Here is a 142,573-nt window from a genome sequence, read left to right on the forward strand (position 1 = left end):
TGTTTTGCCGATGGCAGCAACCAGTACATGATGTCTCTGTTTTTATCTAAGGACTTCGTTGATCTGCCCAAGGCAGTGGAGGCATCCCCATCGGTGGTGGCATTTAAAAGCCTCATAGCTGTGAGGACATGGTTAATGGTGGGCTTGGCAGCCACTGTTGGACTGGGTGACCTCAGAGGTGTTCTCCAAACGGAATGATTCTGTGGTACATTATCCTGACCCATGTAAGACATGTTACGTTCTCCTGAGTTCTGAAGGGGAGTGAGAGCGGCTGGGTGGGCATCTGGCAGCTGGACCAACCTCAACCCATGTTACTTTTCAAAAGTCTTCCACACAAACCAATGATTTGCTATTTAAGCAGGCTCCTCTGGAAGAGGAAAACTCGGAGGAGCTCAGCTCCTGGCTTCTGCTCCCTCAGCTTCCAAAACCAGTTGCTTTTTAAAATAACTAGAAAAGGGAAAAATTACCTTTTCCTTCAGATCAATTCCTCTGGATAAGAATCCAGAACTATGACATTCTGAATACACAGAGTACAAAAATATCTGTGGATCTGGAGAAACTCTGAGTGACAGGTGACAGTCAAGGCAATCCTAGCACAGCTAATAAAAGAATTTATTGTAAACATACGTATATTACACAATTATACAGTATAATACAGATAACATGAAGGATTTAAACACTCAGCATTACAAATAGGGGCAATATTTGTAAAGAGATCTTTAACTCTTCAGAAAGCCAGAGAAATATACTGTAACATTTCAACACACTGCACCTGTAGCATTCCACAAATACCTGAAGGGATGTGTGAAATTCCACAACCTCTATCTTATCTCCAAGCAATTCCCACAGGAACTTCTCACCAACAATCTTTCTCCCACCACTATTCAAAATGCAAAGAACTCGTTGCAAACATGTCCTACATCTGAAGAACTAAACAAATGTGTCATTTTCTATCTGCTTTTAACAGTTTATTTTTCTTCAGCAAACTTTATATACTAATAATATAGCATCTCCTAGGAGAATAACCTGTGGTTGCTCAGAAATGTAGCAATAGATCTCCTCTACAAGAACCCCATTAAGAACAAGAGGTTCTGTACCTGCCTGCTTGAGGGCCAGGTTCAGGACTTTTTCTGAAACTCCATTCCTCACAGAAAAGCAGGACACAGGCAAAGAAGCCACAGTTTGCAAACAGATGCCCAAAGATGAGCTCCTGCATCCTCAAAAGCTGCTCTGGGTGTTCTCAGAATCCCAGAAACAAAGCCTGCAAGAGGCAGGGGCTGGAAATGCATGTGCACAGAATCACAGAACAGGCTGAGTTGGAAGGGACCCCAAGGATCACTGAGTCCAACTCCTGGCCCTGCACAGGTCACCCCAGTGTCTGAGAGCATTGTCCAAACGCTTCTGGAACTCAGACAGCTTTGGTGCTGTGCCCACTGCCTGGGGAGCCTGTTCAGTACCCAGCCACCCTCTGGGTGAAGAACCTTTTCCTGATATTCAACCCAAACCTCCTCTAACTCAGCTTCATGCCACTCCCGTGGGTCCTGTCCTTAGTGAGTGAGGAGACAGGTACCTGCCCCTCGGGAGGATGCTGCAGAGCACACTGAGGTCTCTGCTCAGTCTCCTGGGGCTGAACAGACCAAGTGACCTCAGCCACTCCTCCCACAGCTTCCCCATCCCTGTGGCCCTCCTTTGGGTGCTCTCCAATAGCTGAATGTCTTTTTTATATTGTGGCACCCAAACCTGCACACGGTACTCGAGGTCATTGCAGATCACAGCACGACTGAGTTTGCCCACAAGGCTGTTGCCACAGGACCTGCAGGCTGTCGTGACAGTGACAGGGATTCTGAAAATGCCCTTTTCTTTCATGAGTGTACAGGGTCACCTGAAAGCAGTACAGACCCCACGGTCACTACAGTCTACAAAGCAGGGGCCTGCAGTTCCCCAGCTCCCTGGATTCCTCCCAACTTCACACTGAGCTGGAACATAATCACTGCTGCTCAACTCCATCACACTGACCTGCACTGATAAAGTGATGTCAGGGCTAAGCTGTGCCCTTTCCTTTCACAGGCAATCCTGCACTCATTTCACCCGAGCAAGCCAGGATTAGCTTTTGAATCCAGAGCATCTGTAACGTCCTTCCTAGGGGGCATTTAAGTCCTTCTCTAAATGCTATTTGGATTTCATCCATTGGTCCCATTTCCTAGATTCAGGGGTCAGGTTCTGCCTCTCTTTTATTCAACAGAATTGCAGCTCCCTGTCAGCTGTGATGAACTGAGAGGGGCTTTCCTGCAGACCCTGGTTTCATTTAAGGTGGAGAAGACAGGTGGCATCCCATCTGAGGTACAAAGTGCTTCCTTCAGTTTAACCACTGCATCAAACTTATACTAGTCTCCTTCCAAGTCTGAAACCTCTAACTGAAGCATTTCTCAGTTACCATTGCCTGTGTTCTAGCCCCAAAAAAGCACCAAAAGATAACATTCTGCTCCTACCCCAGGCCAAGAAAGATAACTGTTGGTTGAATGTTTATAAAAGGCTTTGTATTGTCAAAGCACGGCACCAACGAGAGCGAGGCCTCAGTACACCCCTGTGAGGTAGGTATCCTGCTCCCCATGCTCAGAGATGGGGAAACTGAGGCACAGAGTGATTAAATCAAAGGCCATGCAGCAGATCAGAGACCCAGCTGAGATCAGCGCACTGGAGGTTCTGGCTGTTTGGCCCATGCTCCACCCATGACAGCACTGCCAGACAAAACAAGCATGCTGAAAGCATCACAGTCCCACAGGAGTCCCACCAACTTCACAATGGCTTGTTCACACTACCAGCAAGCACCCACGGGGCAGGACAAAGGGGTGCTGGATGTGGGGTGGTCAGGATGTTGTCAACGAAGCTTTCTTCAGCAAGCTGTTGATAGCCAGGCTGCAGACATATCTCCCTCACCAGTGGTGTTCCTGAGACAGGTAAGTGCTGGGGTTGATAGCAGAACTTCTTCCTGCAGTCAAGCCATCAGAGCATCTCCCCACAGGCAGCAAATCTTTGACTTTTCAATCCCACCAGGCCTCTCCATGTCAAACAGAACTCAGGCCAAAGCAGTGCTGCTCCCACAGCACTTCACGGTGCAGGCCGATACCTGGTGAACATTAAGACTTGTCCAACACTGCTGCTCATCTACCCTCCAGCACTCTTCAAACCTTCTGGCAGCCTGGGGAGGCACTTGCTGGGCAAGTGAAGCGTTTCAGGCAGCCCAAACTCTGAATATCATCTCTGTTCCTCTCCATTCCCACGCAGGACCAGTGGTCAGTCAAATCTTTCCAAGCCTGATGGTGGTTTGTTCATCTTGCTTGAGGATCTGCCAGTCTACCCTTCCCAAGGTGACTAAGAAAGGTGGCACCTGACACCTCCTCCAGAGAGGCAAGGAATTGGGTTAGGTGACACTTAGCTGAGTCAGCTGCTGACAAACCTTCCCAGCTGTGTTCAGTCACATCCATCACGCTCAGGGCTCAGGCAAGAAGGGCCAGATGTGCTGCTGCCATCAGCCTTCTGCTCCCCAAATGCACACCTAATCCACCCATCCACTCCAACGGCCCACCTCACGCTGCTGCCTCTGCCTTTTCCCACAGTCACAGTGCCAAAGCAAGTGCCCTGCTTGCTGCATGGGGAAACCACTTGTATGTAGACTGCACTAAAAAAACCCATAATTTCTCATCTTAAAAACCAGTTCAGTCTCACCAGCAGAGCTGTCTCAGAGGGACCAGGCCTGTGGAGTCTCTCACAGCTAGCAACTCGATGCAAACTGACAATGTTTGTTCATCCACTGAACATACACTTACCAAGTAAACACTGACATTTAACAACTTGATTTGGAACAGAGCATCATTTTGTTGCATTAAGGTGCATCTTTAATTGGAGGTAACAATCTAGTAGCCCAATGTTATAAATGTAATAGTGTCCTACAGAAATACTGGATTTGTCAGCCCAACTTCAGTCATAAATCCACCTTTCCTGTAGCACCTTCTCTGCTCTATTTCATTGCTCCTCATTTAGTATCTTCATATGTTTGTTTGTGAGGAAGTCAAGAAAGGGAATATTACAGATGGCTTTGTGAATATTCATCACTGTGATCTCTCTTGGAGTCCTGCAGGGAATGCATCAGAGATGCTATTATAATACACAAAAAACCACATGTCCATAAAGCAGCAAGTCAAAAATAACAATCAAAGCAAAAAAAGGATATAAGAGCAGGTGTTAGAGCAATGCAGGGAAAGCATTAAAATATCACAGCACAAAAAAAAGCTACTCAAATGACTGGGGGAAAATCTCTTGGGCACTGGGACAGGAAAATTAAGTACTAAAGCATGAATTCTTGAACTTCTATAGACTAATATTTGTGTATGTACTTCTACATATAGCATGTATACATACTTTTTAATATATTAGGTAAATATTTATATACTGCATACAAGTGAATAATTAAACTGAGCGTTTTCTCATAGTATTTGGGTTTTTAAAAATCAATTTAAAAAATTGATTTTAGAAACTCAAATAATGCTGCTGAACAGAAATCAAAATGTGGCCTAATCAATAGATACTAAAAAAATTTCTTTACTGTTGAGGGTGGTGAGGCACTGGACAGGTTGCCCAGAGAAGCTGTGGCTGCCCCATCCCTGCAAGTGTCCAAGGCCAGGCTGGATGGGGCCTGGAGCAACCTGAGATAGTGGAAGGTGTCCCTGCACATGGCAGGGGGTGGAACACAATGATCTTTATAGGCCTTTCCAATCCAAATAATTTTATGATGCTATAAAAATTACTCAGCATCTGAGGCAGAAAAGTGTGCATCAGTAAAACAGAGATTATTTAGGTTAAGTTCTGGCAGGCCATGGCTAAGCTGTCTACACAGCAGCCTGAGATGGACAAGAGTGAGCAGGTCCTTGCAGTGTGGCTGTGCAGAAACTGCTCATCTGCCTCTGAGGCATGGCAACAGCAGAGAACCCTGCCCTGGTTTTCAATGTTTATGTTCCCATCCCTTCCCACTAGGGAGCCACGGAATGACAAACCCCTCTTAAGGCTTGGTTCTTCTCAGAGCACAGTCCATAAACTCCCTCAGTCTGGTGGTCTGAGGCACACAGAGGCTGACTGAATCCCCAAAGCCATTCCTCCCTCAGTTCTGGCGTGGGCAGTGCCAAAGCAGCCCGTGCTGTACCTGTTGTGAGGAGCTGTCTGGTACGCCACCGCGAGCGCCTGCCGCAGGATATCGCTCATCAGCTGCTCCGTAGCCTGGGACAAGGGACAGCAACAGAGGCACCGTGACAAAAAGAGCAAAGGAACTTGCTAATGCTCAACTATCAGGGTAGAAGCAGCAGAAATTTTGGCTGGCTTCAATCCTCAAATGATCGGCACAGGCAGTTCAAGACACCCAAGTGAGTTTTATTACTTAAGACCTGAGTTTATTGAACAGAATGAGAGCCAGAGGTGCGCAGAGCTCAGGCTGCAACTGCCCAGCCTGCTGTCCCTCCAGACCTGCAGAGCTGTACGTGCCCAGCAGGGTGGATCCAGCATTCCAGAGCCTGAACTTCCAAGAGCATTTCAGGACCCCCCCTTCACACACCAAGCTGGTTTTGTGCATGGCAGACTGCAGATATTCTCCTGGGAGCCAGTACCTCTCCTGTGGTCACCAGGCTTCTGTCAGAACACCCTCACAGGAACCTCCCAGCCTGGGCAGCCATATGCCCAACACTTGGCTTAACCAAGCTTCAGTCAAAAGCTAATTAAGGCTCTTGGCTTTCTGTGCTGTATTCAAGACCAGAGGAGAGATTTCTGCAACATTCAGTGAGGAAAGCTGGCATAACTCTACAGTTATAATGGAGCAACCTGATGGCTACAATCTGTGTCTATAAATGGATGTACTGTGGAGTAACAGGGAGACAGCACAGGCATGCACATTAGTGCATGTGCCACCTGGAATCAAATAGATTTTGTAAAACTCATCTTCTGATATGCTGCAGTTTGTATAAACAACCCCAAAAATCATCTTTGGCATAAAATACAGCAGAGTGCTGCTAGAAATAATCTGAATTAGCCTTCAGCCCAAACCTAAGAACTCAGATCCCTGCTGTTCAAATTTTAGAGCAAAACCATTTCTCTGTTTTTCCAGAAGTGATTATGATGGATAAATGGTTTCTCACACATGGCAGAACTGTTACTCTCCACAAGAATCCAGCAGTCTCCCAGCAGAGACAACCTGGGCAAAGTAACTGAGGAGTATTCAGGAAAATATAGCTAACCTTGTATAAAACAGCCAAGTCTTACACAATCTGAAAGATCCCTCCTAGTTCTGAAGGGAAGGACAAAGCAAAGGGTACTTTCAAAATCACAGAATGAGTCAGTATCTTTGTTGTGGTGAGAATCTGCAAATCACTATTCTGTGTCCAAGCCAACAGATCAGTTAGAAAACTGAAAACCCCCACAAAAGTGTATAACCCTCTTTGGGCAGTTCTGTATCTATCTATTCATGCAGAAAGACAGACTTTGATTTGATAAATGAACATTAATAAAGATATTCCATCTTTCTTTCTAATTGCTGAATTAATACAATTACAGACAAGCCCTTCCTATGAAGTAATTTCTTACCTTTAAAATCATATCTTCTATCACAGATGCATAAACATTCTTTTGTACCTCAGCAGGTTGAAAAGAAATCCCTATCTGTAAAATACAAGAGAGAAAAAAGAATGAGTATATCAAAAAACACAATGCACATTGTACTAGAATTAGATGAGATTAACAGAAAAAAACCCCTATAACAAAGGGTAGTTAAAAGAGAAGTCAGTAGACATACAGAGCTGTCAAGCAGCTTAATTTAAAAAAAATCTGGGTAAAATTAATACAGCCTGTAGAATAGCCTCTAAAAGTCAGGAGAAACAAAAGCATGTTTTAGTTTTTGTTTCAGAAAGTCCACACAAAACCCAGACTGCACCGGGTATCTGTGAGCTGAGAATGGAAGCTCCATTTTAAAACTGTACACATCTTCAATCCATCTACTCATCATCTTTCTGCACCCAGCTATGGGCACTGAAACCACTTCAAACAGTTCTTCTGGCACAGGAGTTCCACACCAAAAGTGTTTCATCCCTCACTTCCATTCTCACTGTGCCCAGGCCTTTGTCACCTCTGAGGCAAGAGACCAGACACTGCAGAACCAAGGTTTTGTGCCTTGGTACAGCAGCTGAGGTGGGGACAGGGATTCTTTCTTTCTCCAAATCTTTCCTGCTGCTGTGGTACAACAAAAAACACTTTCCTACAAGTCAGGCCAGTCTCTTCTCTCTCACCTGCTGCCATGACAGAAAATCTCCCTCTCTCCTGCCCTGAACTGAACAGGAGGAAGGGATCTGGGCAGCAGAGAAATTTGTTGAGTTTTATTACAATCTCTTTCAGGAACTGCTATTACACAGCATTGGTCCAAGCAACAAGTCCACATCTTTTGCATGATGGGTCAGGAAGAATTCAGTGCTAATGCTCCTCATCCCTCATTTATCCTTGCTTTTAGCCTTTCAAGATGATTTTTCTGTACTAAGCCCTGCAAAACAGCTACTCTGAAGTGAGCTCCCAGCTGGCATTCTTCCTTTCCCCTGCCAGAACTGGCAGCTGTGTGCCTTGAGTCAGAAGGTCCAATTTTTCCTGGGCATGTATAAAAATTTTCATTTAAAAGTCCTGAAGCCTATACAGATGAAAGAAATGCAACTAAATAAATGTAAGAGCACAACTAGCTTAACAACAGCTCTAATCAGCTTTATGATTCACTTATTACCTTCTCAGCAGTGTCCCTCACAAACTCTGATGCAGGCAAGGAAGCCATGTAGAACTTCATCTCTTCTTGTTTCTCCTCCTGTTCTTTCTTAATGTTTATTTTTAATGGCTCACTGAAGTTGAGAATATCTACTTCCTCTTCATGTTCTGGCTCTTGTTTCAGAAATTGCTGTAGCTCCTCCAGTTTTCGGCACAGCTCCTCGCCACTGCTGTAAGATGAAGGGCACTCTGAAATAGAAGCAATCAATTAAACACATGATAGGTTATAGAAAGCTGTTTATAAACAGATGCACACTCAAAATATGGTAAGAAATTAAGGTAATTGCAAGTTATTTTTGTAGTGCCTACCAAATATAAAGATGAACAGAAACGCAAACAGTCATTGAGAGCCTTCTAATTATATCCTCATGACACTCATGGTTCTCTCCCACATCTGCTCCTACACCAATCAAGAAGGCTGCATTTCATACAAAACCAGGCTCATGTCAGTCTCTGAACATTCTCACAGAAGCTTTTTAAGCTTTTTGGCAACTGGCAAATCATTCTGATGCTCTTCAACTTGCTTAGAGAAGTGGAGCCTTTACATGTAGGCACCATGCAGTGCTAAATCATCTTTTACACTGTGATGAGCATTATCATGCTTCTTAAGAAAAAAATCCAAGACAGGTTCACAGTGGAATGGCAAAAGGGAACCTCTTCTCTGCATGACTGACACAAGCCAGTCAAATCTTCAGTGCAAAGCAATGCAGTGAACAGATTCTACTCTTCAAAGACAAACACAAATACAGTGATTTAGACATAAATATTATAAGGTGGATGTAGGCTTCCTTTCACCTTCAACAACTGCAACGCAGGGCCAGACTTTACAACATGTCATCAATTCCATACACCTCTGTGAAATACCTTAAATCCCTGTATGATCACAACAGAAAACCATCCAGCTTTTGGAAAGGCATTATCTAAAGGTGAAACAAGGGAGCTCAACTGTGAAGAATGGATGAAATTAAAAACGTGATTTTAAAACATACTGAAATGAACTGAGGGATCCTAGAGTTATGCTAATGGAATAATGCAGCAGCTGTAACACAAGGCCTGAAGCTTCACACCAGCCAATTCACCTCACTTTTGGAGGTAAATTAACCCCCACTGAGCTCCACAATGCCACTGCCAGCTTTGTTTTTTTTTTGTTCTGTACCTGAATCCATTCACATTGTTTGCATGATAAGTCTTAACAGAGGCTAAGCATACCCAAGGACAGAAATGTCATTACTCCCTGTGCCTACTTTGTGTATCCACTTATAAAGGATTACATTGTGCAACCGGGATCATCTTTCATGAGATTCATCTACACTGAGCCTCCAAGAGCCCCAAAGCACAATAAAAACCAAGAGAAGCCCCAGAAAAACATCAGGACTGACAGGGACAAGGGACAGCCCCTCTTGCAGGCCTGCCCTTACCACCTCCAAGTTGAGTTATTCCAGAGTGAATTCAGTGAAAATAAGGAAAGCAGGAATATCCTTCTCCAGATGTGCTTGTGCACTGTTGGTTTCTCAGCTGTTTTAATGACCCGGGAAGGCCCGGGGTGGCCTTGGGCAGCCCGCGCTCCAAAGGACGAGAAGAGGCTTCAGATCTTTTCTCGGTCTCGGTGTTTATTAGTTGTTTATCTAAAAGATTTTCTCTTGGCCTGACAGAGGTCTGCACAGCAGCCAGCCATGGGCACACTGAGAGCCCCCGGGGTGGTCACCTATCTTTATACTCAAAATTACGTATACAATATTTATCTATTTCCCCCAATGCCTTTTACCCTTATTGACCAGTGCACCTTTAGTAATAACCAATCCCAAAGTGCCAGCATCACCACAGAAGATGGAGGCCAAGAAGAAGAAGGACAGGACACGCCCCAATTCCTCCATCTTACTTCTTTAGACCCCCCTGTACAGAAATCCTAAACCCTGTGTTTCACACTCTAATTAACTTATCCCCTCACCATTTACCCCAGTGAAATCCTCCCATCCTCACACAGGTGTTGTGTCCCGTGCAGGATCAAAGTCCAGCCACCAGACACTTCTGGCAACATTCCAGGACCTCCGAGCCCCCCAAGGGTGGTCTCGGTCACTCTGCACATCAGTCCTGAGGTGCTGAGATCCCACAGTGCACAGGCATTCCATGAGCAGTGTCTGGCAGAAAGGAGCTCCCTGTGCCTCCTCACTCACCTGGCTCACTGTCTATCTGTGTCAGCACGTCCTCGATGGAGTCCTCGTCGCTGCGCAGGGTCTCGGGGTCAGGGGGAGTGTAGCCATGGCACCGGCACCACTGCACCACGTGCTTGGTTTTCAGCGGGCTGATACTGTGAAACCTGGGGTGCTTCTCCACGATTTCCTGCAGGATCTTTCTCACTGTCATTGCTCGTTGCCACTGTGAGCAACCAAAGAGAAAGCTCATCAAACTGGCTACAACATTTATGGTTAGCTTACAGCCCAGAGCCATAATCCAGCTTGCAAGGCAAACAGAAAAGGAACATGATCTTCTCAGGAGTCAGAGCAACTTCTGACAGGTCATTTAAACTTTATCATCCAAAGAAAATCCCAAGATAAGGGACACACATTTACAGAGGCCTAATCACATCTGTCTTGACTTGAAATATTTCATCTCCCAGGTAACAACAAAGATGGCATGGTGCAAGAATCCACTAGAGCGAAATATGTCCTTAAAACTTGGTTAAACTCTTTGATCATTTAACCTGGCAACAGCAGAGGATCTAATTCAGTGTTAACATCTTCCCTGTAACACTCCACAGCAAGATGGCAAAGTTATGAAGAAAAAGAGTGAAACCACAATACAAAAGGTCCAGGTTAACTGAAATATCTATCTTTGGTGAGCTGACAATCTATTTCAGCACTAGTACTGCTTATATCAGACCCCTCAATTCTTATCCTACAGAAAGCAGACACAATCCCATAAGAAGATAGATAAAGTATCTTGGGGAAAATTCCCTTGACTGTAACATGCCACAGAGGAGAGATGAGGATAAAGTACTACCAGTCTGACAAAATTTATAGCTTTAAAATGCTTCAAAAACCATCTTACTATAAATAAACTGAAAAATGACCTTTAGCATCCTTTCTGCTTGAGAAAGCCTGTGAACAATAAACTGGATCACTGTCTGAACACAAGTCAGTGCACCTTGCAGTAAAGAATGCCGCCATTTAAAATAACATTTATTCAGAAAACAAATCAGAAAACAACAAGGAAAGTTCCACAATTCAGAAATCCTTCTTTCCTAGTAACTGCTTATAAAACACTGGAGGAGAGAATTACCTCAGCTGCCCTCCTCTTCCCAATGTTCCAGCTGTAATACTGTTCCACTGAACTGGCACAAAAAGAGCTTACATCCTCACCTACAAAAACACAAAATAAAAACCCCATTAAATTTTCAGTAAGGGAAGTAAGATGCATTCTGGGCTTGATGTGATTTATCACAGAGGAGGAGGGAAATGTATTTCATGTCACAGGATCAATGACTGCAACCAACTCTTACAAATGCTGTGCTCTCTCCAAGAGGCACTGACACTGATTTCTGAATGCAAAACCAGCCTCCCTCCTGTCATACACACACAACCTGTAGCTATGGGCTCTTTTAAGCCTCTTTTCCCCTCCCAACTCTATTATGTAGACCTGCAAGTCTGCCTTACTACTGCCTTTTCTTTTGGAAAACTGGATTTTTTTTCCAAACAAATAATAACATGAAAATGCAACAACAGTGAGATGATTTCCTGACAAAAGCACAAGAGCTGTATGTGATGAAAGCTTTCCTGTGCCTCTCACTCCTTCTTTCCTGCCTCTGCTTGAGAGGCTCTGCTCTACCCAGAGTGCAGGACCACTCCTTCAAAGTGCATCAGTTACCAGGGAAAGCTGATACATTTTCAGGTATGTACGTGAGTAAGAGGAATGAAATAATAAAGTACCACAAGAGACTAACATGTTTCTCTGCAAATGATTCCCTCATGTTTAAAAAAGAAAGCAAAAACCCCAATAACAAACACATTTCTGTGTTGAGCTATGTTACTGTACTTGCCAGCTTGACGAAGCTCTAGCTTTAAATTTAAAAAAAGAAAAAAGAAAAGCAAATCCATTAAGGATAAACCAGGAAAAAGAAGACCTACTTGCAACTATTATGTGAAGAAATACAATCTATTTCTAATAAAAAAAACCCAAAAAAACAAAAAAACAGATGAAAGATTTTAACTGCTAATAACATATTTGACTTTACTGGAAGAACCTAATTCTAAGCATCTTCAGAATAACCCCTGGGGTGAACTCTCTAGGAGAAGGGCTTCATTTCATTCCACTTTTTAATAACTTCTGTGGCTACAGAGTATGCAAGGCATTCTGTTGATACACTGACAATACAGAGCAAAGCCTTTTCATTTACTGCTTACTTTTTTCAGCAATTAAAGGAACCTTCTTCACTATTGCTGTTAAAAGCTGCTGGACGTTCTCCAAATATTCTATGCTGCAAGGGACAAAAAGAATCACAGTGAAGATTGCTGTTGGAAGCAAAAGGTTTCAAAATCACTGCATGGCTTAAAATCTTTAGCCCCAGGGCATCAAAAATAGCAATGTGAGGATAAACTGTTACCCCCAAACCAGAGAAGGTATTTCAAACAGCCCTTCCTCTTGCTGAAGTGCCCACATCTGAAGCTGCATTTGTCAGGCTGAAGAAACTCAAGACAGGCTTGGAGAAAATCCCTGGTTATCTCCCAAGCTGCAAGGTTACTTTGAGGGGTAACTAGTGCAGCTGTCCCCATAGGAAACATGGGAAACTTTGTATTCATGGGACTCGACCTAACCAGCCATAATTAAACTGGCAGGAACTGTATTTTCCAATAGTTATAACTAATAATTTTCAGTGTGTAGTGACTGAAGATTCATTCCTCTCTCTTACACACAGTCTCCACCAGGGCAGTGTCTGCAGGGATACACTGAGATAACAAAACTTTACAAAACATTGCAAGGAATATGCAGAGAAAATTCTGCAGTCTGAGTTCTGGTGTAAAAACACTAACAGGTACTTACAAAAGCATCACAAACAAGGCACTGGATTTCACAGCATCCAGTGATCAAACACTCATTATTATTTAATTCTAATTCTGAAGCAAAGCATCCTTCATACTAAGCAATTACACAAGTATAAGAACTTAAGACTTGGGGGTCCAGAAGGTGGACAGCTCTACATATTCCAGATGTCCCTTTTCAGAGCTGCATTTCACTGGGCAGTGTGACCTCACTAAGGACACACAATGGCAAGGGGACTTATACAAGCAGAGGATGATGAAGGGTTTTTAGCAGCTTGTGATTTTAACAAAGCCCCAAACAACTGCAAATCTTCAAATAATTTTTTCCCTTTCATGAACCATGCACACAAATCCATTCACAAATAAAACATTGCAACACTGTCTGAAACAAATGCCACCCAACAGGATTAAGTACAGATACAGCAGTGTATGGGACAGATTTTATAATGTATTTCTAGGTCAAAGTAGCACTACTGCACACATCTCTAGAACCATCTCCATTCCCCCAGCACTTCAAAGATCAGAAATCCTTATAGAGAAATGAACAATTACTTGATAACATAATTCCCAAGTTCAGAGCTCTCTTCTGTTTTAACTGCTGCTTGGCCTTCTTGGGTACCCACAGAACTGCAGTTTTGTCCTGTTGAATCAGGCTCCATCTTAACTTCAAAGAAACAGAACACATTTTAAGACAAAAAGTACAGCCAGCTTGATAAAAGTACCAGACAGCCTTGTGAGACTAAAGGTCTTACATAACATCCCTTCATTTATTGTTTGCATTCTCATTGCTAAGCATGAACAAATCAATCTGACTTTCAGTTTTGCTGAAAGAGACCTACCAGAACATGTTCCCCCCCAAAATCTCCACATGCTCACATCTCACCCTTGTCAGAAAACCTACATAATTAATTGCTGCTCTTTTGCATATGACTGCCTGATCTAAACTGAACTGCCTGGTCAACCTGCAAACAAAGAGCTGGATAGAAAGATACCAAGTTTTAACAAGAAGTGACATTTCAAAGCGACAACTTTTTTGAAGACACCACTGATTCTGACATGTGAACTTTCCCATGTCTGGGACAAACTCTGGTGAGACAGAAGCAGTGAGAGATGTGCCAAATCCAAAACACCAGGCAGTCTGGTCAGGCAGCTGGGATGGAGAGAGACATGACAGCTGTGCCAGGACTGGACTTCAAGTGTGTCAACTCTGCCCCATGCTTTATTCTGGGAAGGATTGTGTGATTGTCCTTCCCCACTGTGAGCACAGGCACACGCGCTGTCTGCATCTAGTGCTGCTGGAAATCAACCTCAGTGCACCTGGCTGAGAACAGCAGCATCTGGGGCTGCACACCTGCTGCTCCATGCAGCTCTGCCAATATGGACTCAAACAAGGAGTGTTTAGGGTACTCCTTGTAGCTTTCTAGAATGTTCTCATTTTTCTCCATACTCATCTCTGCTGGGGGATTTGTTGAGGGGGAAGTCACTGTTAAATTCCTAGTCCCCAGGTGTCATTTTAATTTGATTCAAACTCTATTAATAATGGAAATAAAGGAACCAGAGTCATGGAGTCTAATAGTCAGGCCACTTGCATAAAGCAGCACCAGCTTTTTTTTACTACTTGTCTTACTAAGAAATCCCTTTTTACCTTTGGCAATGGATGCCGTGGAGGGACTTGGGACAACTGTACTTGCTGCTGTGACTGCTGAAACTGCTGCAACTTTGCTGGCAGAAAGTGACTGCAGCACTGGAGATGAACAGAAAGAAACAAAAGGGGAGGGAGGCAACAAAGAAGAAAAAAATCAAAATTCATACACTTTGACAAATTAACATTTTCAGAAGCAACACACTCCTTTTGCAGCACAAAGTTTAGGGGTGAACTCCTTGCTACAATTTCTTCTATCTCTACTTCCATGGACCACGTATGCCAACAGTGACCAAGTGCTACCCTATGTCAAAGGAGATTTTCAAACACCATCTGTCATCCTCCTCTGCCCTTTACCTTTGTTCATAGGCATGAGTATTGTCTGAACACCTCCAGAAGCTGTGTTTACACCGAGCTGTTTAAGCTGGCTGGGAACTGTCAGAACAGCCTGCTGTGGACTAGACTGATTTGAGTGGATTTTTAGCAACCCTGCAAGAAGAAGGGAAGACAAAATGTTAAATAAAACACACCAGTTAGTTTATCTCCAGCTACTTCTGTTCCTTTCTGCTTGAAGCAGGATGGCATGTAACCTAGCAGTGCCACCCTCTTAACAAGCCACAGTTGGCTGAGCTGTCAGGACGAGTTTGCACTGACACAAGGATGGCTCAGATGCCGTGGTGCTGCACAGCAGTGTGCACACTCTTACATGCTGCACAGCACTCTGAGAGTTGTACAGCAAATCTCCTCATTACCTAAGGAATCTTCAGCAAAAGTTGATGTGAGAAACCTTTCAAGTGAAGCAGGCTCAGCAGAGTAAAACACTCCAGTCAAGACCAGCCCCTGTGCTGAAGGCTGTGCTAAGGCAGCGAAGTCCAGCTCTGTTGTTGTCACACAGCTGCTCTCAGGAGGTGACCCAGTGCCACTCACACCTCTGCAGCCCAGCTCAGCAGCATCCACTGCACTCAGGAGGGCACAACCAACCCTGCTCCAACTATGGGACAAGCCCAAGGCTGCTGTGCAAAGGTGTGACAAAGGACACTCCTGGACTGAGTGTTGTGGTTCTCTGTGCAACATGCACTGAACACACCCACAGGGATGGAGAATCAGGCTGGGAAGGACATTAAACTGGAGACTGAACCAAATCCCTGATTTCAGTCAAGGCCAAAGGAACAAGCAGAACATTCTGACATTAACAGCATTATCAATGGCAGCACTCAGTAACTTCAGGAGAAATCAGCCCAACTCAAAGCTGTGCCACAGTCCCACGGGGGAGGAGGGCTCATCACCTGTCTGCCAGCTCTCTCCTCCACAAGATGGCATCTCCTTGTGATAATACCCCAAGGCACCACAGCCAGCACTCTAACACTGTGCTTTGGGCCTACGTCCATCCTTTCTACTGGCAAGCTGGCTATTTTCCATGTAATTGGATTCAATCTGTAGCTAAGTTTTCTTCAGACTGTGGACATTTAACAGGCTTCTATTTTAAAACATTGACAACAATAAACTTCTTAATTTCACCATGACACTTTTAAAACTATGATTTGTGTTGACATTATTATTAGTAGTAGCAATAGTGAAACACAGCTGCCTTCCAAGTACTAAACATGCAAGTTCTGGTGAAGATGTCTTGGATTTTTCTTGGTTTTTAAGGATGCCCAGCACTGGTCTGTTGGCCTTTCACCTCCAGGCAAGAAGGTTCACCCAGGGCTACCCATTCCTTTGGGTGGGACACACTGATGTGGCAGGGTAGGACAGCAAGGCTGTTAAAAAGGGACCTTTTCAACAAACACTACCAGCCTGGTGGGTGGGAGACACTGCTTGATACAAATCAAGGACAAGTCTGAAATCCTTCTCAAAAAGTTGCCTTTAAAAACACAAATGTTCAGAATTTGAACAGTTCTGAGATTTCCTTTGTTATTACATTGAAATAACTGTTTTATATCCACTGCTCCTTCTGAGATTCTTGAAGAAAGAGTTTTACACAATGAAGTCAATGCCTTGGGTTAGAAAAAAACCCCAAAACAAAATCTAGACAGCATTCTCACATGTAAATGGGAGTTTTAATCTGGAAGCTATTTAGTTTGGCTTATTTCCTCCAAAAACCCACCTGGCTGCTTTCCTTGCTAAGAGAAAAATACTGAATTGTTTCCTGCAGGACTCTGTCAGTCTATGCTGTTTATTTTCAAGCTCTGGGTAAAATATACCCATGAGAAAAGAGAAGTTTAAGTCTGAGTAGAGAGGACACAGGAAGAGCTGCTTCAAAAAGACACTGTCAGATGAGCTCAGTGTCACTTATTTTCTCTTTTCTGTATTTTTACTCTGATTTCATTTCATAAGAAACCACTTCAAGTGAACAGAACACGCCAGCAGGTAAATTAATCTAAACAAAAATTTCCAATTTTAACTCATATCTCTCAGACCTGCCCTCCCTGACATGCAAGATGATGGAAATACAATAAAACTAATAAGGAGAACTCCCCTCCACACAAGGGCATTCCATTTTTATTACCTCATTTTTATTAACGTGAATGTTCCGGATCCAGCCTCGTTCACTGTACTTAATGAATTTTGACTTCAAAGGCTCCAGCTCCCTCTCATCAACATCTCTCTCTCCTTTTCAATCCCAAGAGCAGATGCAAAGCCTCAGAGACAAATTCTGCTCATTCTCTGCATACAGTGGAGTTTCACTTTCACAAACTAATCAAGTCTGCAGTACTGCTGGTATGATAGTGACACATTCTGCTCCTGACAGGCAAAATGCATCTTCTAGTGAAAACCTGGCATGAAAACTAAATTCCTCTCCACTACCAAAGGGCAACTTCTGCTGGTATTTGTATCAGATACAGTCAATGCCCAAAAGATGCTGAATTATTAGAGATTTCCTTGGCTAAGCCAAAAGTTATGCTAGTAAGTTGTTTTAGAAAGCATGACTTTCACACACTCACAGATACAAGTGACTAAATTCTTCCATTTACAGTGAAGACATGTACAGAACTCACACCTGGATTCTAACTTTCTCTGGGAAAGGTGTGAAGGGAGTTTAATACCTGATACTGTAGCTTTTCCTGTCACAGGTGTTGCTGCAGTCATCAAGGAAGCAACACTTACAACACTGGAGCTCACAGACTTATTCACTGCTGATGAAGTTGGCTGGCTCTGGCTTACACAGATCTGGTGCTGCTGCCCAGGTGCCTTTGCTGCAGGAGCTCCAGCAGATGATGAACTGGAAGCTGCATTATCTGTTTGCTGCAGAGGCAAATAAGAAGCAGAGAGAAGCAAATAAAAGGCAGTAAGAGGCAGAGAGGGATAGCAAATACCTTTTCATGTCACAGGTGATTCAAAAATAAGCAGAACAAGGCAGTATAAGAGAAGTAGCAAACCTAATTTTTTATCTATCAATTGTTAGGAAGCAAGAGATTCTAGAGCTCATAGCCAAAAGCCCACAGACAATGATGGCGCATGGAGAATGGAGGCTGTGGCAGCATGGCATCAGCTCTCACAGGCACTTGGGAGGCACAGATCAGGGCTTACAGTAATAAATAATAATAATATTTATTATTATTTATTATAATATAATAATAATAACAACTAATAAACAGGCTCAGAGTGAACTCCACACTCCACACTGTGCTGCCTCCTCCCCTCTCCATGCAGCTCCCCTTCATGTGGACAGCCTGCATCACCTGGATCCATGGCTGCAGCCACTCACAAGGGCATTCACTTCAGGAGTGCAAATATTCTGTGTGTGTGCCAGAGCAGCTCCCTGCCAGGCTGCAGTGCCACAGCTGCCCTGGGTGCAGGGCAGTGCCAGCCCCTGCACACAGCCAGGGCCAGCAGGCACTGCCAGCCCCAGCAGATCAGGCAGCCAGCCCTGGGCAGCTCCTGTGCCCCCAGCAGCACCCACAGACTGCTCAGAGCCCTGGCACAGGAACAGCAGCCCCAGCAGCAGGCTGAGAGCACCTCCAGGGGAGAAAAGCAGTGCAAGGCCTTCCTGGGGCTGTCATGGCAGGAATGCATTACAGAACACTGCAGTGCTGTGCCTCACCTGGGCCACCCCATTGGAGGGCAGGGCCACGGCAGGAGCAGCAGCTGTGGTGATGACACCTCCTGACACCCTCAGCACAGTGGTGCCAGGTTTGGAGAGCTGGGATGAGGCAGGCACTGATTTTATGGAGCCATCTGATATTTTCACCAGGGATGTCTGTCCAGTGGATGTAGCCTTTGAGAAAGAATGCAGCAGAAGGGAAACAGAATATTAGTTAGAGTTTTAAATTATTTAAAAACCCAAATCAAATCAGAATAACAACAACAAAATGAACAAGACAAATGCTTTTTATATTATCAGAAAATATTTTCAAAATACTTTTGCTGGAACAAAATTATCACCTCAGCAATCAACTGTGTAAGTGTTGACTTTGCAAATATATGTCTACCAATCTTGAATTTTGGAGAATCAATTGCAAATACCCTTAGGGCATCTGAATTTCATAAAGACTACTTGGTACTTTTTAAAAGAAGGATCTCTGAGAGGCACCAAACCCAAAGATTTTTAACTACATTTTTGCACCTGACTCTATTCACTTTTCCAATTCCATTTCACTAAGAAGGCCAGAGCCCACTGACAAAGCAGCAACCCAAGCTCACACAGATTGCAAGCTGACTCCCCCTGAGAAGAGAAAGCTGGAAATGTGTAGTCTGATGAAAGTAGGCCTTTGTGGGCTTTCCTCATCATGGTACAGCCAGCACCACAACTGTACAAACCCCACATCAAACCAACTATGAAAGGAAATGCTCTCAATAATGTGTGGCTGGGGTTCCTGTACTTTATCTGACAAAACTAGTAAGAGAGAAATACATCAGCTGCACGTTACCTGTGTAAACAGAGCTGTTTTCTGTCCAGTTATCACTTTTAGGGCTTGTCCTTGTGTGGAAGATGCTCCAACTCCCACACTGCCCTGAACAACTGATGCTGGAGTCAGCTGCTTCCCAGAGCCCTGGGGTGAAGGCTGCCCAACCAGAAAGGTGCCCTGCTCCAGAAAGGAATCAGGGAGGTCAGCACTTTGAAACACAGTTATGAGTCAACAGAAATTCAGGAGTGTCAGATAAAAGCAGGAGTAACAGATAAAAGCTTGTGGCTATAATGTAGCCACAACAACATTTCATCTTCTGAAACAAGGCGCTGCTAACTACAGTGGGTGCCCCTGCACTGAGAGCTGGATGCAGCCTTCTTGCTGCAGAACACTTTGTGATGGAAGCAGAGCAGGAGAAAAGTCAAGATCCAGACACCAGAGTCCCTGGACATCACCAAACACCCCTGAAATGCCAATGTGCTTCCACTGAGCTGTGCCACTGACCTGGGGTGTCTGCTTCAGGATGTAGGATGTGTAGGTGAGGTGCTGTGACAAGTTACTGCTTGTGCTTTGGGTTCCACCTCCTCCTCCTCCTCCTCCTCCTCCTCCACTATTTGCAGAAGAACCAGACTGAAGATCTGTAACCAGAGGAGAAGCCTTGACCCTTTGGTAATCAGACAGTGCTAGCTGCTAAAGCATCCCTGTATATACAAGAATTTGAAAAGACTTTGCCAGACATTTGGTGCCACGTGTTTTGCAGTCAAGTAATGTCATTATAGAGTAAAGAAGAGTTCAGCTGTGCTGCTGTGATCTCTTACAGCTCAGCCAATGCCACAAACAAGAGGAGCTGTTGGGGAGATAAGGAGGCCTGGTGGACAAGCAAAGCTCATTTCAGGCTGTTTTGAACTTTCTATAAAATGAAAATGCTGTCCAAAAAAAGAACAATCCTTTCATCACTTTTTACAGGTTATGGATGTGCAGCAAAAGCTCTGGAAACACTGAATCTCACTGGTTTCTTATTTTAATTTCACTGGCTGTCAATGCAATTTTGTTAACATAATAGCAGATCATGGATACCAGGCAGTGGAAATCTGCAGTGACACTTTGATATTGCTCTGTCTCCAGAAGGAACAGCCAACAGTGACTTTTTGCAATCTCTCATCAGGAAACAAGGGTAAAAAAAATACTCATGGCTCTGTCATAAGCATCACAAGTGTCTGATCTTCCCAATGACCTTATCAAAGTTGGACTGCCCCAGCTGCAGGTATTACCCTGGAGTTCATTCACAGGCCTATTAACCAAAAAACCATTTCTGCATTGAGAGCACAGCATGAAAAGCAGTTTCACTGAGAAAAAAAACCACTTGTGAGATCTCAGCCCTAAAAAGCACCACATATGAGTTGTTGTGGACAAAGAAACCCTATCCCATTACTGATTTCCACAGCACCAGGATGCTTTCTACCAAAGATGCCCAACATATTAATTATGCAGTGATTACATTATTTAACTCATTAGATTTCCCTGCAAGACTAACTAGCATTATTTGTGGCTCTCAGTATGGCTCCTTGGGGTATCAGCAGCAGTTTTCCTTTCCCAGAAGGGTTCTTGCTGTTGGTGGTGAGGTACAGCTTGGTGCCTGGTGGTAAGTTTGCCAAGTTTGCCAGGTTGGTGGCTGGTAACTGCAGCGTAGCCATCACTAGAAAGAGAGAATAAAAAGGAATAAACCAGCTGCTTGCAGAAAGTAGTATGCACTGAAATCTGCACAGGATGCAAATACTCAGTGACATGCAACCAGCCCTCAGTAATCCCTTCTTAGCTGCTCCAAGTGCAGATTAACTCCACCAGCAATGCACAGACACTACTGTTAATAGGTCTGGATAAAACCTTGCTGTGTGCAGTCCCACTTGTGGCTGCAGGCCAAAGCAGCACAGCTGTGGGGTCTGCAGCCCTCCTGGGACCACACAGCAGCTTCCAACAGCCCAGAGCCCCAGCCTGGGCTCAGCTACAGCTGCTCTCTGCACATGCACACAGGGGGCCTCTGCCCATGCTCCTGGACCTGTAAGCACTGGGGAAGACGTGGGGATGAAACAGGGACGCTCTGGCTGGCTGGATTCATGGGAAAAGAACCATAATGCCAGGGCAAAATGTGAGACCTGGCTCTACGAAAGTCTGCAAGGTCTCCTGCACATTCCCCAGAGTACCCACCTGGTCTCCACTTCCAAAACACTGCATGTTTTAAAGCACTTGTGCTCCCTCTTCGCCCTTACAGATAATAAATGAACATTTTCTTTATTATTAATCTCAGCCTGAATTTTCCTACAGAGCTCTCTAGTCACTTCCAGGTTTTTCAATCACACACAGTTATTTGCAGCTGAATACACCATTATATACCATTATACATTATATACCATTATACACCATTATATATACATTATACCATTACAGACCCATCACCAGCCATTAACAAGGTACAAAACCACTCTACCTGAGCCTTGAGATGTACTTTTCAGAGTCCCTGTGGAAGAAACTTGTGCCTTGGTTATGGTCTGCACGGGCTGAGCCACAATTGTGCCTCCACCTCCACTGACGATGGCTTTGGCTACACCTTGAGTCACAACCTGCTTGGAGCCAACAGCCTTGGCCACTGAGGAGCTGGACTTTGCCACGAGGATCTGACCCCCACTGATGGCCACTGCTTGTTTCACCGTGGACTGCAGCGTGGAACCAACGGGGACACCAACAACCTGCAACAGACAGGGATGGAGGGATGGGATGGGATGGGATGGCGTGGCATGGGGCCCTGCTGGCCACAGCACCCTGGCAACCTGGCTGGCACAGCACTCCCATCACCTCCAGACATTTCAGGACGTGCCTGGTCACGAACAGAAGCTCTTCACTCAGAACAAAATTAAATGGGCAAGAGGCCAATCCCAAGTAAAACGATAAACTGTTAAACCCAGCCAGGATCTCAGCACACCCACTGAAGATTAAGTTCATTCAAATCACAGGGCAATTCCTTTATTTCTGATTTATAAGCAATGGCTTAATTCCAGCTGAAGATAAAGCTTGCCTTGGTGAATTAAAGAGATGTAGAAATTCTGTTTCAACACATCCATGGGAACAGGTTCCCTGGGAAAACTACAGCCTCAAAGCAGAACCCACAAAGTGCTTCAATTTTATGTGTTAATGGTAACCGCAGTGGAACGTGACTTTTTGCATACCTGCTCACACAGGCAAGAAAGGCAGCAAAAAGAACAAGGATGTGTTGCAAATGCAAAAAAAGTATTTACTTATGCAAATGTAAAAGTTCTGTATGTAATCTCTAGTGCCTGGCACGTCATTTGACTCTGTCCACAATGGAAAGAGGCAAGAATGGAGACAATTTCTGACACATCTGTCACCCTGTCACTGCACTGTGCTTTCTCAGAAGCTGTGTCACTCCTGGCAAAGCAGGACTGCATTGGCACGACTCCTACAGTAAAATGATCCAGTTGCCACTCAAACAGGACTGCTTTCACCTAATCCTACTCTGCTCAGCCTCCACCTCACTCCCTATTTGTGCTGTTCTCTTATGCTGCAGGCCTGCACTCGCAGGAAAGAATTCACTTTCTCTTATGGAAAGGCCTGGATGAGTATCAGCAAGAGCAAAAAGCACCTGCAACCCACTGCTGCAATGGCTGGGACAGAAGTGGGTGAAGTCCCTGTACACAATAAAATGTAACAAACAGTGCCTGCTCAGCCTGCTCCCCTCCCAAGCACTGCAGGGAAGCAGGACAGGAGCCACTGCACCCAGAACCAGCCACCCTTGGCACTGCCACCTGGAGCGAGGCACCCCTGGGGAGGCACCAAGGGCTGCAGGAACACACAGACAGCTGCCAGCACCCCAGAGATGCCCAGGAGCCCTTACCTTGGACTGCACTGTCCCCTCAGCGCTGCTCACCACGGGTTTCTGTGGGGACAGGGCCAGCATGTGGCTGCCCTTGACGGTGACGTACTGCGGCAGCGAGGGCTGCGCCGCGCCCGCCGCCGGCACTGCCGCCTGCTGCGGCAGCTCCCCGGGCTCCTGCTTGATGATCACCTGGGCAGGGACACACAGTCACAGCACAGCAAACACCCTGATGCCTCAGCATTTCAGCTTTTATCATTTCAGATCCTGTACTGCATCGGTGCATCACTCCAAACTCCACACAGAGCTCACATTTTGTCAGACAACACAATCCCTCTGGGCCTGGGATCCGAGGACACCCCACAGCCTCAGGACCCAAAAAGTACAAACAAAAGTGAATTGGGGAAACAAACTGGGGGTAAATGACTTCATTAGCTGAAGCTGTAATTGGATGATTAACCCCTGATATGTAAATGGACCAAACTTGTAATTGTCTGAAAAACTGGTGCCCATTGTCCAGCTTGGATGCAGCCCCTGAGAGGCTGTGACTGCCCAAGGTGAACCTGTTTGAGGCCTTCAATAAATCCCCACTTTATTCTCTGGATCTTGTCCAGCCTCTGCTCTAAGCAGCCACCCCAAGGCATCCCCTTCAACCACTGATGATCACTGTGGAGCAGCCTGTGTGCAGGGAAGGGCAGGCACACTCTGAACTCAGACATGGTGCTCACCACCACTGGGACTAACTCAGCTCCAGGTGAGGGCTGCTCCCACATTGCAGTGGGATGATGTGACAAACTGACACAGTGACAAAGCAGTCCCCATTTTAGAGGTGGTCATGGAAATTAGAGAGTCACAGCAACTGCTGGTAATGTTACAAGTACCACTCATCCTGACAAGGGATTTTTTACAAACATAAAAAAACCTGAGTTCTTCAGGCTCTACATTCCACACAAAGCCACAACACCTTAAAGTTTCAAAATTCATGTTCTGAACCTGTTTTTTATTTCTATCCTGGAATGTTACAACCAATAGCTATAGACACTGTAAATGATTACAGCTCACATACAAACACATTCTCTTGTGTGTGTTTTATGTTTCCCTTACATCTATCCTCTAAGGGCAGTGACATAAAAAAGCCTCTTTAGGGTTTTTTATCCCCTTTTAGATTGTTGTAGGTACTGTAACTGGTAAGAAGCATTCTTTCACCTTTTACTTGGATCACCTAACATTGACAGAAAGATTTTATATTCCATGTGGTAGTATTTAAGGAAACACAGCCAGAAGCAGCAACATCTGAGATTCACAAATCACTGTTATAATGTTTTAAGAAGCTCCTGACAGATCTATTGCAGTTTACTTCTACTGCAACCCATTAAAAATAAGCTTTCAAAATACCAGCCTGAACACAACAGTTATTCAAAAAAGAAGCCCAGAAAGGACAGAAGAGGTGATAAAAGGCAAGATCCCAGGTACAGCAGAGCCCCAGGGAAAGAAAAGAAAACAAGAGACATTTTTGAGAGATGCTACAGAGCCCTGAGCAGCAAGACACATCTTCCAGTAAGAGTTTTAGAGCACTGAAGTTCCATGGTTTGTGGCACAAAGGGCACTGCTGGGCTGCCTGTCCCAGCACAAAGAAAGAAGGAAGCAAGGATACCTTTGTAAAAGCTCCCAGTCCTCCAGTGACTGACTTGGGGCTTTGCACCTTGGAATGGCTCCCAATGGGACACAGGGGTGGCATGGTGGCAAAAAGAGAATCCTCCTGCTGCAAATGAAAAGACATGGGGCAAAAATCAGTGATATGTCCAATAAAACAAATAAAACAAGTGATTGCTAATAAAGGGCAGCATGGACCATCTGGGCAGGCCAAATTACCTGTGCAAATAGGACATTTCCAAAAATCAGTCAACACTTGAGTAAAAGGAGTCTAGCTTTCTGAATATAAGACACAAGGCAGATTTGAGTTGGCAAGTTACATCTCCAGCAGCAGTAACTGTTTCTTACCATGTCATACACAGGCAAAACTATTGACTCATGTTCTCTGATCAATTTTTTAAAATAAAAGTATTTCACTTAAAATGCAAATAGCTGAGGGGCATCCTATCAATGCATACAAACACCTGTTAGGAAGGTGAAATGAAGGTCAAGCCAGACAACATTCCTTGCAAGGACAGAGTCCATGGGCACAAACTGAAATACAGGAAATGATAAGGAAAACCTTGTTGTTGTAGATGGTGACCAAACAGAGTAAGAGGTTGGTCAGAGAGGCTGGGGCCTCTTCAGCCTTGAAGATACTCAAAACCCAACTGGACACATTCCCAAGGAACCTGCTCTATTTGACCCTGCTTTGAACAGGAGTGGTTGATCTCCAGAGGTCTCTGCCAACCTCATTCATTTTGTGATTTTATACACAATCTCTGGGAGAGGAGACAGTGTAAGAAGAAACAAGTTATGGAGGAGAAAATTCTTCTCTCAGAGGAGTTCATGCCCTCCTCTAACTGCAACAATGCAGTGGCACACAACCCTTACAGACAGAACTCACCATTTGGCAGAAACAACAAACATTGAGTAAAAAAACATTTTGTCATCTGCACCTGCACACTGCACTTCTGGGTCTGAGGTCAGCAGAGAGATCAAGTGCATTTAAGGGAGTTTGTTACAATGCAATTGCTCTCTTTTACAATCAGTGTGAACCCCAAAGCCATGGGTTTACAATCACTTGGCCCATCCTTGGATGGATCATGAGCAGAAATCAGGCCCTGCAACTCCTGGCATCCTCTGGTACTGCCACACATGGCTGCAAACATCAGTTTTCCACAGGCTGGCTGCCTGCTCTGGTCAGCACACAGCTGCTGGCAAGTGCAAGTGTGAGGACAAGGCCAGAGGCACAGTCTGTCCTCTCCACTGCAGCTGCATTTGAGACTGGCTGCAGAAACACAGCCTGAAGTCATTAAAATAAATACAGAAAACGAGCACACTGTGAAGACATGATAAGTGGTGAGTTATGCACAACCTGTATAATATCTCACTGAACTATCAGGCACACTCTTCTCTTTAAAGAAACCCTAAAATTACAGCTTTTCCACCAACCAGAAGACATGAATCAAATAACATTTCTGTTTACAGAAGTATGACTTCTGTGGGTTTTTAAAAATATCTTCAGTTGCCCTGGAAATACAGAATTCAGCTGTTACTAAAGATGTGTGCCTACTTTAACTCATTGAAAACTTTTCAGAAAAAACTGTCCCAAATCAGTGAAAAACAAAGAAAAATGAACTATTTTCACATAGTTAAGTGAAATCCATCTAGCATACAGGTTTTTAAAATGTGACTGCCAGCTGCACCCCTGACACTGAAAATGCCCCTCCAAACAAACTGCTTCAGACCAGTCTCCTCCAGCATTCCCCAGCACACACAGGAAACATCTCTGCTCCAAATGTGAAGTGCTTTGCTCCCTGCAGGCTGACTGGCAAAGCCTTCTCCTCTATTAAAGTATCTCCTGCTTTAATATGAGGCTTGGAGACAGGGAGTGCTCCTGCCTCCAGAGCACACCCACCAGCTGCTTGCAGAGCCTGGCTGACGCCACTTCCCTGCCAGAAATATCACCCCTAGCACAAGATGAGGGGAAGATTCCATGTGAGACAGTTCAGCTCTGTACCTTTTGGGCTTTGCACATCAGAAGCATGAACTGTATTTATTGCTGTTTGATTACACATCCAAATGTTACTCCACTGTTTACACAAACATTTTTCTAAATCCAGACAGTTGTAAAACCACTACATGAGTTATTTTCAGGCTACTTGGAACAGCTGCTATACAAAAATAATGAACAGAGTGAATGTTTTGAGGTAGGCATCTCTGGTTTGATCATGCTCTGTGACTAACAAAGTGAAGAAGATCAAAGGCAGCTACAGGAGAGCTTTTTTTGAAAGATAAAACGTTTGGGGAACTATGCCCTCCATGGATCTCCTTGCAGAGAAGCAGAAGTGCCTTTCACAGGTATGCAGGCAAGCCCAGTCAGAGCAGCATGAAGTGACACAACCATCTTGTATAACCACCATGTTCTCCCTGGCTCCATCTGTTACACAGTAACCCTTCACAGGAAATGACAACCCAAGAACCTGCCTGAAGTGCAGAATTTTTAATGCTAAAAAGTGCAATTTAATAGAAAGCTGGGCTGTAAAAGGGAAGTGCACAGCTAATGAGAACATTACCTTGACAGCTGAGGTGCCAAAGCTGCTGCCATGGGTCTTTGCCACAGGAGATGCAGTTCCATGGGAGGCCTGACAGACACTGCTCAGTTTGCTGGTCGGGCTCCCTGAGAGCAGGAGACAAAGCAGATGCTGGGTGAGGGCTGGGAGCAGGGCCCCTGCACACATGAAACCTCCTCTAACAAGCACAGGGCATTGCATTTCATCTGCATTCTGCATCAGGTACACCAGCAGGAACCACCATGGGCACAAACCAGATCCAGCACCGAGTTTCCACCTGAGGAACCAGCCCCAGAGAAGGTGCTCTGCACCCACTGCTCTGTGTGCTGCAAGCAGGTGGTCAGGAGCCTTCCTGCCTGGCTGAGGATGTCAGCTATAGCTGCAACCATGAAATCAGCACAGGGGCAAAGTCCTTTGCTGCCCAGGAACCCCTGAACCCACACTAGCCTTGGGCACTGGCATGGAGGAAGGCTTGGAGAGAGAAGGGAAAGAAAGGCCACAAAAGGAGACAAAGTGAGGAGTAACAAGAGCAAAAGACAGAGTGAGAAAGGTAAAGGAAGAAACAGAAACAAGGGGTAAAGGCACAGAGTCACCCATGGCAGATGCTCTTGCAAGATCATCAGACTGACAGATGTGCCACAGCATCCCCTGGCCCCAGGATGGATGGGGATCCAGTGGTAAACTCACCCTGCATTATCAGAGTGTGCACAAGAGTGCTCTCAGCAGCCCTGTGTGCTGCTCTTGGGCTGCTTTGGCAGCTTTGTTTGTTCAAGAGACACCAAAGCCACGGATTACACACATGAAAGCAAAAATCAGTGTCTCATACAGCTGTACTATAATCTACCCTTGAGTGAGAAGTAAATGAGCAGCCATTTCTGAGAGGAAGGGCTTTGGGAAGGCTGGTTTCCAGAGCATGAAGATGTTAAATACAATCTGCAGCCTTATCAGAAGTGCCCCAGTGACTTTTTCTGTAATACACACATCATGCTCAGTCCAGCCTGGCTGCTGCTGCCAAACAGTTCCACAGACCCTGCTGCAGCCTCACCCAGGGTCTGCTGATGAGGATCTCACAGCAAAGCTGTTTGGGGAGGGGAGGGCATCAACCTTCTGCTCTGCCACTGATGTGCTCTGACTGGTGCATGATACAGGGGAGGCACAGCACTGCAGGGAGGGACAGGCAGCAACAGCCTCTGCCAGGTCCTTCTGTACGCCTGCGCTGTGGTGGGAAAGTGGAACTTGAACAGTAACTGCACTTTAACAATAACTGCAGCTTTAACAGTAACTGCAGCTTTAACAGTAACTGCAGCTTTAACAGGAACTGCAGCTTTAACAGTAATTGCACTTTAACAGTAACTGCAGCTTTAACAGTAACTGCAGCTTTAACAGGAACTGCAGCTTTAACAGGAACTGCAGCTTGAACAGGAACTGCAGCTTGAACAGTAACTGCACTTTAACAGTAACTGCACTTTAACAGTAACTGCACTTTAACAATAACTGCACTTTAACAATAACTGCAGCTTTAACAATAACTGCACTTTAACAATAACTGCAGCTTTAACAGTAACTGCAGCTTTAACAGTAACTGCAGCTTGAACAGTAACTGCAGCTTTAACAGTACCTGCAGCTTTAACAGGAACTGCACTTTAACAATAACTGCAGCTTTAACAGGAACTGCAGCTTTAACAGGAACTGCAGCTTTAACAATAACTGCAGCTTGAACAGTAACTGCACTTTAACAATAACTGCACTTTAACAATAACTGCACTTTAACAGTAACTGCACTTTAACAATAACTGCACTTTAACAATAACTGCAGCTTTAACAATAACTGCAGCTTTAACAGGAACTGCACTTTAACAGTAACTGCAGCTTTAACAATAACTGCAGCTTTAACAATAACTGCACTTTAACAATAACTGCAGCTTTAACAGGAACTGCACTTTAACAATAACTGCAGCTTTAACAATACCTGCACTTTAACAATAACTGCAGCTTTAACAATAACTGCAGCTTGAACAGTAACTGCACTTTAACAATAACTGCAGCTTTAACAATAACTGCAGCTTTAACAATAACTGCAGCTTTAACAATAACTGCAGCTTTAACAATAACTGCAGCGTTAACAATAACTGCAGCGTTAACAATAACTGCACTTTAACAATAACTGCAGCGTTAACAATAACTGCACTTTAACAGTAACTGCAGCGTTAACAATAACTGCACTTTAACAATAACTGCAGCGTTAACAATAACTGCACTTTAACAATAACTGCAGCGTTAACAATAACTGCACTTTAACAGTAACTGCAGCTTTAACAGTAACTGCAGCTTTAACAGTAACTGCACTTTAACAGTAACTGCACTTTAACAGTAACTGCACTTTAACAATAACTGCAGCTTTAACAATAACTGCACTTTAACAATAACTGCAGCTTTAACAGGAACTGCAGCTTTAACAATAAATGCACTAACACTAGGACATCCCAACAATTTGCTGCATCTGCACATCCTATCCCCCAGGTACAATCCTTTATTAGAACCCAAAGGTTACCCAAACCATGATAAAACACTTAGGCAGAGGAGACAGTCAGGCTGGAGGTGAAGAAACAGAAAATAAGAGGTAGAAATCCCCCAACCAATCAAAAAACCCCAATTAATCAAACCCTATTGGTGAAACAGCATCAGTGTTACCAAGAAAGCCCAAAACATACTTAAAAAAATTCAGATACAGCTACACAATTCCTACCAATGAACCTAACAATTCCCTCTGTGATGAAGTTAAAATGAATATGACAGCTGTGTTCCCTCAGATAAAGGGAGGAAGCATCAGTAAAAAGAATTTTTGTGTTTTCCAACCATGCCCAGCAAATGGTTTGTGTTCCATGGATGCTGCACTCCCTCACTTGGCCCTGGGCATGCTGCTGAGATGCTGGGAAGCACACACATACACAAACAAGTGTGTTCTAAAATAGACAGCAGTGCTTGGCCATTTATCACAACAATAAATGACTTCTGAGGGACCTTTCCTGCACCTCACACAAACACTGACTCCTCTATCCATAACCTGTGTCCTGCAGTTCAGCCCTCCCTGTGACCCCAGGCTTTTGTCACCACTGAGGGAATCCAGTAAAGAGGAATCCAAACCAGCTGGATTGGACCAGGCAGAAGTTGAGAGCAGTAACAAAATCCAGCATGGCTGTTCTCCTGGTAACCAGGATCTCTGCATTTCACCACATCTGTGTCCCACACTGTGACCTAAGACTGCTCTGCCAGTCCCTGTGACCTCTGCAAGCTCTTTGTCACATCCACACCAGCACTGTCACCCAACTCCCTGTGCAGTCTTTGTGTCTCAAGCTGTGCACCACTGTCTCCATCACTGCTTGTCACCTGAAAAGAACAGGAACAGGCTCTCTTTGAGGTGTCTGGGAGTTGAGTTTGGCTTCACACTGTGCTGTTTCCTACAGGCAGCAATGCTCAAGTCTGAGATCCCCTCAGCCACACACACAAACCAGCTGTGCAAACCAACACCTTCCCCTTTCTCTGCTGAGCACTTTCCATCTGCACAAACTCAAACGCTGCGGTTGCACTGATCATTCTGAAGGGAGAACAAACCTGAACAGGTGAGACTAAGCCACTGCCTTCTGAGGTCACACTACACACCTGTGCTTGTGGCTGCTGCTCCAACTTGTCCAGGCTTGTCCACAATAAGATAGGGGTTATTGAGGACTGAGCTGGCAGAGCCTTGCTTCATGTGCACCGGAGTGGACGTTGGGGTGCGAGGCAGCGGAGATGGACTAGGGGTCGATATTGGAGAACCTTAAGAAAAAAAGTCCAATGCTTCTAGCTTGTGAATGTTGTCAGAACACAGAAACATGGCAATTGTAGCACTTTGGAAAATGGATTAGAAAAGGAGAGGTTTTTGGAGGATGTATTTCTCAGCCTGAGTGAGGCCACAGGACTAGGAGAAGAGAAGACAGAGGAAAGGAGAAGGCACACAAAGCACTATGGCTCATGGGCACCCTGGACATGCTCTGCCTACCAGCACAAGCAGGGCTCACAGGGAACCTGAGAAGCCATCTGCTCCACCCCTGAATCCTGAGGGATATTACCTACATCATTCTCACTGCCAAGACAGTGCACACAAGGAGATGGAGAAACAGAGCTGAGCTGTGTTGCCCTTGTGCAGCCCCAGGTACAGGCATTGAAGGGAGGGAACCAAAGAGTTCCCCTAAAAAGGCTGTGTGGAACAGCCCCAGGCAGCACCCTGGTCCCTCACTGCCCTGGTCCCTCCACTGCTCTCACTATAGCAGGAACCCTGGAAATCAATCTGAAAAATGGGCAGCCAGGAGACAGAGAAACTAGAGAAGAAAAAAGCTGCATGAAGAGGTAAACAAGAAATTCAGAGAACAGGACTGGCAAGGAAGTGATCAGAGAAAAGAGACAGCAGCAAACACCAAGCTTCTCCTGTCTTTTAATCTACTTTCTTGACAGTTATTGACAGTTAGAACATAAATGGTCATCAAATAAAATCCTTGAGTCTTATAAACTGTTTTGAAATCTCAGACAGCAGAACTTTAGAAAAATGTTTAGCAGGGAAACATTCAAATAGCAAAGACCAACAAAGAATAGTTCAAGGACTTGAGAAAAGATAGGATGGCCCCCTAATTCCTGCTTTCTAGGAAGCTTTGGGAAAAGATCAAGAGAAGAGCTTATAAAGAAAGAATAAAGCACTTGGCATAGGTTCAAGTGTAAATCAACCTGAGTAAAGTTTTAAGATGTCAAGGAACAATATTGACATTTAATTTAAAAAAACACAAAACCAAAACAAAACAACAAATCAGACACACTTTAAGAACATTATTTGGGAGCAGATCACCAGAAATCATAGGTACTGATGACTGGTGCTTCATCCTCTCTAGCCTGAACACCAGAAAATGAAGAGCTGCAACAAGTCACCTTGCAGCTTCCCAGCATGTGCCATGGTGAGCTGTACATGAACACTTTCTGATGTAAAACATCATCCAGTGACTGGCATCACACCCAGGCAGGGAAGGGACCACAGGTGAAATGAGCAAGCAGCACTGTGGCCTTGTTTGGTTCAGAGGGTGTCACACTGCCCACTGCAGCCAGCTGGCAATTTAATCCAACACAAGGTGGACTTTTGGAAGACAAAGATCAAAGCTGCTCCATCTGATGCAATATGGCAAGCACAAGAGGGTCTGTTTGAGTCTACAAGGTTAAAACTAATTATTTGCCCAGTAATCGAGGAAAAAATTCTTCTTCATTCATCCCAGCTGTATGAAAGCATTGGGGAGAAGAATGGACTCTTCCCACGTACAAAATATTCCACATGGAAGATGTGGTTCTGCCTGGGCCTTTCTGTGGGTAGCAGTCCATTTCAAGACTACTTATTCCGTACTTAAAAGCATTCAAGAACAGGGAGAGAACAGCTCTCATCCTGCTTTTCATCTCCTGTGAACCATTTCACACTTGTATTTTTTTTCATTGAACATTAAGAAGTATGCTTAGCTCCTTATTCTAGAGTTTCCTCCTGTCTGATGCTCAAAGCCTGGCAGAAAACCAAGGGAAGGACACAGAAACAAGTCCAACTTGTTCACTCCCTTGTTTTCCAGGGGGAAGCACTGGGTAAGTAAACTAACATTCACCTGATACAATCTTGCAACTCATGGTGATAGGCTGGAAGGATTTTCCTGGTGACTCTGCAGGGCTTGGACTCTGACCTTGAGGCACTATTTTACAGCTAGCTGCAATGGGTTGAAAGGCTGAATTTCCATGAGAGCCAAAGGCAACTTTCTGTGTGGCTAACTTGGTGGGAGTCCGTTCTATGGCGGATGGCAGGGAGTAAAAGGCGGCATGTCTTTCGGTTTCAGCACTCCCAGAGAATCCTGATCAAAACAGGGAAAAGAACAGAAATACTGCTTAGGCTGGCACATCTGACTGCTCACTGTGTGCTACACAAGCACAACTCAGCTATGACAAACATGTTCTTGAAGGAAGGAAGGAAAAAGCAACTGGTGGGAAGCGTTGAACAGGGAGAGAGTGAGGGAGGGGATGCTCCTGCACAGGATCTGCTGGACAAGAAGAATAAAATGATGCCATGCACAGCCTGCCCAGCTGTGGCAGCTGATCAGCCACTTCCTTGGAAAGCCCTTCCACTGCCCAAAAGCTGCTGCTAGTCCCAAGTGTCCTTGGCCAGGGCTCTGCAGGACCAAGGCTGGATCTCCTTTGCAGAGAATCTCGCAGTGCAGTTTTTGGAGTAAGAGCTCAAGGAAACCAGAGACTGCCTTTTGAGCTGGGCTATGGAATCCACTTTATCTGGTGTTCAAAGAGATCAATTAACCAGGAGCTGCTGGGAGAAGCCACTGCCTGCCAGTGTAAAAAGGAGGCAGGATTACTTCCTTCCTGCTCACCTAAAGATGCTACAAATCTTCCTGTTTGAATAAAAAACCTGTGTGCTTAAAATGTGGTTGTGGTTGTCCTTTTTTGGCCACAAGAACAGACCACATTTAAACAGCAGACACCCTTCTTGCTGAGCCTGAACACCCCAGTGGCACCACAGAGCCTATCAGGAAGTACAACCATGCATGGCACCAGCTTACAGCCACTCCTTCAGCACAGGAATGTGGGAATGGATCAAGAAAGGCATCAGCCCATGCAGCATCTGACATGATTTGAAATGTAGATATAAATATATACCCTCTGGCTGTGTCCAGAAGGTTTCTCACACCACAGTGTAACACACACCCTGTATCTCAGGCCAGTTGACCAAGTGTTCAGAAAACAAAGCCAAATGCCACCAGAGGCACAGCTCTTCCTGTGTGACACAAACTACAAATCCCACAGAGCATCCATGGGACCAGCACTGCCTGTTCCAGGCAATCCACGTGATCCTAAGGCCTCAGCTGCTGCCCCACTGAAATGGATCCTGGCTTTCCTGATCTCTCATGGGAAGGGAGAATAAAGCCCTGATGTGCAGAGATGCCATTGTCCCCCAGACAAACACACACAACTTTTCAGTCTCTATTCTCCACAGTGCAGTAATTACACATACCTAGGGATTTTTGTTCCCTCACAGTCAGCTCATGTTAGGCACTAACATATGTAACTAAACACACCACTAGACCAATTCCTTAAATGTATACACAGTCCCATAAACATTCAGAAACCTAAAATCCCCTCTGAAAATAGTCTGCCAAAGCCAAAACTACAAATGCTATTCAACCACCTTTTTTCCAACTGCACCTGCTTTTCCTTATTCACTATGTTTTAGCAAAACAGCCTGTTCAACAAACTTCAGATTAAAAAACCCCCAAAAAACCAAACCAAAGTCCAAAACCAAATAATCTATAACAATTTCTGAAGCACATTTCAGAGCACATTAAGGAAAATATGATCTGGGGTGAGCAACAAGCAGGTAGCACAGGCAACCTTTAGGGCATAAGAGCAATTAAGAGGAGGAATCCAGCAGAGCCAAAGTTCCAAGAACTTGCATTTCACTGACACCACTTGCTTTACCTTTGTCCACAGAAGCATCTGGGCTGGAGTCCCTCAGCTGTTTAATAGGTGAAGAAGCTTTGACTGGTGCTGGGATACTCAGTGGCAGTGATAAAGATGTAGGAACATCAGAAAGGTCAGACTCTGAAGACTGGGAGAAGAGATATTCCTCACCAAGGGAATGCCTGTGCAGCTCCACATCCACTACCTTCCAAAAACAGGAGACACAACTGCTATTAGTATTAGACACAATTTGTATTTGGTAGCTTGGCAAAGATATAAAACCCAAAACCAATTATGCTTTTTTATTTTAATGCCTAAAAACCTCTCCCTTTGTTCCCCCCAACTCTACATAACATTTCCATTCATTTCAGGGACAGTTCCCAAAGGTCCAGCAGTACCTGAGCTACAACAAAAATCTTGCAACATTGAACCCTCACAGTAAAGCAGCACATCTTGGTCCTTGGGGAAATCTGTAAACACTGGAGGGATTCTGGAGCCCAGCTCTAAGCAACCCCTAAAGAAAGGACTGCACACCCCTGTAGGGACAGGCTCCAAACTGAAGCCTGCCTTTTCTGGTAAGGCCTTGAGAAACACACCACATGATCTACTCTTCAAAAGTGCTCTTTAATAATAGCAGACATTTCACATTAATGTTTTCTCCACAAACTGAAAAGCTGAAGTAATGCAATTTAACCATAAAAATTTCCATTCACTACAGTACAAGGGGAAAACAATATCAAGAAAACTTTAGAAATTTAGCAAACGATGGTTTATTAATTTATTTATTTCAAGAGTTCATTTTCCATTAAGTCCTAAATCTTGACAGATACAGAAACTTAGAAGTACTTAATATACTGCAAAATCTCAACAGAATAGTTGGCTGATCCCTTGAACTTAAATTCTTTATGTGTAAGCTCTGCAGCAGATCAGAATGCAAATCAGAACACTTTGTACCAAAAGCTTCACAAAGCAATAAAATGTAAAGCCCCAGTACAAGCCAAGTTCTTCCTGAAGGAAGGGCTGGAAACAGCTCCCCTGAAGCAAGGAGAAATGACTCTTGTCATGAATAGTGACAAGGTGTCATAATCCCTTCATTCAGCAAGAGAGCAAAATCTACACTCTAAAAATTGTGAAATCTGACTCTGTGCTTAGTGCTATGCATCTTTTCATTTTAAACATCTTTAAGGGAATCAAATCCCTCCCACAAGCCCCTGACTCACCGTTTCTGCACCAAGTGTCTGCAGGCCTGTGTAGGTCCTGTCCAGCTGGAAAAGACAATACAATATATTAGCCAGGGCAAAGCATTATATTGGCTGGAATTTACAACACAAATTGTTTGAAAGAAGCCTCAAACTATGTGAGTTGAGCAGCATTGCATCCAATATTTTGAGGTCATAAGGTCAGAAATCTGTGTGCTCTGAAAACTGCCCTCCCTCTCTTCTGCAAAAAATTCAGCCATGACCCAAGGCCCACACTAAAGGGAAAAGGAGCAAGCAAGTTGAAGGAAATGAGATTGTTGGGGGAATATTTCCATCTAAGGGGAGTCCATCCTCAAGCAGTGTCCTTTTTTATTCCTTATTCTATCAGGAATAAGGAAATATAAGGAAATATTAATAATGAGAAAACCTCTGAGTTTTTAACTGAGCAGCACAAAGGCTGTGTTTACACTATAGCTTTTGATTAAGTAAGTGTTCACACCAAGCCATCAGCTGAAAAAGAGGCACAACATCCCAGAGGCACCTGTTAAAGCACTGTAGAAGCAGCTGGGTTTGAGAGGTGTAGGATGTGCCAGGCACAGAGGAGGGCTCAGCTCACTCTGCATCCTCACAGCAGCCACAGGCTCAGAGTGACAACAGCAAGATTTGCTGATCTGAGCTCCTGTGGGCCATGGACTGGCTCAGTTTTCTTCTGTAGGCTGAGTTTGCCTCACTGTGCATCACAGTGTCAATAACTTCTCCCCAAGTCACATCTCCCCTAATACATTTTACTCACCATCTGCATGAAATGTCCCTAAGCTGCAGGGGAATATTTTCACCCTCCTCTCTACTGGCTATACTTAGGTTGTAATGAGGTACCTTATTTAGCAGGAAATTCATCAATGCAGGCAGAGCTCAAATAAAATTAATGCTGCTCAAAGCAAGAGGAGACTAACCCAGCTCAGGACTTAAGCTCACTAATGCCAGGGACCACTAATTAAAAGGAAAAGGAGCAGTGGCCTAGTTACCAGGACTGCTGCATACTGGAAATCCCAAGTGCTGCAGGGGTGAATGAGTTGGAAAAGGGAGCTCTCTTCAAAGGGAATAGGGAATCTCAGCCCTCCCTGCCCTCTCTAACAACAAAGATAATCATTAGCTGATGTGAGTCTGTCCTGAAGGAACAGAACAGACATGGCAGCCACTTTTCCAGTGGAAAGACAGACCTGAACCACCCTGTTAGGCTAAAGCCAGTGAAAACACGATAAAAATCTCAAATTTTAGGGAAAACCCAGGTGAGCACTGCTGTTCTGAGCACATTCAGCTCCAGCTGCTGCAAGGCTGGGCTCCCTCCTACTGCATCAACTCCATACAGCCAAGGTAAGAGGCTTTCCTGGATCTGTTTCAATTCTCCAGCTCAGCTATTCATGAGAAAATAACCACCAGGACACTCATAACACAGAGAGGCAAAAGCACATGCACAAGCACAGCCTCTTCCAGATTATGCACAAGAGCTCATTTAAACACCTTTCTCTACAGTATTTTGTTCAAATACCTTCAAATTGTGTATGATATCAATCCTTTTGTTCTGGCTATCCTTGAAGTGTATCTGCACTCTCACTGGGAATTCTCCCCAGCCTCTCCTGGTCAGGTGAAACGGAGGTTCTCTGCAAACAAATGGTGGTTACATTTTGATGCACAAGTGGTACAGCTCTAACCTCCCTCTTTTTCAGAAAGCCAAAAACTGTTTTTCTAGCTGACAGCTAAAGCTATCATCAGGTCTGCTATTCACCACAGAGAGAGTGTAATCATAGCAATGAGAATTTTATGGCTTTGGACAGCTGAAAACACACTTTGACTTTACACAAGGGGACAGGGAAGAAAATGGTAAAGCACTGCTGGATGAGACATGTGGGAAACGAGTCTGGTATTTTTAAAAAGAAGACAAAATAAGGGCTGTGCTATGTCAAATGAAAAGCACTTGGTTAAGAAAAACACAAGTCAGCTCACTGCAAGGTGAGATTCCAATGCAGCATTTTGCAATCACTGCCTGCTGCTCCCTATCTAGTAGCAAAATGCACAGGTTTCATATAACACCAAGAGAACAACACAGGGACAACAAGGGAAAATTAATCACTGTCATTCTCCAAGCTGAAAAAGAAGGATCTGTAACATTTACTTCTACTCTGTACTTCAGCTTGTTGTTGTAAAGGCAAATATATTTTTTCACCAGAAAAAAAAATGCAAGAGGTTTAAGAGCGATTTTTAGTCCAGAACATAAATGCTCACTACAATGAATGGGACTGCAACACCAGGAATCCATTAACCAGGTGGGATTAAAACAGAAGATAACCAGTGGTTATCTTCTGTGTCTTTTGAGAAAGGCACAAAAAGACAGTAATCAAATGAAATTTGATATGTTACAGAAGAAATACAACAGAGTTTGCTTTTGTCCTGCTCAGAGTTGTCTTCCCAGAAACATTACTGAGCTGCACCAACACTTATTAACTCAGGAAAGTCTTCCTGGAGTTGCCTTTCAGGAGTTTAATTTTGCCAGAATTAAGCTGCCATTCTGTGCTAAGCAGTTCTTCCCACACTCCTCCCTCCAGGAGGCAGCTAAACATCCCATGGAGAATCATTTCTTTGGGAAGAAACCAACAACTATTTGAAGGCATCCTCCCTCAGTCTTGTCCAAGGAAGAAGGATGAAACACTGACAGGGCAATTCCCAAGAGAGAACTTCTCCCACCAGGGTCACCTGGACACAGGTGTGGGGTAAGGCTTGGGAGAGCACAGGGAAGCTGCCCTGTCCCTGTAGCACTGATGGGAAATCCTCAGAGCACAGAGCCAATGCCACTGATCCCACACTATGGAGAAATATTTTGGAGTGGGATATTTGTGCCCAAACACACAGGTAGCATTAAAAATATGGGCAAATCAGATTTTGGAGATTCCTCTTTATTTTCCACACTGCAATAGAGGGGTGGTAGAAAACACTTTGTTTAGCACCAGAAGCCTGAGCAGCAGACAGTGTATGGAACACAAACAGGAGAGGCACAACCCACATCAACAGCAAGAAATGCAACACCTGAATGCTTTTTCTCAGAAGGAAATTAAAAAAACCCCCTAAGCCAACAAACCTGTTTGGCACATTTGCTACATAAAAAACCTCATTTATTTTCACTACTATTTTGGAGTAAGCCAAGTTAAGCTAGAGGTTAAATACACACATGGAGTATTAAACCAGGAAAAGAAGTTGTTAATTGGCACTGTAAGCCCGGCAAGCATGAAGACTGGAATAATTCCTCATTACCTCACTTCTACCAGGTCATTGGGTTTGTAACTGGGGTGGAGGAAGAACCAAACTTTCTTGACAAAGTGATTTATGCTGGGTTCTCTCCGAGAGCCTCGGACGTACACCATCCATTTATGGGTTGATTGATCATTTTCTTCTCTCTTGTCAGGGGGAATGTACCTGGCAAAGAAATGAAAGAACAAACACAAGATAAAAATCCCAAACAGACAAATACTGCAAAAAGTATTTCGGGAAAGATAAGGCACAAAAAAATTGGGGATGTTAAAATGCCTGTGGGAACTGTGCCCCCTGTACATTTCTGCTCATTTGTCCTTACTCTGACAGTTCAGCCAGGAACAGATACAGGACCCATAATCTACTCCAAATTTCTAACATTTCCTCTGCCATATGACATTCACCCATTTAAACATTTGGCTCTTAATTAAAATGATTAAATTTTAACATTCTACTACTGTCAAATTTCTTATCCCATCCTATTCTGAGCTATCAGGAAGTAAAACCACATCAGAACACAACATCAACAACTCTGCTACCATAAATACAAAAAAAATACAATTATTCTCAAAAAATTTAAGCAACTTCAGTCAATACTTTGTTCTGGTTCCAGCCCTTCAAGAAGCAATTCTGACTCTAAGTTTTGTCAGCAAATGTCTGATTCATTCTGTGCAAAAGACTGACTTGAGTAGAGCAAGGATGGAGAGTTAAAACCTGGAATTGTCCAGTTTGCAAAACCAATGCCTTTCTTCACCAATTTCCTTGAAGATGAAAAGTTACACATATTTACCTCTTCTTCTTTTAAATATAAATAAAACCAGTATGAAATAATTTATTTAGACTATTCTGAACTTGTACAATTTTCCTCATTGTGGTTGGTGGTGCACTGTTCTCTTGGGGTTTTTCTTCTGTTTAAGAGACCCCCACACTGTACCCATGGACACACTGAATTAGCCAAGTAATTCAATTAGCCAACACACTCAATCAGGACAACTTGCTTTTCCAAATTTTCAGGGGAAAACTTCTGACTTGATCAAAAAAGGCTGAAAAACTTCCCTTCAGGGAAAGACATCTTAAAACCTTTGCACACATTTAAAGTTATAAATAAAACAACTACTAAAACACCAGCTCCTTCCACAAAAAAATCTTATGCTGAGACCAGAGGAGGGCTGCCTTGGCTACTGCGATTATTCAAGGGTGACAGCTCATATTGTGACAGCTTAGCAATTTCATTTGTCTCCTAATTGTAACTTTCTATTCAACTTAATCCTGAAATAAAGGAGCATCCCTCAGGCTCTGGATACTAACTTGGAGACGTTGCCAACCACAATCGTTTTCTTCACATAAAGTCGTGAAGTTTCATCATTTGACAGTCCGGCATTTCGTTGTCCTGGTTTTTGAGAGCTTGAAACACCCGAACTGTCCTGAGGGTAGGGGAAGAAAAAAAAAGGCAAACAAAAACCCAAACATTCCTCTTAAACATCATTTTGTTTGGTGCTAGAAAAGTAAGGTGTTGTTAAAAAAAACAACCAAAAATCTGCATAAATGAAAGACCGACAAGGAATCATCCCTAAAACTACTCAAATTGCTCTCTAGGCACATGGAAGCAACTCAGGCATGTAACAATGCCTGGCCAAGAGCACTCTGCATGGCTGTGCTGAGCACACATGCTGTGACATCCCATGGAGCTGAGCCACAGCTTAGCCTGGGTTTCAAAGCACTGCCCCTGCACTTTTATTTATGTGAAATAAAACCAAGCATGGCCAGAATGTCATTGTGATTGTCACTAACCAGGAACAAAGCTCAATCACCCATGAGTGGGGGTGAAAATCTAAATCTTTCCCATTCCCAGCCTCTGCTGCTCTGAGGGACTCTGGGGCTGCCTCACAGTGAAGAATTGAGGCTGGGTTTGAGGCAGGAGAGCAGCCATAACCTGTCACTGCCATCCAGGCAAACCCACAGCCATACCCTGGCACAACAATTCCAGCCTCCCTGTAACACAAACCCAGCTATCAAGCAGTGGCCAACACAATGATCTGACCAGTCACTATGCCAACACAAGTACAAGTGTTGTTTGCCTGGGACTGAGAGGCTTTTCTACAGCCCTGCTGGATGAAGTGTCTGGCTGGAGAGAAGGGACTGCCATCCTCCAGTGACCACAGAGCAGCCCAGAGGATGCACTCTGAGCACTCACCAGAGGAAGCTCAGTGTGGGAAGCACTGGATTCACTGAGGAACCCTTCCCCTTCCTCTGCTAAGCCAGGGATGCCTCAAAGTGGAGCAAGGAGTCACAGAAGGCTGGGATGGCTCCTGCTCCTCCTCACCCCCTCAGCCTCCTCTGCACTGGTCAGAGATGCACCAGTCCCCAAGCAACACAACTGCTCCATCCACCTGTGCCCCCAGCACAGAAACAAGCTCTACTGGCCTGGTGGTTCACAGCACATCCTGTAGGGCTCATCTGCCTTCTGCCACAGAGCCAAGGCTGAGCTCCAGCAAACTGCAGCCCTGCTGTCAAGGGTGTCACACTGCTTAGTGGAGGCAGGATCACTGCTCCTTCTGCCATGTTTTAGTGCAAATTATTCAGCTGCAGATGGCAGCCATTCACTGAGACATACCCACCCTGGCTGTACTCCTCTGGCAGGCTTGACCACTTAGAGGAACTGAAAGGAAACTGAAGAGTTTCACCTCATTTCACATTTCACCTGCAGACACGGAGTGAGCCTCCCCAGTGGAGCTACCTGCAGCCAACAGGTGAAGCATCTGTGTGGCTGCACAGAGAGCCACAAAGGGAGGGACTGGATCCAGGTCAAAAATAACCCCCCAGAAAGCTTGAAGGGACACTGACAGAACACACTTTTACTTGGGTCAGACTGGTTCACTTGAGGAAATGGTGCTAATGCACAACAGCAAGCAGAATCCAAGAGGAAGAACAATTCTCTCCTGTATGGTTGCACCCAGGCTCTACCAACTCACACTGCCAGGGTGAGCTAATCCTCCAGTGCTACTGTTTGCACTACAGGCTGCTGAGGAGGCCAAAGCCCTCCAGTGGATCCCCTGTTCTGAGCAATGCAGTCCCCATGGGCACCCAGAGCCAGGCAGCACCATTAGTCCTGAAAGCTCTGCAGGGAACGACAGCCATTGCTCTCCTCTGCAGGCTCCACCCTCCCAACCTGCCTTCCAACCATACAGCACAGCCCAAGCCCAGGCTGGGAAGCACCTCCTTCCCCAGAGGCTGTGGCCAAGGCTGGCAGAGCTGTGCTGAGCCCACAGCCCTCCCAGGCCTGCTGAGCTCACTTTGGGCAGCACTGAGGTAAGAGGAGGTACCCACGTTACACACACTTCAGGTGGCCTCACAGCAAAGCCAGGCTGAGGGAGTGGGAGCAAGCAGTTGGAGAGGGTAAGAAACACATCTTCAGCAAGGTGGGTGAAAACATGAAGAGCTCCTGGTGCCAGCACCGAGTCCTCAGAGCACACACCTCCACCAAGGTGACCAGCACTCGAGTTTTACTTTACCCGGCCAGCATTTCTGCTCTGTCTCTGCTCCAGGCTGTTTGGCAGCCGCTCGTCGGCGTCCAGGCTGCCACTGTCCTTGTCCAGGAGAAAGTCATTGTGCTGGGACAGAGAGTCACTCTCTGAGTGGTTGGCAGAGGGGGTGTCTGAGCCCTGGTGAGCTGGAGATGAAGATCTCGAGGGAGATTCCAAGAACTTCTTGATTGAAGGATGATTAAGAATTGTTGCGTCGCATGACCTGGTCCCCTGCAACGAAAAGATCAGGAAGGTCTGGTCACCATTCCCCCAGGAAGATCTGGTCACCATTCCCCCAGGAAGATCTGGTCACCATTCCCCCAGGAAGATCTGGTCACTGTTTTCCCCCAGGAAGATCTGGTCACCATTCCCCCAGGAAGGTCTGGTCACTGTTTTCCCTCAGGAAGATCTGGTCACTGTTTTCCCCCAGGAAGATCTGGTCACTAATTCCCCCAGGAAGATCTGGTCACCATTCCCCCAGGAAGATCTGGTCACTAATTCCCCCAGGAAGGTCTGGTCACTAATTCCCCCAGGAAGGTCTGGTCACTAATTCCCCCAGGAAGATCTGGTCACCATTCCCTCAGGAAGATCTGGTCACCATTCCCCCAGGAAGATCTGGGCACCATTCCCCCAGGAAGATCTGGTCACCATTCCCCCAGGAAGATCTGGTCACCATTCCCCCAGGAAGATCTGGTCACTAATTCCCTCAGGAAGATCTGGTCACCATTCCCCCAGGAAGATCTGGTCACTAATTCCCTCAGGAAGATCTGGTCACCATTCCCCCAGGAAGATCTGGGCACCATTCCCCCAGGAAGATCTGGGCACCATTCCCCCAGGAAGATCTGGGCACCATTCCCCCAGGAAGATCTGGTCACTAATTCCCTCAGGAAGATCTGGTCACTAATTCCCCCAGGAAGATCTGGTCACTGTTTTCCCCAGGAAGATCTGGTCACCATTCCCCCAGGAAGATCTGGTCACCATTCCCCCAGGAAGATCTGGTCACTGTTTTCCTCCAGGAAGATCTGGTCACCATTCCCTCAGGAAGATCTGGTCACCATTCCCCCAGGAAGATCTGGGCACTACTCCCCCACAGCTCAGATAAAAACAAAGCTGTGCCAGAAGAGAAAAAGTCAATGAATGAAGAAAGAGCAAATATTTAATCAGCTGCCCTGCAGGAAAAACAGATGCTGCAGAAGATAAAAGCTTAAAAGGGTTCTACAGAACCAGTAGCCCAAACTGGATCTGTTCCTTCACACCTTGTGATCTCAGAAACTCACTGGGTTTTGGAAGGGAGGACTGCAGCCCACTCAACCACCTAAAACATCCCTTTGAAAACAACCTCTTCCTGTGCAGCCCCCTCCAGTCCCACCCCACACAGGAAGGCCACAGCTGCCCAGCTCCTGCAGGCAAGCTGGGCAGGGAAGTGCATCAGGCCCTGCAGCTTTGATACTCACTGGCAGCCTTGTCAACTCCTCTGAGGCAAGCTACACCCTGGCTGCTCCCAGAGCCCAACAGGGGATAAGTAATAATGTGCTGAGGCATGCTTGCAAACTTTCCTGAAAGAAAGTCAGAGCTAATCTTACATGCTCCTAAACCTGCAAGGGGGAGGCAAGTGTTCAAATCTCTCTTGTTTTTATCATTACCATGACAAAGGCCCTTCTTTTTCTCTTGCATTTGCTTTTTACCTCTGAAGTAGAAGGAAAACATCCATCAACTCAAAACAAGTGTCCCCTGGGCACTTCCTGACCCAGGCACCATAGCTCCCTGTCACCTGGGTGTGAGGATGAACCAAGTGAGCAGGAGCCCCTGTTCAGCAGCAGAGCACTGACAGCCTCCCTTCAGCTCCTGCAGCCACAGCTCAGAGGCTCCTCCCCTGCCCAAAGCACCTGCACCAGGCAGGCTGGAACAATTATTCATGGGGCATGTCACAAAGGAAAACAAATCAAGACACTGACTTGGGATTCACTTGCTGCTTTGTTTGTTTTGTTACTGGTTTTGTTTGTTTGTTTTCTCTTTGCAGTTTTATTTTTAACCCACATTAAGTTCCCTGATTGAGAATTCTGCCAACATGACTGAGGGGGAGGCAGCCAGCAGCATCACTGCAGAGCAGAACTGCCCTGGAGAGGGGACAGCAAGAGTGGAGTCACAAACACTGTCCCACCTTGGCCTCTGAAGGACCATTCCAGAACTGCCTTTCCAACTGTCCATGACATGCACGAGTAGAGCAGTTACCAACTCTCAATGACCAGCTTGGGAGAGTTAAAGCCATTTATCCAAAGGCAGGGACACACACACAGCCTGCCCAAAAAACCCCAAACCAAACACCTCTCCTTTTGCTTTACCTCTAGCCAAGTAAAATGACCAACATCTTGTCCAATAATTTGTGGGAAAACATAATAAAGCACAATCATAAGGAATCCCAAGCCTCAAAACTCAGTAGCATTCAGTTTGAGCACTGTTTATATTTATGAGAACAGGTCAGGAGCTTGTAAATCATCTTCCCAGAAGTTCTGAATTAAATTACAAAGATTCCTATTCTACCAGAAGCAGAAGCAAGATAATATTTCACTGCCTGGTCAAACATACATGAGCCACAATTAAAAACAGACAACAAAGAAAACTGAAATCAGCAACAACTTCAAAATTAAGGAAAAACTGACTTAACCTGTGGCCAAATCAGGACTTTCAGAAAAATTAAAAATGTAATCAAAGATACACCCATAAACTCATAGAAATTATTGGAAAACTTAATAAAGCAAGGAGGCACCAGTAAGTTTTGTGAATACCTCAAAACAATTACAGAATACATTATTTCTGGAAAATGTGAAAACCACCAGGGGGAAAAAGCAAACACCCTGCATGGCAGAACAAGAAGAACAAGGAACAGCACAGCTCCTGCAGACACATGATGACAATGGACAAAGGCACTTACAAAGATTAGAACTTAGGTCACATTCTTCAGCTGCCTACACAAAAATCAAAGGGGGCAGAGAGCTCTCCAAGCCTCCCAAGGCTACCACAACCTTTTCAAACTCCAATTGCTCCACTCAAGTTCAGAGAGGGAAAAACAAGCTGAACCTTCTGTTTTTACCTCACTCCAAATCCTCTGAAAAGCTCAACAGGAAAACCAGGAACAGCACTGAGAGCAAGTGCTTGGAAGAGAAATTCTTATGGGATTGGAGGGAAATCCATTTTTGTAGCACTCAACTACAGCTTCCAAAAATTACTGGAAATCAGATCAACTTGAATGGAAAAGATGGTACCAAAATGCCTCCATTGGTAATGAACTACATGTCATTTGGGAGTCTGTACAATCATGAACACCCTGCAATTAGCAGTCATTAAGGACAGAGTGCTCAGAACTGGGGTTTAACTAACAGGGTTTGAGGTTTTTTCATCTTGTGAATTTTTAATCACTCTGTGGTATCTCCTTGATTTATCTCCTGCTTTACTGCTGCCATCAGTCTGTTCACCAGCCATTAACAGACTGCCTGCCAGGGCAAAGGGAAGATGGTTTCACTGCACTGCCTGAAACTCAAGCATCTCGAAATTTTTATTATTTTTCTTTTTCCCTGAAAAGTGCCCAAATGCATCTGTTGCTACTCTCCTCCTAAGAAACAGGAAAACATATTCCACACTTATCACAGCTTTGCAAGGACAAACTGTGCAGTGTCTGAGAAACAAGGTGCTCTCAGGGAAAAACAGAGGATGAAAAAGAAAAAGCAGAGTATTTCAGAAACCAGAACCAGGGGCTGCTGAACAACTTCACAACTGCTTCTTGAAGACTCCTGGAGGAGTTGACAAGGAGTCTTGAAGACTCCTCCAGGTACCTGAGGCTCAGCAGTGGCTGCAAAGGTCTCCTCTCCCAGTGCCACCCCACTTGCAGTTTGTATTCCACTGTGTCATTAATCACACCTCAACACCAAACATCAGCTGAACAGCCACTGAGCTCCACACCTTCCTTTGCAAAGACTCCCTGAAGTGTTGTTGTGCTGTGGTGTGCTGTCGTGTCCCATTTTGGCCTTCCAGGTCACTTCCCCAGGTGTGCCTATGCCTCTCTCCCTTCCCCCTTGCCCCCATGCTGAGTGAGTCCTGTCAATCAGGCTGAACATTCCAGCAAGGCGTCTGTGGTTTGTCAAGTTCAAAGGATGCCCCTATGCCCAGGGGTCATTGGCTTTTCTGGGTGTCATCTTCCCCTGAGACCCTGCCCCTCTCACCTGGTTGGTGCTCACCTGTACCTCCCCTCCCCCTGTCCCTGAGCTTAAAAGGTAATCAGAACATGCGGCCGGGATTCTGTTGGAGCAGTTGCCCATATTCAGACCTCTGTAACCATGGAATAAACCTCTGGACATTAAACCCTCCAGCAGAATCCTCTCCTTTTTCTCTTCACCATCGCCTGAAGCCATTCCTCCTGAGGTAAACAGGGTCCTAACAAGCCTGGACTTGTTCAGTGCCCAGCTGCAACCAGCAGCAAGCCAAGGTATCTCTGGGGTGATACACCGCAGCTGCTGCCTTTGGCCCAGCAGCGAGGGTCAGACTGGCCCAGGCACAATCTAACTGGGAATACTGGGAGCCTTTTTCCAATATTGTTGTTCCCAAAGGAGTTTTTACCTCTCCAGCCTTGAGGAGCCCAGCAGAGGCATAATAGTTAGCCACAATGCAGGCACGCAGCTTGTCCATCATCCTCCTGGCTTCAATCAGGCGCTGCAGAAAGGAAACACAGAGCAGTGGTCAGCACTGCAGCAATCCCCCACACAGCAGGATCTTAGGGATTTTTAAGAACAAAGCCTTTATACCTGATCTATCACTTCAATTTCGTGCTCTTTACTCTTCATTTCGACGGCAAACTGTTCCTTTATAATGGTCTCAATCTTCTGCACAGTAACATCTCGAGCTGTGCAAGGCCACACAAGGAAAAGAAAGGAGGGAGTTTTTACATTTCTATTTTTGAGGCTCCATTTGAAACCAAAAAGACCAGAAATCACTACAGAAGTGAAGGGATAGTAAGTTCAACACACACATATAAAGGGAAGGATCATTTTCTTCCAAAAATAAGTTATGTCTTAACAAAAACCACATGTATCTTTTAAAGCTGGCTTATGTGGAGAGCTGTTTTTCCCTTTTTAGGTCTGAGATGGCAAAAAACAGAAATTGGGAAGAACGGGGCTAGTTTGCTTACTGTGCCCCAGTAAAGCTGTAAACAGTAGAAGGAAAACACAGTGCTGGCCCAGCCCAGCTGCTGGACTGAGCTGGAACACCATGGACACTCTTCTGCTCTCCTTGGCCACATGCACATCCAGGAAATTTACAGCACCTCACACAGCAGGAATAAAGCAAAGCCAGATTTATACAGCCCTGGCACCAAGTGCAGCCTGCTCTGGAGTGCCTACAAGCTGTTTATTACTCACAAAGGAAACACATTAGCAAAAGCTGCTCTCTACCTCTTGCAAAATCCTCTTCCAGCACAGCAGACAAAAAAATGTAACCCTTCAGCAGGAGTTTACTGACCTTGGTGGAAAGTATGTAGCTTAGGATTTCAAACTGTGCAAATACCTACAGCAAATTAGTGGCTAAGAATGGAATTGGCATATTATCATATTTTTCTAGGACATGTATAAACATAAGAAGAACTATTCTTTTTGCTCTACACCTACTGTAGACTTTAATATCACCCTTCATTTAGGGCACCTCCATTACATCAAGGGGTTTCAAACAACTTCTGTTTTTAGCAAATTCTAAGCCAGAATGTGGCAAAGCAGGAATGACACTTCTAGAAGAAAGCCTGGAAAAGCTGCTCCAGCCTGTGTCAGCCATAAAGTGACCCCACTATAAAGCAGATCAGCAAAAGTCTCCCTTGGTTTTCCCTGGAAAAATCTCACATTGTTTCTACATGAAACAGGAGGCAGCAACACAAAGACGTTGGCTTGAGCTTCAGAGGAAGCATGTGCCCTCCTAAAAAGTACATATCTGTTTGAAGCGGTTTCTAATATCACTGGAGAGAAGGGAAAGAAAAGCAAGACAAGCTTTGCTGGCATCTTCCAGATAGCACAGATAATTTTACTGTCTCATCAGGTTCCACAACAGGAGTGAAGCAACTTATGCCTCTATATGCAACAGGGGTGTTCTAAATAATTTTCTCTCTTTTCACATACATATATACACACAGCATATATATATATTTTGTGTAGTTTATGTATATATATATACATTTTTTAGGACCAGAAATAGTTCAAGCCTACATTAAACCATAATTATGGTTGAATCTGTATGAGTAAGGCAAAATTAAAAACCAGAGGGATATAATTTACCTCCATGAACACCAGGATGAGGAAATTCTCATGCAAGGCTATACCCTTAAAATAAACCTCAACAGATTAAGGCATTAAGGTATGGTTCAGAAAAGGACAACTGCATCTCCTTCCAAGGCTGATGCCATGCCACAGCAGCATCATGATGATTCAAGCACTTAAGGATTTGTGGTTATATTACAGAGGCTTTTAAGAATATTTTATATTCATTTTTTCCCAGCTTAGTGTCAACCACAGTACCTCATTATGATCATGTTAGTGAAATTTGTGTAGTTAAGGAATTCCAGTACTGAAAGCTGGAGATCCTCCACGAAAAGAAGAAAGAAGCCAATTTGGAGGAACCTCCTGAAAGCAAAGTTCACTTTGGCAAGGACAGTTTTCCAAGGCCCTGAGACTCTGACTGCTCATCATAAAGACCTTGGGAAAAGTTGCTTCAGAAGCAGATTAAAACCCTGCCTGCAGTCCCTGGGACACGGCAGAACAGAGCAGCCAGGCAGTTGGCAGTGGCAGTGGTGACATGGCCAGCCCCAGCACAGCTGCACTGGGCCCTGCACAGGGCCCCTGCCCCACGTGGCACACAGGACCTGCCCAGAACACATCCAGCCCAGAGCTCAGCCCCCTGCCCCCTGCCCAGGGCACAGCATCCTCCACAACATCACCCACTGAGCCATCCTCTGGCCCTCTCCAACTGGCAGCTCCAGCTCTATTCCTGGATCTTTTTCAGAGCCCACAGCCAGCCTCAGCTTTCTCACCTCCCTGTTTGTCAGCCCTTCCCATCACGATCCTCTCTCACTAGCTGTGCTGTGCCAGAAATCAGTAGCCCACTCCCTGCCCCCGGGGCAAGCAGCTCTGCTCTCATTTGCCCACAGAGACTGCAACCTGTGCCGGGCACTCTGCCAGCAGGCTGCTTCCCAAAGCAAGCACATCCCAGCGTGCCAAATGCAAACCTACTCATCCAGCTACCTGCTCCACTACACTTCTTCATCCACCTTTCCCTCAGTCATGCTCCTCTTCCTCCTCTCTTACATGTTTCAAAGCTCCTTCCTTCTCCCTAAATTATCTTTTCTACACTTCATCAAAGAAGCTTCTTTCTGCTTCATCTGCCAGCTCTTGCAAACATTTGTCATCTTCCAACAGCCAGTGCATGTACTGCAGGGTTTTGCATCTCTTTTACCCTGCAGGGTCATGGATTTTTTTTCTCCTCCCCAAGCTGTACTGTGACCTCTATGCCCCAAAATGTAAACAACTTGCCAATCTTTCCCAGAGCAGACTTCAGCCACAGAACAAATACACAGGCTGGAGAACAACTCAGCACGGGAAGATGCACTCTAAGTACTTTAGGAAGCAACATGAACCAAAGTGCTGGGGCCATGGACAGCTTGTGCTCCCTCCCCTATCACGCATCAAAGGCTGCATCCCCACACCTTACTTCTGGTCCAGATAGCAGGAAGAGACGACTCCACATAAGATACATCTTTATTTGGCTGCACACAGGTATCACTACCTGCCTTGCTCAACATCTGTCCATGCCCCTAACTCCCACCCCAGCCTTTTCCTGACCAGTTTACAGACAGCACGCACATCCACAGAGTTTCCAATTCCACAGCTCCTACCTGACTGTTCGGCTGCTTTGTGCCGCTTGTTGGGATGTGTGACAGTGATGTCCTCATAATCAGGGTCCTTCTCTGCGATCACTCGCTTGATCCCAGACATGTTCTCTACTCCACTAGCATGAAAAACAAAAACCAGAGTGACCATCGAGGCAGGATGGGCTTCAATCTCTCACCATGTGGAGGCCTGTGGTGCACCTCCCAAGAGAGAAGGGAAACCTCTCTAGAGGGGTATTGATCATCGCACAGGTTCACAGCTGGGAGCTGCTTCTGTTCTGCACAGCCCAGGAGCTTCAAATGCCTCCTGACACCTGTGGCTCACCAGAGCGCGGGTGCCCAGAGCCCCAGCAGAGCTGCAGTGGCCGAGCCCAGTGCCCCCCTGGCAAAGGGCTGCTAAAGAGCCCGGTGCCCCCCTGGCAAAGGGCAGCCAAGGAGCCCCGTGTCCCCCGGCAAAGGGCTGCCAAGAGCCCCGTGAGCCGTGCTCCCCACCCGTGTCCCCAGGAGAGCGGGGCTCTCCCCACAGGCACCACGGCCCGTGGAAGGGCAGTGCTGGTCACTCCCAGAGCGTGGGGCCAGCGGAGGGGCCCGGGTGCCTCAGGACAGCCCGGGGCTCACTGCCGCGGGGTCACACACCGGCTGTCCCTCGCCCAGAACCGCTCAACCCGAGCCACGACCCTGCCCGTGAGGGGGCAGCGAGTTCCCCGATGCGGGAGCACGGCGGGGCTCGACCCGCAGGCGTGAGGGGGCGCGGAGGCGGCCGGGGGGGCGGTGTCGGCGGTGCCGGTGTCGGTGCCGCCCCGGGCGCGGAGGGCGGAGCGCTGCCCGCGGCCGGTCCCACGTGCGGCGGCGCCGCTCCCCTCCCCCGCCGCGCACACAAAGCCGCCGCCGCGGCCGCGCTCCTTCCCTGCGCTCCGCCCGCCCCGCCGCTCACCGCGCTCCGCCGCCCGGCCCGGCCCGGCCCGGCCCCGCCGCCTGCACCAGCCGCCCCCGCCCGCCGCGCCGCCCGGGGCGCTCAGCGCCGGCCCCCGCCGGGCCGTCCCGCCGCCGCCGCCGCCGCCGCCATGAGCGCAGGGCCGAGCGCCGCCCGTCACGGCCGGGGCGGGCCCGCGCAGGCGGGCAGAGCGCGGGGGGCGGGGCGGCCGCCGGCAGGTGCCGCCTCACGGCCCGCACCGCCGGGGGGCGGGCACCGGGGCGGGCACCGGGGCGGGGAGCCCTCGGGGCGGAGCGGCCGGGCCGGGCCGGGGACGGGGACGGGGGCGGGGGCGGGGGCGCTGTGCGGCTCCCTCAGGGCGGAGCGGCCGTGCCGGGACCGGGCAGAAGGGCCGTGCTGCTCCCTCAGGGCAGAGTGGCCGGGCCGGGGCAGGGACGGGAACGCTGTGCGGCTCCCTCAGGGCGGAGCGGCCGGGCTGGGTCGGGACAGGACAGGGGGACCCTGCCGCTCCCTCAGGGCGGAGCGGCCGGCACAGGCTGTGGGGCAGAGCGGCTCCCTCAGGACGGAGCGGCCGGCACAGGCTGTGAGGCAGAGCGGCTCCCTCAGGACGGAGCGGCCGGCACAGGCTGTGGGGCAGAGCGGCTCCCTCAGGGCGCTATGGCCGGGCACAGGCTGTGGGGCAGAGCGGCTCCCTCAGGACGCTATGGCCGGGCACAGGCTGTGGGGCAGAGCGGCTCCCTCAGGGCGCTATGGCCGGCACAGGCTGTGGGGCAGAGCGGCTCCCTCAGGGCGCTATGGCCGGCACAGGCTGTGGGGCAGAGCGGGCGCTCGCCCGCGTCAGCGCAGAAATCAAGATGGGAGACGCGGTCAGGTTCCTGTACGGAGAGACGAATGCAGTGATTTGATCCTGACTTGCTGCTTGGAACAACCGTGTTTTGATGTGTTAAAAGATCTGAGGGAGACTTTTTAACGTGGAAGATATTTCACGAAAGGATGACAGAGGTGCTGCAGTGTATTCAGAGAATGGCAGCGGAGTTTGGGAAGGGGCTGGAGTACAAGTGCCATGAGGAGCAGCTGAAGGAGCTGGGGGTGTTTACCCTGGAGAAAAGGAGGCTCCTTGTGGCTCTGCACAACTCCCTGCCCAGGAGGTTGTGGCCAGGTGGGGCCGGCCCTGCTCTCAGGGAACAATGGACAGGATGGATACACATCGCCTTAAGCTGCGCCAGGGGAGGGTCGGGTTGGACATTAAGAGAATTCTTCACAGAAAAGGTTAAGCATTGCAATGGGCTGCCCGGGGTGGTCACCTTCCCTGCAGGTATTTAGGGAAAGACTGAATGTGGCACTTAGTGCTGCGGTCTAGTTGTCAAGGTGATGTTCAGTCATAGGTTGGACTCTGATGTCTTTTCAGCCTAATGGATTCTGTGATTCTATGATTAGCAAAAGGAAAGACCCAAGAAAGGAGTCTTGGGGTGACTGAGGTGCAGGATAGCAGGAACTCAGCATGGGCCAGGATGGGAGCCCTGGTCTACCCTTAGATAGGCTTCAAAAAACCCTTATACCATAGTTAGTGCTCATCATACTGCATATTCTCAAATCAGAGCTAAACCAGTGCAATGAGTGCAGTTAATGCCGTGGTTTGTGTTTGGTTCTGGCCAGGCTGCAATACCTCTGTGAGGTGCAGCTAATGCCATCAGTGCTATGGTCTGTGGCAGTCTCAGACCATATGCTTCATGCAGTGAGCGAGCCCTGAACCAGCACAAATTAACATCCTGTTCACTCATGGATTGGCAAACTTATTGAAGAGGCCACTGATTAGCAAGTCCATGCTGAATGTTCAAAGCTTAGCTGCTAGGATCCTCTTTTCTGTTCATTTCAGGATCCCTACTATCCTTTCTGACACTACCGGCCTTCCTTTTTGCCAAGCAACAGACGTGAAGTATGGCAGATAATGGAGACTGTTCTTAAACTCAAAATAGTATCCTGCTCACCAGGAATGGCTGTAATATAGTTCAATTTTATTTTCTTCCTTATTTCTGCTTAATGGAAAGAGGAAGAAGCTGTTCTTAAGAATACTGCCACCAGTTGACTGGATTTAAGACTTACAAGGTGGGCTTTTCAGCTCTCAAAAATCTTTCTGTTGCTTTGCAGTCTGCAGGGATTCCCTTTCATTTTCTTTCCAATTCCAGTAAGCTGAGCTTCTGCAAGCACTGAACTTGACTGGAAGTTGCTTTTGGCACTGCAGCAAGGGCCAGTGTGTGGCTGTACCTGAGCCTGGCCTCACCAGAGCTGCAGCTGGCCTGCCACGTTTTCAGCTGGCTCTACCAGGCCTTGCCCCTGCCCTGCCACGTGTGTGTGGCATCTTGAGACTGCCAAGCCTCTGATTTTAGGAGAATAAACCTACAGGATTATTTCCAAGCCATGTTTTGTTAGTGACCTTCCCGATGTTTTGTTACCTTTTCCCAGTTTCCTATGCTGGTTTTGCCTTCTGAGTCCATTCACAATACCCAGGATTAACCAATATCTCACATCCCACCCCCTGCTTTTTACTTTTTCCCATTTTCTTTCAAGTTGACTGTTCTGTGCAGCCCCCAGCTTGCTTTATTCCCCTTGGTAGGAGAGGAATATGAGGAGGGAAACACCTAGACTGGGAGGCAGGAGAACAGATCAAAGGAGAGAGGCTGCACAAGGGGCAGAATCCAACAAGACACACGGCCCAAACACAGCAGCAGGGAGTTTCCTCCTTGTACCACCCAGCCCCACCCTGGAACTTCTCATAAACTAAATAAACCACAGTCAACTATTCAAAAGGCAAATGTTTATTAGATATACTGAACTTTAAAAAACTTTCAAAGAATTATGCAAGAAGTATATTTAAATATAACAGGTGTTACTGCAATTGTGCTACCTTACAAAATCACTTTTCTACTGTCAGCACAATCTGAAGACCTTAATGTTATATGTGAGATCTGTTACATCGAGTCTGGCACACAGTAAGTGGTCTGAGCTTTCCTGCTCAAATGTCATTTGTGCTGCACCAGGCTGTTCTTGAGGGCAAGATCAGCTCTCCGTGGAACTACAGCTTTTATGTTTCAGTAAATAAAGGAACTGGCAAGGAATAACAAGAACTGCTGTTTTCCTCAGCAAAAAAAGGAAAATGAAAATATGATTTCAGGTGAAAATATCATATGAGTAACAGTTCAGGAGGTAAACTCTCTTTCCATGGCCAAGTAGTTCCTATTAATCCAACTCCAAAGTGCTACAGGTGCACCAGAAGGAGAATGACTCATAGGTCCAGCATTTACACAGATGAAATTAGTAACAGTACATTACATTCAAGTCTCTTGATTTGCTTATTGCCATGCTGCACCATATTATTGCTTCATATTTTGTATCTTGAACAAGAGGTTGATGACTTTGGAGAGTTCAGAAATATCACAGAGGCTACTGACTAATACAAGAAACTGCACATGTTAAGGACAGGAAGTCAAAGACTAAACTCAGTCCTTTGTCACTGAGGTGTTGCTGGAAACAAAAAATAGAAAAAAACAAATACTGATTTCTCTAGATGAAATCTGCCATAGCACTGTAATAATGGAAGCATTCTAGGCATGTTCTAAACAAGAAGTTAAACTGTGCTAATTAATGAATGGCAAGATTTATTTCTCCTAGGAGGACATTAACAGTCTGGACAGTCAGACCAATCATAATAAAGATAACAAACTGGGAGGAGTAATCCAAGCTCTTCTTCACAATAGATAAAAATACAGGTGAATTCAAGGCACAGGTATTTTCAAAATTAACACACAGTATTTTCTTTGGAGCTAATCATACAAACTAAGCCCTAATTACACTATTAACAAGTTGTACACAGAGCCTTTATCAGAGAATGATCACAAAATAATTCACATACAGATGTGCACACATAAACATACTAGCATTGACTGGATCTCTACAGTAGGAAAAAAGGAATATTCCTGCAAACAGCTTACAGTTCTTAGACAGTAATGTTTTCATGAACTTGTGTGTGACACAAAGGCAATGAGCAGGGAAGAGAGTCACAGCTGGCTTGGGCCTGGTGGGAGGCTGCTGGTTACACAATCGTGTTCCACTTTAATTAATGCCATCTGAAATAATTCCATACTGAGGAAACTTGTGTGCTAAACATATTTTACAAAACCCAAAGCACTGCTTGGCCCCCAACCAGATAGCAGGTTTCTGCTTAGCAATTTCATCTTACCCTCTAGGCTCCTTTTCTGAGTATATGGTGCTCAGATTTTCTTAGCCAAGCACAATAAATCATTTCATTTGTCATTTCTTGTGTACATAAGATTACATTCAGATGAAAATATTCATTGTGCCTCACAATGATCAAGTCTTGTGAGATTCTTAATGCTCTTGAATTGGGTTTTGCCCTCTTCAGTGGTAAAAATGAACCCGACAGCAACGTGCCTATTTGGGCAATTCAGAAAAATGAAGCCCTGGTTTTCCTGAGCATTGCCACTAGCACACCATTGGCATGTCTGCATCTTTACTGCTCCAGCTGAGTTCAGTGAATTGACAAATATGAACCATTTTTACCACCTGAGTTTCAGCATCTGGAGTTACAAACTTAGGACACCCTGGTTTCAGCAAGCCCAGCCAAACTGAACCCCCAGCCACACTGGGTGTCCTCCTGCCACCTCTGAGCCTGCTCCAATGCTTTTCTCCTGTCCCTGCTCTCCAGGGCTGGCCTCAGCCCGGGCTCTGCTGAGCAGCACCCCCTGTGCCTCGGGCAGGGGAAATGTGGAGTCACAGGCAGCGAGTGCTGCTTGTCCTGTCCGTGCAGCAAGGCAAACACAAACAGGACAAACAAAGGGTCTGCCTGGGAGAATGAGGGCAACTCAGCTGTCTGAGGAAAAACTGAACAGGCAGCAGCATCCTTGCTCTCAAGCACAGGTGACCAAAGCTTCCTCTGGATCTCTGTCCACGTGAGCATTTCCTCTTCCTCCACCATCAGCCTCTCTCAAAAGTTTGCCATGTTAACAATACTATTTAAAAAGCTTCACTAAATTATGATAAGGGTCCATATCAACATAATCTGCATGAACATCTCTGCTTCAGCAGAGTACAAACAAAGCTGCCTTTGATGAGAACTGCATTGGTGCCAGTCAAAGGAAAAAAATAACAGTTCAGTCTGGACCCCTTGGTGCTGGAGGGGAAGCACAGTGCCCAATCCCCCAGACACACAGTATAAAATGGAAGAGATTCCACAGATTGTGCCTGCTGAACCACTCCCAAGGAAGGAGTCTACAGCTACAACTACCAGGTGAGCAGGAAATATTCTGTGGCTGATGGCTGCAAAAGGGGAATGCTTCAGCCACAAGCCGAGGGCTACAGGCTGCACTGATCAGTAAGTGATTCAGAACCTTCCAGAAGCCTGGCTGCAAGAAAGCATCAACTGTGTCTTCAATTAACATCACACTGCTAAGAACAGAAGTGGATATCAAAACAGAGAAGAAAAATATTTACTCATTTCTGTTTAGCAGAGTGAAGACAATTTTTAGAATTTATTTTTTAGGTGTGACTTGGAGATGTTTGAGCCCTTCAATGCATGGATGGACAGAAGTTACATCTTCGTGCAGGTGCTCTAGAGCTACTGCCATTTATGATGGAAATAATTTGATCATAGTAGATGACATTAATGATTTTCTATCCTAGCTGAGACAAAGGAAAAGCTAAAACCAACTTGCTGCTCAAGCCCATAAACTGCAAGCATCTAGATATGCGTAAGAGTGAGAGGTTAAATCTTTGAATCCATCTCTACCTAAGTGAAATGCATTGGAGAACAAGTGGCTCAGGAATGCAACTTCCAAATTAATGCATCCTTCTAGAAATATGGCACATTTTCATTACATCAAGGTCAAATTGTTCTTTTCTAGTATATCTAAAAATAACTGTTATAAGAGAGAAGGCCATAAGTGCAAATTATTTACAGAGTAAACAATCAAGAGGAAAAACTCACTGCCTGTTTTAAAGAAATCATTGCTTAGGTAACTGCCATTTAGCAGTGCTCCACACCTGTAACTGTTCAGCTTTGATACACATTCTGAAGAACTGTAAGCAGAAGTTTTCTGCATCTACATTTCTGCATTTACTGGTTCATTAAACACTGTCATTTTCAAAAACAGGTAACAGTAACAGTACATAAATTGGTAAGAAAAGACAACTAAACGATAAAATTAGTCTTAAAAACCTTGGAAAGCAGTATCTTGTTATTTACAGAGTAGTGCAGTATCATAAACACAGATTAAATGACAGAATGAGCACTGTTTAAAAACAGTAGAGCATGACAACATTACAAGTCTGAATACAAACAAGAGGAAATCAAAGGAAAGGAGGATATTTTTCAAATTGCACCTGTAATGAAGTGCTCCTATAGTCTTTGTCATTTTTATTTACAACAATGGCATAAGCTATATATGCTGTTAGTACATACAGTCAGTTACAGGGCAATTACCATTGCAATCAACAGACCCTATTCACAGGGGCAGAAATTGCCATTTCAAAGTACAACTTGGTGAGCAAAACAGATGAAACTTAGAAAAGGATTAATTTACCTGATTCATTTGTCTTATATTATATCAATGGATTTTCTTTTTAGGGCAATGTGAATGCTCAGGGACTGACCTCCTGATTACATCACTGATATGCAATGATTTGTATTTTATCAGTATTCTTACCATATCAAAAGCAGTGTTTGGTATTCAGGCAGAAACTGAAATTTGTGTCCTTTCCTGAGGTTACAAGTTAATGCATCCCAAAGTGCAGCTCCCAGTGCTCTTTAAAACTCATGACCATGTTACTGAAAATGGTGACTCCCAGTTTGGCATAGCTTCACTGAGGGTCAGAATTTCCATCTCATGAAGAAATACTCTGGGAAAACAGATGAGGAAAGTCCAGTGGAACAAACAACGTTCCAGAGATGGTGCTTGTTTTCACCCTCCTGAGCAAGCACAGAGACCAGAACCCCGAGGCCAGGGCTGGCTCTGCAGGGGTTTTATGGGGTTTTTCTGCCCTGGCACTGACCAATTTCCTTACTGGCTGCTGTCCTCAGAATTCCTTTGGAAAGCAGTTCCTGAGGTTTTTGGTGATTTACAGGAAATTGGTACACAGACAATCCTATTCATTTTCCATCTCACAAGTGCTATTTCAGTTTTTATGAACTTTGTGCCTCAACTGTACAACTGTGTACTGGAAATAAGGAATCCTAGTACAGAAATCTAGGGAGGACTCAAAAAAATACCTTTACTGAAAAAACCCCAACCCAGTAATGGTGGTGCATCAAAATGCAGGTGCTTCCTAGGCTTCAGAATTTCCCAAAACACGTCATATGGCTACATGGACAGGTCCAGATATTTTTCTGGTGAAAGGAGGAACCTTTCCACAATTTCTTTATCTGTGGCCAAGCAGCTTATGCAGTAGTTTAACTGTGCTACAGTAAGTGATTGTCTGAAGAAAGGCCAAGAAATACTTGCTGGATACTCTGCCATCTCTGCAGATGAGACATCCAAAAAGCAATTTATAACCTGTAGGGCACAAACTCAAGTCCCCACCTCTATCACCAGGTAATTTATAACACGATTCAGAAAACTGAGAATGCAGAGTTCAACATCCCTTTATTTCCTAAGTAGTTTAGACATTGCAGTGAGCAAAGAGTGAACCCCATAACTCTCAGCCTTCACCCATACTATTCAAAAAGGTAAAAACTGTGATTCAAACTTTGCCTCACAGGTGCATGTCTGAACCCACTGCTTTTCCATGTCATGTAGCCTTGTACTTCTCTGCTGGACATTTATGAGCACTATGAGTAAGTTCCACAGGGTTAATGTATACAGGCATCACAGCAGTTGTGTTGTAGTAGCTCACCAAACAGCCAGTCTGTCCTTCAGAAGAAAGCATTTCTCAGAGATTCTCTTATTTGTCCAATGTAGCTTGTTTTGTTGGTGTTTTGGTTTTGCTTTGGCTTTTTGCATTGTTGTTTTTGTTTGTGTTTTTAATTTCAACCCATGCATGATGTGACAAAAAGAATCTAGTTGGTTTTAAGAATGATGCATATGAATTGTAATTGAGCTTTTTAAATTGCAGGTAATGATGCAGGATGACTCTTTGGGATTTACTTGCTTATGCATTTTTCCCATTAGTAGAACTGGAAACACCTTGAAGATATTGCTTTTAAAGACACAGGCACAGATGCTGAAGGCACTTTCCCCAAAAGCTTTCCAGGTTTTAATTACTAATGACACATAGGGCAAACTTGCTGACCACTGTCCTGCTCTCATATCAGAGCCCACAGCAGATATAACTGAACTCTGCTTACTGGATAGGTTTGTAGACTTGTTTGGTAAGTTAAATTAACCCTTTTTCTAAAGGCACTGGGTAGAATTTTCATATGACACTTAGGCAGGGAATTCCCACTTCAGGAATCTTTGAAAAGCCTGTCTTGCAGCAGACCACTGGATTCATTCTTCTTCTTTTTTCAAGCAAAGAAAAGTTACAGTTTAAAGCCTTTTTCATTATATCTATGAATGGTGACACAGCCATGATACGATACTGGCCTGGGCATGGCTGCTACTCCTGTGATAATGCCCGTGGCAGGGTCATAACAAAGAATAGTGTCTGTGGCTTCACCATTTTCCCGTCTTCCACCAAGGATATAGATTTTTCCATTACACACAGACATGCCACAATTCTCCTGTTCCAAGAAAACACAAGGGAACACAGGGTTATTTAAAAAGCAAGACTTGATTTGTGTGTGTCTGCCCCCATGCAGGAGGGCAGCACTCTGCCTTCTGTAAACAGCCTGGCCTACAATGTTCCCTCCTGAAAGGGCCAGTGCACAAAGCACAAAAATTAGGGAAAGCAGCAGCACAAGACTATTTCAGGTCCAAGCCTTTCCTACATGGAGCTCAGATAAAGGGAACAATGGAACGCTGTACTTACCACTGAAAGATCTGAGATAGGGAAAGGAGGAGAGAACAAAGGTTTTCAGAAAAGGGACCACTGTAGGTACTATTAATGCAAAGAATGGGAAAAAGGAGAAGCACCTTAGAGGAGCAACAGATAATGAACAGGGATGTAAATGTGGAGAGGAAAAAAGGCATGACTAAAACCAGTGCACAAGAAAAGACAGTGCTATGTCTTACTTGAAACAGAGATAGGATTTTATTTCTTCCTCAAAAGCAGGCATGGAAAAAATACTCAGTTAAATAGAGAACACAGATTAAAACAGAGGAACAGAGGGAAGGCTGGGGAAAAAAGAACAAATTTCTCTTAGGTAATACTATAGAATATGTGATTGGTGTTTTTAAAACACGGGGAAATGTAACTGCTGCACACACACACTTCACTACTGAGCAGACTTCTCAATCCTGCTCAGTGTCCCATGTGGAATTGAGAGAGCTCTCACTGCTCAGGCCAGACACTTTCTGTGCTATACAGTGGGGCTTTTTCACACTGTAAAAACAGCCTTCAGTACTTCCTGTTACACTGCAAGGCTTTAATCAATTATAAGGAAATTACTCCCTTCTAAATGACAACATACAACAGAATGTAATGTCTATACAATGAAATCATCATCCACTACACTATTCTCCAACAGTAGTACCTCTCAAGCAAAGCCTGGACTGCTGAAGAGCCAGCTGAAGAGCTACTGGTTTAGAAACTTCCTCTTCTGTGATGTTTTGAGTTACACAGATGAAGAGGTAAAGCAAGAATGGAATCAGAGTTGTGATTCTATTAGCATTAAGCAAATGTATGGTTATTAAAGGCTAAGATAACAATGTCAAAAAGCACCTTTCAGCTGTCTTTGGGTTTTTGATTGGTAGTTACCTGTCTGCTGAATGTATTCTGTACATGCATCCAGTAGTCCTCAATGGGGTCATAGCAGTAAATGGCTTTGGTGAGCCCTCCAGCCACATAGATCAGGTTGTTGAGGGACACGGCCGTGATGCATCTCTTGGCAATGGGGATGGTGGCACGGAGCAACCAGGAATTGGTATCAGGATCATAAGACTGAACCTGGAAACACGAACAGGCCTTTCAGACTAAGAGCCCAGCTGAAGAAACAGCCTGGCATGCCCACACAGGTCACACAAGGAGAGACAAGGCAGCAGCGCCTCCCCAAACTCCATGTATCAATAATTTATACATATGAGCAATATTTGACATTGTTTTCCAAACACTCCCACTTAAGAATTCACAGAACTTGTGAAGCCAATGAGAAAGACCACAGTAACAGTGTATTGCTCAATTAGCATTTTCTACTCAGTATTTTTTGTATTAGAATAACTCCACACTCCAACCAGCACAAAAATGCTCAAGCAGATCTCCTGCAGGACCTGGCTTTAATCCAGTTTGCTGTGAACAGAAGATGCAACCCAAGAGAGCCAACCGACCTTGTCAGAACAGGTGTTGTCATCAGGGCCACCCCCGATGACAAAGAGCTTGCCCACACAGCTGGTGACAGCTGGGGAGCTCACAGCCTCCTTCAGGGGAGCCACCTCGGTCCAGCGGTTGGAGAAGGAGTCGTAGCACTCCACACTGCTCAGGCGGTTCTGCCCATCGTATCCTCCCACCACGTACACCTGCACACAGGGGTGACAGCACATCAGCTTCTGTCTGCAGCAGCTACTGCACTTAAATATCTCATTAAATTCATCTAAAGCTGATCTGCTGGCTTCGGCAAGGGACACATTGCTCACATTTATTTATACACAGGAGGAGGAGAAGAACATGGTCTGAAAGTAACAGGTAAAGACTCCCTGGAGAGTTCCATTCAGTCACATGTGGAATGGCACTGCAAACACATGCCAAAGCACAGTATTATTAATACTGCAGTAGAAACTTCTTCTTTGAATAGCATTTGTTAGAAAAGGCATTCCTCTGTATTTCTCTTTTTTTAGATAACATTCAACAACAGCAGCAAGCGTCCATCTGAGTTTACCTTTGCATTTCTGGCATTTTGCTTTTTCCCTACTTGCTTACTGAAGTATTTCTTCCTCTCAGTTTGTAAACTCTACTTTCTTGTCTCTTCTTTCATATTTAGGAAGCAGAGCTCCTCATTATTTGTGATTACCTTCATCCCTCTGCTTGCTTAGCTGCACGTTTCATCTCTAAGAAGACCAAGTGACACCACATGCACATCTTGTCTAACTTTCAGTAAGGGAGCCCCAGCTACTGGTTTTATAGTCAGGCATATTTGCCTTCAAAATACAGCAAAACCTCCCATTTCCACATGACATGTGTTTGCTTAATTTCAGAGCACTATCAGTTTCTGCTAATAACAATATAAATGTAAGACAGCATTTTGAAGCACAGGCAAATCCAGATGCCCAGATGCTTCTCTGCTTCCCAAAAACTGCTTCTTTGAAATAAGCCACTTCAATGATGAAAAAACAAAACCCCAAGAAATAGATGAGCAGTAAGATGATTATCATGTCCATGGGTAGTGTCTGATGAAAAGCCTAATTGTTTGAAGTATTTTACTTGAAAATATAAAAATATTTTTTAAGTTATTAGGTATGAAATACAAAGTAATACTTAAGTATTTTCTCCTCTGTTTCCTTATATACAGCAAACATTCCCACTATGAAAAAATTAAGATATACTTCTCTTACTTTACCCAGAAGAACAGCCATTTTATGTCTCCATCTGCCTTTATTTAAGGAGGCAACTCTGATCCAAATGTTAAGTTGAGAGTTATAAATCCAGACATCCCGGCTATTGATTCTTCCACCTTTAAAATGAAACATATGCCAATCTGAATAATTATTGAAGGGATAATGCTAATTATTGACATGCTTCTCTAGAGTGGGCAGTGAAAACTTTATATCTCCTTCTGGGATGTAATAAGAATCTACCAGTATTTATACATTACACTAAGTAATCTGCAGTGGATTTCAAAGATAAAATCACACAGTGAGTTGCTTTCCTCACACTTTCCCATAATGCTGAGATCACACCAGATTATTCCCTGAAGTTGGAATGCATTTTAATGGCTTCTGCCCAAGCCCTTCAGATTTCCTGTAGTGCTGAGACCTGGATGAGACCCCCAGAAATGCCCTGCCTGTGGCACATCCCTCCCACCCCCTCCTCTGCTCTGTGAGCATCTCCCTGGCTCCTCACTCTGTTCCAATGACACAGGCACACACACCTGAGGAGAAATTGCTTTGGTTAACCCAACACACACAGCCTGCTGGCTGAACCACCAGCTGCACCTGTATTTTCCCCTTGCTAAAGGCCTGAATGTGCTGCTGGGAGAAGCCTGCTTGGGATTTTTTATCTGTAGTTTTCCCAGCTGCTGCTGCACACAGGCTCCTGCTGTATTTCAAAGCCTTTAGCTGGTCTTTTTAAACACAATTGATGTCCTGGAATCAGCTGTAAAAAACTGCAGATTCATGCCAAACAAGAACTCCAGAAAACACTTTTGTTTACAGTAAGACTGTGCTGGGGCTGGTGCTCACAGCAGCAAGTGACTTTCAGCTGAGCTTCTAGAAGTTCACAGTACAAAGATGTTCCACACCACTTAAAAAACAAACCAAAACAAGCACACCCCACCAACAGGACACAAGGAAAACCAAGCAAACAAAGAAAGAACCCTTGGATAGTTTAGGATTATTCACCTGAAACAAGGATGTCATTCCGCAGAGCACACACAGCATACTCAGACTTGGTAAACTCTGGAAGTTTGGCCAGTGACTTCCACTCTCCTGTCACAGGATCATAGCACTCCGTGTAGGGCAAATTAAAGCCTCCAACTCGTTCACAGCCTCCAACAACAACTATCACCTCAGAATAACCAGTTGATCTAAAAAAGTGAACACAGAAAATTCAGATGTAGGGGATATTTATTAGTACATGGAGGCCAAACAACATTGTCTTCAAAACTCGTCGAAAATCAGAAAAAATACTATTTAGCTTTAATTTCCTAACAACAATGAAAAAAGAAAATAGAAGAAAGAGTCATTTAGCAAACAGGTTTTCACTGTTTCCAGCTGTCTCATTACACAGCAGGTTACCACACTGACAGGAGTCCTGTCTAAGTGGTGGAGCTGCACTGCACAATGTTCTGTGTAAAAACCATGTCATTAAATAACATAGAAAGCTCTTACTATAATAATATTTTTCCTTCACTATACATGTAGATCAGAAATAGAGTTCAAGCCAAGCCAGAGACAATGAGATATACAATCTATTCCACAATGAAATCAGTCTTCATTCCCCCTCCTGAGCTTTACAAAAGTAATAATACTTTACAGCACCTAAATTTCCAAGGGTTTAAAGCAGGAGGAGTGTAGTCACTAAAATGAGGAAAACCAAAAAACCTTAGAGCCAGTGCACAGTAAAACAGAAATCAGCAGTGACAGGAGGAAACATTAAGGAATACTGAAAGAAAAATTCAAACTTAAAACCAAAAACTACAATTCAGTGGGAATAAATCAGGCATTAACAGATTGCAATGTACCCATACAGACTAAAGTTCTATTCCACACACACTGATTATTGTTCTACTAACCAGATGCCTCTGCACTATACATATTCTATATCCAGAACAGCAACAACACTTATCTAACAGAACTTAATGTACATTTGAATGTAGAGAATCAACCAACTATGTTTAATGTGCAAATCAAACTGTGACCACCTTTATTCCCCCTCTCAGACTTTTGATTTCTTGTCAGCATTTGTCAAACTTTCTTTCCAGAGCATTTTAAAATTAAAGCACTTTGCACTGACATAGTTATTTCAAGGACTGCTGTCAGTTAAGCAAAACTGAATGTAAGATTGATTTATTTTCTGATGAGCCTTTTTGTTGTGTTGTGCTTTGTACTGTGATCCCACTGTGAACAGGTATCTCATAGAGCAGACATTCATGCCATTGCTGAGTACCACAGTCTTCTCTCAAAAATAAAGAAAAGATTTATGACTGGATTTGAGGTAAAAGTTACACAATCTGTCCCTCAAGTTCCCAACATGAACTTATGCACATATTCACCTATAAATCCTGATGAGGCTTTCCCTGTGTTGAGACATCATGAATAAAACTCGTGAGCCCTTCTATTTCCTTGTCACCACACACCAAACTGAAATATTCCATACATGTTTTTACCCAGAATACTGTAAAGAGGCAAAGGCAATGCTAAATGCTAACATCCTACAGGATGGGAACAATGAGATGTGTCTGAGGAATGGCACTTACACACCTGAACTTGTCAGAAGAAACTCTTGTCAGCTGCTCAGCTTTGCAGTCACGCTCCTTCCTGGTTTCTATGTATTTACTGTTTACTGGTTTTTGCTTTTTTGAGGAACAACTCTGAAAAGAATCTCTCAAAGGGTAAGAGAGGAGAACTTCCTGTGCCAACAAAGCAGTACCCAGGAAAAGAACTTCCCTAAAAGCAAGACACTCATAATTTGCCCTAGAAGCAAGCCCAAAGACACCAGCTAATTGTGTACAAAGAGGTTTGCCTGTGCATTACCTTCTAGATTAGAATTGAGGCCTCCATTCACTCACTGAAAGGATGACTGTGACAGATCATCAATCCTTGGTTTAAAACTAAATGAACCAAACAACTTTACTCAGAGAGAGCTTTTTATGAAATGGGGTTTTTCAAGAAAATATTAATTTAGCACAGTATTTCAAATCCAAAGAGAACAAAAAAAAATTTTCCTAACATTTTAGTACCTATATGACCAGATTCTTTCTTCAGGTAAGAGAAATTTTCTCCATTGTATTTTCTTGAACGAGTCTCGCACTGTGCAGGTTTTACAGTTAGTTCAAAATTTTTGTTTTCAAATGACAGAGTGCACACCCACTTTTAAAAAAAGTAAAATGTGGTAGGAATACACAAAAAGAACACCCAGGCAAAGGCTAATTCCAGAAAAGAACTAAGGCTTTATTTAAATGAAGGTTAGAAAAAGCTGTGACCTCAACCAGCAGTACAGGAAGCCCTTCTTGTAGCCCTGAGATGCAACAGTGTGAGCAAAGTAACACAGTTTAAAATGGGCTGTAACCATTGAGGAGACAGCATCCCACCAAGAACAGGGGCATTAAACAGAAGTGAAGGGGTGGCAGACAATCATCAGTGCCATACAATTCCATGCATTCCCAAGGACAGGCCTTCCAGGGGTCCTGAGCTCCACACACACCTCTTGAGGAGAAAACACGACCAGCACAGCATGAGCTGGACAGCAGAACTTGGGGCAGCTCAAACAGATCACATTCAAAACCATGGTAAGTTCAGAAAACAAATTACAGAAATTCAAACAAACTACAAATTCTGATAAATCATTACTTTTTTCTTCCTCGCTGTTAAATCAATTTTGGGTAGTAAATGAGGTAGCAGAGAAAATGCAAAGTGACACAGAATCCCATTTCTAAGTGGGAAAAAGAAGGAACACCATTAAAGCTTTCCAAAGGCAAGCAAAAAGGACATGTTCAAATGTGTAAACATCCTAATTTCTGGCTGAGAGCACACTCAGGTACAGGTACCAGCCCGCCCAAGAGCAGCTCTGATGACAGTCTGAAAGCACACACGGTTTGGGGTGTGGGAGTGTGTCACTGCTCACTGCCTGCCCTCAGCTGCAGACCGGCTGTGTAACACGGGAGGGACAGGACAGGCTGGGAGCAGCAGGGACAGCCTCAAGGTGTCACTGTCGCAAGCCCATACCTGAAAGGCTGTCTCAGAAAGACCTGCGTTTGCCAAGGCTGCCTTAGTGGCAAAGACAACAGTTATGCCACACTGGAAACTTTTATTTAACTCTTAAATTGCTGGGTAACTCGTCACTGGCTTCAAAAATAAATAAAAAAAAATCAAACTGAATTGCAATGTAGTCTGTTCTTTGAAAAAACATGTAGAACACATTTCACCCACGGGTGCATCCATATCCATACAAGTGATCACAATTTATATCCCAAAGTTTCACTAAAAGTACTGGTGTGGGAATTTTTTATCCTGTAGCCTGTCTCCTTTTAGAAACAGTTTATATAGAAAAGATACTGGAGGAAGGCAAGAAAAGAGGAAAGAGCTCTCCATTGCCCCCCAAAATGCCCAGAAAAGGCTGGTGAAAACATGGGGGAAGGGGGACCTGGCAACTATTTCAAAATATGATCCCTTTTTGCTATAGGCAACGGAAACAAACAGACAACAGAAACAAATGACAAAGAACTATTCCATGAATGTAATATAGAAAAGGGGAAAAAATTCCTGCTGGGATGCCAGCCAGTTTTTCTCTTTGTAAATTACTTCTCTTGTTCCTACCTACTCAAACTCCCACTGCAGCTTAATAAACTCAGCAGTAAAACCAACAAACCCCCCAGCTTCAGAAATCACCTGCATTAGGCAAGGTACTTCATCAGAGCCCCACTCGGGGTTATTCAGAATTTCAAGCACATACATCCCCCACACTGACAGAACTCCTGAGTGTATTTGCCTTCCTCAGCCAAGTGAGTAAGAAAAGCAGAACAAACACCAAACCAAACAAACACTGCAGCTCACAGCCCCCTCCAGCTGTCTGAACTCCCCTGGGTCCCTCCCTCCAGCCCAGGAACAAGCACTGCAGCAATTCCCATGCTAGGGCCTCCCACGGCAGTGCACAGCCCAGAAAGCCTGGGGGGGAGCAGGGCTCAGGGACTTCAGGATGAATTTCTGCTCTCATGGCAGGACTGAGGACTGGAAAGCCACTAATGGGGCAAACACTGCCAAGTGGTTTATTTTTCCCCTTAAGCAAGCTTTAACACCTGCCAAAAAAATAAAGGTTCCCTGCAGAGTCACAGTAGAGCAATCACATATGAGTAAGAGTAAACAAAGAGGAGTAACTCCTAATACAATCTGTCTAGACCATCGTTGCATCACCTTAATGTAACATACAGTTTTATTAAAAACTGCTCAAATCAGCTGGACTTAACCATGAACTATCATCTCTACTATCGTTGACATGATGCAGGGAAAATATTTTTCAGGAAAAAACTTATAATAGCCATTGCTCATGAATGCCACTAATGGACTCTTCCTCATTTCTTCTTGCAACCTCAGTCACCTATTTGTGTAACACATTATTAAGCAGCAGCAATTGTGAATTATTAAAATGTCACCAAATGAGCACAAAATACCTCAGGAAGTGTTTCATGATTCTTTAAAAATACAATATTTGGTTTATTTACAGTTAACAACCTGTTGCTCTGCTGTCTATTACGAATACATGTGCTACTCCATCTGTAAAATATTTGTGATGTAGCAAGGAAATGCTCTGAAAACATAATACCCCATCCACATCCTTTGTGGTATACTGTACATTTACATGACTTTGTTACAAAAAGAAAGCTGGGGAAATGGAGTGGTTTTCCTGCCACAGCACAGTAAGCTCTCTTCAAGACACTGCTACTGTAGGAAGTAACTTCAGATCACCCCTAGCAAACATTAACCTTAAGAAAGTATTTTACTTACAAGGTAACATAACTTCACTTACCTTTTTTCAGAGCAACAAAGTGCTCTGTGTAAAAGGCCCCATTTATGCACATCCTCAGACATGTGAGCTTCATGCATGTGGGGAAGTACAAAAGCGTAACTGCAGCAGCTCCACAGTTTAGCAAAGTAAAATAATCTGCAAGAGACTTTTCTCCAGGCAAGCATACATCAAACATCAGTACATCAAATTACATCCTTCTGCAGAAAAAAGGGTTAAAAGAATTCCCTTACCTGCGTGGCCTAGTTCTGGGAGACATCATCTCGTTTCCAAGGATGTGGTACCTCCTGGCTTCGTGCAGCAGCTGATAGCACTCTGGGGAATTCTGAATCAGCTGGTCCACTTCCACAGTCTGAACAAAGTAGTTGGGGTGCAGCAGCGGGAGCCTGACGTGCGTCAGCAGCTCGTGGAGCACGGGCCGGCGCAGCTCCACGGCGCGGTACACCCAGCGCATGACGGCCTCGAACACCAGCTCCTCCTTGCTGATCACCAGCTCGTCGCTGCAGATGTAATCGATCAGCTCGTCCTTGCCCAGCTCCAGGAACTCCTCGTGCTGGGACACGTCCTCGAAGGTCTGCAGCGCGAAGTTGCGGCACTTGGTGAAGAGCGTTTTGAGCGAGTGCGTGTCGGCGAAGCGCTGGATGCCCAGGCAGTTGCAGGGATCCAGCTGCTCCTCCAGGAACTTGGCGCAGGCGTCGCGCAGGACGCTGATCTGGAACAGGCTCGACGTTTCGAACAGGTACTGCACGTTCTCCGTGGTGATCTTCACCTTGCCCGTGTACACGTACTGCAGGAAGCAGTCCATGGCTTCGGCGAAGATGCCGTTGATCTCCACCAGCATCTCCCTGCTCTCCCTGTGGTCGTTGCAGAACATGGCTCTGAAGTAGCTGCTGCAGGCCGAGAGCACGGCGCGGTGGCACGGGAACTCGCGGCCCTCCACGCAGATGATGACGTCCGTGAACAGGCGGCTGTCGCGGAATTCATTGAAGATCTGGAGAATGCTTTCCGCGTGGGATGATCCCGAGGAGAAGTCGAAAAACTCAGGGCCTGACAAGGATTTTGGGTCCATTTCAAAGACTTTCCGCTTGGTTGCAGGGGAATCTCGTATCCCGCTCTCCTCTCTGTTCAGTCTGCGTCCCAATATTAGTACCATTGTTACATCAGTTGGCTATAGAGTCATTGAGAAAAACTTGCAGAGCTTCTCCTTCTCGGTGCAACGGTCTGAAAAATTAAAACACCTCAGTGTTCAGTCTGTGTGGTAGATAGGGAAAAGGCGCTGCGGAAGATTACGCGATGTCACAGAAAGCTAGGACTCTTTGTTCTTCTAAGATAAGAGATTACTTTAAGAATGTGGCTTCACTAACAGTAAAAATGTTGCCCTACTAACAGTAATGCCAGTAACTTTCTACTCTTTACCTAGTACTTTTCTATTCTTTACTAACTATAGATAAAGAAGACAAACCTCCTTTTGACGTAGAGACTCTTAAGACTATAAACTCCATGAGAAGAAGTAATAAACGCCTTTTAACCATCCACCACATTGGTGTCTGCGTGTGTCACTGGCCCGAGCGGCCCTGGAGAGTGAGCCGTCGTGCTGATCCTCAGAACCAAGTTGCCTGCCTTGATCCAGAAAGCAACAAGTCTGACACATTCTGAGCTGCATCACAGGTGTTAGACACGATACTTGTTTGCTCACTCTAAGAACTGGTGACCTTTCTTGGAGGTGGCACAGGGCAAATTAGTGTGCACCTTGCCCAGGGCAGTGCAGCACTGCCAGGTGTTAAATGCAGAGCATACCCAGGAAAGAGCTGGCTGGGACATGCTGGGTAATTTCTGACTGTCCCAGAATGGCTGGTACTGCATTGCTGTGCAAGATAAAAAATCTCAAGATCTCAGCTCCAGCAGATCACCGGGCTAACAGAAGCCAAAAATGTCCTGAATAATGATCAACAGCTTCAACTTTTCCCCTTCCCAGTGTGATCCTCATTTCAGCTGGAGCCTCCAAAGTACTAATATAACAGCACTAGCCAAAAAGGGGATGGGGGGGGAAGACTGAAATTTTAAAAACAAAAATTTAATTGAGTAACCACTCATTTTCATTATAAAGTCTATCATAATGAAGTCTTATAACACTAGAGCTAAATAATAACCTCTGATCTCGACAAGTAACCTTGACCATAAGTTTTTACTTGCTCACTCCTAACATCTAAAAATTAGTTCACTGATAATCTATGACTTGATCAAAAATTATTGTAAACTGCTGGCACACAAAACAGAATGAAAGATGAACTACATTTTTTGTGTAAAATTACTGGAAACATGAACAAAGGGCAACTTGCTGAGTACAGCAAAATTTTGTGTTTCCAAAGCACTACTGGCAAAGAATTATCAGCACAAGTTTTTCCTTGAACACCTTCCAGTTTCAAGTACAAGTGCAAAGGTTCCTCCCAGCATGCAAACACACACTCACATTATCAGAGCACTGAAGTTGCAGAAATCAAACACTCAAACGTTAGCATGTGCCAATATTAAAGTGTGTATGTGAAGAAAATGCAGCTGACTTTGCAAACAATGCACGTAAGAGTTAGTGAGAGCAATCAATCTACCACAACTGGGCTTTTTGCCTCTCCTGACCTTAAAAATGACCTGGAGGAATGTACACCAGGACATACTGAGGCAGCAAAAGGCTGGCAAAGCACCCTCTTGGGCCTGGCAGTGGCACAATTCCAAATGCTTGTAATATTTATTTGTACGTCCACAAGGCCACAAACTGAATTATTTTTAAGTTCATGGAAATTTTTTTCATGCCTCCCAAGATTTTATTCAGTTTCCCTGAATCCACAGTCAGGAAACACCAACTCCTCACGGCAACTTCATTTCCTGAGGAGCTCCCATCCTCAGAGCTGCAATTACCCAGTCCCAGACTGGCCACGTCACCACTTAATATAGAACACAATGAACGTGCTTTTTTTAAACAGCCTTTTTACACAGCACCTTTAAAAGGCACCATCTGAGCAAACAGCAAAGAAAGAATGCAGGCTGTCCCTTCACTCATTGAGAAAAGAGGCTCTAAAACTATCCCGTTCCCAGTAAAACTTTTTACACAAATTTACAAGGTAGAATCTTGGTCTGGGGCTCATTTACCCTACAAAATATTAGTTTTAATTTGACTTAAAATAGGACCAGTTGTCACACTGATGCCTGAAAAACGCTGTTGCAACGAGCCTATCTAATAACTGATTGCTTCAGAGGGACTAACGAGGCACAAATGGACAATCTGATCTGTAGCTGACACTCTATCCCACGGATTGCACAACCACCTCACCCTGGAATGACACTGCCGATACAAAACAACAACACCAACCACCCCCAGCTGCCAAAATCCTGCACTGAACTTCAGCTGCAACTAACCAGGTACTACTCGCATGAGGAGGTGGGCAGACACAAAGCAGCAAAGGGAAATACAACAATGCAAATATAAATACAAACACAAAAGGCTCAGTTCCAGCATCACAGATTTAAATCAGATGAATTTCACAAAAGCTAATGGACCTTCTCCAAAGACAGCCTGAAATGAAAAGCAAGACCCTGATGTTGCATGAGAGGGCAAAACACAGCAACTAAGTAAAAATCCTTCAAGATGATATCTTTCTCATTATGTGAGAAGTTAAGACAGCACTGTGTTATGCAATCATTAATAACCAGAAACAAGGGCTCTGGGCTACAACTGCTCACTGAAGGAAGCAATGTCTTCTTTATGCTTGGAACATCACAGAATTAGTGGTCAGCAAACAATTTTTATTTTTAAGGTCCCCATGGTTTAATGAAATGGGAGAATGAAAAAAAAATCCAGAGTAAAAACTACTCAAGGGGATAAATATTTAAAAATCACAAATAAGATACTAAAAAGGAGAAAGAACTCCACTTCAGTGCAGAACAAACTGTTTTTAAATGTACTCTCCTTTAGCTTCTGCCCAGTTAATTACTTCTGCAGGTTTGCTTCAGCAAAACAATTTCACAAGCCTATCAGTAACAGTGTCACATGTTCAGCTCTATCACATTTATGTGTTGCCTTCCTGCAAATCTTGCTCTAGCAGTTTTGAAATGTCACCTTCCAGCTGCCAAAGTGGGAAAGGCAGAGGGGAACCTGTGCCTGAGGCTGAGCTGGATATCTGCAAAGGGGGGAAACACGGCAGGACAGACCTGTCTGCACCTCTCCTGGATGCAGATATGCCTTATCTGCCTACAGACCCTGCACTGTAAAACACCAGTCATTCACAGAATTTAACACTCAGATCTCTTCAGTAAGTTTAAGCAAAACAAAAGAAAAATACAGGTTTTTTCCCCAAAGACAAGTCCTGGGAATTATGTGATCAAAAATCAAAAAATAATACAATATCCACTGCATTGCTTGTCTGAGCAAGGGTCAAGAAGGATCTTAAGCATTTAGTTTAGTCTGAAAAACTAGAAAAGAAAAACAAATCACATGTATACTCAACAGGTTTTACAAACTATTTCCAAACACAGACATGGCTCTGACATGGATGTTACCTCACACACACGTATTTCTGAGCTAAGCTGGGTTCACCACGAGTTCAGGTTCCTCTATTTCCTTCACCTACACTATCTGTAAGCTTGTGTACACAAGCTGCTCCTCAGAAATACCCTACAGGCCCAACTCACAGGCTGCCAGAAGAGGTCTGTAACACGTTCACCCTGACACCTTCTATCAGTGAATCCCCTTACATAAAATACTGTTATGCTGCACTGAACTCCTCCTTCCCCTCTCCCCTCACCCTCAGCAGTGCCAGCAGCCGGGTTCCCGTGTGTCCCTGAGCTCCGGGCCAGGCCCTCCAGCGACACCCTGTCCCCAGGTGTGCCCCAGCCCCAGAGCCCGCCCTCGAGGTGAGCTTCGAGTACCTGAGGCTGCGCTGGGCTCCAGGGAGGCGATGTCCAGCCCTCGTCTGCCGCTGCCAGCACCTGGCGAGGCTGGAGCGCTGACCGCCTGTGAGGGGAGAGAGGGAGCCGCTGGAAGGGCCGAGCCGGCAGCACCGGCCGGTCCCGGGTGCCGCCACTGTAAGCACAGCACCCCGAACATAACCCGAGCACCCCCCAGAACCGAAACCCAGCACGGGAACGGTGTTTTCGTGCCAGGCCTGGGAACTGCAGCTGAGGTTGGTTTTGTGATGGGAGATAAGGCGGTGGCGACGCCTCAGGTGCGCGGTTACCGAGAGGCAGAGAGAACAGAACCCGAGAGGCCGGGGAGAACAGATCCCGAGACAGGGGAGAACAGACCCCCGAGAGGCGGGAGAACGAACCCTGAGAGGCAGAGGAGAGCAGACTCCCCAGAGGCCGGGAGAACAGACCCCGAGGGGCAGGGGAGGAACAGACCCTGAGAGGCGGGAGAACGAACCCCGAGAGGCAGAGGAGAACAGACTCCCCAGAGGCCGGGAGAACAGACCCCGAGGGGCAGGGGAGAACAGACCCTGAAAAGCAGGGGAGAACGAACCCCAGGGGCCGGGAGAACAGACCCCCAGAGGCCGGTGGGGAACAAACCCCGAGGGGCAGAGGGAAGAGATCCCCAGAGGCCGGGAGAACGAACCCCGAGGGGCAGGGAGAACAAATCCCCCTGCAGCCCTGGGCTGAACCACCGCACGTGCTCTTCTTGTTTGGAAAGGAAGAGGGCGTGGGGAAAAAGAGCGTAACCTTTCCCTCTGACAAGAAAAACAAACGCAACATTTCGCCTTCCTTCATCTTTCTTTGTGGAGTGAAAAAGACCAAAAATGTCGTTGGTTTTGAAGATTTTTTTTTTAATAAAAATTCTTGCTTTACAAGGGATACTGAGGATTGGAATGTCTAAGATGAAGTCTTTAAGAATACTGATTAACTAGTAAACAAGAACTGACTGTGATCGAACTGATTAACATAAGAGCTCAACTGAAGAAATTTTTTATTCTAATGCAGAAGACTGTAGTGATTTCCAAAAAAGAAAGAATGTCAAAATTTAACAGTAATCCAAGCTAGTGACACACACACGAAAAAGCCTTAAGTGGCCTCAAAAGTCACCCAGTAAAAAACAGGAACTGGTTTGAGCATGAGAGTCACGATTATTAAGTAGAACAAAACAAAAACAAGCATTGAAAAGGGACACCTTGAAACTGCAGAACCCTTTATGCACCGTTTTGTAAAGGAAAAGGTCCTTCAGAGGGGAAAAAAACCAACTTAAATGGGGAAAGAAGTACGGAAAAAGCACACTGCGTAGTATTATTCATGTCTGGGTAAGAAACAGTGAAAAAGTTCCAATCCTTCCCCTTTGGCTTCGCTGTCGTTCTTGCACGTGATTCAGATTTCGCTGAACCAAACCCGACCCCGAGCCCCGGCCACAGTGTTCCCAGGGCTCCGGGGTTCAGCCAGATGCCAGCACACCCGACAGGGGCAGCGCCCGCCGGGCTGGAGCACGGCCCGGCCGCCCAAGCGACCGGGAGCGCGGCGGGGAAAGCTGCAGAACGGACCCGCCCGCGCCCAGCCGCGGCAGGGCCGGGCAGGGAGCCCGCGGGAGCCGCTGCCGCAGGGAACAGCGCGGCACCGAAACCGAGCCCAGGCCCGGGAAGCGCGGCCGGAGGCGGCGGCACAAAATGGCTCCTCCCGGCCCGCCCTCCAGCTCACCTTCACCCCGGGCCCCGCCGCGGCCCCCCCGCGCCCCGGCCAATCCGCGCCCGCGGCCCCGCCCCCGCCCGCCCGCGCGGCCAATCCGCGCCCGCGGGGGGCTCGGGGGGCTCGCGCGGACCCGCGGCACGGAGCGGCCACGGGGGCTCCGCGCGCCCCCCGCCCGCTCTGCCCGCCGGGCCGGGAGCGCAGCGCCCGCCGGGAGATCAACACCACCACCACCACCACCACCAACAATAAAAATAACAGAAACAACAACAACAGCAGCAGCAGCACCGCACACCGCAGGGCACGCACCGCCGCGGGCCCCGGGGCTCCGCCGCTGCCCACAGCCCTACCCCAACGTGGCACCGCCGCCGCGCGCTGCCAGCAGAGTCCCGGCCGCGCTGTCCCCTCCGCGGCGACTAACGGTGCCGGCCTACTCCGCGCCCCGACTGTCCCGCGCCCCGGCTGTCCCGCAGTGCCCTCCGCGCCTTCCCCGGGGGTTGCCGGCCCGCCGTGCGGCACCGCACCCTCGCCCTCAGAGCCGGGAGCGCGCCCCGCCGCCCGCACTCACAGCCGGGAGCGCGCCCCGCCGCCCCGCACTCACAGCCGGGAGCGCGCCCTGCCGCGCTGCGCCCCGCGGGAGCCGCCGGGGCCGGGGCCGGGGCCGGGGCCGGGGTCGGGGTCGGTCGGGCCGGGCGGTGGGCGCGGAGCAGAGCGGTGCGATCCGGAGCGGTGCAGCGCGCTCGGGCCTCTCCGCCGCCGGTCGCGCTGCCAGCGCCGCTCAAAACAAAGGGGCTGGCGGGGCATGTGACCTCCCAGGCACCGCACATGATGTCACCGCTCGGCGCGGCCCTGGGAGCTGTAGTTCTGCCGCCCCGCCCGGACACGGCCCAGCTGCCCGCCGGCCCTCTGCGCCCCGCGAGCAGCCGGGACAAACGGCGGGGACGGGAGAGCGATGGATGGCAGCAGCGCTGGGCGGCAGCAGCTGCCGTCGCTGCGAGCTCTTGCCATCGCCGTCCCTTTGCGGGGCAGGGGGAGCACAGCCCAGGTACCCCACAAATACACCCATCCCACCCCGCCCCGTGAGCCGGCAAAAGCTTCAGGTGCACCGAAGCAAGCGGTGGCATCGGGAGGGCACCTTCCAGCGGGACAGTCCCTTGTGCCGGCTCCGGGGAGCCCTAGCGAAGCTCTCCAGCAAGAGCCGGCTCCCAGACTGAAAACAACACCCTGTCTTGGTGTGAGTGTTCAGCCTACATGACCAAAACAAAAATCATTACATGAAAAAAATTAACCAAGATAGAATCTTTGTCTACCTGAGCTACAGCTCCACCCAGTTAATTCAGAATTTCCAGTTCCTCTTCAACAGTAACACAAAACAGAGTGTTCTGTCCCTGCTGACCACGGAAAGCCAAGGTCATCTTTAAGCCAGCACATTAAAAGAGAGCTCTGCTGTCACAGCTGGGGGTCCCAGCGGTGGCAGCCAGTCAACTGCAAATATAAAAGCAGGACCTTGGTGTCATCGCCCTGCAATTTCGTGAGCAGGTCTGAGCCTGTCCTGGAGCCCAAATTCACTTCATATCCGAAGTATTTGGACACTGGCCCATGCTCCAACACAGGCTGATGGAACATGCCTGGGAGTATGGAAATTTATTTTTGTTCTGCCCTTTAGCATAAGCAAACTCGCGAGCCCATAATGCAGAGCAGCGAGGCGAGGGCAGGGACGTGCATGCTTAAATTAAGATCATTACCTGCCACTAAACGAGGCCTTATGCAACGCCGGGCAGCTGATGTGGGCAGGTAACTGGCTCTGCTCTCCTTCCTAGAAGGATGACCTCCCCCTCCGGCCCCTTACTGCCAAGGGAAAGGAAAAAATACAGGTTCTGTTAGCTCCCCCCTACTTTGCCCTCCCAAATGTTGGCTATCAGTCCCAGGCATTACAGATCTTTACCTTTGGGTGAACCCCCGCAGTGTTCCGAGCCCAGGACGTTCCCAGGACGCGCACCCAGCCGTGTGCCCCTGGCAGCAGCCACTGTGCTCTGCCACTGAAACCTGAAGAGGAGCAGAGTGTGCTCAGGACTCCAGGGCTGACCCCCCCCGGAGCAAACCAGGCTCAGATTTTCATAGGCTAAACAAGCTCTGATTTCTCCTGGGGTCAGGTAAATTGCAGCTTTGCGAAACAGTTTGAATTATTAATTAAAATTTAAAAGGCTGAGTTCTGAAAATAAACTGAAAATGTCAATTGATTTTGGTATGTGAATGGTTTTCACACAGATCTTAAACAATTGAAACCTTCAACTATTTTCCTGCAGAGCTAAAACTCAGAACTGCTTGACTTCGTTAGGAGTGAGAGCCTTTAGTCCATTTCTCATCCTCTGCCTGGAAAAGCAAGAAGGACCCCAAACAACAAAAACTGCAAAGAGAAAATCAGCAGCAAGTTCACCGCATAGAATACAGATCTGTTGCAGTAATGTGTTTCACCCACTGATTGTAGGAAATATTAACAACCTGAACTCTTGCTTGTTACAAAGACATTAAACCCAGAAGTATATGACCTAAGAAAAATTTTTTGCTTAAAATAGATTTCTTATCCTTTATATCCTCTTGTCTGCCCCAGTTCTTTGAGTCTGTAACTCTTGGGGTCAATATGAGTATGCAGAGTTCACTTGAGAAAACATAACTGGGATTAAAGGAATGAGTCAGAGGAAGGAAAAAATCAAAACAGGATCAAGATACCTCTGCACTGGCTGGAAGCAGCTATTCTGAAGGGACTATATTTACTCCAATAAAAACTGCACGTGGCAAAAATATCTTGAGTGAAGAGGGTAAATGGAGCATTTAAAAAGAAAATACTAATTAAAAATATTCATTGAGCAATCAATCATTTCATAATGTGCTCATGGATGCATGTGGTCACATCCAGGCACTTCCAGTTCTGAAAGCCAACGTCACTGAGGATGTCTGAAATTAGGGATACTTGAGTTGCCACTACATCCTATTGCTCTTCATTCCTCTGCTAGCAGGGGCATTGGCTGTTCTTTCTCAAGCTGTGCCAAGCATTTCTCTCAAAATAAGCAGTTGTTCTCTGCCTGAGAAGCTGAAACCAATTATTAAAGATTACTCATTTCTATAAAGCTTTGTTAATACTTTTTTAACAATGTAAAGTACTTGTAAAGCATTTAGGCTGGTGTTTTCCAAAGAGGTCGGTGATTTTGGAGATTTTGAAGGCTTCTTCAGGGCACTGGAAAGGTTAAAACCTAAAATTAGAAGCCTGCGTGAAGGTTTTGGCATGCATCCACCAATGTTCATGTGTTTTCCTGGTGGTGTTGATTTGGATACCAGTGCTGGGCACTTTACAGACACATTTCACCGAGGCACTGGGCCACCTAAATGGTCTGTGCATTCCTCCAGGTAAAGGTATTGGCTGTTTTGGGATGTTTGTGCCACTGTGCTCCTGGGAACTTCCCTCTGCTGTGGGGAGTGTGGTAGCTCCTCACCGGATTTTTCTAAAATTGAGGAAAACCCAAAGGTGTTCAAGTGGCTCAGACATAGAGAAAAACCCAAAAAAAGTCCATGATTACTGCTCTTGGGCATCTATGCAAAACAGTCTGGGGAGGGAAGAGGTGAAGGTGAGCCACAGGAACCAGAGGGGGAGGCTGAGGAAGGGCAGGGAGGAGAGGACAGTGTGAGCACCACATCCCTCCCCCTGATCACTGACCAGAGGGAAGAGAGCAGCATGTAACTTGGGCAACATTAAAAACCCTGAATGCAACATGGGGACAGTACCACTGGATAAAAGAGAGGATTTAGACATTTGAGTTGAGAGAAAGATGAGTACAAGCTGACAACTAATAACCAACACAAGGAATGTTACAAAGAGCTGTGCAACAAATGGAGCAGAGATGAAACAGATCTGTCAGTACAAGGAGGGAGAACAGATCTGACATTTGTATGAAAAGTTTTAGTGGTCAGAAAGCTTAAAAAAAAAAGTGCTGCTGAGTGACATCACTGCAGAGCCTGATGCAAGTTTGCATAAAATGTAATGTTGGAAGCCATTCAGCAGGATTACAATAGTGCTGAGCAAAAGGAAAGGTGACATTACTAGGAATTTGTAAGGAAAAGCAGAAAAGTGAGTTCAGTGACTATTGCAGAATCTGCTTTTTGAGTATGCCAGAAAAAGGCATTAAGGTGCAGTAAGTAAAAGGGAAGAAATGTATTGGAATAGCATTAAAAAAAAAAAAAAAGGCTGGATGAAATGAAGATAAAGGTACAGCAAAGTCTCTTCAGTGACAAGGGGACGATTCTCCCTCTCTACTCTGCTCTTGTGAGACTCCACCTGGAGTACTGAACACAGCATGAGAAGGATATGGAACAGCTGGAGGAAGTCCAGAGGAGGCCACAAAATTGATAAGGGGACTCAGCTACCTTCCCTGTAGGACAGGCTGAGAAAGTCAGGGCTGCTCAGCCCAGAAGAAAAGGTTGTGTGGAGAAGTCATGGCAACCTTCCAGTACTTGAATGGGCTGCTGAGGAACTCTTGGTCAGGAACTGTGGTGACAGGACAAGGAGTAATGGGTTCAAACTGAAAGAGAGGAAATTTAGCTTAGATATACAGAAGGAATTCTTTCCTGTGAGGTGGCTGAGGCACTGGAACAGATTTCCCAGAGAAGCTGTAGCTGCCCCATCCCTGGCACTGTTCCAGGGGGCCCTGGGCATCCTGGTCATGTGGAAAGCGTCCTGGCCCAGGGCAGGGGGGTTGGAATGAGTTGATCTTTAAGGTTCTTTCCAACACAAACCATTCTCTGATTCCATGATTCTATTATTCTGTGATAAAAGACATCTCACAGAAATACAGAGAACACACCAAAATTTTGTAAAATCCTTCCCATGGCTCTGGACTCCTTCAGCGTCCTTTCAGTGTCCCATGACTCTGGACTCTTTTAATGTCCTGTGGGTCATGTTGACTTGAGCTGGTCTGCTGGGATAATCAGCAGGTACACCCATTTAGGCTGGAAGGCATTTTTCCAGGACCAGTCCCTTTCAGCCTCTCCTCTTCCCATGCCCTGTTTGAAATGGCACCTGCACCAGGAAATGTCATCTGCAACAAGGGTTGCTGCACTGCTACTTGCATGGGAAGGGCCCTGACAAAAAATACTCCCCTCTTCTAGTTATTTTTGCCATTTTCCGTGCCTCCTGGCTGGCTCTGTAGATCCCCCTTTCCTCTGCACACTTTTGCTGCACATGGTAGCCCTTTGCTGAGGCTGGCAGTGCTTCCCTGGGTGTCTGTGCTGCTGCAAGGCAGGAGGATGGGCAGGAATGGGGCATTCTCCAGAGCCCTGCATGCCCATGCCCAGCTGGGTGCTGTCCCCCTGCCTGCAGGCTCAGTGCTCACCCCTCAGCCAGAGGCTCTGGGATTACACTGGGTCACCTACAGCACCCACAAAACATCAGTACCCTGTTTACACATTCAGCACTGCAATTAGGATTGCTATCTCTGGTCCTAGGCTAGCCCATGCTCCTATCCCATGCAAATCCCCTCTGTTCCCATTCATCCCAGTGATTCCCACTCATCTTTATACTTCACTGCTGTAAGCACCCCAAAACAAGGTCCCTGCCAGCAGTCCTCCTGTGCAGAAAGTATGTGTCTAATTTTTTCCACCCAGTATCTGCAGGTTCCAAGCCTGGGAGATGACTATGGGAGTGTAAATTGCAGAGCTGAGAAGAATGAACATTGCATCACTGCTGCCATAAACACTGAGCTATTTCTTTTTGTACAGCACAGAGTATCGAGACACAATGAAACCAATGCCTAGCTGGGGAGAGAGTCAGTTGTGCTGCTGTTTGTTTGATTCCTCTCTTTGGGGAGAAGTAAGAAACAAAGAAATGAAGGATGTTTGAGTTCTTGCTGGTCCCACGGGTGATGGTTTGAGGGAAGTTGTTCTTGTGGAATGGCAGACAGACACATGCAACCACTAACCCAGCAAGAGAGCAGCAGGTACCTACAAAAACAGTTCCCTGAGCCCGTGGGGTGTTATCACTGTGTTCCCACTCAGCCCTGTAACCTCAAGCCCAACCACAGCCTCACAACTGTTTGCATTAAATATTCTCTCACAACAGTGCATTTTCACACATCCCTGCCCCACAGGCCTTTACACCATGCTTTAACCCCTTCCTTTTTATCCCTTCCCTTTGCACCATGCTTTAACCCCTTCCTTTTCACCCCTTCCCTTTGCACCATGCTTTAACCCCTTCCTTTTCACCCCTTCCCTTTACACCATGCTTTAACCCCTTCCTTTTCACCCCTTCCCTTTACACCATGCTTTTATCCCTCCCTTTTTACCCCTTCCCTTTACACCATGCTTTAACCCCTTCCTTTTCACCCCTTCCCTTTACACCATGCTGCCACAGAACGCTCTACACAGCTCCAGCTCTGCCCTTCAGCCACATTAATAGCTCTCTCCTCCAACCACTTGCCAATGCCAGGACCGATTAATGGGCAGGAGCATTGCACCTCTTCATCTCAGGCATTTCAAAAGTTAAATGAATCCTTTGTCCAACCCAAGTAACCAGGAAAAGCTTTGACAGTAAAGAAAACAGGTTGAAAACAAGCAGTATTTTGAATGGGCACATGCATGCCAGTGTCCCCAAATAGAGAATCTCAGACTTTGAAAGCTATCAGAGACCTCCAGGCTTGCAGATCCCAGCCACCACCTGCTTCTGGTGCCCCTCTGGCAATAGGCTGAAGAACAGAGAGTTTAGAAATTGGTTAGCTTGGACTTATACCCTTGCTACAGTGACAGGGACATTTTCCTGTTGCAGGAGCAGCCATTCTGTGTGCCAAGGTCCTCACCCTGGTCTGAGCTCCTGTGCCTTTGGGGTGGTGCTTGGGCAAACACTTACTTTTTAAAGCTTTTTTCTCCCCCTTCACATTTTTCATCAACAAAGCTTCATCAGTGAAGCTGATCCAGAAGGAACAGTTCACCAGGAGCTCTGTGATTTCTTCAGAGCTGCTGAAATGGCTCAGCACCTGCGTCCCAAGACACGCTGAGCAGCTGCTCTGTTGCTGGCACAGGGGTGCAAAGCAATCTCTCCAGGCTGACTTGGCTCTCCAAGGATGGAGGAATCATGGATGCCAGAAGGACAATTTGAGGACAATTCTGTCCTCAATTCCCATGCTTCCTGCTTCCTGAGCCAGGAGAGCAGCACAGTAAAAAGCCCCCTACTACCCAGAAATCACTGTCTGGACTCCCCAGCCCAGCAGCCCCAGCCTGGAAGCTGCTGCCTTGTCTGAAAGGGGTGGCTGCTGCCTTGGGCAGGGACAGCTGGGGAGGGATGTGGAATAGCTGCTGTGCCCATACATCTGCTTTGGAGCAGCACCCAAAGTCCCAGCTCAGACCAACTCCCCGGTCACCCCTCCTGGGTAAACAGGCTTTTGAGCACCTGTTCTGAGAGCTAAAATGGGACCTGGAATAATCCTATGGAAAAGAGTTGTGTGCTTCTCTAAACAAAGCTCTCAGCTCTATTAAAATGCTCAGCCAGACTAAAGCAACCTCAGATCACTGGTCTTGGACAAAGATTTGTCACACGACGAACAGGAAAGAAAATGTTAGCCAAAGTAATCCCAGGAAAAACACACGTAATGAACGTTTGCAGATTCCAGTGCAGCAGCTAAATCAACACCTTGCTTTGCCAAGGAAACATTGTGAAATCTGTGCTTTACTCTTTGATCCTGAGCCTTCCCTACCCATCTTTTTATAAGCAGTATCATTGGACAGAAATGATTGTAAAACTAAGATTGGTTTGTCAGTGAGCTTCTGATAAAAAGGAATTGACTTGTCATGTCTCAGGCAGCTGGTAGACTATGCTGGCATACATTACCATGGCATTGAACCTTGAAGGAAAAATGGATTATCTAAAATATTACACACGGTAGGATAAGCTTCTTGGATTTTTTAATTAACATTCTTATGTATAGGATACAATATTTTGTAATTTTAAAAGGGGAGGAGAGTGAAATGAGGAACAAATCATTACTGTAAGCAGGAAGCAATACAAGGCAAATATGTGTCTCATTTCTTTAGATGTATGCTGTATTTATATTATTCATATTTTCCATCTAAAATTAAATAAACCTAATGATGCCCTTTAACTCAGAAACACATTAATAAGAGTGTTAAGTTCTGAAGAACTTCTGTCTTTCTCCGGGGCAGATATTATGTAAATAGCACTGGAATATTAAAATCCTCCATTCTCTTTTAAGAGAAAACGTTAAGAGAAAACTTTTTCTTAAATCAATATTGATCGGCAGAAAAATTACAGTAGCGCTGTTAAAGTTAAAAATCGGTAACTGGAAGTGGCTAACTTTTAAAAGTTCCCTGTCTTCTCCAAGCTGAGAAGGCTTTGGTCTCCACGGGTAAAATTTCACACACGGCCAGCCGGGCTCCCTCCCTCCCTCGCTCCCTGCGAGCCGCGCTGCTCCTGCGGGCGCTGCGGAGTTTGTTCTGTCACACTTTCCACAGCGGAGGCGTTGCGGTGTTCCCGGCCCGCTGTCCCAATGCCCTACATTCCAGACAGCTTCCCTGCCCTGACGGATGGCAGAGCCCCGGCAGGCAGCGAGGAGCGCTCCCGGCGCTCCCGGGCTGTGCCAGCGCTGCCCCTGCGGCCTCCGGGCATTGCAGCCCTGCAGAGCCGCAGGAGAGCCGCCAGGAGAGCACCCCCCGCTCCCGGAGTTTCCTGCGCCCGCCGTGAGGAGCAGCAGAGCCCTGGGGCAGCACGGAGCTCCATGCCGGGCTCAGGCACCCGCCCGGAGCCGCACCGGGCTGGGGGTGCAGGGGAACAGAGTTTGGGATGCAGGGGATCCGGCTGGGGATGCAGGGGAACAGGATTGGGGATGCAGGGGGACAGGGTTGGGGATGCAGGGGATCCGGTTGGGGATGCAGGGGGACAGGGCTGGGGATGCAGGGGATCCGGTTGGGGATGCAGGGGGACCGGGTTTGGGATGCAGAGGGACAGGATTGGGGATGCAGAGGGACAGGGTTTGGGATGCAGAGGGACAGGATTGGGGATGCAGAGGGACAGGGTTGAGGATGCAGGGGGACAGGGTTTGGGATGCAGGGGGACAGGATTGGGGATGCAGGGGGACAGGGTTGGGGATGCAGGGGGACAGGGCTGGGGATGCAGGGGGACAGGATTGGGGATGCAGGGGGACAGGGTTGGGGATGCAGGGGGACAGGGCTGGGGATGCAGAGGGACAGGGTTGGGATGCAGAGGGACAGGGTTTGGGATGCAGAGGGACAGGGTTGGGGATGCAGGGGGACAGGGCTGGGGATGCAGAGGGACAGGATTGGGGATGCAGAGGGACAGGGGTGGGGATGCACAGGGACTGGATTGGGGATGCAGAGGGACAGGATTGGGGATGCAGGGGGACAGGATTGGGGATGCAGGAGGACAGGATTGGGGATGCAGGGGGACAGGGTTGGGGATGCAGGGGGACAGGGCTGGGGATGCAGGGGGACAGGATTGGGGATGCAGAGGGACAGGATTGGGGATGCAGAGGGACAGGATTGGGGATGCAGGGGGACAGGGTTGGGGATGCAGGGGGACAGGATTGGGGATGCAGGGGGACAGGATTGGGGATGCAGGGGCACCGGGCTGGGGATTCAGGGGCACCGGGCTCACAGCCCTCGCTCCGGGCGCTGGGAGAGCAGAGCCCGGGCCCGCCCTGCTGACCCCCCCCCGCATGGCACAGGAGGAGCAGGAGGGCCGGCTCTGGAAACTGTCCGGCCTTTTCTGGCCCCTGCTGCCAGGAATCTGATGTTCACAGCTACGGCCGTGTTAAGCTAACTCAGATCAGCTTGAAAACCCATCTAGCAAAGGCACAGGCTCCTAACAGCAGAACTCCTTCAAATTTTGTACACAGGCAGTTAAAGCACCCTCAGATAATTCCCCTCCTCAAGAGGAAATACTAAAACTTTTTCAGCACTTCCTCTTTTTATATTTGAAATCTTTGCCCTTCATGCAATACCTTTATTTGCATACAGATTGTAACAACTCACCAACACTGTTTCTAACTTTAGGTCATTCATAATTCCCTTACGTAAAAGGCAATAACGGCTTTTGCTACCGGTAATAATTAACAAAATGCACATTTCTACAGCATGATTTCTGCTCAGATAAACATTCTCCCACCTGCTCAGCTGCTTAGCTAAAAATCTGCCAACTCAGTTCCTCCATTGGCTGCAGGTAGCTGGGAGCTGTGAAGCAGGGAAGCAGGGCTTACCCACATCCCCATATGATTCTAGTGGATCCATGGCAGGGCTGGGAATGAGATGGTCTTTAAGGTCTTCCAACCCCAGCCATTCTATGATTCTATGATTCATACAGACTTAAGATTAAAGACCCTTCCTCTATAAGTAGTGTTGAATTCTCATCTAACAATGCTACCTAAAGACCAGTCTCACACAGGTTTGAATTTCTTGCAAAAGAGACAGTTAAGACAGCCTGCTGAAAAACTGCAAAGGTTCAATTTTTTCAACAGTATTTTAAAACTTTATGAAGCTTCAGTTGCTGTAATGATGTGGAACTAACTGAGAACTATAATCTGGTTTTTTAAACCAACATTGAGGTTCACCAGACATTCACCATTCTTCCCACCATTAAATGCCAAGTTTAAATGTCAGGTTTGAGCTAAAAAAGTAGCTGTGGATGAAAAGGGTTAGCTGGAAATCAGAGGAATGGAGGTAGTGGTTTTGTACAGGAGAGCTCTTGTGTGTTGATGTATTAAATCAAATTGCACTTCCACCAAAAGTTATGTATTTGTTTATTGAAAAGATGTAGATTTCTGCATCTTTCCAGTTTGCTTCTTTCCCCCAGACCAACCAAGGCTCAGCTTTCAGCAGTCACTTGTCAGTTAACCAACTGATTCCCCTCTTTATTGTGTCAGAATAGGAAACACAATAATTAATTACAGAAATTTTGGGATATGTTTATCCCAGGGATAAGCTTATGTTCCAAGAGTAACAATATTTGCCTATGGCATCCTTATTTTTTTGATAGTTAGACAAGCTAGTAAATGACCCCATGTCAGCCAGCAGTGGAAACTGTACCATATGATGGTCAAAAGAAATGAGTGACTGTGATCTGCTGAGTGCACCACACAGAATATCACTCCCTCTTGAAATGAATCCTGCTCCCTTCTCCTGTTACTATCTCCAGGAAAAAAAAAAATCTCATTTGGCTTCAGAAAGTTTAAACTGGACTTTATTCTTTTGCTCTGGGTCCATGTGGGTTTCTGGTGTGACAGACTCAGTCCTGCAGGGAAGCAAACAAAGCAGCCTGGTGGTGAGGATAAGAGCACACAGAGCATGGCATTGCCTTCTCTGCTTCAGGTCTGCCCAAGTAAGAGGTTGGGAGGATTTACAACCCAAGAAGGAGATCTGTGCTGCAAACTAGCAGAATCCCACCACAAGGAAGGTAAGGAAGGACCACACTGACTTTAGGGCCAGCATTTGTAAGCTTCAAAATGGTGAAGATCAAAGCAAAATTCGGTCACGGCTCTGGAGCATCACTCAGAGTGTGAACTCACACTGGTTTTGGGGCCAGCATTTCTAAGCTTCACACAGTGCAAAACTGAAGCAGAATTTGGTCAGAGCTCTGGAGCATCACTCAGAGTGTGAACTCATCAGTTAGGTATTTGCACAGAACTGGCTGAGATCAACAGGCCTCATGAGAAATAGAAGCCAGCATTGCTTTAGACATCAATCAGAGACCAGGTTCATTTCCCATGGTTTGGGGTCACACTGAGCTTTTCACAGGGCCACTCAGCAAATACTGTGAATAGACTCAAGATCTCAAACTTTGATCCAAGCAGTGTCTCATTAACACCAAACAGCACTAAAACATGGATCTCCCCACAATTCACTGCAGTGGCAGCTTCCTCCATTTCCCAGCTCCTGCCAAGCAGAACAGCTCTCCTGCATTTCAAGAGCTGCTTTGTTGGTCAGGCTTTGCTAAGCTGTGGAACAAGTGTCAGAGCTGTAGTGCTGTCACTCCTGCCAAGGCTGTTCCTCACTCTGTGTGCAGGATGCCAGAACCCAGCAGCATCAGCACATCAGCTGCACAAAGAATACAACATCAAAATATCACTGAGGACAAGAGCACAGACCTGGTTCCTGCTGTCCCATTATGGAGATCAAAGGTATAATTTACTTAGAGGAAGAATGATTTGTGCATAAACAGCCACTAGCTAATAATACAGCAAAGATGCTAATAAATTCTAATGGGTGGCAGAGCAGAATGCAGTAGACAAGTGACCTGAGCATCTTCTTACATAAACTGAAACAAGAAGGAGTCTGATGCCGATGACAAAACCTTTTTGTGAGTAATGCTGGCAAAATCTTTTAGAGAATAACTCAACTCTAGGTTAAAAGAAAGTGAGGCTCTTCTTTCCTACTAGAAACTAACTTTAGGACCTTCTTTCCAACCTCACAAACAACAAGAAATGGAAGTAACTGCTGCAATTTTGTTTCAAAGACTGCTTATCTTGGGGACAGAAAAGGAAGAACATTTGTCTGTTGTCGTGAAAACCTGCACTAGTGTAAGGTGTTGATGACAGGATATCCTTGTTCCAGGAAAAGGAAAGGACTGTTCTCACTGGGGAAGGCTTGTTCCAGCTCTCCTCAGCTGCCATGGCTGGCTCCTACTGCATTTCTTTTGGTTCTTACCTGCAGCTGCATTCCTGGCCTCAGCCCTTCCAGTTTCATTTGGATGCATCTCATCTTGGGCTATAAAATCCTAAAACACAGCGCTGAGTGATGTCTCAGCTTGCTCTGCCTCTTTGGGAGTGACCATGCTGCACCCCCAGACTGCAATTCAGCTGCTCCAAATAAAGCAAACACTTATGTAAATAGCAGCCTTCCTCCACCACTCCCTCAAAAGCTAATGAGCAGGGGATCAAAGATTCTTGAGCTCACCCCATCCACACATCAGGGTGACCTCCATAGCCTGTAGCACACGTGGGAGCATTCTAACAACCAGACTGCAAATACTGAACCCAAATAATCTGGCATTTACAGCTTGGTCAGCTGGGAGCTCTCTGTGGTACAAGGTGAAAGCGTGGTTTGGAGTCACCCATCTGGATTGTTAGCACAATGCCTGACTGCTCCCAAGAAAACAATACATGGAAGCAGCAGCTTTTCTAGAAACATCCCAGTGACTTAAAATACATGCAAAAACACTCTGAGAGCAAAAGATGGACAGGTAATAAATGCAGCACAGCAGGGTAGCACTGCAATCCACTCTAAATAAGAGGTAATTTTCAAGAGTGAGGGTATGAGACAGGCCAGCTTCACAAAATCACCATTGTTTGCTGACTTTGAACAAGTGCAGCTGCCCAGAGGGAGGGATATGAGAAGTCTCAAGCAGTAGTTTTTGAAATGGAAGGTGGTGCTGCTTCAGCAGAGGAAGTAAACTGCAATGAAACAAAGATTCCAGTTTGCAGTTTACAGAGAATCAGTTTCAAAAACTGAAATCCCATTTGTTCCCCCAAAGCTAAATTAAGAACAGGCTATTTTGAGCTAGTGAACATTATCCCAATGTGCTGAAAACACAGACAAAAATCCAGCAGCTTTCCAGGGTTGACAAGATTATCTCAGGCCTCAGCTATCTTGCTTTGCACTGTGCTAGAAAACAGCTGATGGTAAGATGAGCCCTGATACGTGTCCAGCTGCAGTCCCCACCCTGCTCCCACCCCAAGGAGCTGTCCCTGCTGCCCAGAGGGCCCTCTGTGCTCTGAGGTGTTCTCTGCAGTGCTTTTGGGATGCACAGTGGAAGCAATTGCAGTGTTTTTCTACTTGAAGAAGTCCAAACCTTGCCAAGAGCTTTCTTCTGCTGTTGTGTCCTTGCCCTTTTGGAGGCCAGCACTTTAAAAAGGCTCTCTCAGATGGAGGAAGGGCCTTCCACAGCCCTCAGGAAGCGTGGTGAGGCCTGCAGACAGAGCTGTCAACGTGTTGGCGGGTGGCTTCAGCTCTGAAAGCTGTCTGGAGTGCAAGAAGTGGAGTGGCCTGGAACAGAAGCCACTGGGTCACAGCACACACAGAACTGGAGTGTCACTTGTGGCAGCAAAACAGATGTGGTCTGGAATAATAAGAAGACAAACAGCAAGGACAACTTTGTATGAGCTCCAGGTCAGAAATATGAACTCACTGCCATCTGCAAGTTCAACAACCTGCTCAGTTCTTAGAGTAGGAGGTTTCCAGATCCCATTGTGATACCAGGATGGCTGAGCATCTTCTTTCTCACTCCAGAAAACCTCCTGCCAGTCTTTTCTGGCCTCTTCCTCGAGGCAGCCACACACTCTCATGTTTCATGGCTGGTTCCTTTCAGACTCATCTGGTCCCTGAGGGCTCTGTTAGCTAAAGTACAAGGATGTGGGAAGCAAAACAAGTAACAAGGTCTGTTAGAAATAGGTTCCTATGTTTCTGCCTTTGTTTAAAGAATGCCTCAGCTCCTTGCTCTTGATCCATTGTTGGTGGGTGTGATTTCTTCCATCCCTCCTCTTAGTCATGGCCCCAAGTCCATGACTTTTTCCTGGGGCTGCCTGAATCTTTCACTTTGCAAGATGGGAACCAGGACTCCTGGCTGGTGTAGGCAGATTCATCTGTCGAGGTCAAACTTTCCAGTGCTGAAATGCCACAGTGATGAGATCCTGGATTCAGGAAGAGTTGAAAATGGGCTGCTGTTGGCTACAGACCAACATTTAAACAGGGAGCATGGTCAAGGGGGAAGACACAGAGGTGAGGAAGCCACGGCAGGATGGAAAGCAGCCTCTGAACTCAGCTCAAATGTACAGTGCAGAGATTCATAGGTACCAGGAGCAGCCTGTGATGTTACAGAGCTCTGTAAACTTGCCAGGACACAAGTGAGGGATATTCATTATTGACACAGTAATTCCAGACAGTTAGCCAGTTCTCTCAAGCTGATACAGAGTGTACACAGGTCAGCTCAGTATTCCTAAGGTAAAGACAACAGACAAACAAGTCATGAACAAGCTGAACAAGCCTTCAGCTCTTACCTGTTCAGTTTTCATTTAGTTAGCAGGTAACTCTTTACTGGAAACACTATGAGAGTGCAGACAGAACAAGTCTCTAAAGGCCAAACAGAAGAATGTATCTGGAAGCTTCTACCATGAAGTAACAAGCTGGATTTACCCCAGGATTAAATGACATGTTGCTACTGCAATCTTGGGCCACAGAGCACCTCAGGAGAGCAGCTGCCTGGTTGCTGGGTTTGTTGTTCCCTTGTACCTGCAAAGACACAACACTCACCTCAGCATTGTGTTCATGCTAGTCCCAAGAATGAAACTGGTTACTACATTTGCAGAGACCCCCTGAGGAAACGGGTCTCTGAATACAAGGCAGCCCAATGTGTGGCACAGAGATTTTCATTCTTCCCAAGTAACCATCATTAAATTGTCTTTATCTCAACCCATGAGTCCTCCCTTTTGTCCTCTCAGTTCTCTCCCTGCTCCCACTGGTGGGGAGCAAGCTGCCTGGGGCTGGGCTGCTGGCTGGGGTTAAACCACAACACCATGGCAACACAATAAAGGAGAGGAGGTCCTTGTCAAGAAAAAAAATAAATTAGGGGTTAAAAATACACCATATGGGTTAGCAATGGCACAGAAGGAGACAGACTGTGGATAATGATCACTGCCACTAATAGTCAACAGTTCCTTGAGCTGCCGAGGTCCTTCCTGCAGTGCAGTTACTGACAATACCACAGCCATCGACCTAGTTACTGCAGGGTTTCCGTTCCCAGCATTCACACCAACACTGACTGACTTCAATTTCACAATTATTCATGCTTTGCTTAAAGCCTCAGCAACTGGAATCAAGTGATCTCTGTGGAATCTCAGCTTTTGCTTTAATGGGCAAGCTCAATGTGAAACCTCTCACCGTCAGAGAAAAGCCTGATAAGATGAATTCCCAAAGGTCAGAAGTTGTGATGATAAACAAGGAGAACCTAGCCCAAGATAGGGTTAAAGCATTGTGATTTTTAAAGCACACCTAGTACTTTTGAGGGGATTCCTTAATTTTCTTGTTGTATTCCTACAGGAGTGTATGGGAAAGAAAGGGCTGGCTTTAGAAAAGGAAGCATTCATTAGCAAAATTCAGCACAAAAGGCAGTAGGAATACATTTAAATCAGCTGGGAAAGGAAAAAGCCAAAGGGCTGCAGAGACTATACAAAATGAAGAAAACCCCATTACAAGGAGGTACAGGAAAGCAGGCAGGATATTTTTTGCTTTCCTTCCTCTTCATCTTCCAATCAGACTCTCTCAGACACTGCTTTCACCTCCTTCTGGAAGGAGGGGAAGCCAAGTTTCCCATAATACTGTGAGCTCAGCTTTACAAGCTGCGGACAAAAGAGGAAACCAAACACACAGTAAGAACCTGTGGATTGGCCAAACAAGGATTCCTAGAAGTAATTATCACAAAGACAAGGTTGGTTAGCACTCAAGCTACCAAGGTGAGGACTGGTCCTACATTCCTCTCAGGGGGAGACAGAGGTGTGCTTTTCTACTTCCCAGTGTGAGAGTTTCCTAAGCAAGCCAGGGATTTGCCCGGTTACTCTCAGTAGGCTGTGTTGCTTATTAATTCAGCTTGGGTCAGGTTCTCATGTAGGTGATGTCCAAGCAGATCTGGTCCACCCTTAGGTGACAGTGAAACCTGCAGCACTGTGCTCTGGGTGCTGCTGTCATGCTGCAGGCTCAGTCCCCACTGCCAGATGTGCAGCCTTGGTCCCACCACGTGTCTGTCCTGGGGACAAGTCAGATGCAGCTGTGCATCAGGCTATGCCCACCAGTGAGGATGGTGGGGATGAGGCGGGTGCACTGCTCCCCAGGCTCTCTCCCTGAGCTGTCACTGCTAGTCAGAGCTGATGGCAGGGCATGGACCACATCCCTGTGCCCAGCAGTGCAGCCTGAAGACTGCCAGCTGTGAGATCTTTGATGCTGGTCCATGTCCTTGAGAGAGTTGAGCCTGTTTAGCCCTAAAGAAAAGCCATGCAATGGCTAACAAGTCATGAGGGACAGAAACATGCACTTGGAGGGCTTTCTGAATATGCAAGCATATTACTAAAAACCAAACCCAAACCCCAAACCAGCTCAGTTAATACCCACATACCTGGAAAAAGAAATATAAAATATTTTGCTTTTTCCCTTAGTAGCCCATTCCACCAGGAGTGCTTGATAAGCATGTGCTGCACCTATCAATACAACCAGCAGATAACAGCGAGGCACTGGCTTGAGGGTGGTAAGCAGGCTGTCCCTGTCACTTGTAATCTTCTCACATCCAGAGGCATCTTAAGGCCTTTCTAAACACGCTGATACTGCCTGAAAATCACTGAAAAAACCCACCCTTTGTTTGTGTTAACAGGATGAGAAAGTGCAAGGCTTCCTGTTATGTGTGTGTGACAGCTACAGATAAGCAGAGACCTCTGGACAGGAAATCCGCCCAACTTCTGCAGTGTGATTTGCCCAAAGCTGAGGAGCTCTTTTTAGATTGAAGCACCAACAGAATGAGACGGGGCTGGCCAGAGAATGGGGGACACGCTGGAGAAGAGCTCTGAGGAGCCCGAGATCTCTTTGAACAATGAGTGCTCCCCGAAAATGGGGGAGCTGGTGGAAGTGTCGAGCGGTGAGAAGGTGAAGTTTGACGACACAGGTCTCTCTCTGGTGCTCCAGAACGGCCTGGAGAACCTCCGCCTTGAAAATTCCCTCACAGATGTCATCCTGTGCGTGGACAGCCGGGAGTTCTCCTGCCACCGAGTGGTCCTTGCTGCAGCAAGCAATTATTTCAGGTAAGGCTTGTAACCAACAAACCCAATACACTTATTGTGCTTCTTAGACTTGAACTGTAGGTCTCCAAGGACTCCAAGACTGTTAAAGTCTGCAAATTCACAGTAAGCCTTTAATTCCTTACGTCTTCCAGCTTTTTTAAAGTTGGAGATTTCAATAAGGCAGGTGCCAAGCTGTAGATTTGCTGGAGTTCTGATACCAGCACTCAAAAAGTCTGCTGGAGGCATGCAAAGGAAGACAGAACACTGGCAGACAAGTGCATGAGAAAAGGGTGTTTTCACCAAGTATCTTTAGCCACTTGTCTTGTCTCTTTGGGACCTGGGCAAAGAGGAATTCAGATAGCAGGGTGTTTTTATTGAAACAGGAGTGGGTTTCTGGAACTTGCTGATTTTTCCTGCTACCATTCCAGTATAAGTACCATTGCATTATATTATTGAGGAGGAAAGAGAAGGAATTTTCCATCTGGAAATCAGTTGTAATGGGAAATATCTCCTTGAAAGCAATTTTGCCACTTTACTGTCTCCTTTTGGTCAGCTTGAATTTTTTCATTCTTTCAATACAATAGATATTGTATCTGAGAATACTGGCCCACAAGAACGAATTTTAAACACACAGAGGAACTTGGTATCAGTTTTAGCACAGATTTTCCATTATCATTTAGACAATATCAATTAGATCATCACATTTGCATGGCTGGGATTTTTTTCTTTCCTTTTTTTACCACTAAAGTGGTCAGATGACTGAACAGCTACAGAGGAAACATGAGAAAAAAGGACCTGTGACCACTTGTGACATGAGCAGAAAGCTAATTTTAATGGAGTCTGGTAAGCTTTGCTGGTAGTGCCAGAACAGTTCTGCTTTTCTAACCTAGAATAGAGATTGTGTCTGTGAATATTTGGAGACAGGTATTATTTCTACAGAGAGACTACATTTATTGCATCTGAGAAAATATACAGCTAAAAGCAGAGATGCCCAAATATTTCTTACCAGCATTGTGTGCACAATGGATAGCAGATGCACAAATTAAAATCAAAATTGTCATAATGATACTTTGACAAAAAAACCCAATTTCACTATAAGTAAAGGTGCTGCAATCAGAAGGACTTCCTAGTTAAAACCAGGTAAGATAGTTTTATGAGAGCAGCTGTTGGCCAGCTTTCCACTGAGCTTTTCCTGAGCGACATCCTGGCCCTTGGAAGGAGGGGGGACACCTTGCTGGAGGTCATCCCACCCCAAGGCAGCTGCACATGTGTGCAGGGTCTGCCCCTCTGGGTGCTTCTGTTTGGCTTGGCTTCCCACTGAGAGCTGAGATTTATTGCATCTCACTGTCTGCCAGTGCCTCTTGTCATGACTCTTTGGGTTAGTTTCAGTCACATTTGGAACAGGATGGAAATCTCAAACGTGAAGTTCCCATGAGTTTGATGGAAGTCTGCAGCTGGGAGAGGAGAGATGCTGGGCTGGCACCCTCAGTGCAGGGTAACAGGCAGCACACAGTGCCCAGAACAACCACACTGCCCTGGGCACAGCCAGCACACAGCTGAGCTCCCGGGAGGGACCCTGAAGTGTGTGAGAGGAATAAAGAGGGAGAATGGAGGGCTCAGGAAGGGGAAGCTGAGGTTACTGTGAGGAGGGAAAGAAGGACGCAAGTCTGCAGGGAACTGAGCTTCGCTGGTTCTGCTGCTCACCAGGAGCCTTCATTCATCTTGCCATAACTCTCTGGGAGCTGCATGGCCCCAGAGAAAGAAGGAATTCTTAAATCCCACTGCTCCTGTGAGCACTTTCCATGCTAGGACAGCACCTCCAACAGCCATGCACAGGAGCAAAGCAAAGGGACCCAGTGACTCATGGGCTTCACTCCCCTGCACGTTACACAACCCCTTCCTGAGGCTGGTGCCACAGTGTGGGCAACCCACAGCAGCTGAGTGGAGCACTTCAACAGAGCTAACCCCTTCTAGGCCTTCTTCAGCACTGCTGCAGAGCAGATAGGCTGATTCTTGTGATGTCCTGCACCCACAGACATAAAAACATTAACTCTCCATTTGCCTCTGTGATGACAGCAAAGCAGAGAAGAGAAACACCAGCTAAGGTGGAACAGTAGCTCTTTAATCCTGCACTGCCCAAGAGTAGTGGGAGAATGGGGCTGGGAGAGGTTGAAGCCATTTTCCAGAGCATCCTCGAGCTCCAGCATGGTTGTTTGAAGTCAGGTTCATAATTCCAAGCACAAGCATTCCAGTGTGGTAGAGTGCTTAAAAAGTGCTTAATGAAACTGAAACCCATCATTTATTTTACTAAATTAGAAAAAACTTAGAATTTTTTCTAAAATTACCCATTTTTGGGTATCTAAATTTGGTACTGGGCACTCAATTCAGATGTGCATTTCTTAGAGTACCTGTTGGTTTAAAGGTGCAGCTTAGAATTACACAGGGACAAGAACCAGGGAAACATACAATGGAATTAGTAACCACATCTGAAGGATTTGAAGCCTCCTGAGGGTAAGTTCAGAAAGATTCAGAGGCAGCATTTTAACCCCCAAGAGAGAAGCTCAGCCTGATCAGCCTGGGTGGTGTCAGGTGCTCCCCCTGCCAGCACACAGGGTGGGAATGACAACGTCTCCACTTGAGCAGAAGGAAGGGCACAGCAGTCAGCTCTCCTGTGCAGCACTGCCCAGTTCAGCCCTGCCACGATCCAGAGCACAGAACTGGTGGGAGAGCACCGTGCTTTAGAGGTGTGATTTCTGCAGCTCACGTTACATCAGTCCACACCCTACGAAATTGGGAGTGGATGGCAGCTCTAAGCCAATTACAAAGATCAGGAGACAGATAGGCCAAAGCACTTTGACCAGAGCCCTGTGCACAGCCACCAGAATGCTGAGGTGGTTTCTGAGCAGCCTTGCACAAGTGTCACCCTGGGTATCTCTGACTGACCCCAGCAAACACTCTGCTCTGTGGGACAGAAGTGAGACTCTCACCTGCCCGACAGGGATGGGTCAAGACAAGTCTGGAGTCACCAGCTTAAGAGATGAAAGGAAGAAGAGCAGACACCACCTGCACCCTCCATGGGCCTGGTGCTCGTTCAGATGAAACATCCGGCACCCGTCAATCCCGCACGACCGAAACAGCTCCGCTGTGCCAGCCTCCCCTCCGTGCTGAAACCCATTCCCAGGGAGAAGTGGGAACTCAGGGCTGCTGCTTTCAGATGGCCCCTGCCCACACATCCCTTGATGGTGCCAGAGGGAGAGAAGCTAAATGGATCCCAGTCTTGTGGTCACCGAAGTCAAGGAGCCCTTGTCTAAGTGCCTTTGAAATATTCTGATTTCAGTAGCGGCAGAAGCAAAAACCTCTAATGAGCTGAGATGAGTGAAAGGAAAAATGAGAATTTTGGCTGAACAACTTTTCTGACAAGTAACTTCTCGGCCCAAATTTCCTGCTCAAAAGTTAGGCCTCTCTATCCAGAGGCAGTTTTGCACACTGAGGTAACCAAGACCTTGCTATAAAATTTCTGCTGAGGTAAGGAACGGGTAGTTCTTAGAGCAAGTAGCAGCTGGTATCTTCCATCCATTTGCCATTCATCGTGCCTAACTGCTTTGCAATAAAACCTGTTTATGTCTTGGTTCCAGTAAGATATGTCAATCAGACAGCTTAATTCAGGCACTTTTACAAGAAAAGCATGGCCCAAGACTTGGGACCTCTGGCCATTTCCCAGGTTGCATTGTCCTGTCAACATTGTGTATGACTAATAAAGAAGGGCTTGGAATGCAGGGTAAAGAGTGCTTCTAATTACACTTTAGATCTGCACATGTTTTTCACCAATGCAGTTACAAGTGGACTCATGTAATTCTGATCTGTTGAGACAGATTCCAAATGATGTGACATCTTGTTCTCTGAATGCAGCAAACAAGAAGGGGCTGATCAAAATCCTAAGTAAAAGCAAAAAGCATTGGAAGAAATACTTAAATCTATGAATTGAATATGCAGTGGAAGATGTGTGTGTTTGTCTTGCAGCTGTCACAATGTAAAATGGTTTAAAATAGAGAATTTCTGATTTATACCCCACATGAAATATTTGCCTAGTGCCAAGGTATGTCTGGTGGTCACCTTTCAGCTGCAGTATTATCCACCACAGAAGAGTTGCTATCTACATCTATGAAATGTTAGGCAGTAACTAACAGTAGTCCAATTCATGCAAATTCAATTGCTTCTCTAGCCAAGAGGTACAAACTCTACAATCCCAAAATTTAGCAGAAGAAAAGTTGGACTCTAAATGAGAAGAAAATCCACTATCCATTCTCCCCTGGCCCCTCACTGGTATTAAAGCCTTTTGCTGCCATGGAGCCCCAGGTTTGCTGTAGGGGACAACACAGAGGAATCCATCATGTGTCTATGCCTTATCAAACTCGTGAGTACAGAGGTAGAAGAGCAACAAAAAGAGATTTTCTTGTTTCTTTTCAACAGGAGTAATTGCATAAAATATGAAGCAATCAGAGTATTCTGTGTTGAAATCTAAATAGCCCAATGTTTTCAGAATGCCTCATCCTAACAGGAATGCAGTAAAAGATAAATGCCTTTCTTTCCAGGGCCATGTTCTGCAATGATTTAAGAGAGAAATATGAGGAGAAGATCATACTAAAAGGAGTTGATGCAGAAACCATGAATATACTCCTGGACTACACTTACACCAGCAAGATGCTCATCACAAAGCAAAATGTACAGAAAGTCCTGGAAGCTGCCAGCCTCTTTCAGGTACAGAGAACTCAGCTGCACTGACCCAGTCTCTCTGTTCTGGCAACACCAAATCTTACCCTGGTTAGCACACTGCAAACTTCTCTGATTTCATGGGTTCTGGAACTATTTTGCTTCATATTTACTTACATTACGGTAAAAAATAGCAGTGGCAGCCACGTACTGGAATTCTGCTGTGCTGAGTGCCATGCAAACAGGAAAACAGCCTGGCTGTGCCTCCAAGAGCTGCTCCCATGTGCTGCCTGCCTGGCAGTGCCTTTGAAATATTCCCTTTGAAAATATAAAAGTGTCAGGTCAGTCAGAAGGGTTAGGGGCAGCAGCTGGCATGGCTGGCCAGAGCAGGAAGTTGCTTTGCCTCTCTGTCTCCCCTGCCTTGAGATGGAGACTTGCCAGCCAAAGTTAGCATCCTCCTTTGTAGAACTCGTGATGTAAAGGGTTTTAGTCATGGCCTGGGACCTGTGGGAGGCCAGAGCTGGGCAGTGTTACTCAGCCTTTGGTCCACGAGGCATTCACGTGTCCTGTAAATCACCTGTGAGGCCTACCAAATTGCAGTGTCTGCTACCATGCTGCAAATTGCTAACAAATTGTAAGCAACACAACCTGCCAAGTGCCAATGTGTGTGTGTGTCCATTCCTCTCATTTGGGAAGGCAAGGAACACCCAACTCTGTGATCATCGTGGTTCATGAGGGAATTCAGATTCTTGAATCTTACATGGAAATTTTGCTCTGCAGTTCTGGAACACTGCTTTCTGGAATACAAGTCCTGTGAGGAACTTCTTAGGGAGCTGGGGGTGCTCAGTTAGGAGAAAAGGAGGACCCTATTAAAACAGGACCTTATTAAAAAGGAGGACCCAAACAGGGTACCCTCAGGGGGTACCCTATTGCTCTCTTTAACTCCCTGACAGGAGGCTGTAGCCAGGTGGGGATCAGGCTCTTTTCCCAGCTAAATTATTGCAGTAGAGATATTCCAATGTAAATCATCTCCTTTTCTCTAGAAACTGTTTTTGAAAAAGTTTTATGTAATTATGCCTTTCTTTATTCCCTTCTAGTAAGTTTTGACCAAATGCAGTCAAAACTGACAGTAGGAAGAGGTGGAGGGCTGTTTGGAGAGCAGGCATCCCTGCCACGGTGGGATAAGCAGGTGAAGGGTTTGGAACAGCTGAACAGCTAAGCCTCACCCTCAAGCGAGCCAGACAAATTTTTTCCACCTAAAGCACAGTTGCAACATGAGTTCAATAGTCACCTCCTCTGTCTGGGCTGGTGGCTGCCCAGCCACTGCACTTGCAAGGTTGGTGCCCACCCTGGATCCTGCCCAGCAGCCTCTGCCACCCACACTGCCCGCAGAGCTGCTCATCCTTTCACCCTGGGAAGGGTCAGGATCCCAGCTGCTTCCCAGGCCATGGCAGGGAGCCCTGCTTCCCTCACCAGAACTCAGCAACCACCTCCAGACCTGCCTACACTGCTCCTGCCCCCCAGAAACCTCTGTATTACCCATTTCCTCAGCAGGGTTTGGGTGAGGGACCACATCATCTGTGCTGGTGGAAGCAGAGAAATGGTGAGAGGGAAGCAGGCTTCTGAGCAGATGGAAAAGAAACTATTGTCACCAAAGGCTGTAATGCCCACTGCCATGGAAATGCCAGGTACAATGGGAACAGTGGAGGATGCCCCGAGCTGCCCCCTCTGAGCAGAGCAGGGCTGCTCTGCCCTTAGGCCATGGCTGAAGCACCACCAGCCTTGATGGCCTGACTGACCCCAAAGCATCCCTCATCCCTGGGTTAATCCACTTTACATTCTAGGAGAAATAGGGCTCCAATATCTGACAGCGATCCTGAGGCCCTGGGCAGGGCAGAGCCAGGGTGCCGGCTGCAGGCCACGATGGACAGGAGGGCACCGTTTGCTACCAAAGGCCTTCGGGGCAGCTCCGGTGGGAGAGGGGCCGGCGGGCTCAGATCGCCTCCATTCCCCGGGGAGCAGCCCTGCAGGGGTCTGTGCCCCTCAGCCGGCTCAGGCAGGGTCCGATCGCCTCCATTCCCCGCGGAACAGCCCTGCAGGGGTCTGTGCCCCTCAGCCGGCTCAGGCAGGGTCCGATCGCCTCCATTCCCCAGGGAGCAGCCCTGCAGGGCGCTGTGCCCCTCGGCTGGCTCTGGCCGGGTCAGATCGCCTCCATTCCGGGGAGGAGTCCTGCAGGGGTCCGTGCCCCTCAGCTGTCTCTGGTGGGCTCAGATCGCCTCCATTCCCCAGGGAACAGCCCTGCAGGGGTCTGTGCCCCTCAGCCGGCTCAGGCAGGGTCCGATCGCTTCCATTCCCCGCGGAGCAGCCCTGCAGGGCGCTGTGCCCCTCAGAGGGCTCTGGTGGGCTCAGATCGCCTCCATTCCCCGAGGAACAGTCCTGCAGGGCGCTGTGCCCCTCGGCTGGCCCTGGCAGGCTCGGATCGCCTCCATTCCCCGGGGAGCAGCCCTGAGGGAGGCTGTGCCCCTCAGCCGGCTTTGGCGGGCTCAGATCGCCTCCATTCCCGGGGAGGAGTCCTGCAAGGGGGGCTGTGCCCCTCAGCTGGCTCTGGCCGGGGCTCACATGGCCTCCATTCCCCGAGGAACAGCCCTGCAGGGGTCTGTGCCCCTCAGCCGGCTCTAGCGGGCTCAGATCGCCTCCATTCCCTGAGGAACACCCCTGAGGAGGGCTGTGCCCCTCGGCTGGCTCTGGCAGGGTCCGATCGCCTCCATTCCCCCAGGGAGAAGCCCTGAGGGGGCTGTGCCCCTCTGCTCTGGCCAGGGTCCCTCGGGGCGCAGGTGTCACCGCTGAGCCGGGACAGGACTGTCCCTGCAGCCACAGACGAGGGTCACCCGCTGCAGGGTGCAGGATCCAGCCCCACAGTGTGCTGCATGCAGAGAGGGATTGTGAATGAGAGACCTTTCAGTCCCCAATCCCTTCCCTTTCTGGGGGCTCTAGCTGGAGGCAGGGCTGCTGGCACTGCTTACACTCCACCATTGAATCGAAAACAAGCAAAGACTCATATGGGGAGAGCAAATTTTACTAGTCAGAGTGAAAGCCAACTGGAGGCTAAGTAAGTGTATGGGATGTCTCTAGCAAGAGAGAACCTGGATTCAAATGGGTATTAGGAGAAGGACTAACTTATTGAAGAAACTGTTCTCAGGGAACAGGGCTTTAAAAGTGCCTGGATTGGCATTAGGAGGGGTACTCACAGTGGACAAACAGAAAATTCAGAGCTCTGCAAGAATAATCAGAGCAGATGCAGCAGAAGCTCAGGGTTGTCTTCCTTCTGATGCTCTCTTGAGTCAGCCACTTGCTCTCCTGGGACTGACTGACATATGCCAGCAAGTTTTGGGGGAGTTTTGGGGGGAATTTAGTGTCTAAACGAAGGCAGTGGTGGGGAGTCAGTGCAGCACAGAGATGAGGAGCAGAACCAGGGAAAGTCCTGCCTTGATTCGCTCCCAAGCAGCGCAGGCTCTCCGGTGGAGCCCTCAGCAGGGCTGTTTCTCACACCCACACCTCGCAGTTCTGCATTTGCCTGGCCACAAACAGCCCCGCAGTGAGGGAGTGGGGCCTGCTGGCCGTGAGAGCACCGTGCACCTCCCTTCACCTCCTCAGCACCGCTCCTAACGAGCCATGTATAAATAATTAGAGAACTCTACCGAGGTTTGCTGCAGGCTGTGAGAACGTTGTTTCGGGGTCTATTCCCAGACTCACAGATGACTCGATGAATGACCTTGGCAAATGCTAGGTGTGGGGTTTTATGTGTCTCATTACTGACAACTTTGAATGCTTATGCTTAATAAGCTTAATAAGGCTGATGCTTAACCTGCCTCAGGTCTGAAGCCTACCTGGTGGCAAAGTCCCTTCAGATCCTCAAGGAAATGTCCTGGTGAGTTCAAAGTGCTTGCCTTGTGCTAGCCCTGAGAGCAAGCAAGGGGAATGTGGCAGGTGCCGTGGTGCCACTGAGCTGTGCCACCATGCCACCGTGGGCCACAGATAGATTTTTATCACAATTAATGTCAGTGGTGGCCACACATTCTGAGACCTCACATAGCCTCGTTCATCAGTCAGTTGCATTTCTCTAAACTTTTGACCACATCTAAATGTAAAACAGGAACCAGGCAGTCTGTACACAGCGTCTGCGATCGCTCAGCTCTGATAAACAGTCTAAATATGTCAACACGACACCGTCGAGTCTGGAAGATTCTACCCTAATTACTGAAACAAATCTACATACTACAGTGTTTAAAAATGTTTCGCTTCCTCTTTGCCCCTCAATTACTATTGCACAACCTTCCCCAGTGAGAAAACATGAGTTAAAATGGTTTACTTGCTGACACTGGACGGAAAAACAACACAAAAAGCACAGATGGAAATGCACAGCATTAGCTCTGACCCATCAACCAACCAGTCTCAAACCAACTCTAGCTAATGAAAAATATTACTACAAATTAAGATTGTACTTTCCAATATATTTGTAACTTTTTTATTAACACCTATAAATTCACCACCTCCTACTTCAGAAGTATCTTTCAGAAAGAAATACATGATTTAAGTACTCTGCACAATGCCACAAATTTTGTGTGAGGGGAGACACTGAATGATTGCAGAAAGCTGTAAAGTTTGGTTCTTTTTTTTTTTAATTTAAACCAACATGAATAAAATATAAACCCTTTCCAATATTTTCCTGGAATTCAAAACTGACAGCTTTGATTTCTTCACACAGCATGATTGCATTGTTCAGTGGCAGTATTTGTACCTGAAATTACAGAGGTGATGGGAAATCCATTGGGATGAAGCACTGTAACTGATCAGTTCTACCCAAAACTGGTTCTTAATTCCTGAATAATCATCAGCAATCCAGCTCAGATCACAGTTTTTAGGAATACCCTGTAGGCACCTGTGGCCCAGAATATGTGCATTTGGGACCTTGGGTGGGGTTATTTTGCCAAGGAAATTTATGACAGTGTTGTGATGCCTTATTGAATGCAAACATAGACAGTTCTCTGATTAAGGAGACTCTGTGTGTAAAATACATATCAATATTTTTTTCAGCCAATGGTGATGACAAAGGTCACTAGATCCTCTGAAGGCCTCCCCCACAACAGATTCTTGCCAGAAAGTCCTGTCTGTTAGGAATCTCAAAAGAATTGCTGATGGTCAATCTCTTCCTGCCACTCACCCCAGGCAAGGACTGCTGCCCATTCCTTCTGGGGCAGCACACTCCAAACCTCCCAGACCTCAGCGCTCATTTCCCACTGCTCTCATAAGATGCATTTGGAGTTTGGATGGCGGGAGCATAAATGCAGACAGTGGAGCCACCTTCATTCTAAACCCAGGCTCTGTTCTGGCTGGTCTGAGCTGACATGCAAGATGAAGCAGGGGAAGCAAATTGGATGCCTGGGGTCCTTATTTGTGCTTTGTAACTCCATGATTGCCAGTGCTTGGAGATCTCATGGAGGAAAAGGGAATAGTAGGAAACCCTTTTGTGAAACAAAGAAAATTCATGACTGTCACAGGTCTTCTGCATCCTGCAAGAGGGGAAAGGAGCAATTGGATGCATAGGGAATAAAAGCAGTGGAAGGGAGAAATTCTTATTTCAGACTGCAGATCTTGGGAGATACCTGTGCTCAGATGATCCAATTCTTGTCTCCCCCAGCTCTTTGCTGTATTGGGCATGGCTGGTTGCTCCATAGCTCCCCTGTGGCAGTTTCCATTAACCCTTCTGTGCTTATAGAAGCTTTTTGTGCCCACAGTTCCTGCGCATGGTAGATGCTTGTGCCAATTTTCTCACCGAAGCCCTGCAGCCGGAGAACTGCGTTGGCATCCTGAGGCTGGCCGATGCCCACGCCCTGCACAGCCTCAAGCAGCAGGTACAGAACTACATCATCCAGAACTTCACCCAGGTCCTGAACTACGAGGAGTTCCTGGAGCTGCCGGCAGACATCCTGTGCAGCACGCTGAAGAGCGACGAGCTCTGCGTCACGGAGGAGGCGCAGGTGTTCGAAACCGTGATGAGCTGGGTCCGTTACAAGGAGTCCGAGCGCTTTTCCCTCCTGCCCTGCGTGCTGGAGAACGTCCGGCTGCCCCTCTTGGACCCTTGGTACTTTGTAGAGACTGTTGAAGCTGATCAACTCATTAGACAGTGTCCAGATGTCTTTCCTTTGCTCCAAGAAGCAAGAATGTACCATCTGTCAGGCAATGAGGTGAGTAAAACAGGAAGGTATTAGCCACTCTTTGTAAATGTCTCATGCTTCAGCTCAAAAATTGATTTGAAAGGAGCAGCGCCATGGGGCAGAAAAAGGTAATCACACTGAATTTCCACTGACTGGCGCTACTGAAAAGTCAAAATGGGCCTCAGAATTTATCCTGCTGTCTGAGACAATTCAGAAGATTTTGGTGGGTTGTTTGTTTGAAATCAAAGTGCACAGCTTCCTTTTTATGAACACCTGAGCTTGACCCCTCAGACACACTCTTGCTAAATGAAGACCCCAGGTAGCTTCCCTAGTAAAAAGGCAAATGGTGCTAGCCCTAACACCTCACCCTCTCAGTTATTACTTCAAGCCTAAGAAAAGGGGAATAATTTCCCCACCAAACCATGCCACAATCTGTAATGACTCTTTCAAATGTGAATATGTAACATCTTCCCCTGTTACTTATGGGGAAAATGTTTCATAAAGGAAATATTCTCCCTCCTGTGAAGAAGACAGTGTCTTTGCAGAGGAGAGGACTGCCCATCTGCCATTTGCAGAGGTCCCTGCACCCAAAGAGACACATTAATCCTGACACCCAGTCGAGTCCTGTCCTGCCTGCTCAGTGCAGGCTGCGGTGGATCTCAGGTTCTTCCATTGCCTTTGGAAAGCTGGGTATCAGTCACATCTCCTTGGCCAAGATATGGGGGAGAGGGGAGAGCAGCCAAGAGGTCAGATTGCACAACAGGACTGAGGAAACGTGTCCCTGCTCAGTGGAGTCACAGGAGGGCAGGAGGGCGTTGTGGGCCCATCGCTCAGGCGGCTGTGTCACCTGTGTCACCTGTGTCACAGGGCAGGGGGACAGCCCAAGCACTCCTTGTGCTGGTGGCTGTGTGAGACCCTGCTCGGCGAGCTGGGGCAGTGCCGGCCAGTCCGAGGGAGCTCCCTGAGCAAGCCCGTCCCGCTGAGCAGCGCTGTCAGGTGCATGCGGGCAGATGAAGGAGCGTTGCCCCGGGCTGCACAGCATTAATTACACCCATCTTCAAAGGCACAGCCGCGGGAGGCTGCCTGCCAGCTGCCCTCCCCGGGGCTGACGCCTGGCCATGGTGGCAGGCAGGTTCAAACACAGTCCTGGAAGCTGGCAAGTTCCGGGACTCACGTTCTGTAAAAATGTGCAATTCATTTTCTGGACATGGTCAAAATGCAAGATTCGTGTAGATAATATCTTCTAATATGGATAAATGATACCGATTTATAGAAACATGGTAAAAGCAGAAAGAGAGGTAGAACTTTAAGCAAGTTGCCTCCTGACGCACACTTAACCTGTGGGTCTTGTTTGCAAGCATTTCCTCCAAGGAGAACACAAGTTTCCAAGCACCCCTTGCATTCTTTGCTCCTGGTGAACATTACCTGGCAAGTGAACTTCTCCAGTGTCCCTGAAACAAAGACCTGGCCAACAAACTGAGCCAACAAGCAGTAAATTAGAGCTAAGCACATTTCAGAGCCTGGTGCTGGCTTTAAATAAGCCTTCTAATTTTGGCTTGAGGTAAGAGCTTATACACAAAGAAACAAATAAAAATAACCCCTCCACAGCTGAGAATTGTTATTGTTCTGACACTAACATATCTCTTCAGGACAAACAATGAGAGCACTTATTTTCTGCTAGCACTAACTGCACTCTTGCTCTCTCTGAGCTCCCCAAGGCATACACAAACCTTGGGGCCCCCCTACCCTGCCATCACTCTGTCAACCCAAATAAAGCCTGTCCTTTTCAGCACCTGACGTGCACCCAGCCTTGTCACTACTGCTCACCTGCATAGCTCTTGGTGCCAACCTGGTAATTCCTAAAAGGAAAGGATCCTAGTAGGTAGGCAAAAGCATGTAAGTTCAGAGTTGGAAAAATCCTGCTGAAAGAAGGACACAACAACCTCTACTGAATGCTTCCAGGATGCTTTTCAGGCTTTCAACTTAGAAAGCATTGGCTGATTGGTTCAGTTGATGTAAGCCTGCTGTGATTTGAAAAACAGGTAATCAAAGAAAAGGTCACTGGGCCTTTCTGTAATTGTAGGTATAAGTGCCCTGTGTACTCACTCTGTCTCACTTGCATTTAGATCATTACAGAAAGGACCAAGCCCAGGATGCACGAGTTCCAGTCTGAGGTGTTTATGATCATAGGGGGCTGTACAAAAGATGAGAAGTTTGTAGCAGAAGTGACTTGCCTGGATCCTTTGAGGAGAAGCCGTCTGGAAGTAGCAAAATTACCTATCACAGAGCAGGAGCCAGAGAATGAGAATAAAAAATGGGTGGAGTTTGCATGCATAACTCTGAAAAATGAAGTCTACATATCAGGTAAGGAACAAGACATTGACTGGGAGTGCAAGAGGGGAGCAAAGTGTTCTCATGATTATTTTCAGCTTTTATCAAGACCATGCTTGAGGCAGTTTTAGAAAAATTAAGCACTGCAGGTATTTTAATGTTTTGGATTTGGACATGCTCCAGAGAGCACTGGATGTGTGAGGACACTGCCTAGCTCTGATTTGAGCACAGGATTCCTTTTCAAACAACACTGATCTATATGCATAGGTACATGTGGGCAGCACCCTAAACTGTGACAAGGTCACAGGAGGGTTCTTGGGAACAGTTTACCAAACATGAAATGACAAATCACTGCAGCATCTCCTCGTGACGAGTTCATTTGAAGCTCCACATGCATTAGCAAAATCCTGCCAGAATCTGAGTCATTCTGCAAAAGTCAGTCAAGAACCTGCAGGGAACTGTCACTGATGTTTGGCTGCCCCCTGAAAGCTGCCATCACAGAGGACTCTAGACCTGCCCACCCACACTTATTAACTTGGCAGTATAAACTGTCAAACCAGATGAAATCCCATGTTCCAGACACCCAGGGTGGGTCTGGACAACTCATGTGCTGATCACCATCCCAAGAGCTTCAGGAGATGTATTTAACTTCCCACACAAATACAACTGAGCTCCACACAGGGGTCTGATCCCAGAGCTACAGAGATTTTACTCTGACAATCAAAATGTTAAAATCAAGCTTGTTAGCCAGTTTGACATCTGCTTTTGATGGCCTGTCAAAAACCAAATTGGATGATCTTGTTCTGCTTCCAGAAGAAAAGTGGCAGCAAGCTTTTCATCACTGTGGCATTACAGGCCATGATACAGAGCAGGGCATTCACAGGTAGAATACTTCCTTTCTGCAAAACTGCCCACCAGATTCTATACTCCATCAAAACAGAAGAGTAGAAAGGAGGAGAGTAGGCCAAAGTGTGAATGCTTTTCTTAAGTGTGAATAGTGGTCCACTGCCTTTATTCAAATATCTTCCATTGCATTCTTTCTTTTGGGAATCCACATTTTTTTGATACTTCATTCCAATTTAACATTTATTAAAGCTTTATCCTGAGATAAGAAATAGATTATTGTTTCCATAACTGCAAATAAAGAAGGTTTTCCTTTCAGTCCACCATAGAGAGTTTCTGGCATTAGCACCCCTGTTAAAAGGTAGCTGTACAGAGGAACCTAAGTCAAACATTCCAGCTAGGGAATATTCCCCTCACCTTCACACCCTTGAGTTGAGAGGTCTTTTTTCCATTTGCCTTCAATTTGTAGCTCTTTCCTCCTTCTCAAGGCTTATTGCATTCTTTTATTCCTGACATCTTTTCCAATGTCTCTTCTCCACTTTTATTTTATGTTCTATCCAGGCTACCTCCAGGCCAGGCTAACACATTCCCTGTTGTGGTGAGTCTAAGCTGGCTTTCTCTTCCCTTCCATTCTCACACCTTCTCTTCTTCCTTCTCTGCTTACTTTTATATCTCTGAGTCCCTCTCTCCATTCCCTCATTGCCTTTCACCTTTTTGCCCTTTGCACACAAATAAAAGGCTGAGTGCACCAAAGCCATTAGCACGTTTTTCTCAGCTAAACCAATTATTAGTGTCTCAATCCTGATTAAACAGCTGCTTCCTCCTGCATGTCCTTCTACTTTTGTTTTCTTTCTTTAGCTCCTCTAATTTGCTTCTACTCTAACTTGACTATCATTTTCCCTTACTTCATCTCCCCTTCCATGTGCTCATTTCCCTCCATATCTTGATACAGTCTGGAGTCTTCCTGCTCCTTTAGCATCTCAAAAATAGGAAAGTCCTTTGCACAAGATTATGACTACTGTTAGATCATGATTTCCCCAAAACACTTTCAGTGCTTTGACTGGATGGCCTGAAACACTACATTTGCAGCATAACTAAAAATGACATGAATTATCATTCACCATTCTGATGCTTTTACTAATTTAGGTACAATTTCTCTTCAAATCAGAAAGAATTGTTGTCCAGAGGTAAAACAGAAACAAAATAAACCTCCAAAAATCTCTCCCTGTCCCCTGATGTGCAGCAAATTCACCCACTGGTCCAGCTCAAGTTATCACATGAGTTTCAGCCTGTGGAGGAAAGCACAAGCTCAAGTCAAAGGGAAATTTCGAGGGAGAGTAAAGGGAACACCTGCAGTCTCTCAGCCCCATTGGAGCCATGAATGCTGCATTCAGCCCCTTTGGCCACTTCAGCTATTTGAGTGCAAATAAAATTCACCACATACATGTGAAAAATACTGGGACAAAAGCATTACAAACGACTCTTTCTAGCATGCTAATTATCTCCCATTCAATCTGCTGTTTGGCCCAGAGATAGGCTCCATCAGTTAGCAGTGATCTGTCTGCACTACAGAATACCAATGAAGGCAGACATTTTCTCAATGGAATATGAATTCTCTTTTCAGTATATTCACCAGTGAAGCAAATGTTTAATCAGGTTGCAGATGATGGAATAAGCTACTCAGTCTGTAAATGTGGTTTCAGGCTTAACTAGATCTGTTTGTATTACAGTTACACCAGAAACTGTAGGCAAACAACAGCTCCTGTTTAGAACACTGCTCTCTGCTTTAGCACAAGCAAAGATCCACTTGCAGGTCAGCTCTAGAATGAGTTTGCAGGGTCCAGTTTTGATCTTCAAGCTATAAATATGAAGCTTGCCCAAGTCTGTAGAGAAAGAGACCAGAAGGAGAGGCACAAAAATGGGATCCCAGCCATATGGTCCCAGGGTTGAATAGTAAAACTTGCAAGTCCTGCAGGACTATTGTTGGTAGGAGTTCAGTCAGGTCTTTTGCTTTATGATGCAAACCACAGGGCTGGCTGGATCTTCCCTGCACAACCTGGCAGTTTTCCAGTGCATGTCTGTCTTCAAGGGATTTGGCACTACCAGCTGCAGCATCCTCCACTAGCTTACTTAAATCACCTTTGTCTGTTTGTCCCTTTGCAGCAGTTCTGCCAAGCCCTGGTGTTCACAAAAATCTCCTGCATGTCGCCTTGCTGTGTGGTTCGTCATGCACTCAGTATTGAAATGAAAGTGGTTGTGGTCTGGTAAAGTGAGGAACAGTGATTTATCTTCACTGAATATTTGGCTGCAGAAATTGTTCCGTTTCCTTCACTATTAAGTAAACTTATAATTTCTTATAACTTCTTTATTAAACTCATAAATTTCTAAATGCAGAAATTTTCTTCTGTTGTAACAGGACCACTTAATAATCAGTAACAAGGATTTACTTTCCATTGTGAGAGAACACATTTAATTTTAAGCCTACTGGAGTTTTGAAGTAAATACAAGCTGTGCAATCATATTTACACATGTCATGTACATTACAGGTGGCAAAGAAACAAAGCATGAGGTCTGGAAATACAATGCCTCCATCAACAAATGGATACAAATTGAGTATCTCAACATTGGGCGCTGGAGACATAAAATGGCAGTGTTGGGTGGCAAAGTCTATGTCATTGGGGGCTTTGATGGCATGCAGAGAATCAACAGCATGGAAGCATATGATCCCTTTCACAACTGCTGGTCAGAGGTAAGAGGCTGCATCACATAACATTTTAATTATTTGGAATGTTTTATTCAGAAAATCTTAGGGCTTGGATTCATCAAAATGATCTTGTATCATTCTTTTAAGCATTTCTGGTCTTTTTTCTATAGAAATGCATATCCTTTAGAAGGTAAAAATCCCTGGACTGCCAGCCAGTCATTTCCTGTGGGACATCTAATGCCTAACTTTCCATTTTTTAGTTGGCTTTTAAAGCTTCTAGTCCATAAATCAAGGAGTAAGAATATAGTATGCATGAGCCAGAGCACAGGCTGAAAACTACTGCTCTGACACATTTAATATGTATACAAAATGTGTCTATCAAGCTGTGCCTTATATATAGCATGGGTTATACATTAAAGTGAAAGCACATGTTTGAAGGTAAACAAGATTAAACCCACCCCTCCCCCCCAGTTCTACTCACTGTACTTCAAATAATGAGAGGAGAGAATTAGGCAACTAATTAATCCGTGACAGTAATGAGATTAGGCATAATAACAGCAGATACAGCCCATTGTCTCTGGATTATACAAAGCAATGTGGATGACTCTAACAATCACAGCTGCAAGTAGCAAGATCAGTACAAACAAATTTCTTGTGCTTTTTTGCAATGCATGGAAGCATGTAAAGGAGATTTTTGGCATTTCTGATATTTCCTACCTTTTGAATTATTGATAAAGTAATTTTAATTTCAGCATTTGAACATAGCATATTTTTATTAAGGGTTTTTGCAGTCTTAAGAAAATGTAAAAACAGAAAAGAAACATCTTTTCCCTTATCCTTAGAAACATCATCTTCTGAACCCTGCTTAAAAAGGGATGCCTGACTTAAAATTCTGCAGGCTCCCTCCCCATGCTAGAAACTTAAACTACATTGATTTCTTGAGGTTCCTGAAGTTTGGAAGGAGTGGGGTTAGCCATACAGTCTGTTGGCTCTGCTTCAGGAGATGTTTGTTTGTTTCAGTTCAGCTGTTAAAAAGCGAATGCTCCCCACGGGCATCAGTCTGACTGCTCCCCACGGTTGCTAACGATTCTCTCTGGTGCCAGGCTGCTCCCCTGATGGTGAACGTGAGCTCCTTTGCAGCAGCCAGCTACAAGAAGAAGCTGTACGTGATCGGGGGCGGCCCCAACGGGAAGCTGGCCACGGACAAGACGCAGTGCTACGACCCGGCCACCAACGCCTGGAGCCTCAGGGCTGCCATGCCCGTGGAGGCCAAGTGCATCAACGCTGCCAGCTTCAGGGACCACATCTACGTGGTGGGTAAGTGCAGCACCACGGCTCTCCTTGGTGCACCCAGCAGGGCCTGCTCCTGTGCTTCTGCGAGTTTCACCCACATGGAGTGTCATCACATGGCTCTTCCCGGTGAGAGTAGCGAGGGGTGGGGATCCAGGATGGTCACAAACAGCAGGCAAAGGTCACCAAGTCAAAACTCCTGTTAGCATGGCAGCTATCTTGGAAAGCTGGAGCTAGCCCAGACTTAAAGCTTAAAGCCAGCCAGAGATGTGTTCATAGTGGCGAGGGCATGATCTCATGGCTACACCATGTCCTCTCTCCTCTCCAGGGGCATTACACAACCCACCACACACAGGTTTTATGCAGGGATAAAAGTACTAGTAGCAGGTCAGAGGAGCAGAGCCACTGAGACACAAAGACCCAGAGCCCTTCACTAGATTGCACTTGGGGTTAATTCAGTCAATCACCAGAACTGGAAGAAAAAATGGAAGAACAAGAGTTTGATGGTTGAGTTGAACTCTGGGGGGAGGAGAAAGCCTGCACACATCTCCAGGTGGTACTGGGAAAACCAAAAGAAAAGAAGAACATTTGTTTCCGAAACAGGAGCTCTGAAAAGTTTCCCTTCCCTCTCTCAGCCTTGTTGCAGGGAATTCCAATGTAATCAATATGGTGCTGAGAGCTGGCTTAGAGCTGGAGTATTCACCAAATGATTAATGGTGCTCTGGAGGGAGATTTATAATCTGCATGTGTGTGCACATACACACACACACACCCCTTTTGTGTACAAATATACCTCGTGCTTGTCCTCAGCACTGGAGCTGACCTCACCCTGTTTGCACAGGGTGACAGAGAAGGCACATGACTTATGGGCTAGCTGACATAACTCCTGATAAAATGGACATGATACTCCAGTCACATTCATTCAGCATCTTTCAGACAGCAACACCCACTAGTAAATCTCTTGTTTATCTATCTGAGAAACAAATCTACTCTAATTGGATAGGAATCAGCCCCATCTGAAGTTTAAAAGATAAAAGAGCATTTGGTAACTGCATCCAAAGCAATCAAATGACCCAGACTGATGAATTACCAGATGCCAGGTGAATCACCACAACTAACAATGTCTGTTTTCAGTTCCAATTACCTCACCTTTGAATGACTTGATCACCCCTCAGGTGCTGCACTAGTATTGTCAAACTCAGCATCTGTTATAAGTACCACAGGTAAATGCTCACTTTGCCAGCAGGGAGGATGCCAGGCATTGCTGCCCTCATCAATAAGACCAAGGTTCAAGGTTTCCCTATCCAGAAGGACAGTGCCAGACTCTTTTCAGAGGTGGCCAGGGACAGGACAAGGAACAATGACCATAACTACAACATAAGAAGTTCCACCTCAGCCTGAGGAAAGACTTCTTTGTGTTGAGGGTTGCAGAGCACTGGAACAGCTGCCCAGTGAGGCTGTGGAGTCTCCCTCTCTGGAGACATTCCAAACCCACCTGGATGCATTCCAGTGTAACCTGCTCCAGGACCCTGCCTTGGCAGAGGAGTTGGACTGGGTAATCTCCAGAGGTCTCTTCCAACCCTAACAATTCTGGGATTCTGTACAGCTAATACAGAAAACCCATTCAGTGCCTGCAATTTTCAGAATAAGAACCATTTAGCTGCTGGTAATCTCAGGAGGGAATATATTTTCATAGCCTTTCATGAGAATTGAGGTATTGACCATATTTTCAAGAAAAAAGGACACTGCAAGATTGAAAAGGTGCACTAAGAACCTTTACTAAGAATCATTAATAACTTCAGCTTTGGGAAACACAGAGAAACTGAAGGTCACTCTCTGTTTAACAAACCCACAGAAAGATTATTGATTCAGTCTGACGAACTCTAAACAAGGAAGGGTTTTTGAAAGCAGCCAGTTCCAGGAAGAAGGAGGATTAATGGATGGAGGAATGAGTGGGAAAATCCTGTTCCCATTTCTAGCAGTGATGGTTTACCACAGCTGGTCTTCCACGATCTAAGGACTTTTAAACAAAATAGAATTTTCCTGAAGCTGTCCTTAGCTGGAGCAGCAGGTATGAGGAAGATCTGTTGTTAGGTGCTTTGTGGTCACACTGAAGGATCACAGCAGTTCTGGCCCTAAATTCCACAGCCTTATGAACAATAAGTAGCCTTCTGCAGATCAGGCTTTCAAAACAATAAAGTATCCTGTGACCTTGTTTTTTCTTGGCTTTGGGGCACAAACCATTCTTACAAATGTCAGGAACAGAGTCTTGTTGAAGTGGATGGTTGAATTAAAATCCCTTCCAGGAATGGCCAGTGCAAACCAATGTCCATTTCCTTCGCAGGTGGGGCAATGAAGGCTCTGTACTCCTACAGCCCCCGGGAGGACACATGGTGCCTGGTGACTCAGTTCAGCCACGAGAGAGCCAGCTGTGGCATCTCCCCCTGCAACAACAAGCTGTTCATCACCGGCGGCCGGGACGAAAAGAACGAAGTCATCGCAACCGTGCTCTGCTGGGACCCTGAAACTCAGAAGCTGACGGAGGAGTGTGTCCTGCCGCGGGGGGTGTCTCACCACGGCAGCGTTACCCTCAGGAAGTCCTACACGCCCGTCCGCAAGGTCGTGCCCGGGGCAGTTTCTGTCTGAGCCGCAGGAGCTCTGTCCCGCACGGGCCGCAGCGAGCACGGCTTTGAGCTGGGCAGCAATGATGGAACAGCACCGCAGCCCCTCTGGGGCGTCTGTATATATGCTCAGTCCTTGTGTTTGTACATTAGGTCCTTAAGTTATCTTCATTCCTTCCCTCCACAGAAAAACAAAGGGACCAGCTGTAGTTTACTCCTGCCAGCGCAATACCTCGAATCAGGCAAAGAAATGTAGGTGGGAAATTTACTTCCCAGCTATATCTACCCTGCAATGTGCTTGAACTGGCTCAGTCTGGTCCCAGAGTTTGGTCACCTATTTATTGTGTTAAGTTGGATTTGCAATACCTACTAGTGAAAAAAGAGAAGTTGCTTTTGGAATTAAATATTTGTAACTTTGGTAGGTCATAACGTTGTGTCTTCCAAAGCTGTGCTTTTTTTCTCCCAGTGTTTGGCACATTAGAGTAAGTTTGAACCAGTTTGTTTGTTTCTTTGTTTGAAGATACTTTGTTGGTTTTTTTGCATGACCAAACCAAATCCATCTCAGTTTGCAAACCTTGCTGTCATTCCCAAGAAAGCGACTGCACAGGCTGCAAATGTAAATGAACGCTAATTTTTTTCCACGGAACATTCACTGCGGCTGTTTTCTAAATAAAGCAGGCCAAACCGAAGTTTCCCTTTCCTTTGCTGTGTGCGGGGTGCCTGGAAGGTTTTCCCCTCCATTGCTGTGCCCAGGCGGGCCCTGTCCCCATCCCCATCCCCACAGGGTGGCACTGCGCTCCCGGCCTTCTCCGCACGGCCTGTGGCTTCCTGCAGCGCAGCCGGACCGAGCGGTGTGTGCTGGGGAGAAAAACAGCTCCAGGTCCTGTTCCCAGCCTGCTGCATGCCACCGTCACATGCTGCACCAGAGGGGGCAAATCTTCAACGGGCAGGAGGGCCCGAGTCTCAAATCCCCGCATCTGGGTCAGTGGTAGGGAAAGAAAACAAACATGGAAGAGGTCACGCCCGGGACGCCCTGGGACACTCTTGGCCAAGGACTGGGAACATATTCCCGTCCCTCCTCCCCTGCCTAGTTGCTGGAAAGAGCCAACTCGCTATTAAATCAAGACAGAAAATACACTGCAAAACAAATCTCTCCAAGCAGAGAGCAGTGACTCCTTCCAGCCTTCCCTCCCTCTCTGTAATGTCTCCTTTTGCCTTATACAGTATTAAAGATAATATTCCTGTCATGTTAGGCTGGGGAAAAACCACGGGTTCCTGGATTTGAGCAGACTAATGCCAGAGTGCTCAATGGTGTGGCAGGGCCTGCAGACAGTCCTGGTGCAGGCTGGGTCAGCCCTCCGACAGGTCTGTGTCCTTCCCTCAGAAAGACTTCAAAAAATCCTATTTCTTCTGCAATTTGCCCCATGCCTTGAACTCATCTCTGTAATTTCACAATCCCCACACTTTCTCACTCTAATTTTCCCACAGGCCTTCCATTTTCAACTACTTTTTAATTGCTTCCCTTCTTTCTTTACGTTCCTGTCATTCTGCAGGGTCAGCACTTCTCACAGTTCCATGCTGGCCCCCACTCTCCCATCCCACTCTGCTTTTCAGAGGGCATGAGGAAGGACCCTCCAGACAGAGTGTTTTATTTCAAAAGGTTTTTGTGAAGAGCAGTTACCACCTCTGCCTTGGTTGGTAGCACTGGCTGGTCTAGAGGGACAGGGAGGGTGGATGAATGGGGGGAGTCTCCCTTTCCTCTTTAGGAGCTGCATTTTGTATCTTTACCTGTCGGGAAAACTAATTATAGCAGCTGTTAATCTGACTAGTTCTTCCTACTGAGAATCATCCTAAAAACCAGCAGCCCTCAGGGACTGGTTGCTGATTTTCTCCCTGTAATGTTTGTAGCTAAAACTTGTATTTTTTTTTTTTCTTGAGAAAGATAAACCACTGAATTAGAAAAAAGTTGTCCAAATAAAGTTCCTAATACAAATTCTTAACTCCACATCTCAAAGGCAGGGAACAGCCTCTTGTCTATCCTAAGGTGATTTCCTAGTCACATGTGCAGACCTTGGGCAATCATGAGCCAAAACAGCCCTCACTGACAAACACAAAACAGGACAACCACAGCTTGGCTCCTTTCCCCTCTCCTAACTCATGAATTGCTCACAAATTCTGACATTTTAATAGCAGTGAGTGAAGAGTTGTGGTTATTTGTCTCTCTGCTCTTTGTGCCTTCTGGATTCATGTTGCAATCCGAAGGGCTTAAAATACACTGAAAAACAAAAACATTCAAATCGGTAGTTTTGTACAGACACCAAAGATCACAAGGTTTGTGACAAAAGAACCAGCAGTGCTGGCCACTCATTTGCCAGCAGCGAGCTGGGGGTGGAGACAGAAGACAGCAGAAATCAAGTTTCAAAACCTTGCAATTTCCTTTTGCTATCACAGGCTCTTTCCCATCTGCCTGCATCCCCCCTCCGGCAGGGAATGCCCACAGCCAGTTCCTGCCCAGGGAGCACAGAGTGTCAGGTGCACACAGCAGAGACCAGCACAGAGAATCAGGTGTACACAGCAGTGCCCATCAGCAATGCCCATAGAGCACAGAGTGTCAGGTGTACACAGCAGTGCCCATGGAGCACAGAGTGTCAGGTGCACACAGCAGAGACAAGCACAGAGTGTCAGGTGCACACAGCAGTGCCCATGGAGCACAGGGTGTCAGGTGTACAAAGCAGAGACCAGCACAGAGTGTCAGGTGCACACAGCAGAGACCAGGGAGCACAGTGTGTCAGGAGCACAGGGAATCAGGTGCACACAGCAGAGACCAGCACAGAGCCGGCTGTCCCTGCAGGAGCTGCCTGCGCTGCCTCGGGGTGGCTGCTGCTGCTCCCAGCCCTGACACAGCCCCAGGCATCTCGGCTGCCCCCAGTGCACCCAGGCAATGGCACTTCCCTTCTGCCCTCTCCCTATATTACAGTTCCAGTCGAAAATGACACTGCCAATTGATGGAGCAGAAGTAGGCACTCCAACAGTAATTACTAAAACTGCAGGAGGTTAATTAGTTTTACTGAATAATTACTCAAATGCTTGCAATGAACTGTACCTCAGATTGAAAGCGGAGCGCTTGTTTACCTGCATGGAGATCCTCTGTATCTCCTGACAGTGAAACTGATCTCATTTGAGGCACAGACATATCTCTGATGTAATTATGTCTGCAGTGATGTATGGTACAGCCCCAGCCCCTGGAATGCAGGTCTGACTCCCTTCAGTCTGCAGGTTACAGACAGCAAACTGCACTCTAAATCCAGCTGGGAGAGGGAAGAGCGCAGAGGTAAACGTTGTGACAGTGCTGGCACAAGAAAAGAGGGGCAAAACTGACCAGGAATATATTTAGCTATAAATTAGAATACCTTTAGTGATTCATGCTGCTTCAATTCATTAAAGGATTACTGCCCCCAGCTGCCAAATCACATGTTAAAGCCAACTGCTCTCCATTTCACTTCAAATTAAAATGCAGGGCAGCCAAACTTCTTGACGTCTGAGAAGTTCACTTATGTGACCTGGGAGAGGTCGATTACTGGGCTCTGGTAAACAGTCTCAGTTTGAATTTCCAGAGCTTATGTGGAGACATCCATACAAGGCTGCTGATCACTACACCCATGAGGTTCTGAAAAATGCAGAAGCCTGACATTCTTTGAGACAAAACTCATGACATTTATGAAAAGCATTATAGGAACCTAGTGCTTGTGATGTTGCCCTGCTGAGCCCTTTGATCCTATTCACATAGATGGGGGAAATCCCAAAGGCAAATTGTCCAGGCACATGGTGTATGCACACACTATAACCTGCTGCTTTTGTACCAAACAGCACACTAATATTCCATGGGAAGAAGTTGTTTACAAACAGTCACTTAAGAAAAAGATACCTGTCTAATGTTAACCACTTTAAAGAGAATTAATATCAGCTTGAAATGACCTTTCTTAGAAGACCATCTCCACAGAGCAGTGTTTTGTTTGCCTGGTCCTTGTGATGTCACTGTGGGCAGGCTTTAAACATACACAAACTTCCCACAATCACTGATTCGTGTGCTCTGTCTTTCAGCATCTTTCTTTATGTTACCAAATTCTCATTGTATCCAGGACATGTGTATGTAAGAGAGAGTTACAGAATTGGCAATGGAATCCTGTTCAGATTATACCTTCACAATTGTCAGAGGGCAGCAGGAGGACCAAGTACTGTTAACTTGCTGTTACACAAAGTCACCAATGGCTCCATGTAGAATTACCTTACTTTATGCTATTTACACAGTTATCTTTACTACTTATCATGAAAATTTCCAATAGATTTAGACATGCATGGACCTTGCATGGACAAAACAACCTGTGAGTTATCATCATCCTTGTCATTGGGCACTGGCATAAAAATTTGGCCCAGAATATGAAAGCCTGAGGATTCACAAATGCCTCTTTCATTCTTGATCTTCCCACATGCCAAAGGGGTTTAGCAGAAAGAACCTGATCCAGTCTGCAGACATTTTCCTCATCCTTCCTATGTATTATGGAAGACCTCTGTTACAGGTTGAACATAAAGTACACAAACATAGTTTCTGTGACAGATGTCTATGGTACATACATCTTGGAGAAAAATAAAAGCAGCCAGTAAAAAGCAACTTCTAGATCCTTTTATTGAAGAGGACTGAGAAGCACAGAACCATGGTTAAAGCCAATATGCAATGTTACACTTCATTCACTTGCCACAGTTTTACCTTAGAGATACTTCTCACACAAGAAGTGTCCCTTAGTAGCAAACCCTCTAAAGATGCCCCTGCTCATCCCCCCCAGCTCTGAACTGGAATTTGTTACACCCTCGGTTGTGCTGATGCAGCTGCTTTCAGAAGATCCTATAAAACAGATCACTGGGATAACCTCAGTTAAAATGAAAACACCACTTCTCTTTGAAGAGATATTTTTAACCTGCAACCCCAGAAGCAGTTGCATCAGCAAACAGGAGAGAGTGGACACTGCAATGTGAGGAGAGTAAAAGCAGTTTGGGAATGAGGAGAGAAGATCAGCAGGAACTGCTCGAACTCACTTTGCTGCCAAAAACATTTCATGCAACCAGACACTGATCTCCTCCTGGCTCACACGTAGTGGAATTCTTCAGATGAGTGTGAAATAGCCAAAAGCCACATTCAGCACTTTCTGTGTACTGCTTTAAGGAAACAGAAGGTGGAGAGAGTCTGCACAAGGAAAATACTGCACAGAGTGAAATCAAGGACCTTTTTAAAAGTCCAATGTATTTATACATAAAACATAACAAATTCTAAAATTATTATCTTTGGAAATATGGAACTCTTTTCTCAAGTTCAAGGGACAGAACAGCAACTTAAATTTCCCACATCATTGGATGTTTATATCTAATGACATTTTGGTTTCTCAAAGGTCAGATATATGTTTTGCTTATATATCTTCTGTAGGTAGGTGGCTGATCTGGAAAACCTAAAATGGATCTCATTTTTCTTGCCCAGTACACCAACCAGCTCTGCAGCCTCTCTCCTGCCCTTCCCAAGGCTTTGGTGGCAGGTACCCAGCAGCAGCTCTGCCGTGGTGTGGCTGAAAGCTGAGATCAGGCTGCTGGAGGAGATTTTTGTGAGGCAGAACTGGGAGCTGCCTGGGCAGAGAATCAGGAGTGATGTTCACACTCAGTCCCTCACCCCAGGTCCTGTCTGAGCCACAGTGTGGGTGCTCCTGTGCCCAGCCTGGCACCTCTCTGCTCCTGCCCTGCTGCCCCAGCTGCTGGGCTCAGCCTTGGCTGGGTCACCTCAGCAGGGCCCCAGCAGGGACTCAGGGCTTGGGCTGCCCCACCAGGGACTCAGGGTTTGGGCTGCCCCAGCAGGGACTCAGGGCTTGGGCTGCCCCAGGCTCCTGCAGCACCCACTGGGCTCAGCCTTGGCCAGTTCTCAAGAACAGCACTCAGGATGCCAAGCTTGCAAAAATATACTGTGTGAAAGAAATGGTTATTGTTTTTACAGCACATTGGCTTAAGGATCCTCTCCTCTAGGTGATGCTGTCATGAGACCTGTGGTTACTCTTTTGCTTTGCATTATCTATTTTTAATTTTCTTTCCTCCAGAAAGGCATCTGCAACAGGTGGGTGTAAATGACCTTAATTCAATATCTCTTCCAGAAGGTCCTGCCTTTCAGATCAGAACAAAGCTTGGAACTTCATCCAGGGTAGCATTCACTGTATTCTCAGCTGTGTCGTGATGAAAGATCTGTGGCCTTTTGGCACAAAGGAGGCAGTGATGAACCCATATTTTCTTACTATGGATTGATCACCTCTCCACTTCAGCAGCTGGGTGATTTCCATCAGTCTTGCATGATAACAAGGTGAGGACAGCTCCTGTGCTGTGACCGTGCTCTGTGCTGCCTCAGGAGGGTGGTGGGGCAGGTGACACCGGGTGAAGCTGCTTCCTCCTGACAATGGATTTGAGAGAGGCTGAGATCTCTCTGTAGCGAAGCCCATACAGAAAAGGGAACAGAACTTTGGGTAGAATCATGAGGACATTGCAGACTGTCAGGGAGACCAAGATTCCTGTCTGCAGTCTGATGAAAACATTAATGCCCAAGAATGATTCTACAAAAAGGGCCAAGAGTGGAAAAAAATAAAAAAATAAGACAGTGTTGTGCATTACAAATGTTACACTGGCTCTGGAGCAGATGCTCTCCCATATACCCGAGTGTTTGGTTTTAAAATACAGAATAGCATAGCAACAAAATATTACAGACAGGCAGAGAATGATAACTGTGGTAGAAAGCCAGAAACAGAGTTTCACAGCATCAGTCTTGTTCAGAGTCAATATTAATATTACTGGAACTGAGCACATTTCCAGGACACAGGGCACAAAGCTGTGGGTAGTCCATAGCACCAAGAAGAAGATCCCAGGAAAAGCAGCAGAACACATCCACAGTAATACAAGGACTCTTTTCGTTCGCGAGGGAGGCAGAATTGCAACGTAGCGCAGAGGAAACAGAACAGCGATGTACGTGTCCAGGACTATGGCAACAGCTGTGAACAGGCCCCCACAGTAAGCCACTGCCAGCAAAAACAAGAGGAGGACACAAGCTTCCTTTGGGAGGTGCAGATGTGCTGCATTGAGAGCAGCTGACAGCGTGTAGAAGAGCAGGTAGATCAGATCAGAAAGCAGAGCGTTTCCCAGCAGCATGTACCTCGTTTCCTGGCGGATTTTAAACCGAGAGAAGATCACAAATAAGATGGTTGGGATGATGAGGACTCCTGCCACGAGGCAGACAACTGGAGAGATTAAGAACATCTTGGTGTTTGTGCCTGATGGGGTGAGAGACCATTCCTCCAGCAAAAGTAGCAAAGTTGTGTCATCCAAATTTGAGGAACGGTTGAACTCCATCTCCCTGAGGCGGATTGCAGATCTATTTGCTCTCCTCACTGAGGCACAGCCAGGAAAGTCCATTTCCTTAGGATTTTGGGAGGATTCTCTGACTTGGAGAAAGCAAGATCTTCTATGTTGAGTCCTTAGAAAGGCAAATGAAGCAGAGGATGCAAAAAGCCCATGGAAGCAAAGTGATTTCTGTGGCCAATTCTACCAGCTCTCCTCAAGGACAGAATGTTCAAACTTGCAAGTGAATTCTGTGGTGCCAAAAGATGGTTTTGCCTAAAAAGGAGATTTAAATTTCTTTCTGCAAAATCGAATTAGAAAAGAGAATGAATCTCTGGGTGGCTTAAAAAAGACCAAATCCCTCAGCTAGCTCTTTGAACAGAAGTGAATGTGTCGATCAGTTTCAGTAATTTGAGTTTTTCTCATCACATTATCAGTCCAATGAGGCAGATGAAATATTAGCCTGATTAAACAAATACACGATGATACAGATCAACATTCCACGTGTACTAATGTAGAAGAGTCATAAATGTGATTGGTTGGTTTTGCACCAATTTGTGTGCAACAACACAATTGATTTGAAGTGATCAATAAAAAAGGCTCTCAATCTTGTTGTAAAACTGTAGCACAATCACTCTAGTGAATGAAATTATCTTATTTGCAGATGAAAACCATTTTTGGTTCAGTGAATCAATTCATGTTATTAATGAATGATGAACCTTCCCCTGCATTTTTTCATGCATGATCTACAAATACTGAATTCTCATCTGTTGCAGCCTTCCAGTCAATCTGTGCATTGTCTGGGATGGGCGACACACACTGTCCCATACCAGCATACCCCAGGGCAGATCTGGCACTTCCAGGGAGTGACCAAATGGTTCCTGGTTCCACTTGGTTCCTGGTTTGCTGGCCCACACACTGTGCTGCACTGTGCTGCTTTTAATGCCAGATCTCAGTATCAGAGCTGGGGGTGCAGTGACAGAATTGTGAAGAATCTGGACTGCAGAGAAGGGACATTTCAAGTTCTTCCAGGCATGGTGTGATAAAAAGAAAGCTGTTTTTTTTTTTAATTGGCTCACTTAACCTGGCATTATTGTATTCATTTCCTTCCCAATGCTAGCAGCACACAGCAGTGCAGCTTCCCTCCACAGGAGCAGGGGCACAGCTCACACAGAGAGTCAGAAAGTCCTGCTGTGCCATGGACATGCTGCCTCAGGGCGTGCCAAGCAATGAAACAGACAGCTCATGAAGCTCAGCTTCGCCCATCAAATCTCGTACACATTTCATTTCCTGTCACACTGATAGCTGGCACCCAAGGAACTGCACGTTGGGACAGTTGGCAGGGTGTGCCATATGGAACAAAAAGATAGAAGGAAAAACCAATGATAATTTTAAGCAGGGCATTTCAGTTACTATGGTGTCTGGGGCAGGCAAAACAGAAGGTGATTATTTTTGCTCACTCAATCCTGCATCCACTGAACAGTGTGTGAGCAATATTGATGCAATCATACATTTGGTGTCAGGGTCATGCCCTGCATCCATAACTGAGTCACAACACAGGTAATACCTTAAGCAGACAGTAGCACTCAAAACTTTGAATTATATTTTTGTATACTCAAAACTTTTGAATTATACTTTTGTTGCAAAATGGAAAGGAGGGAATGAAAACTCAGGTGCACAAATCACCTCCAACTGTAATTTCAGATCTCTGTTAATAGTGGAGGTGTTTGCTGCCTCCCAGCTCCTGCCACTCCAAGGATGTCCAATTAATGGTCAGACTCTCTAATTTCCATATAAAATCATGACTGTATTTTCCACCAATTGCTTAGGAGTTAGGAGAAAAAACAATAGTTCATTGTCACATCAGCTGCACACCTTTGGCTGATAGAAAAATAAATCACAGAATGGTTTGGGTAGGAAGGGAACTTAAAGCTCACCCAGTTGTAGATGGGAGACTGAAGGCTCACTCTGTTGACATCCTCATGACAAAGGGACCTCATGACTCTCTTGTTCAGCCCACACACTGAGTAGCACAGAGCCCAGAAGGCAGCACAAGCTCAGAGCCCTGCGTGTCCTGTGCTCAGCTATTCCTCTGCTCCAGCTGGCAGAGTCAGCCCTATGGCATGACCTCCTTCAGCTTCACCTGTGCTGCTGGAAAAGCCTTAGGAATGCAGGAGGGCTTTAGTTTTACAAAAGTGGACAATAGCAAATTACTGGAAGAGAGATTCAACCCCATCAGGCCTGGGCAGGTCCAGCCAAAGCCACTCCCCTCAGATTTCCAGAGCGACTTTTAACTGCTCAGTTGAGTTGTGCTAGATTTAGAAATGTGAAAGGTTGGTGTCCTGGCACACTGATATAACCCAGAACAGGTGGTTCTGAAGAATATCTGTTTGTTGTCTCCTTTAATTTTCTTGATCTTAGGAGGCCTTTCCACACCTTGGCATTTGCAAGGGGCTGGCAGCTCTGAGCACCACTCCCGAGGATTCTGAACTGAGCTCCTTTTGCCATTGCATCTCAGTGTTCAATAGTTTGTGATGCCAACCTGAATGATCCTCTTGAAATTTCCTGTAAACCTGGCCTTAATGCTCTGGTTATCGATTTTTTTAAATGCTCTCTAGTAAATTTATGTTAGGTGGATGGACTTTTTACGTATCTTGCTGATGCAGACAGCACAGTATTACCAGCCTCTCTTCTGCCTCTTACTCTGGCTCAATACAGCTTGTATTGATTTTCAAGCTGAACCACACACTGTTAATTGCTTTACTCATTTCTGCTTCAATAAGCATCCTGCTGAAAGCTTAGTTAATTATTGTGTCTTCTTATTGCAGAGCTCCCATACCTTCTCGGTGATTTCTCATGTGCAGCTCCTCACAGCACTGACTCCTTCTTTTCATAAAGCAACCGATTTTTTTTTCAGATGGCAACTCTTTATTATTGAACGTGGCTGACCTTTTATACACTTTCCAATTGTTTATGCTTCTACCCTAGCTATTGGCTACAATAAATCAACATAACACTATTGGTGAAGAGCTACAGTGACTTCAACTAACTTTCTAAAAATCCTGCATCCAGCTGCAAAGTTCTCTTCTTATCTTTCTTCAGTTCCTCACTTCTCTTGGTCTCCTTGGTTACAGCCTTGGAGAGAGCTCCTACTCAGCTTCTTCTTCCTTCTCAGCTTCTTCTCTCTCCTTTAGCTATCAGGCCTGCTGTTAGCCCCTTCCACAAATTGTCTGATGGGGCTGGGAGATCTCAGGTTGCATGCTGAGCACTGTAACTCCTGCAAAGACTGCACTACATTGTATTCTGTTACTGGCTATAAACAGTCATGGTCAAACCCAGCAGAAAAGGTTGGAAATGTTACTGACACACAGAGAACCTTCCTACTTCACAGAGGTTACCTGACTGATACAACAAGTGACAGGTACACTGCTGCTGTGACAGGGAGCAGGAAAGGGAAGCAAACAGAATAATGCTAGGATTTCCCCAGCCTTGTGTTAGAAGGGGATACCCAGAGGAATGCTCACATTCACCTCTGAGGCTCCCTGGGTGCCATCATGTCACGGTCTCAGTGTGACCACAGAGTCTTTGCTGTGCTGCCAATTCCAGCAACTCACACCATGTCCCAGCCTAAATAATCTGTCCTGGGCTGTGGGTCTGCCCCAGAGACTGCAGCTCCTGGCCAGGGCCTGGGGAGAGTGGGGTAGAAAGGCTGTCTCACATCTCCTCAAACAGATGGGTTTTGGATGAGACAGCTGGGTCCAAAAAATCCATATTTTTACTGGAATGTTGTTTCATGGGTCTATTTCCAGCCATGTTTAGCGACAGAGCCTTGGCCTCAGGAGCCTTCATGTGCTGTTAGAGTTTCTGCAGCTTCCTTCCACAAATGCCCCCGCCCCTTCTGGGTTTGTGTAGGACAAGAAGGAGCCTCCCTTGCTGGTGCAGCTTTCCCAGTCATGAGCAGCCAAGTGCCCATGAGCAGGCCAGCTCCTCCCAGAAGGGCAGGAAGAACCAGGTTTCCTGCCTGTACCCATATTCTGGGCAAATGAGCTGCTGCTGTCAGTGAGGAAAGTAATCCAAGCAGTTTAATTGTGGTGTTTTTCTGGCTGAGCTTTCCCTTTTTCTTCTTTAAACAGAAAGTCAGTTAGAAGATTTTGCCAGACCTTTAAGATTCTCTCTAAAATTTTCTGCAAGCCACAGGGGGAGGTTCAACTCGTCCATGCCTCAGCTGTCTGTCCCCACGTGGCTCCAGAAGGATTGTTCAGGGCCTTGCTTGTTGTTTGCTGTAGATAAGAGACCTACACACTGCTCTTGTAACTGTACAAAGTTCACAAATCAGGCAGAGCAACTATTAAAGTTAAGGAAGTAAAGAAATGGGTGTGAAAACTAAGCTCAGATTTCAGAGCTTTGAAAGGTCAAAGGAACATGGAACAAAAGAAAACAGGGATTAGAAAGTGCTGGTTTGAAGGCATTTTAATAAGGCTCCCAAACAAAAGAGGACATGGAGAGAGACTGGGAGGACTCAGCATTAAATCCCTACATCACTTTTTCTAATTCCAAATACCATCAAGCCATGGTGATGACAAAGTCAAAACAAATTTTGTACCAAATCAGCCTTGCAGATGCAATATTGAGAAATAAGCTGGATGTCAGAAGAACAGGATTCCTAATTATTTGACAAATATTTCAATAACAGTTTAGAGAAGTAACAGGGTAAGTCCCAGACACCTCCTGCTTTCCTGCAGGTCACTGCAGCCAGCAGAACTCACCCATTTCCATTCCCCAAGCCTGGCAAGGCAGAGAAAGACAGGTTTTCCTCTTTTGTGCTGAAAGGACACACAACCATGTTTTCGTGTGACAAGCTGCAGATGTGACCAGAGATTTATAGCAAACAATTGCTGCTTTTCATGGTCATTTATAGACAGACTCACAGGACTCCAAGAGAAGCCATCCTAGACTGTTCCTTCAGTTTAATGATATCTCCTGCCTGCCTACTTCTCATAGCAAGGCATCTGTGAAACAGGACAAATAGCCCACTAAATAAGGCCTATTTGTAAAATATTAACTTCTTTCCTGAAAGAAGTTAATATTACAAAGTGTTACAAATCCTAACAGCAGTTTAATTTATAAGGAGAAATCTTGCTTAAATTTTGAACACTATACAACTACACTGGTGCTAACATGTTACATGGAGTTACATGCAGAAATCTAAATCCTTTAGATAAAGAACAATAACATCATTCTTATCTGAGTATTTAGCAGCTCTCAGAGGAGATTAAACCAATTTTCAGTGCCACACAGAGTGATGAGCAGAACTAGAAATACACGTCTGAATTTGTAACTCCTTGACTCCTCCTTTAAGACAGGAGAAAGCTCCTTGTCCTGAGGGAAAGCTTCTCAAATGGGGAAGGTACATCCACCAAATTCAGAGCACTCATCCATCTCAGGCTGTCTGTCTTTCTGGTGGTGGCTGGCACCAGAAGTTTTATGTTCCTGTCCTGTCTCACCTGCAGTGATCTCCAGCATCACCTAGGAGGGGCTGCTGCAGGCAGGCAAAAGCAGAAGTTATCTGGCTCCATCCCTGTTTTACTGTGTTTTGTCTCATGTAAAAAGCACAGGAGAGGTGTGGCATGGTAGCTCCTTGAAGGATGGCTGGCTGAGAAGGGATACAGATGGCTGCAGAGTGTTGGGTGCACGTTAGAATGAAATACCAAAGCAGGGCTGGAATTAGAACGGGTGGCAGAGACAGGTTGGCACATCCAGGCTGGCAGGGATCAGCCACAGGAGCACAGCACAGCTCCTCCCTGGCAGCTGGGAAGTGCTCACCTGACCCAACCTGGGGCAAAGGTAGCATAGGAATCAAGATGGAAGGAAACACTCTGGAAGTGGAGTTGGAACAGAAGAGGCAGGAAAAATGCTGTGTGAAAGGAAATGTCAGAACTCAGGACATCCCTCTGGCTGTCCTGGATTGCCAGAGCCCCTGCCAGGGGCTCAGAGACCCTGGCACAGAGACCAAAACACCTGTGGGTTTGATTATGACCCATGAAGCAAATTACCAACCTTATATGAGGATCTGCAAGCTATGAAAGCTTAAGCAGAATAATAATTAGTTTGTCATGGGGTGAAAAATAGATTTTTAGGGTTTTTAGAATGGGGGTTCAGGGGGCAAGATGGAGGGATCTGGGTGTGTCCTGTCTTTCTCCTCCTTCTTCTTGGCCTCCATCTTCTGCTGTGATGGTGGCACTGACAGATTGTTTTAGAGTAGAAGCTCACTGTCTAACACAGGTGATGGGTATTGGAAAGTAATTGTAAACATTGTACACATAGTTTTTAGTATAAAAAGATAACACCCCCTGAGGGCAGGCTGACTGCCCTGACTGTCTTGCTGAGTGGACCTCGGCAGGGCAGGAGAAAGAATTTTATAGATGACATACAATAAACAACCTTGAGACAGAGAAATGAAGAGCCCTGACTCCTTCTTCAAGTGCTAGGCTGGGAAAAGAACTTTCCAACACATCTCGGGGTCACTGTGAGCAGCAAAGCCCCAAGAAGAAAATACATGAAATGTGTTCCTATTCCTGCCTTTTGGTGACAGGCTGTGAATGGGTGTCCATGGCACAGAGCAGCACAGGGCACAGCACCATCCTGGGCAGGAAGGAACCTCAGTGCCAAAGCCAAGATGCTCCTTCCCAGTTCCCAGCCCTGTACCTGGGAATGGCAGTGGCTCCCAGGTCGCAAAGACACTGAAGCAACATTGATTCTCTGCAGTAGCTGTGCCCACAGGGAGATGCTGACCTTATCTCACACCGATGGAAGCAGGTGCCAGGCACAGCTGCCATATGGCACAGAGATTAACTGCCAGCATGTGCTGAATAGTCACAGTCCCTGATTAGCCAGGCAGGGAACATGCCCTGGGCTGCACACACAGAGCCATTCACCAGCTCTGTTGTCCCTTCCCAGCAGCTCCTTTGTTACTTACCCAGCACAGGTGCTTAAAAATGAGATTTTCTCCACATGAGGCCTGTCTCTGCTTTGTTGTTCTAACAATGGCTTTGTACTGCTCCTACTCATTTCCATAGCAATTCCCTGTCCTATCACACTGGAGGTTCAGATTCATGATAGAAAAGCACTGTTAGGGTAGGAGTACAAACACAAATGTTCCAAACTTATTAAAAAAAGAGATTTTTTAAAAGACTTTTTTTGGGGGGGGAGAGCAACATGTCACTTTACTACTGTTCTGTGAGCCCACATCAGTTCTTACTCTCCTGGTGATCTCCACAGGCACAAAGAGGAGGGCACATCACCCCCTGGCATGTCCAGAACCTCTCACCAAGCTGGCAGAGTTACAGCTCACAACAGGGAGACTTTGAGTCATGGACAGAGCAGCAAGCTGAGATCTTCACTAAAATACACAGTTAATTCCATTTCTAGTTTAATTATTTGTTTCTTTCTTCTCCAATCCAAGTTCCTGCTCATTAAAAGATGTTCATGAGAAGCACCAGAGAAGAGACATCCTCTCTTTTCCTTTACTATTATCCTAAGCAGCACCTGGAGCCAAAAGCAGCTCCCAACAGCCTCCAGGTATCTCAGAGGCAGCTCAGCTGTTCACAGACAAATGTTTGTCTTGCAAGAGTTCCTTACATTTACAGCTACTGGGGTGACTAGAAACCAGACTATTTTTCTAATCCATTCTCAGCATTTTCTCAGGAATTCCTAGGCCCCTTTAATTGAGCTGTTTTTTCCTCCCAGAAAGCAGCAGTCTCTTGCTCCAAAGAAAACATTTCAATGCCAGCCCAGCGCAATGGATAGCAACTGAGGGAAATACAAACATGCACAGAACTGCTATAAATCACAGAATCTTCAAGGCAACATATACAGGAAGAAAACTTCAGTGAATTAGCAGCCCTTTTTAATAAGCCAGTTTAACAAGCTGTGAGTTGAAGCACATCAGAAGTGCCCCAGTCTCTCCCTGCAGCCCTGCAGAGATGCTCTGGGGCTGTTCAGGGCACACACTCCTTGCAGCTCCCATCCCTGGAAGCACTGGCACCATCAGATGTTCTGGTGGTCACCCTGACACCAGCTACCCCAGGACTCTCTCCCTTTCAAACACCTCCTTTCCCTGGGAAGCTCACAATATTCTCATGAATTTGGATCTGAGCTGTGCTCAAACCAGCACAGTGGCATCAGTGCCAGCTCCAGCTCCAGCACAGAGGGAATTATGTGTGCCATCCACAGCTGTGGAATTATGTGTGCCATCCCCCAGGACACCATCCCAACCCTTGCCACTTGTGTCTCTTCATTTCCTGCCAAGTAATGTGCCAATTTCTTCCACATCAATTTCTAAGCTGAGACTGCTTCTCTACTTATTTCTCTCTCCTGCCTGCTATTGGAGATTGGAATGCTGGTGAAAATGAGACACACAGTGCCACTTGTCATCCCCAGCTCTCTGCCCTGGTAGTCTCCCACAGTGCCTATTTGTGAACCTCTTCAGACCCTCTGTGAGGCAGGTTCTGACATGCAGCCCTGAGCCCCACTTTTAGTTGAAGCCATCACATGTCTGGGGCTGTTTCTGCTCTTGGCAGCCTGGGAGGCTGAGGGGTCAGTGTGAGGGGAGCCCCCCTGCTCCCACAGCCTCAAATCTGCACCAGCAGTCTCACAGAATCAAAGAATGCTTTTGGAAGGAACCTTCAAGACCATCTGTCCTCCCTGCCATGGGCAGGGACACTTTCCACTAGACCAGGTTGCTCAGGGTCCTGCCCTGCACATCATTGTCCAAAATCCCTCTTTGAATTCCTCTGGAGCTGGAAGGATTTTTAGGGTCTTCCTGGAGCTTTCTTTTCTCCAGGCTGGCCAACCCCAATTCTTTCAGCAATGAATACAGGCTTGTCACCCAGCTCAGGAGCTCCTGGACCCCAACTGTGTGCTTGGGCTGACACAGCAGCTGCCTGCCCATGGTCTGCACTCTGTTTCACTCTGTTTCACAGCCAGCGTCTCACCTTGGCACTGCCAAAGGCATCACAGGAGCAGTGACCCCAGCCCTGAAGGGAGAGAAGGGCACGGGAGGACAGACCAGAGGAAGGCAGGGGCCCTTGAGGATACACCCCAAGCTGTTCACTGGCAAGATTCCAGGCCCTCTCTTTCTGTTCCCAAAATAGACAGAAGTCTGTCCCATTATTAACCATCAATAAACACCAGCTTGGGGACTGTGTCCCCCAGCAGGCAAAGCCTTTCAGCCTCGTGGAGAGCAGCTTGCAGTGAGTTAACTCCCTCTTTGTCACACTCCAAATGGGGTCCCTGGGGTCTCACAGGGTGTCTGCAGGGATACAGAATTATAGAAAGGGATTTGTTTTTGTAAATGAACTGGAAGAGAGTCGGCTCCTCCTACCCACCCTTCATGCTGTCCTTTCTGTTTTTAGCATGCTATAAATGACCACCTTCTCTGATAATTTATGCATAATTGGGACTGATTTCAGCAAATGGCCCAAGAAAAGCTGCTCTGAACCACTGAGTAATTTACTGATTTTGTTTTCAATTAATATTAGTAGCCTTAGGAATTAAGCAGCCTGTGTTCCTTTTTTAGGCACAAGAAAATCTCCAGCCTGATGGAGAGACATCCAGAGCTTAAGAAGCATATAATCAGCTGAACACTGGGAAGAAACATGTTCCCACACTCATGTACCTTATTTATTTTTCAGAAGACCCCTCCTAATCTGGAAATTTATATCCATTTTTTTCTGCTCTGGAATTTCCCTTTTCCTGCCTCCAGACTATCCCTTTCCTCTTCTCCTGGCAATACCATTCCTGCTCTGATTCTTTCCTTGGTTAGGTGTTGGGGATTGTTTTGGGTGGAGGGGGTGGTGGAGGAAAGGGCTTTTCTGTGCAATCCTGTCCTAGGAGCTGATCAGCCCAGGCCTCCTGAGTCTGCATGCAGTGCAACAAAGACAGCAGCAATGCAATTCCCAATGTACTGTGCCCTGCAGTCTGTGCAGGAACCAGCCCAGCCATGAGAGCATGCACAGAGGAGGAGGAGAGAGAAATTGTGGCTGTCTAATTGTGGCACAGAAAAGCCACTCTGACCTGTCCCTGCTGCCTGCATTGCCCTGCAGGCCAGAGCACAAACCCTCTGGCTGCTGTGACTGGCACCTTTGTGTGCTCAGGTGCTCTTGGAACCACATCTACCTGGAAACACTGGAAAGGATAGGCCAGCCTGGCTTGGACTGGGCACAATTTGTGGTTTGTTTAACAGACCTGGCCTGGGTTTGGCACTGCTACAGTAGGAGTGTGCTGACATTTATTATGACATGCCAAGACTCTGTACAAGTACACTTCACCACAGACCCAACTCCATAATTACAAATGTTGGGTTAGCCCTGAAGCTTGCCTTTCCCTTCACAAATCCACACCAGTAGTAGCATTTAAAATTATTCTGTCTGCAATTCACATGCCCACATCTATTCTCAGCTTCTGTTTGCAGCCTTGAGGTTGTCCAGATTGTCCCTTTGTCCTTTTAAGACCCCTGCACTACCCACACTAATCCTCAGTAAGCAATCAAATCTCCCCATCTGTGCTTTTACTATTTCCCTTGGCACCATGGGATGACTTCTCTATTTTAATTAACTTGAGATGGATGCCTTGTCAAGACTTAGCTGCTCTGATTTCTCATTATGTTATCATAATACCATTTAGCAACACCACCCTTCTCAGCAAGGAAAACTGATTCCAGCCCCTTGAAGGCAATGTAGGGAAGCACAGAGCACTCACCAGGGCCCACAGCAATATTTGCTCTCATTCTTGTTAACCTGCTGCATTTCCTTCCCAGCGAATGCACCAGTTCTGCCTACTCACAAAGGCACACTTTAGGTTATGTTTTCTTCTTTTGTTTTTCTTAGTCATCATCACTTAATTTCAACTTTTAACCCCACTGAGCACTGCTTGAATGCCCACCACACGTAAAAGCAGTTTGAATTTCCTCATTGCCTGCTGCAGTTGGTGGTACCCCACACCACTGTTTGCCCTTTTCCTGCCAACAACTCATTACTTCAAATTGGCCTGAACCTATTTCATATTTTGCAGCCATTTAAGACCTGAAGTCTACAGGTCACCTCACAAATGAGAAGGAAGGCTTTTGCTTTCATGTCCTTCCAAACCTGCAACAGCTCAGCCTCTGTCTCTTCCTCAGGCCTGTTTTCATCTCTTAAATTGCTGTGTGGTGGCTGCAGGTGCTGTGAGTTGCCATTTGTGCGCAAAGCACCAAGTCAGCACCGAGGACCTGTTTGACATGAGCTGCTGGTCAGCTCCTCAGTGAAATTCCCTTTGTGAGCACCTGCAGAGCAGCAGAATTAGACATTGTGTGCTGCACACCCCCCTCAGGCTGCAGCCCGCTCTGTAGGGGTTGTGAGCCCCTAATGGGCTGGGAGTTGTCCTCTGGGAATAAGGAGCACTGAAAAGGCTGCTCAGGGCTCACGGCAGGAAGATGAGACTTGTGTCAAGCATCCAGCAATTTAATGCTAGGCAGCATCAGCAAAATGCAAGGAAGGTGTAATTTGGACAAACAGCAGGGTCTTGGAGGAACAAACACAAGGAAGTATTCTCTGGCACACTCCAAGGAAGATGCCTCCAAAACCAGCCTCCTGTGGGCCTGTCAGGCTGAATCCCAATCAGAAAAGATCTCTCACAAAATTCCCTGAACAAAACCAACACTGAGGTTGTTTATTGCAGTTCTTTAAATGTTAATAATGCTAGTTTACATTCTCTGAAAGTCTAATTCTGTGTTTTTCCACTCTAGGAAACCCTGCCAGATGTAAATATTTTAAGCAGAACAGGTGAAAGAAGCCAGCTGAGCAGGATGGAATATCACTGCTCTCTCTTTTGTTCATGGACACACACATGAGGGTCTCACAGCCTAATGTCTCAGATCTCAATTTGTTATATGGGGATGAAAAGTAGATTTAACAGTCACTTTTATGTCTCCCACATAGGAGAAGGCAGGATTTTAAGCACATATATTCAGGGTAGAGGCTGACAGTAAAAAAAACCATGGTATTTTAATGTAGGAAGGCTGTCCAGTTTCAGGACTTTAGATGACTTGAGCTTGCTGTGTGCAGATTGTGGAAAAGAAGGTTTGTTGACAACACTCAGTGAAATTCAGAGCCAAGAATTTATTTCCGTGTGCTCGTGGACACCCTTGCAATGTTGGATGTGCAGGGCCATCTAGTGGGAAGGCTCCGTGTGCAGCAGCAGCCAAACACAGGCAGCTTTTCACACCAGCCTGATGAACAAAGACAGCTTTGGCTGATACATCTCAGAAATGCATTTTATGAGTTTTTCTCTCCAGATGGAATGCTTCCCTGCTGAGCAACTGGAGCATCCCCAGCAGAGCCTGTGGAACAAGGAACTGAGCCTGTTTCACTGCAGGATCCTGTGCTGAAAATGTGTGCATTTCCTAAAAGTAATTTCTTTTGACTGATGACTTTGGGAAGCTTTGCTCCAAAAAAGGAAACAACAAGAAGACACCCCCTCTGAACCCCTCAGTTTCAGTTTTTGTTGTCATTGGTACAAGTGCAGAAAGGCTCAGTGACACTGTCAGGCTGCACAGTGATGGAGAGGAAGGCATTAGTTTATGCATAGCCCTCCATCTCTGGTGTTGGACACTGAATTAATCACACAGAGGTGCTGGCTGGGGCTCAGTCATTTTTCACAGAAATATTGAATGTTCTGAGTCGGATTCTCTGGTCAAATAACTGTGATAGCCCAGGAAATGCTGGTGTCCCTTTGCATTAATTCCCCCATCTGTGCAGTGAGGAGGGTGAGAAGTGGGGGGCTACAGCACTTGCAGGGTTACCTAAAAATCCCACAGCGAATCTGGAAAACAATTAGGTTTTCCAAAAGCATGGGAAAATAGCTCATATTTAAGTTTTTGCCATTTTCTCATGTTTTATTTACTACTACATTATAGCTTATAAAAGCATTGCTGCTTAATAAACAGGTTTCCCCCCTCTCTGATTTACATATGAAGTAATAGTTCAAGCACTGTAACAAAGCCTTCTTTTCTGGGACCTTGTTAATCAACTTGCTAAGATGTTTACCTGCCAGCAGTGCAGCTATTCTGGTTTCCAATTAAATTGGAGTTTCTTTTCCAGCCTTTTGCCCCCCATGGAGCCCATTGCACAGCTTGTCTCTACCTAGTTTAATAAAGCCTTTAAATAAAGGCAAAATTTTCTGAGGACTCTTTCACTATGCCAAGTTAGGCTAAACCTGGCTAATAGGTGTAAAAGTATTCAAAGGGAGAGACAAGTAGGTAGGTACAAAGAACAAGATTTCATAAATCTTTCTGATGTGGAAGTTAAGCTAAAAAGAAACCATAATACTAAGGTAAATATTCCTTTAAAAACTCTTTAATGCTGTGCAACCAATTATTTCATTCCATGAAAGCTGACATTGAATATTTACTTCTTCTTTACTTCAGCTTGGACACTGAAGGGATGTGACAGGCCAGCACCTCAACAATCAGAACTACATCAGACATTTCACCTGGAAACAGCAGCACACATCAGGTAGATGAGGCAAAAAATTCACAACTCCTAATAACTTGTTGCTGAAAAAAGACCTTTATGGGATGAGGAAAACAATATTATTGCCAGAGAATCCAGAAGCCCTGCTCAGAGTGTCTTGGGAGCATGAAGCCAGGCACACAGACTCACCTGGTGGGAAAGCAGGGGGTTCCTGCCCTCCTGGACACTCACCTGGTGGGAAAGCAGGGGATCCCTGCCCTCCTGGAGACTCACCTGGTGGGAAAGCAGGGCGTTCCTGCCCTCCTGCTCCCACTGCTCCCTCCCTGCCACGGGCTGCAGCACCTGTGGGCAGAAGATCACAGCAGCTCAGAGCTGGCCTCTCCCTGACTCAGGCTGCTCTGCATGATGCCCTGGCTTCTTCCACTGCTCAAGCAGTGCAGCACCTTGTTATTTTAGTAATTTCTAATTACTGGGGCCATGCTTCCCAACCTGGAGCAGACTGACCTGGGTTTGATCCATGCTGGCATTAGGAAAGCACCTGTAAAAGAGGCAGAGGCAGGGAAAGCTGCCTCCTGCAGCCCCAGCTGGCACTCCTCTCCTTTGCAGGGCATCCACCACAGGTCCCCTCCCCTCTGAGTGAGGGGATGCAGCAACATTTCTTGTACAGAACTTCAAACCAAAGCAACAAATGAGAAAATCGAGGTCTGTCACCCTCATACCATTTCTGTGACAGCACATGTACCTACGTGTGAACCCAGACTTCATTCCTCACTGGGCAACTCATTTAATGAGCTGGGGAAGGAGTTAACTCATTTTGTGGCTGGCTTCTGTCCACTTTGGGATACCACTGTGTCAGCTCTGAAAGAACCAGGCTCTTTGAGACACTGCCAAGCTCCAAATGACTTCACAGCTGTAACTGTGCAGCCAGCAGCACTCCTCACTTCACTCTCACACACCTCCCACTCAAACTGCAAACTCATCAGTCACCTGCTGCCTTTTCTTTTTACACAGCAAAATCCCAACATATAAAGGGCTTTGAAGCACCTTAAAGTGTCTGATTAAAGTTAGACTCCCTGTAAGGTGTTTCAAACCAGGTACATAGAAACAGGGGTATTAAGAATAAACTATTCTTTTTCAAAGGTACAGGTTTGTAAGTGCATTTTAGGGCAAGAAATTGCCCTCTCCAAAACCAGGCTGGATGGAGCATTGAGCAATCTGGTCTAGTGAAAGATGTCCTGACCATGGCAGGGAGGCTGAATGAGATGATCTTTAAGGTACTTTCCAACTGAAACCATTCTATGATTCTACAACTCTGTATTAAAGCTCAAGAATAATTTCTGAATCTCTTTCCCCAAATGCAAGTGTCCTTATTTACAGGCTTCCCACCCTCCTCAACACACAGCAACAAAGAGCAGAGCCCCCACCCCACACTAACACAGCCCCACTTGCATGGCCCCCCAGGCTTGGCTCTGGCTGTCTGTCCTTCCAACCCCTGTTCCCATCTCCCAGCCCTGCACTGGCACTCGACTGCTGCCTCAAAAATGGCTTTGAAACATGTAACAGATGAAAATGCTTGAGGCCTATCCTGCCTCAGAAGCATTACTAACCCCTCTGTGAAAAATCAAACCCCTGTGAGATTGTTTTGTTGCTGAGTGATGGCAGCAGCAGAACCATGGAAGGATAAACCCAAAGAACAGTACTCAGCAAATCCTCCCTCTCTAAATGGAATGCCAGCTCCAAGACACATAAAATATCATATTTTAAAACCTGCTGGTAATTAGTGTAACTGCAAGCCAAGTGATGACCTTGGCATTGTCAATACTCATGATCCATTAATGGAGTATTTCATCAGATGCTGAGTCCTTTCAGTTTTCCTGCTTTCTTTACTGTTACTGCAGGAATGTATTAATGGTCATATTTCACTAGCACAAGAGCCTTGCTTGTAACGCCATACTCCAGCACAGACAATGTTTGATGATTTTGAGGAGCACAGCCAGAGGTTTCACCTTCCAGCTGTGATGGCAGCTCAGGCAGCAGAGGCAGAAAGCTCCTGCAGTTGGCCACCACCACCCCGGGTGTGGAAGGCAGGAGAACAAGAGCAACCAACACTGCCCATTATCTCCAGGTCTGCTTGCAAACTGCATTTAAAACTGTGTTTTTTATTCTTTTCTAAGATTTACGACTTGCCACTTCAAAATGAAATCTGGCCGTGACATTGCCACTAACAACATAAATCAAGCCCACAGATTTATTTCCAAAATGTGCGTTCCACTGAGTAAATCAAGCAGAAGCATTGCTAACCACATTGTTACCAACTGCACTGCTGGCAATTTCAAAGGCTTCATCTCTCATCCATCTTCCAAATGTTCTTTTGTTTGCCTGCTTTTAAACACTGCCTGGCAGAGCAGTGGGATTTGACAGACAGCACAGGGTCACTTCTCACAGGTCACAGACTGGCTGTGGTGCTCCTTTTCCTCCAGGACCAACCACCTGCACTCAGCTAAGATGTTTCTTCCCTCAGAACACACTTGTGGTTCGGTTCTTGGCCTCCATACCAGCCATGAGGACTCCTTTACAAGACCCTATGACAGGTGTATCTTCTGCAATGGGAGCAAGGCAGCTTCTATGCAACACATGATGATTTATTTCACTGGGACATGAAATAAAAGCAGTGAAAGGGAGCAGTGAAAGGGAGCAGCAGCCTGTCCTGCTCACAGCTCAGTGTGCCACTGTCCCTGCATTTGGACCTGAGCCTGCTGTGCCATTGCATTCACCCTCACTAACTTTATCTGACTGCTCACTTCTCTCTTATTTAAGCAGTTTTGCTTTTAGGCCTCCTTTGATCCCAACTTTATAGTTTGAAAGGCCGTCCCATGAGAGCCACTGGGAGAGTTGCTGCCTCACTGATGGACTGTATCTGTTATTTGAAGCTGTGTATCTATGGCTACTTACACTTATATCTCTCCTTTTTCAGCTTCCTGACTGAGTCTTTAACAAAGTCTTTAGAGTATTTCTTGTATTCAGGCAGAGAGCAATATACAATTAAGCAGGAAAACGAAGTCTCACAAAACAGTAATAAAATATTTCCTTAACCTTCCCTCAAGGTATCGCAGCAGCATCTTCCTCAGCAGAGCTGAGAAAATTTTGCCTGTAGGTTGCACTGGGATGGTTGTGGAATATCACATTTCACCATTCTCATGCTTTATGCTGAGTACTTATTTTGCCTTTCAGACAGCAGTGCCTGTTAATGCAGTTCAAGAAACTGGAGGTATTCTTGCCTCATCTGGACAGATGTCTGTGACACACAGGCATAGCTGGAAGGAAAAAGCTTCTGAAAACCTTGTATTTAACATTTCTATAGTCAGGTTCCTGAGGTTTCTTGTCTCTCTGAGGTGTTGTCTCTGGTCTCTAGAGCCTTGGAGTTTTTCATGATCTGGTGAAACAATTCTTTTGACATAGTTCTTCATAGCATATAATGCAGATAATTTTTCCACATTGATTTTTTAGACAAATAGACAATATTTATTATTCAAGAGCTTTTTGTTTAAAGCAGAAAGTTTAAGGGAAGTCGTGACTCCAACATAAGCAGCTGGAGAAATGTCTTCAATACTTTCTTTTTTTCCTCAAAGGCCCTTTAAGTTCTTTGGGGCAACAAGGAGTTTACCACCAGTCAGCCACAGTCCCCAGGACAGCAATAATGAGAGTGTGATCAGTCCATTCTGGAGGCACTGGGCACTCCTTCCTGCCTCTGATGGCATCATTACTGGTGCTGGAGGAGCACAGCCAAGATTTTTAATACCATAAATTGCTCCTGTGACCCTCATCATCCCCTTGGCTGCAAATATGGAGACATCAGTGCCTGACAGGGAGGACAAGCAGGAGATGTTGAGGCTGAGTTTTCCCTTGCAGAAGAAATCTGTGGATAAGAATATTTTCATTTCCTTTGGTAAGTACTGATGTCATTAACAGCAATTCAGGATTCTAAAATTTGCAGCATACACCAGCTCACCAAGCAACTGAGAAGAGAGTGGCAATTAAGTTAATGAAAGCCCTGGGAAGCAGTCAGATAAATAGCAAGGATTGCTCCCTTCAACCTAGGGCAGGCTCCTGCCAGCAATCTGGACAGAAAAAGCTCCATATCCCATTACCAATTCTCTTCAACATGCAAACCCAAGAAATACTGATAAGAATCCATGAATAATTAAGTTTAACCTGATGTTAGCAGAAACTGGATTGGGGATGTTAGATTCTTCATTAGTTCACTGGCAGGAAATAGCCTGGATCAAATTCAGTCTGTAAGCAATTCCTTGGAAACAAAAGGAGCTAGTTCAGCAAAGACCTTAGTTCTGAGTCTCAGGGTTAAAGAATCTGCCACTTTCTACCATGGCAGAAAATTAAAGAAATTTGTAGATTGCTTTTTGTGAGTTGCTTATGCTAATAGTTGTCTGTAATCACTGGATGCAAACATTTCCTACCCACCATGAGGAGACTCAGGCTTCCATGTTCTGGGAGGCTGGGCCTGCTTCATCTAAAAAACTCCCTCCCTGTGTTTCCATGAGGAGTTTCCTCCCCCTTTCCCCAAGGATCCCTGGCACCCCACTCCTCCCTCAGCAGGGGCTGTGCATTCCTCAGTCCCTCTCCCTGCTCGCCATGCCAAAGGCTGTGTGCATCTGCTAAAGAGATGGCAGCTGTGCCACGGGCCCCTCCTTTGCAGCTTTTTGATTTCCCTTCCTTTTTATGCCCACTGATGCCCTGAACAATTCTGGACAGACTGAATGAATCAGAATTAATCAGAGAGGACCATTAGATTCTCCAATTGCCAATATTTTGAGCCAAGCTGATCAACAGCTCTGGTGAAATAGCCTGAAATGAAGTGATAGCAGAAAAGGATAGCTGAGGGAACTGCAAGCTGGGGACTGTTCAGGAAGTAAAAAATGCTCTACTGCAATGCATTAGGGCTACCATGGACCAGCTGCTATTCAGCATCCTGTGCATTTACCAGGGTGGGCAGTGACACCATGATTTCGGTCTGTGCAGGTTATGGCCATGGACTGCTGTGGCCATGGATGGCTGATGGATTTAACCATCCATGGATTTAAACTACTTCTCATGAGGAAGGGAAATAGAAGGCTCTAAAGCTGGAAATTTCTGTCCAAAGTAAACATGCTAAAACCTGGAGATCTCTCATCACAGAAGATGCTTTACATGAATCTCCAAGAACAGTTTTGGGTATCTCATCCAGGTCTAGAGTGACCCCCTCTCACTTTTCCAGCTCAGGGACAGCAGCTGCCATTCATTAGAAATGGGGACACTGCACGAGAGCTTTCCCAGGCCCTGAGGAGCAGCAAGAGGCTGTTCTGGAGACTGCATGTGTGGAAATTACCTGAACAGCGTTGGAGATAAGAGCTCCTCCCTGCCCAGGCTATTTTCTCCAAATCTTTGTTTTATTTGGCTTCCCTTGAACATAAAGTAGGCTTTAGATGTAGTTTTAAGTCTTCTCTGTTGCCTGCATCCTTCTTCACATGGCATATTTGGGTATATCTTTTCTGATGCCTTTACCTTTAATGCCTACACTTCAGAGTTCAGAAACCCAGCTCAGAAATTGTATGTATGAATAACTTTCAAATAAGAAACCTAAACTTCTAGTTTTGCTCGGACAATACCAACACCAGCCTGGACTCAGCACCAGAATCACAGAATCATTAAGGCTGGAAAAGACCTGTAAGACCATTCAGACCAAGTGATAACCCAGCACCACCATGATGCTTCTTGGCCACCTGGGCACAGGTGACTGCTGTGACCTCTGTCATTCTCATGTCTCTCCAAGCCTTGGTGTACTTGGAGCAAAGAAGGGCTTCAGTGTTTTATAGGCCTTCTCTTTCCAAAACAGAGGGGAGGCTCTCAGAAGCAGCATCACTGCAGAGCAATGAGGTACCACCTGAAAATTTGGTGGCTTCATATACCCCTCATGAAGAAAAGCTTCCTCCTATATTAAAATAAATATCTCATGCAGAATAAAACCCATCAAATCTGTTCCTAATTAATGTGTTTACTCTCACAATGGTTCTTAATCTACTTGCCAGAGCTGCTAGGACTCACCCACAGCCTGTTCTTTCCTCCCACCAGTCACACTAAGGCTTTCTGCATGTTGCAGGTTGGATTTAACCCAGGGTTTTTCCCCCAGGGTGTAATTTTCCAGTCTCTACCATCAGGAACACCTGAGTGGCTTGCTGCCTGACGTTCAGAGCAGGAACACTCTGTTTTGCAGGCTTTGAAGTTAACAGGCTGATTTTCCAGCTTTAGAAGCTTAGACAGCACAAAAGTTCAAGCTCCTTTCCTTCTGTCTCCAAGACCCAGCAAAAGCACACAATGAAAAGGAAGATGGGAACAGGTGAAGGCTTTTGTTGCCTTTCTGCTGTGATGTGGGGACAGAAGAGATCAGCTCTCTGACTGCTGCACCTGCTCCAGTTGGGAGGGAATGCTCATATTCGCTCCATGCAGAGCTGGAGATTTCCTAAATGCCTCCAGGACTGGACTGGTCTGTCCCAGCCATCCTGGAGCTGCCTGTTTGCTGCCTCAGAGCAGCAGTGAGCAGCCCCTGCATCAGAGGCAGCTCCCCTGCAGATACAGCAGTCCTCAACAACTGCTGGCTAATCCTGAGAGCAGCTCTGAGCTCACGGGAGAGCTGCTGAAGTGGATTAAGGCACTGCTTCCTGGCATCCCCTCTGGCCTGTGAGAGGCTCCTCTCCGGCCCCCAGCAGAGGAGTTTCTGCAAGCAGGAGGCTGGAGAGGCTGAGCTGAAGGACTTTCATAGGAATCAAGCTGTGAACAGGTTGGGAGCCCTTCAAGTGGAGAGGGCTGGGGGAAGGATGCCAGCTTTACACTTCTGTGAAATTAGAGCCCTGGTGTTGTGATGGTCATAAACTCGTGTATATAACAAAGAATGATGTTGTGCCATCAGAGGTTGCCTTTGCTGCACACTGAAGCAGAAGTTTGACTGAAAGGAGAATTTGGTAAGGGATGTTTGTTGAAGGCATTATGAGGTTAACACCAGGCACTCCAGCCCTGGGCAGCTGAAACAGTCACTCTTTCCCCTAACACCACTT

General features: G+C 46.2%; 4 protein-coding genes across 9 annotated transcripts; 1 reads left to right on the forward strand and 3 right to left on the reverse strand.

Moving 5' to 3' along the window:
* Positions 1-598: 598 nt before the first annotated feature.
* YEATS2 (YEATS domain containing 2) lies at positions 599-51,900 on the reverse strand. Of its 5 annotated transcripts, XM_058030843.1 has the most exons (31): positions 51,855-51,900; positions 50,927-51,039; positions 47,802-47,899; positions 47,617-47,709; positions 42,994-43,236; positions 40,790-40,905; positions 39,485-39,646; positions 37,728-37,839; positions 36,200-36,244; positions 34,998-35,184; positions 33,128-33,367; positions 31,122-31,277; positions 27,465-27,568; positions 24,908-25,015; positions 23,275-23,445; positions 21,853-22,111; positions 20,902-21,063; positions 19,872-20,005; positions 19,389-19,544; positions 18,563-18,736; positions 17,565-17,763; positions 14,875-15,006; positions 14,521-14,619; positions 13,428-13,539; positions 12,240-12,313; positions 11,119-11,198; positions 10,014-10,215; positions 7,802-8,028; positions 6,625-6,699; positions 5,198-5,271; positions 599-4,132 (listed from the first exon to the last, which is right to left on the reverse strand). In XM_058030843.1, the coding sequence occupies exons 2-31, from the start codon at positions 51,024-51,026 to the stop codon at positions 4,024-4,026; spliced, it is 4,203 nt and encodes a 1,400-aa protein (XP_057886826.1). In that variant the 5' UTR covers positions 51,027-51,039; positions 51,855-51,900; the 3' UTR covers positions 599-4,023. The 5 variants fall into 5 exon arrangements, with proteins under 5 accessions (XP_057886826.1, XP_057886828.1, XP_057886829.1 ...); XM_058030845.1 differs by lacking the exon at positions 31,122-31,277; XM_058030846.1 differs by lacking the exon at positions 23,275-23,445.
* Positions 51,901-54,654: 2,754 nt separating this feature from the next.
* On the reverse strand, positions 54,655-76,650 carry KLHL24 (kelch like family member 24). Of its 2 annotated transcripts, none has more exons than XM_058031051.1 (8): positions 76,609-76,650; positions 74,274-74,358; positions 69,587-70,574; positions 64,514-64,698; positions 63,509-63,627; positions 62,288-62,476; positions 61,722-61,910; positions 54,655-60,585 (listed from the first exon to the last, which is right to left on the reverse strand). In XM_058031051.1, the coding sequence occupies exons 3-8, from the start codon at positions 70,504-70,506 to the stop codon at positions 60,385-60,387; spliced, it is 1,803 nt and encodes a 600-aa protein (XP_057887034.1). In that variant the 5' UTR covers positions 70,507-70,574; positions 74,274-74,358; positions 76,609-76,650; the 3' UTR covers positions 54,655-60,384. The 2 variants fall into 2 exon arrangements, with proteins under 2 accessions (XP_057887034.1, XP_057887035.1); XM_058031052.1 differs by lacking the exon at positions 76,609-76,650 and adding an exon at positions 76,576-76,588.
* Positions 76,651-93,593: 16,943 nt separating this feature from the next.
* Positions 93,594-115,194, forward strand: KLHL6 (kelch like family member 6). The gene is made up of 7 exons (XM_058031242.1): positions 93,594-93,853; positions 98,425-98,590; positions 104,338-104,787; positions 106,884-107,121; positions 110,478-110,680; positions 111,739-111,952; positions 114,270-115,194. Exons 1-7 carry the CDS (start codon positions 93,594-93,596, stop codon positions 114,569-114,571), a joined length of 1,833 nt encoding a protein of 610 aa, XP_057887225.1. The 3' UTR covers positions 114,572-115,194.
* A 5,781-nt stretch (positions 115,195-120,975) lies between these two features.
* On the reverse strand, positions 120,976-122,034 carry GPR148 (G protein-coupled receptor 148). The gene has a single exon (XM_058031600.1). The coding sequence runs from the start codon at positions 122,032-122,034 to the stop codon at positions 120,976-120,978; it is 1,059 nt and encodes a 352-aa protein (XP_057887583.1).
* Between the last annotated feature and the right edge of the window lie 20,539 nt (positions 122,035-142,573).

The sequence above is a fragment of the Melospiza georgiana genome, chromosome 10 (genome assembly GCF_028018845.1).
Source record: "Melospiza georgiana isolate bMelGeo1 chromosome 10, bMelGeo1.pri, whole genome shotgun sequence".
Classification (NCBI taxonomy): domain Eukaryota; kingdom Metazoa; phylum Chordata; class Aves; order Passeriformes; family Passerellidae; genus Melospiza; species Melospiza georgiana.

What these genes read in the sequence shown, in the direction of transcription:
- KLHL24 (XM_058031051.1), bottom strand. Translation starts at nt 70,506, where the DNA reads ATGGTACTAATATTGGGACGCAGACTGAACAGAGAGGAGAGCGGGATA. An exon ending in CCCAGAACTAGGCCACGCAG is followed by an intron (nt 64,699 to 69,586) that starts GTAAGGGAATTC and finishes TCACTTTTTTAG; the next exon opens with ATCAACTGGTTATTCTGAGG. An exon ending in AGAATACATTCAGCAGACAG is followed by an intron (nt 60,586 to 61,721) that starts GTAACTACCAAT and finishes TTCTTGGAACAG; the next exon opens with GAGAATTGTGGCATGTCTGT.
- KLHL6 (XM_058031242.1), top strand. Translation starts at nt 93,594, where the DNA reads ATGGGGGACACGCTGGAGAAGAGCTCTGAGGAGCCCGAGATCTCTTTG. An exon ending in GCAGCAAGCAATTATTTCAG is followed by an intron (nt 93,854 to 98,424) that starts GTAAGGCTTGTA and finishes CTTTCTTTCCAG; the next exon opens with GGCCATGTTCTGCAATGATT. An exon ending in TTCACAACTGCTGGTCAGAG is followed by an intron (nt 110,681 to 111,738) that starts GTAAGAGGCTGC and finishes CTCTGGTGCCAG; the next exon opens with GCTGCTCCCCTGATGGTGAA.
- GPR148 (XM_058031600.1), bottom strand. Translation starts at nt 122,034, where the DNA reads ATGGACTTTCCTGGCTGTGCCTCAGTGAGGAGAGCAAATAGATCTGCA.
- YEATS2 (XM_058030843.1), bottom strand. Translation starts at nt 51,026, where the DNA reads ATGTCTGGGATCAAGCGAGTGATCGCAGAGAAGGACCCTGATTATGAG. An exon ending in AGACACTTGGTGCAGAAACG is followed by an intron (nt 35,185 to 36,199) that starts GTGAGTCAGGGG and finishes TGTTTTTGGAAG; the next exon opens with GTAGTGGATGTGGAGCTGCA. An exon ending in AGGAAAAGCTACAGTATCAG is followed by an intron (nt 15,007 to 17,564) that starts GTATTAAACTCC and finishes TTCTTCTTGCAG; the next exon opens with GGTTGCTAAAAATCCACTCA.